The 144179-nt window shown below is 41.6% G+C and overlaps 1 protein-coding gene across 2 annotated transcripts; it reads right to left on the reverse strand.

The window, feature by feature from the left end:
• Nucleotides 1-16877: 16877 nt before the first annotated feature.
• Nucleotides 16878-99773, reverse strand: cntn3b (contactin 3b). 2 transcript variants are annotated; one of them, XM_080424393.1, is made up of 23 exons: nt 99689-99773; nt 79204-79339; nt 71350-71485; nt 55864-56039; nt 49111-49209; nt 45247-45450; nt 43191-43293; nt 42635-42819; nt 40254-40390; nt 39129-39258; nt 37292-37442; nt 35551-35678; nt 34445-34620; nt 31657-31774; nt 29007-29165; nt 28176-28325; nt 27522-27592; nt 26337-26571; nt 24154-24263; nt 22383-22569; nt 21316-21428; nt 21039-21204; nt 16878-20316 (listed from the first exon to the last, which is right to left on the reverse strand). In XM_080424393.1, exons 2-23 carry the CDS (start codon nt 79256-79258, stop codon nt 20222-20224), a joined length of 3084 nt encoding a protein of 1027 aa, XP_080280519.1. In that variant the 5' UTR covers nt 79259-79339; nt 99689-99773; the 3' UTR covers nt 16878-20221. The 2 variants fall into 2 exon arrangements, with proteins under 2 accessions (XP_080280519.1, XP_080280520.1); XM_080424394.1 differs by lacking the exon at nt 28176-28325.
• Between the last annotated feature and the right edge of the window lie 44406 nt (nt 99774-144179).

Raw genomic sequence — 144179 nt, forward strand, 5'->3', positions numbered from 1 at the left:
ACTGAAGTATATCTTCCAGCCATAGTCATACATAAAAATTTGCCAGAACTCAACTTGTTTAATTAGTACACATAAATAGTTAAAATAAGAAGTCTGCCAGATGTTCCTTAAATGGGCACGACAGGTAAAGGGTGGGGGGACCTGGCCATTTGCACTGGAAAGTCAGCCCCAGAGACCTGGCCATAAGACAAACACCTCTCCTTGGATAAAAAAGAAACATGTGTTTATACCTCTAGAATAGAAGCTTTTGTCTTATTATGCTCATCTTGTTTGAAGCTCGGCACCATGTGGATCTATTTAACATACCGGTCGGAGCCATTGACTAACAGTGGTACAGACTTATTTAAATCACTGGGTTAGAACACAAGGTTACTTTTTAAGATGGTATTATCTTTTGGTGAAAACATATACTGAAGTTAAAATGAACAAAAGTATTTAACTATGGCCTGTGTAGTTTTAATATAGGTAAAAGCCAGGAGAAGTAAAACGTATTCACTTTGAATTGATTCTGTACGTCACTAAAAGCCTCATTGAAGTTAACTATTGTTTACAGATGAATGGGGACGTCATTCTTAGGATCATTCTAAAGTGTATATTGTGCAAAGTATTAATCTAATAACAAAACTTCATTGTGAAATATGGTTCTGTACTGAAAGCAGATATCGTTGAATTGAGTTCCATGTACTGTGTGATCCTAGTATAATATGCGCTGTAGCGGTCCGCTCGGGCCACGACGGATCAGCTCCTGATTGGTTGAAAATGAGGACTAGGAGGAGCTTTGAAACTAAAGAGCGTCTTTTGAATCTTTTGTATAAATACCTGTTGCTTTGTGAGAATCGCTGTGCTGCTATTTCTGGACCCTCTTGCAGTAACCATTTGATGCTCCTTGTCGACAAATAGAGAAAGGAGAAAACCTTATCATCTTCGGATTTGCTGTCTCCTTTTGTTCTAACACTCTCACTAAAGGCTTGCGTTCTTCCACGTTTATTTCCACGGTGTGTCCACACATCAGATACATCATTACCATTTGAAATAAATTATCATAATAGCTTAAAGAAAACGTAAGCGCAAACAAAAGAAAATGAACTAACACAAAACTTCAAATATTACATTTCAGAACAGATGAAACAAAAAGAAAGAAAGGAATAAAAATAAAAATAAAACATTTTGATTTACATTATCTTTTCAGACGTAATCAATTTGTACCTTTTACAAATTGAATTATAACAATATCTTCTATCACTAGTATCGTTGTTTCTATCTATATTTAGAATTATCATTACTATTTATATTTACTTAATAATTTACTTTTCTATTTTCTTTTAAATTACTAGGTTACATTTGTATCAATATATATCTCAGTATATCTTCTTACACATAATATATGCATTCAAATACACGTCCACAAACATATGTATATGTGCATATGAAAGTATGCACAAACACATATATGGATACACACCGTCATGTTTTTACTTGTTCATTACATTGATGCCATATATCTATCAATTAAATTTGCTTTATATAGTTTCTTAAATGTTTTAATTGAGTTGGACATTTTAATATCATTTTCCAATGAGTTCCACAGATTTACCCCTATGACTGATATGCATCTCCCTTTGGAGTTGGTCCTTGCTTTTGCTTTCTCGAAGATAGCTGTTCCCCTGAGCTCATATCTGCATTCTCTGGGCTTGAACAGCTCCTGCATGCAGCTTGGAAGTAACCTATTGTGTGCCTTGTACATTATTGCAGTGGAGCTAAGTTTGACAAGATCTTCTAATTTCAGTGTGCGGTTTTCGATGAATAGTGGGTTGGTTGGTGCATAATAATCAGACATATTAACTATTCTTATTGCTTTTTTTTGTAGCATAAATATGGGATGGATGATTGTTTTATAAGTATTTCCCCACACTTCCGCACAGTAAGTTAAATAAGGCAATAGTAAGGAGCAGTACAGTGTCTGGAGTGATTTTTTGTTAATGATACATTTCATTTTATGAAAAATTGCTATTGTTTTGGATAATTTTCTTTTTAAGATGTCTATATGCGGCTTCCAGGTAAGTTTATTATCGATAATGATTCCTAAGAATTTGGTTTGATTAACTTGCTCTAATTCAATATCATTTATGGTTAAACGAATTGGAGATTTTATTTTTTTTATTGCCAAAGATGATGAAGTTAGTTTTGCTGATGTTTAATGACAATTTATTTATGTCAAACCACTTTTTTAAGATTTTTAAGTCATTTTCCACTGTATGCAGGAGCTGCCCAAGGTCCGCACCCGTAGAGTACAAACTGGTGTCGTCTGCAAACAGAACACAGCGCATATCCTGCAAGGCTTCGCATATGTCATTTATGTAAAGAATAAATAGTTTTGGACCCAGAACCGAGCCCTGAGGAACTCCAAATGTAGCTTGCAAGATATCTGAGTCAACTCCATTTAAATTAACAAATTGTTTTCTGTCTTTAGGGCGCGCCCCCACCAAGAGTTGGCTGGCCGCTGATAAACGCAGGTTGTGCGCGGCCACAGTTTTTTGCAGCCAGCGGATTCTAAAAAACGGGAGTGTCGCGCCTGTCACTCACTTTCAGGACCCTCCCAGTAGCCCGCACTGCCCATAGCCTGCTGCCTTGAGCACCATGTTGCTTCCTGAGTCTTGAGACGGTCCGCCTTCGACTCACCCGATTGGACAGAGGGAGAAAATCAGCGCCTGCCTCCAGCAGTTTTATGCTTAGTCGCGGAGAGCAGATAAACGCAAGGTCTGCGCGACTAGTGGAAAAATCTGCTCTTGCGTGGCTGGCCGCTGATTGCAGAATCTGCCAATGCATTGTCAATGCAAATGCGTGGATTCTTGGAAAAAATCCGCAAGACCAGGAATCCACGCATTTGCATTGACAATGCATTGGCAGATTCTGCAATCAGCGGCCAGCCAACTCTTGGTGGGGGCGCGCCCTTAGGGCGCGCTCCCACCAAGAGTTGGCTGGCCGCTGTTTGCAGAATCTGCCAATGCATTGTCAATGCAAATGCGTTGATTCACGCAAGAGCAGATTTTTCCGCCTCTCGCGCAGACCTTGCGTTTATCTGCTCTCCGCGACTAAGCATAAAACTGCTGGAGGCAGGCGCTGATTTTCTCCCTCCCACCAATCGGGTGAGTCGAAGGCGGACCGTCTCAAGACTCAGGAAGCAACATGGTGCTCAAGGCAGCAGGCAGTGGGCAGTGCGGGCTGCGGGGAGGGTCCTGAAAGTGAGTGACAGGCGCGACACTCCCGTTTTTTAGAATCCGCTGGCTGCAAAAAACTGTGGCCGCGCACAACCTGCGTTTAACAGCGGCCAGCCAACTCTTGGTGGGAGCGCGCCCTTAAGGTAACTTTCAAGCCAAGAGAGGGCAATACCCCTGATTCCAAATCTCTGCATTTTTTTAAATAATATCCCATGGTCAATAGTGTCAAAAGCCTTTTTTAAATCTATGAAGACCCCTACCGTGTATTCTGAATTGTCTATTGCTTTTGAGATGTTTTCCACCAGTTCTATTACTGCCATCGAAGTAGACCTTTTGGCTCTGAATCCATATTGGTGAGTGCTTAGTAGGTGGTGTTTTTCTATGAAGTCATCAAGCCTTTCTACAAAAAGTTTTTCTAGGATTTTGGAAAATTGGGATAGGAGAGAAATCGGTCTGTAGTTTGTTAGTTGCCGTTTGTCTCCGGTTTTGAATATTACTTTAGCCGTTTTCATTTTATTTGGGAAAATACCAGTTTGGAATGATAGGTTGCAGATATGGGTAAACGGAGTTACAATGGTTTCAATTATGTTTTTAACTATCATCATGTCAATATTTGTATGTTCAGTCGACTTTTTATTTTTGAATTTGTTGACAATTTGTAATATTTCGTATTCATTTACACTACTGATGAAGATGGAATGTGAATTTAACTTAATAAGACTTTCATCCAAACCGTTCTTATCTCTCGGCTCCTCAATCTCCTTTGCCAGATTAGGACCTACATTTACAAAAAAAATATTGAAGTCATTTGCAATTTCCCTTGGATTTTCCATTATTGTATTGTCATTTTTAAAAAACTTAGGGTATCTCAGCTTTTCCACTACCTTTCTTAATTAAGCTGTTTAGTATTTTCCAGGTTCCTTGAATGTTATTTTTCTGTTGTTCCAGTAACTTATGAAAATAATCTTTTTTACTTGTTCTTATTATATTAGTTAGTTTATTTTTATATTTCTTGTATCTGTTTTCTGTATCCTTGTTTCTATTCTTTAAAAAATTCTTATAAAGTAAGTTTTTCTTTTTACATGCATTATTTATACCTCTGGTTAACCATGGCTTTTCCTGTTTTTGCTTGTATTTGTGGATGTTTTTTTTCATGGGACAATGTTTGTCATATAGATCCATTAACAGACAAAAAGGCTTCATAGGACTTATTGGGCTCTATTGCAGCATAGACCTCACTCCAAGTCTGATTTTGGAGGTCAGCCTTGAGGGCATTTATAGCTTCAGGTGTTCTTCAGGTGTCATTGTAAATGTGTGATTTGTATATTTGTTATCCTTCCTGAGGAGTTGTGGAAAAATAGCAAAGACAGGGAGATGGTCACTTATATCATTTATTAATAGTCCTGCTGTTATTTGGCTTTCTAGTGTGTTTGTATATATGTTGTCAATCAGTGTAGCGGTGTCTATTGTTATTCTGCTGGGTTTTGTTATAACAGGGAATAGATTATTTGTAAACATGGTGTCAATGAAATTGTTAGTTTTATTGTTTCCATGGGGATTAAGAAGGTCAATATTGTAGTCACCACTCAAAAGATTTATCTTGTTGTTTTTTTTGTTGCCAAACATACTGTCAAGCTTGGAGTTAAAAATGTCAAGGCAGGATCCAGGCGTTCTATATACACAAGTGATTACTATGTTTTTCGAGTTTTCAACAAATATTTCGACTGTGATGGATTCAAGAATATTATCAATGTTAGTTTTCATTACTAAACTAGATCTTAATGCTTTGTCTACATATATAGCAACACCTCCTCCTATTTTATTTGTCCTGTGAGATGTGAATAATTCGTATCCTTCCATTTCGACACTGTGAGTTTTTTCATCGTCAAGCCAGGTTTCAGATATGGTGACCACGCTGAATTTTTTTAACTGACACAGATGATCCCTTATTTTTTTGAAATTTTTGTTTAGACTTCTGCTGTTAAAGTGTATAATCGAAAAATTGTCCTCCATTTTTAGATCTTTGAACTGGTCATCAGTGTAGTACTGGCAATTATTATTTAAGTTATTATAAAAATTGTTTTCGGGATCTATGTCATTATCAATCTCATAAGATTTGTGTTCAATGTGGTCAAAGCTGTTGAAGTTGAGGTGTTCATACTTACTATAGAGATTTTCTACCTGACATTCCCTATTACTTTCATTAATTATTTCCTCAAAAATCTTCCTCCTCAACCTCTCTAAATGGAAAAAGAGTTTCTTCACGATCTGTCATTTTGTTTTGATCTATAACAATTTTTCATGTGGACACACTTCATCGCAAGACAGTTGTAAATAGCCACGCATGTAGACGTACACACACACACGCACACACAAACTCACACAAACCCACGTACGCACACACACTTCCCTCACCGTGTCTATGACCATATAAGGAGACCATATAACTGTGATCATGCTTACACCGTTTTAAATCATGTGCCATTGATATAGATTTTATGCTCCAGATGACTCCTACACAGGGACCATAGAAGCTTTAAGTAATAGCGTATAATACTTAATATTGATTGAATACTTTATTAACAGTTTGCTAAAAGTACAGAGGTACAGTTATACAATAATGCTAAAAGGATAACACAAAAAGCCTTATTGTGCATCGTCCCTGTCAGATAAACTGTTATAGTCGTCAGATGGTCTGCAATGAGATTGTTTAATCAATTATTGTACTACAATCCAATTGATGTTTGATGACATTTTTTAAAACGTTTTCACAGTAGCCTTCAAATACAATAAAGATAAGTCACTCCTTGTGTATGCACAAAGCAATATTGACATTATAGCGATATTAAAGTGACATAAATCACTATCACTGAACAAATCAATTACAGCATTTTCAGTAATCAAGTTATATTGGAGTGCATCTTTTACACAAAATAAATTGCACAATGTCAGTCCAGTGGAACACACAGGACCGTTGCCTCAGTCACTCACTGAAGTACGTTCGGGGGTCTGATGGAACCTTGGGGAGAGAAGGATTAATAGGAGTGGGGGTCTGCTGATGCACACTCTTACTCCTTCAGGTCTTCATAATTCACATTGTCAGCTGAAGAGCCGGTGCCGCGTGCAAACCCAGCGCTGTCTCTCATCATCACACACAGTCAAGAGCCTGTCAGAACAGATGAAGCCACCGGCTCAGCACTGTCGAGGAACATCGAGTCGTAATTCACATCCTCCTGCCACGACAAGCCCTCGCTAAACTCAGGTTCCTGCCATTGTGCACCGACGTCTGATCAAGGAAAGGCCTGTAGCTGGATCCCACGACACCCAAATGTGCGAACAAGATTAGCGACGATCAACTTGCCAAGCCTCACCATGCCAAAGCACTGGCACTGATAATTGATACGTTCCCTCCACAGCCACTACAGTGAGTTCCATTATATACTCCGGAATCTTTGGGTTCAATGGTAAAAGCGCTCCGGAAATTAAGATATCGCTTCAGCACATGGCTTAGTTACTAGGATAATGATATACATTGAGAGATGCCCGTTAAGGATAACTGTTGAGAGACTGTACTTATTCTAACTCATAGACTGTTGACAGATTGTACTAATATTCATCCAGATACTCACTGTTGACAGACTGTGTAATCATTCTCATATTCGCTGTTGACTGTACAGGCATTCTTATATTCACTGTTGATACATTTAGTAATATACTCATTGGTGATAAGACTGTTAATAATGCAGTTAATATACTCTGAGAGGAGTAAAGTGAATTAATGAAATGATATGAGCATAGCAGTGCAGCATGCTGCTTTGCCATGGCATAAGGAAGCGTTGCAAGTTCATGTGACACATCGTAGCTTCATCAATTATCTTCAGCAGCAGCAGCCGGATATGTGCTGATATACACATCTTGGTAGACGCAAGTAAAAGCGATGAAGCCCCAAGCCCCTCATAGAGGAGAAAAACCCCTGTGAGTATATCTAACTCTGAATATCAACACGATCAGCAGCATACAGCATTCACATCTGTGTTGAGTGGCTTAATTAAGCCATAATGAAGGAGCCGGGATGCTACATCCTGCTCAGGGAATTTATGATGCCCAGAGTCAGACCTCATTTACACCTCCAGGCTGCATGATTGACACCCCCGTCTTCAGAGAACCTCAAGAGCAAGAAACCTCACCCACTAGAGTGAGTGAGGAAATGACGTTTTAGTCAGCCAACTCTATGCTTAACAGCTCCCAACATTGTGATATGGAAATATTTAGTGCACCTGAGATTAACAACAAAGTCAGGACTCTCCCTCGACATGCTTGATCGTCAATTAGGATCAGATATAGTCCAAGCTTTAGATCAAAAAGATAGTATTCAAATGTCACATTTCATATGGATGGCTAATGTTGACTCCATAAGGGTAGGGATATTAATCACATCACAATGCACAGGTGTACTTTGCCTCTGAAATTCATGTATAATTCAAAAGACATGTTCCTGTATCTTGAGGGTTATGTGCCAAAGAATACTGTAAAGTAGAGTGTAGACAATCATTTAAATGCCAATTGAAAGATGCTATCAGGTTCACACTAAAAGCTTTGATTGAAACCATTGAATTCACACTGATGTGCTATTGTTTCCATACTATCTGGTTCTGTTCCCTACACAGAATTATAATAATTGAAAAATCTTGAAAATGTAGAAATATTACCCAAATCTTCTCTTCGGAGGGTCCCTGACACAAAATCTTTTCAGATGGGTGTCCGCGGCCAAATACATATCTATTTGGGGGTCCTTGACATGAATCACATTCACATTATTTGTTTTAGTGCCATGGGTATAAGGCTGCAGAGAACCTTTGCCACTTCAGTCAGTCTTTTGTCATGGTGTCGGCTTAAGTCCATGAAAGACTCCTATCTTCAATAGACTCCCCTCCTGAGCTTTCTAAATGCATCCCTGACTTTGCTGAGTCAGCCCTTAAAATCCTTCCAAGTCGGCCAGGACAACCATGACCCATTCAAATTGCATTATAAAACAAAATGTGAGACGCCAGGGGGTTAAGTCCTCACTGGCAAAGAGACATACAGGGTAGGTGAAATGTTCAACTTGCCTTAGTACTGTCCATGGTATTTGATAAAATAATTATCTTAAAAAAATGACATGTGATACAGTACCTGGTGTCTATCAATGCTCAGATGTGCAACTTCAAAAGTGAACTGATTCCTGTCCATATACAGTATCTATTACATAAAACATAAATACAATACAATATGCTGAGTCACTAATAGTCATTTTTAAATAATGACATATAGTCTTTGTTGCTACAAACGTAATTTCAACATTATAATACATGCAGAGATGCACGGATTGACAAATGTATTTCAAGTTTTTAAATTGAATTTCAATCACTGAAACCACTTGAAACCACTAAAAACATTAACATACTGTTTATATCTCTTGCTTTGATATAACGGAATAATAATATGTCAGACTAGCTGAAATGCCAATAACAAGATAAAGCAGATCAAGGTTCCTATATAGAGAATCATTCATTCAATATTATCTATTCAACTGACATATTCAATTATTCATGGTCAAATTAATGACCAGATATGATGCTGCCTCCACTATTTTCAACATAGAATGTACACAGCACGCAGTCTTGACATAATGACATTTGACTAATCACGTGCGTAGATAGACATATACTAAAAGACATGCTATATATGGCTCCTTGGCTGCGGGATTCAAGCTCTACACCAGGGGTGGGCAACTTTGATGATGGAGAGGGCCACTATATGTCCACACTCACTCCAGAGGGCCACATTGCATACTGTTGTGTTGGGCAGAAACCTCTTATCTCAGTATTTTAACTTTTTTCGTAAATTTATGGCGTACTTTGTCATTCTATGTCACACAAAAGTAGCAAAACGTGTCGCGCTGCGACACGTTTTGAGCTTGTAGATCGGCTATTTCTTATTATTTTTTATTTCAAATGCATTTAGTTATACTTATGTTAACTTCATGAACTTAAATACAAATACATCGGACACATTTTTTTTTTTATACTAGTCATTAAGCTACTAATACAGACTGATGTAATTAAAGCTGGTCATGTTTGCATGTTTGGAATTGTAAACAGCTTTTGTAAACTGAAATCAATAATATGTCAGTATTCCGATATTAACCTAAGGGCCGCATTAAGTGAAGGTGGGGGCCTTGTGTGGCCCCCGGGCCGCCAGTTGCCCATGTATGCTCTATATATGCCGCAGTATGCCGTCTAAGATTTAATTTAAGAACATTAGTGTCGAGATCCAGGGGAAGATGAAAGGTTTATTATTTAAGCTTTGACATAATCCTGTTAAGTTGTTTTAGCAGAAAAATGGTATAAGGGAAATTATTATGCTTGAAAAGGATCATCTATCAATGTCTTGAACACCAAGGTACCTGTGAAAACGCCCTGACATCTGTGCTATGCAGGACTTTGAAATGAATTAAGTATTAATCAAACGGATTTGCTTAAATGCCATCTGAAAATAGAACTTCTACATGTTTACAAAAAACTGGAAGTGATGTGTTAGTTTGTTTTTATTTTTACCTTTGTTCACAGCAAACAGGAACAGCTGGTGGTACTTAAGCATGCTGAGAATGTCTCCTTTGGGACAGAAACACAAAACCCTGGTATTAAAACAGGGCCAAAGGTACAGGCTCACAATAAGATATCCAATATACAAAGATACACCTGTTTGGTGCATATTGAAATTCAAGATATTCGATTAAATTATTTGAACCGTTGTTTGTAAATGACTACAACAGCTGCTGTTCCACCACAAAGTGATAATGTATCAATATCTCAAACTTCTCTTATACTAGACCGGTGCCCGTTGGGCACTGGCCTACTCTGGAACGATGCAAGTCGGGAATGAGGCAAATAGGGAACGCATACCCCACCGGCTATGCCATACCCATTGTCGGAGTACCCGTTGTAACCGTCTGTGTCCCTTGTGCACGAGACCTTTGTATCGTCTGTCTGCCTGTGGCCCTTTTATGCCCATATATGGAGATCTCTATATCTGCCTGTCCTTGTCCCTTTTATGCCCAAACTATATGGAGATCCCTGATGTCCCATTGACATCCATATGTCATTCTTGATCAAATTTAAGATTTTTGTTTATCTACAGTGTGGTTCACTGAGAGTGCACTTTTTCCCAGCTTCACATTTGCACTCAGTTTATACATATTCCAGAGGTAGATGTGCCACCATCTATCTGGTTCTGTTCAGTCAGCAGAATTATTCCAATCTGTCTCAGTATTCATAAGACAAAAGTGGGCGTGGCATAAACCAAAGTAGACATATTTCACTCTAGCTTATTCACACTTGGGAACTGTTCAGAGCAACCACAGTTTATTCTCACATGGAGACAGAGCACAACAACAATGCACACTGATTTTGGTTTGCTTTCATTTATCCAGATTTTCCCCAGTGTCCAGGAAGGAATTTGTGAGGCATTTTTTCCAGTAGGCATTGTACTGTACCAATCACTAAGCATTTAATTATGGATTTGGAACTGGCGCTTAAGATAAATAACATGCTGCCACATTTTCACCTGTATCTCTCAGTTAACTGCTCAATATTAATTGTCAAATGGTACTGCTTTGTTAAAAGTGTGTTTTACACCTAGCTGAATTCAGCTTTCAGAATTCATAAACAGCTTGCAACAGCTATCCATCTCACACACCAATGTGAGAAGCTGCTGAGGAAAAGTTGTAAAAATGAATTACCACTTAGTGGAGGTTTATGATAAATGTGCCTACCTACTGATACAGGACATGTGGTGAGAACCCAAACGCAGGACAGCGAGGCAAGGTAGTGTTCAAACCTATTATTGGGTGTTTTAGTGCAGGAGACATGTGAACAAGAACATCTCAGATAAACTAAACATGTAACACAAGACAAATTGCTCAACAAGAACCCCCTGGGGAACAAGAGTGATATACAAGAGGAGTGATTACAAATGAGATACAGCTGGGGCAGACAGAAACAGAGCCAAGAAAACTAGACCAGGGAACAAAAAAACATAGATATACAAGACCTAGACACTGCAGTCAATGAGACAAAAGTCTGAGACTGTGACTGTGACAAATATACAGAAGACCTCAGAGCCTACTGCAATAATACTTTAGCCAAAATCCTGAAATGTTTAGAACAGTCAAACAAATCTAATGGCACTAGAATGCCTAATTTGTTTTCTAATGACAGTAATAGCTTCAGCACTATTTGAGCACTAAATCATGATAATTCTGCATAAGAGAAGAGTGGTGATTTGACTTAAAAATCATAATCATTATAATAATCATGAGTATCATGATCATGATTATTATTATAATTTTTATTATTATTATCATGTTTTCCTTCTTCTCCATCTTCTCTTCAGCCTTCCCCTTGCTCTTATTGGTAAGGGGGAGAATGATTTGAAAAGCAATTTTTAAGTGTTTTAACCACTCCACTAGGGGTTCAAGTTGCTACACACGGCCCTCACACCTACGTTGCACCGCCGATCCGATTGATATGCCCTAGAAAAAGTCCTCCTCGGAGCACAGGTCTCCGCCAGGTCAGGTAGTTTTTTAGACCAGCAATGTTTGGAATTCAGTCATGGCTGAGATAATGTGTACCGATTTGCGTGATGTTTGGACGAAATCTGTTTAGCAAAAATCGGTCTGCTGGTGGCACTATAATAGGCCAATGTGAAAAGGGTGGCATTTTTTCCTCTGCCTAGTGGGAATGTCCGTGCAAAGAGGTTATGCTCTGGCATCCAGGGAGTGTGTGTGCACAGTTTCACATCGATTGGGCCAACGGTAGCTGTCCACAGACTGATGGACACACACACACACACACACACACACACACACACACACACACACACACACACACGGACGGACAGGTGGAAAAACATAGTCCTCTGTATTTTCCTCAATGTCAGAGTAGTAGATGATTTTTGGCAGCTCAAGGCTGGCTGTTGTCATGTGTGTTGAAATGCTAGATGGCAGCTGGATTTTGCAAACAGAGCCTCATCACAAGCACTCTTTTTTTGATATGAAGTCATCTAGTTATGGAAAACTGACCTCTTATGTGATAGCTCGTTCAAAGTTTTGTTCAGTCCATGATATTGTGTGTCACTCTTTCCTGATGTCAAATAGGGATCAAGTATTATTATTTTTTAGAAGGTGGACAATACAGAATACTGACACAGTAGTCACTAGTCAGTAGTATATAAACCTCTAAGAATGACAGAGGTGTTACTCAAGTTCACCTTTTCAGACGTGCTTGGCCCGTGCTTGGCAACAAGGGTTGCTAAGTGATGACTCCCTGAGAAATAATACAGTTCTACAAAACGCTGCATGGAAAAGGCCAAATGAAATATGCATTTCACCTGGTCTCTGGAGTGGTTGTCTTTGAATAACTAATGCACATTAATGTTTGTTTCTGAAATCATGCTCCATCGATGAGTTGTTTCCAGGGTGATGGATGGAGCCAGCCACTGTTCGCTGCATAGTCCACATACCCCGTCATTAATAAACCTCTGTGATTAATTTACAAAACCTCCCTCCAGTCTCCCTTCTCTTGTCAAGTGTGGAAAAGGTGCCCTCATAATTAGTGAACACTGATGGAATTGTACCCATCCATAATACCCAGGGACAAAACCTAGGAGCACTGCTACTTCTCCGAACAGAAATCCATCTATCCTCACTTGAACGCAATCTTCATTCAGTCAGGTATTCATTGTATTCTCGTGACATTTCTTTCCCTATGGTACTATGCCAGAGCTCTTTGGCCCTGCTTGTCATTTGAATGATAAGGGAAATAAAGTCAGCACATTGCAAAATAGCTCTCAACATAGTTGACTTTATTACATTTCAGTATTCATGCCTTCTTCATAAAGCATGAATTAGGCTATATATTTCAGAGTTATCTTTTGTCCTGCGTCTGCCTTACATTTTTGGATGTTCGTGCAATTCCCTGATACCCATAATAAAGTATTGCTGCAAAACGTGATAAACATAAAAAGCACTTGATATGCTGGTGCACATCAAAGTTTAAAGACCGTAGGGACAAAAGTGTCCAACTTCAAATTCCAAATAGTATCCATGGCTCATGCTGCCTGCTGCATGATGAGGTTGCCATTTCTTTTTAATTAACAAAATGCTCATTATTGCTCACCCAGTAATTACGCACCATTTACAGACAAGCATCTTCTGATAATAATGACCCGATCCAAAGACACCTGCTAAAAGGCTTTTCTTGTTCAAAAGGATTTTTCTAAGCTTGTAAGATGTCAAGTAATTTACAGAACCTGGTTTTAATTCATATATTGCATTTGAGTGAAGCCTCTCTTAATTTGTCAATAGATTGCAAGTGGCCAGAATATACAGTATGTATAATGAACTATGACTAATGCTATTATACTAGCCTACTACTACTACTACTACTACTACTACTACTACTACTACTACTACTACTACAACTACTACTACTACTACTACTACTACTACTACTACTACTACTACTACTACTACTACTACTACTAATATTACTAATACTACTAGTACTACTAGTACTGCTGCTGCTACTCCTTCTTTACTCTTCATTTGAATGGGGCAGCACATATTAATTGACAATACGTAATCTCTCCAGACAGAAACAGCAGAATCTACTGCCTTAAACATGTATTGTTGTTGTTAGTTGGAATAAACACCGAAGCACCTGCATGGAGGAAGTAAGAAAGGGGAGGAGCTGAACCAAGTTCCTATTTTACACAAAAAAGGAGGTGATGCCCCCAGACGCAAAAACAACAACAAACCCCTCCCCCCTTTTTTCTTTAACGGAATGGGTTCGGTGATTGGATACATAGCCTACATTATGTAGACGAACCAAATACTACAACTGTCAAATTACATTTATGAAACTGATAAATTCACACAATTTAACAATTGTAAATATTTATGTTGTTTAATTACTGCAACTTTTAGTTAAAAAGCTATATTTAGCTGCAGTTAAAATGTGGCGGAAAAAGGCTCAGCAGTGCCTGTACTGGATCCAGCATCTGTCGGCACTTTTCCGCCCTCGAACGGAAAGCACTACAAAGGGTGCTGTGTACAGCCGAGCGCATTGTGGGAGGTGTGCTTCCCTCCCTACAAGAATTATACGAGAAGCAGTGTGTAGTCAAAACCCAGAGTACACTCACCACCTCAGCCACAATCTGTTCACGCCGCTCCTACGACCACGGCCAGGAAAACTCTACCGTTAAATCAAAAGCCGTATACCATCAGATTTCTGAACAGTTTCCACCCAGCTACTGTTAGCTTGTTGAACAACGCCTGAACTGTGAAACAAGACCTGAACTAGAAAAATGTCACAGGTGTCCGCCAGGTCAGGTAGTAGAAGTCAATCTTGTCCACACACACAAGTGTATATAGACAGAGAATCTTATCTCTTCTGTAATAATGAATATATGAATGGTCTTCCATGCTCTTCTGTAATAATTAATATTTGAGGAAGATTTTTTCTGTATCTCAGAATGTATTACATTGAAATCATTAATATTTTATGTATGCCATGGGCTATCACCCCTGACCCCTGTTGAATGAATGTAACATGCCCTTACATTTACTGTAAGAGGGCTTAATGCATGGGCAACTGGGAATGGCCCTGGGCAGGGGATGGAGATGTTGGACACACACACACACACACACACACACACACACACACACACACACACTTACACACACACACACACACACACACACACACACACACACACACACACACACACACACACACACACACACACACACACACACACACACACACACACACACACACACACACACACACACACACACACACACACACACACCTCTCTCTCTTGTTAAATCCCTGTCCATTCAAGGCTGCTCAACAGTGGTTGCATCTTTGTGATTAGTATTTTTACTCATTTTAAGTACTTTTACGTATTTTTACTCAATGTCTTTACTTTCATTACTTTTGACCCACTGTAGTTACCTTTTTAGGCACTTTAGTTACTTTTCAGTACGCGTGTGCTGAGCCAGCCAGTGTGTGTGTGTGTGTGCATGTCTTTAAGTGGTGCATGTGTTGCACTGTGTCCTGTTTGTGTTTAATTAGTGTAACTGGTTGCATCTTTGTGTTGCAATCAGCTGCAGCTGTTGAGGCCATGCTCATGCATACATACGGACATACAGACAAACACACTCGGTCAAATGTTGGAGTGGTTGGCGCCACTCAAAAATGTACCTTCAAAAGAAGAGCTGCACACTCCAACACACAAATGTAGGACGAAGCAAGTCATCCTGTACGTGTGTGTCATATATATATATATATATACAGTCATCCTGTACGTGTGTGTCATATATATATATATATATATATATATATGACACACACGTACAGGATGACTTGCCAATACGGCCAACACAGCGTTTCGCGGCTTCATCAGGTGCTATATGCACCTGATGAAGCCAACATGGCGAAACGCGTCGTGCTAATAAAAGCAAACTAAGCATTAACTAAGTCCTGTCCATCGTCATTGGAGTGTGCGGTCCCTTCCTAAGAGAAGCAGTGGGAAGGTTTTTCTTTCTTATATGCATTATCTTGCCAAACCAGCACCTCTACCCTGGATGTGCACGAGAGCTACAGTACCTGACTATATATATACATGATACACACACACACACACACACACACACACACACACACACACACACACACACACACACACACACACACACACACACACACACACACACACACACACACATCTATGAGTCATGTAAACCAGTGTTAATCACATGGATCATGTAGGTTACTTAGAAACAACCCACAGTAATCCTAATAGCTCAGAAATCAATGAACAGACTTTTTTTTAATGTATTGTACCCATGCAAGTCTAATGATTCGCAACACAGAAAACTTTCAAATTCTGCTATTTGAATTGGGTGATTATTATTCTTAAACACTACTTTGTGCTACAAACAGTTACAACAAAAAATAATCCTCTTTGGATCCGGCTAACTAAAACAAGTTGTGCTTGTCATTGATGTGTGAATCTTCACAAAGTACATGTTTGTGAATATTTATCTAACACTGCAAGCTGTGCTTCACCCTAAATTGTGTGTGTGTGTGTGTGTGTGTGTGTGTGTGTGTGTGTGTGTGTGTGTGTGTGTGTGTGTGTGTGTGTGTGTGAGTGTGTGTGTGCATCTAACACTGCAAGCTTTGCTTTACCATAAAGTGCGTGCGCGCATGCACGTTAAAAACTGTATGTACAACCTCTAACACTGCAAGCTGTGCTTTACCTTAAAGTTACAACCTTCACCTCGATTAAACATAAATGCTTGGCTTTTATCATTCAGTGCCATTATTACATATTAAACAACGATCCCTAATACAAGATTGTCAATTTGACTAGTCATCAGTGTTGCTGTGGGATGAATGCTGAAACATTCAGTGGCATGAATAAACATCAACAGGGGATAGACTGCTGGTGGGTAAAGTGCAAACAGTCTGGCTGGAGTAAACATTTTTATTAAGTTACAGTTATAGAAAAAAATCAACACAAATTCACAAAACAATGATTAACATGCACAGTTTTAGTATTCAAGACAAAACAGTTACTTTTCAATATGAAAATGGCATTCTGTCAGAATCTCACAGAGATAATTGATTAATACACCAGTATTAAGGTCGAGGACCACACCATTTAAAAGCAATAGGTTGTCTTTGCTGGCCATGTTTAGAAAATATATGCAAGCTATTTACATTGGACCAAGTACACTCTTTCTCTTACAACAACTTCATCCACAATATAAACCAATTTAAACAAGTTGACTGTGTGTATGTTAAGTACACGTGTGTTGTTGTGTTGACAGATACATTTAATCCATTCTCTATTAGCTAAGTGGGCTACCATCATTCTTCTTTTCCTTTAGATTGTACTTAGTGTTATTTATCAATGCACCAGGCCAGAATGTTAAAGGATTCTTTATGTGAGCATTAGCAGGGATAACAAGGAACATTTACTTGATCTAGAACTATGTAAATAACAGAAGAGCTAAGAAGAGACTGGCACACAATTAAGCACTGTTAACTAGGTACTGTATGAACTGGCAATTCATTGATGAAGTTACCTTATTTGGATTATTAAAAAAAATTAAAATCATAATAATAATGTTACACCATCGGCATCAACTGATGTTCCAGTACACTTGTTTTAAAACCACTAAAATCTCCTATACAGACCTTTTTTATTAATTTGACATCTGAATGTGAAGATTAACCTACACATTCGGAAGGAAAATAACACTCATTATTCTGCTGTGAAGAGAATGAGAGGTAATAAACCTAGAATGCTGGCTGTTTTATGTTGTGGAGTACGACCATAGTAACATGACATCCTGTAACTGCCTGTAGTAATGATTTCACTTTTGACAAAAATTAAATAGTCAGTTCCTGGGGAAATGAGCTAGGAGTCAATTGTTTGAAGTAAAAAGCGAATTCAGCAAGCTCTTCTGAGGTCATAAACAGAACGGCGCATAAAATAATTCGATTGGGACTGAGCTCCTACGTGGAGCTAAGGAAAAGTGGGAGGCATAGGACATCTCAGACATCTATGACTGTGCCCCAACAAAACATGCTCAAACAACAACAACGCGGCCATCGGTCAATCAGGTGCAGCTGAATTGTGACAGTTGCAATAATGGGGCAGGAGAATCGATATCCCATTGACTGTCCGGCGGCGCTCTAATCAACACGCGGAGAGCTTTATGAAACTGGCCAAGGTGCAGATAAGATTGTGCTGATTGTGTCTCAGCTGTTTGGACTTTAACGGAGCCTCTGGGGCCTGCACACCTGCTTCTGACGAAGTGAGGGCACACAGTAACCTTGCATTACTTCCTTGTGCTTTTGACTTAATAGGGCAAGAAGAGCAAAAATACAAACAATGACAATAACTAAATAACCACACACAGCCCAGTGTTTGGCAAAGGCACAGTTATGTGTAGCAGTACAGTTGACTGGTTCTTTCCAGAACCCCCCGGAACATCATCGGGAGCCACTGTCACACCTCAGTTCTCAGCTGGCTGGCTTTTGACAGAAAAGCCCCCCCCCCGCATGATAACAGAGAGTTGAAGTAGCTCCCTCAGCAGTGGTTTTCAACCCTTTTCTTATCAAGGACCATTATTTATTCGGCATTTGAGCTACGGACCTCCATTTGATGAGATTTAGCCTCAAGACTTAGAATATTTTGTTATCGTTCGGATAAGATTTTGTCCACAATTCCATGCTGTATTGATGTTGGTACCAATAGGATATAACAGGCAAACGTTGATCAAAATAACAATTCTTCTACATTCTCTAATTGTGTAGACTTCTTGTAATTTTCTTCTTGTAACTTCTTGTCCAATGGAGACAAGAGATAAAAATGTCAGTCAACCCTCCGCTCCATTTACAGTCAGGGCTCTTTCCCATTTATTCAGAAGACAAAATTGCTCCTAAATTATGCTACAGATTGAATCCTATTATGCCGCAGTCTGTAGATTATAAATATTAGGTACAAAACTTCCACAATATACGGTACTATGTCATAGTATATCGAGCTTCCTCTTTCATCTTAGGTGTGCCAGCATGTTTGCTCCTATGAAAAGTCAATTATCATAGCCTTTCCTTCAATGGGCTCCACTCTGGTTGAGATTTCTCTATGCAGAAAGAATTAAACAAAAATAAACAAAAATAAAAAGTGTGTTCTAGTGAAGGCACCAAGTAGCCCGTAGTCCTGTTGTGTACTGGGCCGACTGGTTGACTGAACTGCGGATGATAGTGCATGTTGCCGTAATATGATATACGTATCTAGAACACAGGTCGTCTAAATGCAGAGAAGGTCCAGCACACATGGGACCTGCTTGATATAGTAACACCACACGCTAGGCTGTTCTCTGAAACGGTAACGTCTCTCTTGACTCTAAATGGAGACTGCGATAGGCATGTATTATTTAGAGGAGAATGAGATAGAGAGAACGGCGTATTGCAGAGACCATCTGAACTTCAAGCGCTTGCTGCTCGGCTATAGGCCTAATCCTATTTAAGTGGGTCTGTGAGGCACAGGTGATAATTCTGCTTTGCAGCCCTGGTCCCTTTGACGAAGCCAGCTGAAAACAAAAAAGCATGCAACGGGGGGATTCTTCCTCTTCTTTTTTTTTTTTGCAGTGGTTGGAAAGTCACAAAAATATTCTATGATTCATGTGTGTCTGGAAAAAAGTTGGAGTTCGCTAATGGACGTACTAAATTAATATAATCACTTTTAGTTCAACCAATGAAATACATTTTTACCACAAGGTACACTCTGCCATATGATATAATGATAACGGATGTATACTTCTTAGGTTAATCCTTGCGGTTGAGAATTTGACCTCGAATAGATCATAAAGTAGATCATAATGATAAAAAAAAAGAAAATCTATAAACATCCCGAAAATTAAATGTTACATTACATAAATCAATGTCTCTGTCACCTACTTTGGTATGCATGTGTGTAAAATGGATTTAAGGCATTAGTTTCTTCAAGGATCCCCTTCAAACGCAGCTCACACAGACATCACAACTTCCAAATGGAAGTATACTCATTGGGGAAGAACAAAACACTTAAAATTTCCTTAAGAGCATGGTGGCACTTATGATGTGGGAGGGAAAAATACAAAAACAAACAAAAAAGGCCATGCACACAAATCATCCTCCTGGCTCGCATCTGACCGTTCATTTAAATCGGCATCACTGTCGCCTTAATAGTCCACTCCTGTCCAGCTGAGTCTGTTCCACTCCATTTTAGTCCTTCCATCGAAGGCTGAGTTTGCTGCCAATCCATTGGAGGGCTAGAGAGAGAGGAGCTGGCTGACTAAAGTAGGAGAGGGGGAGGGCCACTCAGAAGGCTCTGATTGGACATCACAACAAGGGGCTGAGCAGCGCAGCGACGATGAGGACCGCGGAGAGGTATGGCAGTCTAAGTCGAGTAGCTCCAGAACCCCGTGCTCCCATGCCTGAAACCGAAACAAGCAAGGCAGCTCTTGAAGAACAATGGCACACACACACACACACACACACACACACACACACACACACACACACACACACACACACACACACACACACACACACACACACACACACACACACACACACACACACACACACACACACACACACACACACACACACACACACACACACACACACACACACACACACAAAAACATCCCGAGAGGAAAACCACATTTTATTGAACTAGGCCCTGAAGTCATCGTAAATCAAAAGTCAGCTGTGAGTTACACAGCAGCACCCACCTCCTCATATCTACATTAATAATGGCTTTCAAAAAGGAGAGACCACTTAAAGTATGTGGAGAAGATGAGGTTTGTACCACATCAAAAGGCAAATCGCTTTAAGGCAACAAAAAAAAAGCTGAGGCACCATACAATTTTGCACAGCAGGAGGGTGGGAGCGGAACTGTTTGATATGCTGCAGTGCTAGTGCAGTGCAGCCAGTCAACAAGGAATAATAACCCGATGGCAGAGATGGATGACACCGGGCACACATTACTTGAAAGGGGTTGCCTTCCTTGCACCTGTAATAAGTCTATTACATGTGGAAAGGGATGCAATGAAGCCAAATTAAATACACGTCTCGGACTATTGCATCTCCACTTACAGCTTTTTAGCAATGGTCACAGGGTTAGTGTATGGAGAAAAAGAGGCAAACTCACTTAATTTATGGATGTGGATGGGTTCGCTGCCCACGCCTTCGCCCCCCTCACTCAAGGTCTTGATCTGGATGAGATAGTTGTCATGGGGAGAGAGGCTGAGCTCCACACTGGTTTTGTTTGTTAGCATGCTGCTGATGTCATTATACCGGTGTCTCTTCAGCAGTACCTGTCACAAATGGGCCAGAGCAAAACCCAAGGTTGAACAACAACAAAAAAAGTGATTTTGGCTTATGATGAAAGATTTTTTTTTAGATGACACAGTGACACAGGGACATACCAAATATCCAATGACTTCCGACTCTGTCTCCATGGCTACCACGGGGTCCCAGTGTAAGGTGAGCACAGAGCCAATCATGGTCCATTCTACATTGAGCGGAGGCTGACCAGGAGCTAGTAGAGTGACAGTCAAAACAGGTAGATAAAGGCGTCATACACTATATTACACATGTTTACTTGTTATACTGATTTGATGAACATTTGCATATAGATGACCACTTCTTGGTTTAGGATAACTTTTTTCATCTGTACCTTTTTTTTTATATCACAGTACATTATGTAAATGAGCACTGTGTGTAGTATTACAGGACTCTAGGTGCAGATAGGGTTGGGTTGGGCGATATGGACAAAATCAAATATCACGATATTGTTCACCAAGTGCCTTCTTCTTTATTTTCTTTTGTTTACTTAAAAAAAAAGAAGTTAAAATATCACATCTAAGTCACAATGCCTCACAATGATCTGCTATTCCATCTATTTTGGATTTATTTTTGACAATTCTTGAAAGTATAAATTAAGTGATTAAAACCAGCAAAAGATGGCCTGGGCCGTAGCGTGACGGTCCAGGCACCCTAAGCTGCAACACCAGTCTGACAGCGTGTCGCGGGTTCGACTCCCGTTCCCGACGACCTTTGCTGCATGTCACCTCCCCCCATCTCTCTCCCCATTTCCTATCAGCCTACTTTCCCTATCTCTAATATAAAGGCATAAAAAGCACAACAAAAAATCTTTAAAAAAACAACAACAGAAAAAGACAACCCTTATGCCATATCCAAAACCCCAGATGATGTCTAGTCTCATATCCCAATATCCATATAATATCGATACATTGCCCAGCCCAAGGTGCAGAAGAAACGAGACAAAATGGTCTCTAACTAAACTCTCTCTTTTGGTTTTCTTTTTCCAGTAGGGCCCAGAGTGTGCTCTCTTTAAATCACAATTCGATTAGATTCATGGATATGAAAACGAGTTGAGATCGACTGAGTGATATCATCTGTGGGGAGCAAACATGCTTTATGAACACAGTTTATTCTATTTAAAGCCACCGTCATGGCGCACGAGACTCACGAGGTTTCTTAGTGGTGGCGTTGATGGGTGCTGACTGGGGTCCAGTTCCCGCTGTATTAAAAGCAGCCACGGCGAGGTAGTACGGTGTGTTTGCTCTCAGCCCTGTGACATTAACCAGTGTGTAGTTTCCAGATATTCTCACTCTGCCAACTGTGTCAGGCTTGGTATCGTCTTCCCAGTAGGCCACCTGTTGACCCCCAGAAGTGTGGACAATAGACACAAACTGTCAGATTCCTACTGTATGAGGGAGAAGCACAGATGAGTGATTTGTTTCATTGTGTTATTGTGAAAAGCGTACATAAGCCAATCTAAAATGCTATCTGGATTGCAGTAGGGGAAAAGGTGAAGTACTGATGAATAATGGATTTTTTTCAATACTGGGTACACGCTATTGCTGATGCACATCCTCTCAACCCCATTCTTTTCATAGAAACATGGTAGACCATTAGTAAACCATACAATACCTGACCACAGAGTGGAAATGTGAGATATTGCCTGCTCTGTGGTGTAAAAAAAAAAAAAGGCATAACATTGTCTTCGTCTCTAACGCCTGTGTTTGTCTCACAACACAGTGTTGAAACAAGCCGTCCATAAATTGCAGATAATTCAAGGATAAACACAAATCTATCCATTAACAAATACACTGGTACATAATGCAGCTCTTAATTACTTTCCTTCAGGGTATTAACTTCCAATTAAGGGTGCAGGTGAAGAGACATTTGATGAAGAAAATGAAGTAATCAAATGCTGGCTTTGGGTGAATATTCACGTGTCTGGTATTGACTGACATAAGAGTTAAGTCAATAAATAATTAAACAGAAATGTGAAGTCTGCCCTCGGGATATCGCTATATATCACTATTCCACGGATTCACGATGCAGCTACTATCAATTATTTTGCATTTGATTATCAGTTACAAAACCCTGTACACTGAGGACTGGGTATTGTGAAATCAAATTAACTTTTCAAAAAGGGTCGGCAAAAAAAGCCTCGGCTTCAGCCTACACCTTTTCGGTGCTACTAGCATTAATGGACTTAATTGTATGTATGTATATCTGCTCTGTTAAATGGGCCGAAATAAAATGTACTACTACTACTAAACTATTTATAGTAACGTAATAATCCTAATAATAATAATAATACTACAAGCGATTATGTAGATTTGGCATTTTCGTAACTGTACTGGCCACACTGTAAGAGCATAGCACCTTGTTTTTTCCCACAAGCACAGAATAATGTAGTCTACGGCTCCCAGTGCATACTGATGGCTTCCCATTGAGATTCAGCATGTTAAATCCACTTTAGGATTGGGTTTGGAGAAATGAGCCCTATTCTACCAGGACAATATGGCTAGTTCCATGGCAACCAGGGTGCTTTGTGGCGAAGGCCAGAGGTGACAGATATCGAAAGAGAACGGGAAGAAAATGTAGAAGCCCTCCTTGCATTCTTAAAAGGATGAGGGATTTTTTTTTTGGGGCACTTATTGGAGGTTGATGCTGTTCCCAAAAGCGGCAAGGTCATTTTACGATACAAATCTTAACGTCAAACCTCTGCGGAGATATGCGTAGACAAATATAGGGATAAACAATAACAGGGATAAAAGATAAAATGTAATTTTAAAGGCGACATGATGGAATATGGTCACAAAAGGAGATATATAAATAAATAAATAAAGCAATAGCACCATGACCATGTGATTTGACAAAACAATTTGTTTCCTTCTCCAATTTCTCTCTTGAATTATATGAACCGTAAACATAACTATACGTACCTCGTATCCAAGCACTCTTTCTGGCGTGGAAGGGAGAGCTTCCCAGATCACTTCAATTTGAGCTGCAGACACACTTCTACCCCTAACCCTCTTAGGAGCCACACTGGGGACTGCAGAAATAGAGCGCTGGTGAGAATCCCACAGACTCACCCCAGCACCAGCACCATCACACACACATACACACACTAATAGCAATGAGAAGAAGGCACAGAATAGACCTGTAGTTTCACTAAAAAGCTATTTCCCCCCACTCTCCTTTTAATGGGATCTGTGACTGACATAAGGGAAGACTATCTGCCCGGCAAATTCAATTAACAGGATACCTCCCTGACAGCGCGGTGTGGTAAATGTCTGCTAGGATTTCCTGTAATCTACCACCGCAATAACTAATATCAAGTTGACATTCCCAGCTTGAGTGTGGGGGGGGGGGGGGTGGGGGAAGGGGGCATGGGGGGGTGTCGTTGGCAACCACAGTGCCGGAGCAAACTTATAGTGTGACGTCTTTTTTCAAATTGGAGCCGGATATTCAATGTTATGCAATGAAGTCAAAGAGAGCTGGGTGGACAAGCTTATGAATACAAAACAAATGTGTTTGTTTTGCAACCATTGTCAGATAAACAGTTCAGGACAATAAAAGAGGACATATCACATGCTGTTTATCAATGTGCACATTAATATCATTTTACCGAGTTATGTAAAGAGCACATAAGTGAGTTTCTGACTGGGAAGTATTCACTCTAGCAGATTTGTCAGTTTTTCCAGACTAGACAGCCCAGTCAGGAACATACTCTGTGCTCTTTAGGGTCATTGGTTCTCAAAGTGGGGTCCGGGGACCCCCAGGGGTACTTGAGGGGGTTCCAGGGGGTCCCCAGCAAAATGTGTTAATATAGTATCAGAATAATTATGACCTTCTATACTTTGGCTATTCAAAAATAGCAGATATACAAGCTCATAGCGCGGCACCGAGTGCCGCGCTATGAGCTTGTAGATCTGCTATTTTTGAAAAATCTTGAAAATGTGTGCAAACCTTTGAATATATATATATTTTTAAGCGAACATTTGTTGCTCAAATCTTTGCTTCTGGGGGGTCCCTGGAACAAAATATTTGAGATGGGGGTCCGCGGCCAGACACATATCATTTTGGGGGTCCTTGACATGAAAAGGTTTGAGAACCACTGCTTTAGGTACCTCAGTAAATGTATATACCGTAGCATCCACAAAATAAAACACATCCGAAAATGTGTCTTCTTTTATTTTCCTGAATCAAGAGCATTTATTGGCTATGCTGGATAAGCCTGGAAGTTCCATCGAACTTCCAGGAATCTGAATCTGCCAGTTGGAATTGCCGTACCAAGAAAGCGACGTACGTATCTGTCCTTTCCTTATTTACATGAGGAAGTGAATGGCTTGTTTGTTTGTTTGTTTTTCGCTGCTGTGTGTTTAGTGGATGTTCTCTGTGGACACTAATTACCCAAATTCTCGAGGATCAAACGTAGGCTATACATATTCATAGGATACAGAATACTAAATGAGGGCAATGATAGAGGCACTATAAAGCTCCTTTAGGGACAATACTTAACATGTGTATTGGTATTAAAACCACACCATGTAGACAGGGACTTTAAGCAACTAGAGTTGCGGGGCTACATCAGGTTTGTTTAAGGTTATGTCTGAGACATAGTGACATGCCTATATATGGGCGTATCAGGTTTGTTTATAGTTATGGCTGAGTCATAGTGACATGCCTATATATGGGCCTATCAGGTTTGTTTATAGTTATGGCTGAGTCATAGTGACATGCCTATATATGGGCGTATCAGCTTTGTTTATAGTTATGGCTGAGTCATAGTGACATGCCTATATATGGGCGTATCAGGTTTGTTTATAGTTATGGCTGAGTCATAGTGACATGCCTACAGTATATATGGGCGTATCGGGTTTGTTTATAGCTATGGCTGAGTCATAGTGACATGCCTATATATGGGCGTATCGGGCTTGTTTATGGTTAGGTCGGAGTCAGAGTGACGTGGCCGTGGTCCTGCCTATGTATAGCCGTATGTGGTTTGTTTATGCTGATGTCTGAGCCAGAGTGACGTCAGAGGTCCGCCTGCCGGCCAGTCCTCCCTTAAGCCAATTTTAATATAAAGGATAGGATATTGTCTGGCTGCCGGTGTTCACTGTACCTTCCTCCGCTGAGTCGACGCTGGTGATGGGGCTGAAGGGCCCCTCCCCTCTGTTGTTGTATGCGCCCACCTTCACGTCAAACGGCGAGAAGGGGGGGATCGTGTCGTTGCGAAAGACGTAGCGCGCTAGCCCCGGCGTGGAGATGACCGCTCGCGTCCAGGTGGCGGTGCCCGCTGGCCTGAAGGCGATGATGTATCCGAAACCCTCGCCATTCTGCATCTCCTCGGGCACAGGCTGGGAGCAAAACACAACACTATAGTGATATTAAAATGCATACAGGCAAAGACACCGACGGGCCCGTCTCTGCGCTAAAAGACAGCAGCCGATCAGAGAGCCGGCCACTTTGGTCAAAATGAGCACATTTTGACCTATTAGCTCCTCCTGCATTCCCTCATAACTGTGCATTACAGAAGTCGTCAGAGGAAATGCTTTTGCTCTTGAATCCCATTTGGAGTAGGAAATGGCGGCTTGACCCAGAGCAGGAGGTGTCTCTCCACTCGAGTGCAGGTCATAAAATAACTCCGCTCAATTCTGCACAATTAACCCATTAAGGCCGGGAAGGGAACGCATGTGTCATTTTAAGATTTCTTTGGCTATTCAAAAATAGCAGATATACAAGCTCATGGCGCGGCACCGAGTGCCGCGCTATGAGCTTGTAGATCTGCTATTTTTTTTAAAATCGTGAACATTTTTTATATACATTTTTAACTCAAATCTTTGCTTCTGGGGGTCCCTGGAACAAAATATTTTTAGATGGGAGGGGGTCCGCGGACAAATACATATTATTTTGGGGGTCCTTGACATGAAAAAAGTTTGAAAACCATTGAGTAATTTTTGAAAAAAAACAGACATTTGTAAAATCCCCAGAAGCAAAGATTTGAGTTAAAAACTTTCGCTTTAAAAAAGTATATATATATATTCAAACTAAAGATTTGCACACATTTTCACGATAAAAATAAATAAATGCAAGCTATAAATAAATAAATATTATTTATTTTATAGCTATAAATAAATAAATAAATACAAGCTCGTAGCACGGCACTGAGTGCCGCGCTATGAGCTTGTAGATCTGCTCTTTTTTAATAGCCAAAGAAATCTTAAAAATACGTTCCCGGTCTTAATGGGTTAAGCAAAACCATTACTCTGTGATGGTGGAGAACGGTAAAATGTGACAGATGACTTACCTCCCATGTGATCACTAATTCAGACTTTGTGCCGCCTCCACCTCCGACATCAGTGGGGGCCGTATCAGGCACTGAAAGGTAAAAGCCCAGAGGGGAGCAATTAGACCCGTTTACAGAGCCCAGCTACAAGCCTATATACTGTACTGCTACCCTTATGATGAGGCTGTGCTGTAAGCTGCAGATATTGTTTTCTATATTTTACACTCCACAAACCCTGTGGAAAGTCTGTGGAAATAAGCAATAACATTTTGGAGTATAGCAACTTGCTTGGAATTACCCAAATGTCACCATGCATAAAGAAGAACAAGCCACGATTTGGCTGTTCAACGCAATATTTCGCAAAATGCCATACGATTTGACAGCTGTTTGTTTGATAGGCAGAAGGGGCACTCAAGCAAGTCCTTGTGTGTGTATATGTGCATACTAGAGAAAATGGTGCGTCACATTTATTTTGCCATATCAGCAAATGGCTCAAGTACACTAATGCCATACGGTCCTCGTGTGGCAGTGTCTTCGAATGTGTGTGACTGTGTGTGTGCGTGTGTGCGTTCGTGTGTGCGCACGCATGCCGGCGTGCAGTGTGCGAGTGTGTTTGTCTGTGCCAAAACTTGGTCTTTTCTGTTAAACACGTCGAGGGAGAGTAGAGTCACGTACTGGCATCTTCCGTCCTTGTCTTGGCTGAGGCAGGGCTGGGCTCCCCCAGGCCCACGCTGTTGCGGGCGACCACCCGAAATTCGTACTCCACCCAAGCATTCAGACCCACCACCGTGGCCGTCAGCAAGTTGCCATTTACAACCTCGGGCACTACAAATAGGAAATTACACCTTAGTCATTCCCAGGCTGTCACACAAAAGTAAACAAATAGTACATAACAAAACTCCCACATGCTGCCAATTGAGAAAGGCTCACTCATTCCACCCATCCTCCTTGTACATTTCATTCAACCTTTTATTTATTTTCTCGGAAATACATTGAGGGCAGAGCCCTCGTTTTCAATGATGCCGACATTACAGAAGGCATAATACATCAGAGTAATAATATTGAAATAAAGAACAACAGGATAAAACAAGTTGTGTACTAGCAAAGAACAGAGTATGAAAACAATAATAAATTAAGACACCTTATCAGATCATGGGAGTCAATATTTAAAGTGCATTGTAACTAGGGGTGTGCCGAATTTCATGATACGATACAATAATGGGCTCACGACATCGATACGATATCGATAAGATATATGGCACTTTTTTATGGGGGGGAAAAAAAGCTTATGAAAATATATGGGGGAAAAAAAAAGCAAAAAAAAAAATAAAACTTCTGTTTTTGCATTATTATAGCAAAAAAATTAAAACAATATTTCAAAACAATATATATTTTTTTCAAGACGATACATATGGTCACGAAAACGTATCGCGATATATCGCCGGACGATATATCGGCACACCCCTAATTGTAACTCATTCCAAGTAAAGGGAGCGCTAAAAATACCTGTGTCGGCTGCCTGCCAGCCCACAGTGAAGGGAGTCCGCGCCTGGATGAAATAGCCGGTGATGGGGCTTCCGTTGTCCCTGCCGGGGCTCCAAGAGATTTGGGCCGTATTGTCCGTGATCTCCTCCACCGCCACCTTATCTGGAGGGCCGGGAGGACCTAATCCGATACAGCAGAGTGAAGATTCCTGATCACAATTCAACCAGTCTGCCTCTATTCCCATCCCCCCCTCATGCAGCCACCTCATCAACCCCATCCATTAGAAGCATTCCTTTATCAGCTTCATAATACCGCCTCCTTGCTCCTGGAACTAAATATTTTACAAATGTTCGCTTAAAAAAATATATAATCTAAGATTTTGCCACGAATGTTCACGATTTTTTTTTTTTTTGCAGATCTACAAGCTCATAGCGTGGCACTCGGTGCCGCGCTATGAGCTTGTAGATCTGCTATTTTTAAATAGCCCAAAGAAATCTAAAAATGACACACAGATGCGTTCCCGGTCTTAATGGGTTAAAGGGATATTTCACTCACTCTGCCCTCCTAATGCGTGAGGGGGCCGTGTTTTTCCGATTACTTTTTTTATTTATTTTATTTTAATGTTTTATTGTATTTTATTTTTTTCATTTTCCGATTAAAAAAAAAAAAAAAAAATGAAAAAGATAATTGAAAAAACACGGCCCCCTCACTTATTAGGAGGGCAGGGTGAGTCACCAGAACCAAGGACGGGTGTTTTTGATGAATCTAACATGGTTAAAATGAAGTTTGAAGTTACAATGGGTTTGTATAGGAAGGGGGCGTGTCTGATAAAATGAATATCAAATATCTAAATAATGAATCAAGCAACTTAGAAACTGTCTGAGGGGTTCACAAAGGCCTGAGTAGTTGATAAAATGACCAAAAGTTTTTTTGAAAGTGAAATATCCCTTTAAGGCTTATGTCCTTGGTCTGTGCTCACAGGGACCTTTCATACTCTGCGTGTGAAGTGGGGGTCTACCGAATGATTACTGAACACGGGGTCACCAAAATAGGAAGGAGGGGAATAGGATGGAATTGGGGGGGTGCGGGGGGGGCAAAGTAACAGAGTGAAGGAGAGGGAAGGAGGGGGGTTGGACTGAGAGAGAAGACAGAGAGAGAGAGATAGATAGATGTGGTTATGAATGTTACATGTACTGTAGCATTTTACCATGTTGTTGTTGTTTGCTTTACTGTTACATTATTCAGATGCCTTCCATGGTATTTTGCAGACGCATAAATGAGCCAATTATAGACATTTCTCAATGATAAACATTGCCTCTCCAATGCACCTGGGGACAGCTATTGCAGTTTGTTAAGGGCCTTGAATACCAATGTAATTCACCAGAGATAAGGTACCGTGATGAGTCAGACACGTTGAACACACAACAACTAAGCTGAATTTGCTGAAGCATGTGCTCCATGTGCCAGCTCCTCCAACGTGTGCCATTTTGAAATCCCAGCTGTGGGATTAATATGACGAATACAGAGACGCAAGGAACCATCAGTGATGCAGGACCCTGTATCCCCACAACACAGAACACAGAACACTTTGCAGCTTGTCTCAGAGATGTAAAGTACGTATGTAGATCTGTCCAGCAACTAGAAATGAAGCTCCACCAGCCACAAGCAGACATATTTCATGGGCTATAGCAAATAATAGCTTGGCTGCTTTCACGTGAAACAGAGTATTGTGTGACAATGATGTATGCAGTCTTTCAATTTCAAATCAATATCGTCCTGCTAATTATTTGTAATGTGAGCATTGCACTGTTCTTTGAGAATGTCAAGCAAATGTTTCTCATTCTCCAACACAATGTTTAAAGAAGATTAAATGCTATATAGTAGTGAGCACTCATAGGAATGTATTACTTTTTTTTTTACAGGGGGGATGATCCCTGTCACCACACCACTAGCCAACACATGTGTAAAATCACTTGTTCCAAGATGTCTTAACCATAACTGACATGGATACTTCTACAAGTCCATTTGGTCTAGTTATCTTTCCGTATATGTCTTTTAATTACTGTGTATTAAAGTACACGTTTACATTTTATTTGTTTTTTTTTCTCATGGTTCTCACAATACACTACTGTAAAAGCAGGGACATTTTAAGTTATATGACCTCTTAGTGTCATCCTTGAAGGACACACAATGAACATTGTGCAAAATTTAAATGAGTACGTAAGCCTAATATAGCTAGTTGAGTTAATGTCGGAAGAAACTCATCTCAAGATCAAGAAAACAAACCACTTGCACATTAATGAATATAAACATGGAATTTGCACCCCTGAAATAACCAGCAAAGGGAGTGCAATCTCTGAATGAAAAAAGAGAAACTGTGTTCTCTGTGAAAACGATTATGTATATAGTACAAGTACTCCAATCTTCACTATCACTACTATCATTTAGCTGCTCATAACAGACTCCATATTGGCTTATAATTGTGCTTGTGTTTGTTTCACATACTCTCTTGCCTAGAGGTTGCTAACCAAGACATGCTTTTTCGTGCTTTTATCTGAATAGTATTATCATTTTACTAACAAGGGGGATGGCATCCCCCCTCATGCCCCCTGAAATTCCATACTAACGTCAACACAGCTGTGTGAAAACCACAGTGAGTTTGTACTCTTACCTTTGACAACCAAGATGGCAGAGGTAGACAGGCTCTCCACGTCTGTGTCGATAACGCAGACATACTTCCCGCCGTGGTTCAGCTGGATGTTCCGAATCATCAGATCCCCCGATATGCTCTAGCAGGCCGAGACATCATTGATAAAACAAGGTCAGTGCAGCTAATGGAAGTGCACTATTAGCCATGCAATATTGTTTGATTATGATCCTTCTCAGTGAGCTGTAGTTTCCGCTTGTGACTGTAGATTTCATTTCGTGGTGAGGCCCCTGCTTTATCAGGCTGTCCCCAGGCCGCCCATTTATGTGTCACACGAAAAGCAAACAGGAATGGCTGGTGTACTCTGAATAAACAGTGCTATTGGCCGTCCTTCAGGCAGAACTACCAACACACACACACACACACACACACACACACACACACACACACACACCACACACACACACACACACACACACACACACACACACACACACACACACACACACACACACACACACACACACACACACACACACACACACGCACAGTGAGCTAGCAGGTACACATAAGACGCACAAAACAAACAAACTCATGTTAATTGGCAAGGCGATCCTAATTATTCTGTAATTACACGAGCCCGGCGGAGATGTGGATATTACTCCCAGTGTAAAAAGCAAATATTATACTTTTATGAAAAAAATAGAAGAAAAAAAAACATGTACTAGGATAACATGGGGGGGGGATCGTTTTAATTTTGAAGTGAGCCACTTTGCATGATGTGCAACTTCATGGCGGACCGACCGGAACTCCAGAATGACATTGGGTATGGGGTTGTAGAGGCTAATATAAGACATTAATAATGCACATGCTCTGCAGTTGCTACCATCCTCCTGCAGAGCCTTTACTGTATCATTTTCACCCGTTATGGGTATCTAATTCCCAAAAGTCACCTCTTAAAAGTGGCCTGTCGCCAAGTCTGTCAGCGTCTGAGATGAACTGTGTTAGATCAGAGATGATTCACCTGGGGGCTCGCCCCGGTGAGACACACTGCAGCCATTGCAGATTTCATCACCTCGTCGGACACTGACTGACCACAGATCGACTCTGTGGCAGTTGGGCATGAACACCCAGGGATCGTCACCTCTCTGAGGAACTGACAAAGCAGAGCAGTGCCGAACAGCACTTAAATTTTGGCTGAGGGGTAAAAGTTGACTCTCTCTCTCTTTCTTTCTCGTCCCCTTTCCTCTTCCCGTAATCGGGTCTCTTTTAGTTTGACAACCCATGTGCTCGGGTCATCCCGTCTGTCTCGCTCCCCTGTATCAGCCACCAGCTGGCCGAGTGGAGAGCTAACGGATAAGGCGCCCCAGCCTTGGCAGGCAGGAAGTCATGAGGCAGATTTGCTTTAATTATGTTAATTCATTCATCAGAAGCTGTTGAGCAAAGGGCTGGTAATCCCTCTGGGCAGGGGAAACAGGATCTGGGAAAACTATATCTCATTATATCCACGTTCAATGTCATTTGGCAATAGGAATTTGCACATCCACGCGGCTACATATGAACTTAGCATGACCACGGCATGTTCAGTGATAATGATGACTATAACATAAATGGATTTATACTGTATGGCTGGTGGACTTATATATGACTTATCACATTGGCAACACCCTGAATGATCATTGGTACTACTGTACAAGATCTCTGTACAAGATGTTCAAAACAACCCAACCAATTTTCCAATGCACGGAAGTGTGTTTTAAAAGGTGAAAGTATTCAACAAAAACTAATTTGTCATAATTACAAGGCATAAACATTGACAGTGTGCACTGCCCAGGCAGGTTGGTCAATGCACACACACTTTGCTAGTTTGGCTCAGGGTAGAAGACAGGGTTAAGCAAATCAAAATGGGATTGGTATTTAAGATGACACCATCCATTAAAAGATGTGTATCACTGGTTTCTTTCAAAATTGGCCAGAAAAAAAATCTATCAGGAGACCACAAGGGGAGGTACATGCAAATTCCCATAGAAAGGACGTGCCATTCAATTACAGCAGAGGTACAGCACATGATAGGAAAAGATGCTCCCTGGGCGTTGGAAGAATGAAATGTGTATTGACTTTATTGATGACACACGATGAAATGGTATTTCACCGAGAAATTGTCCGAAGTATAACGTGCGGTGGGCTCACATACTGTAATGATATTCTGATTCTCTAGTACTATGGAGAGGGGTGAAAGGAAAAGGGTACGGTATAAACAATTATAATCGAGGAATGGAAATGCAAAGCGTGTGGAATTTTTAGCTGCGTCCAAGCAGCTAGTGTAAGTAATTCTATTCGTTCCAAAAATCTTCAAGCGCCACATTCTGCCACAATATAAAACCATTGATGGATATCCCAGTGTTTCTGATTGGCTGGGATGGCATGCACTACAAACATTTTAACACGGATCAAAATGTATGAAAAGATGTGGCTGAAAGATGTAACTATTAAAGATCGTATTTAACATGAACAATTTTTTACTGTAATGTTCTGTACGGTCTGTATACGTACATCCTCACTCACACATGCAACCTACAATATAGGCAAAGCGAGAGCTGGTAGCAGCTTATCACAAATGACGTGTGTGCTTATTGATATCCCATTAATCTATCTGATATTTCTCCTTCCTCCACTGCATTGGAGTGCAATTGGTGCCTATTGAGCCCTCAACAGGGCAGTGGAGCATACGCTCGCACGTCACAAAGTAGTGCGTCCCAATTAATAGCAGAATAGCTGGAGTGTTGAGTTTATAGTGCTGTAGATGACTCACCCCGCCCACTCTCTCAAAATGATCCCCGTCCTTCTGGAAGTCGATGAGCTGGCCGTTGAACGCCCAGGAGAAAGAGACATCCAGGGCTGGATCGCAGGCGATCTGGCAGGGCAGCACTGTGCTCTCGCCAACAATAATCTCCATGTTAGTGGGCCTCAGGGTGATTCGGGTGGGCTCTGGCAACAGACAACAGATGACAGTGTGCGCATGATAATGTCGCCGCATGGGAACCCTTAACACTACACTACAATGACCACCAAACAATATGCTGCCATCGCCACTGCACCGCACTCCCATTCAGGGCTAAATCAACCCAGCGTTATTACAGCGGCTATCCGGTGTTTGCTCTGCTTATCCTAATTTTTTTTATTACGCCCTTAGATTTCTAGCCCATTCGTTAGCTACATTTAACGACATCTTTGGGCGCAGTCATATATTTGCATGGTCAATTGGGGGAAGATGTTTCAAACGGGATTATGGAGGCGGAAACGCAGTCCCACTGGTGAATGCAGCAGTGAATTGGAAGCAGTGGAGTATGTTAGCCTCATCCGAGAAAGGTCACCATAATTAAATTCTATCACATTAAAGGGTTCGACTGTCGGGAGAAAAAGAAAAAAAAAAGCTAATGAGAAAAATAAGAGAGGTGGCTATATGGACATAATAGATTCCAGTAGAGGAATACTTTAGCTCTCTGCCGTCTTAAATGATGACCTTTGACTAATTTAAGCATAATGTGCTACTGGTTACTTAACTGATCATTAAATATATATATTTTTTGCTTTGATTTGACCATCTCAGCTTCTAATCACATTACACAGATAACAGAGACAGGCCTCTTAAAAACAAACTAGAGAAATTGACTATGATTTATAAAACCCAGAGACAGTTACAACAAATTGTTGACCTTCACCCTCAAAGGTGAGAGACACAATAATAGCTCATTCATTTTTGGGGAGTATTTTGGGTTATTATTTTGTTAATTCATGCATTTGTTACTCCAGAGAGTGCACAGATGTAACCAAATGGACAGGTAAGAGTTCATTTCGGTTAAATGTGCACACTCTCGGAGCGAGGACATTACTTTGTGGTATATTGTAAAGGCTCACCAGTGATAAGCAGCCTTCCACTTGTGCTTGCTGTCCCGAACTGATTCTTAGCGATGCATGTATAGCTGGCTGCATCCCGTCTGGTGACATTGGCAATCTTCAGCGTGCCATTGGGAAGCAGCGTGATCCTGAGGGATGGAGAGCAGCTATTCACAGCTTTGACTAAGGCAGACTAAGGTTTACTTTTTGAATGTTGCCAGAGTTCACTCAGTTGGGCAATGCTCTATTTACGGAATCTGAACGCATGCAAGCGTTAGGTGAAGGTGACACCGTGATGTGAGAATATTTTTCTATTGACAGACACAGACAGACAGAAAGAGAGCCAGGTAGTGAAACAGAAACAGGATCCATAAATTAGATACAGTAAATATGAAACATAACTGTAACAACAGTAACAATAAAACAACCAGATTGAGTGGAACAAATACCTTGCGAGGTAGGCTACATGAATGACAGTCAACTATGTGTACCATCCTCCTATAATTTGACAAACCTCTGTAGTGGTGCGTGGTGTGGTGGTGAGGCCAAAATTGGTTCTGCCCGTTTCTCCTCAGTGGCTGGAGCAATTGATCTGAATTTGCACACAGCCATTGACCATTACCATGTGCACCTAACAGCGAAGCCCGTTTTTCTCAAATCTCAGCTATTTATTTGCGTTTTTATGTAGAAAACGCGCAGGGGTGCATATCCCCCCACGGGTATGGACTAGTGTTTATAATTTAGTTAGTTCATGCCTGAACTTAACAAAGGCATTATGCCAACAGGCAGCAGTAGGTGTTATTCTTAAATCTCCTCAGCAGATAGAGATGCTTCCATTTTAATTGCTAAAATTGTTGTTGCCATTTGGTGACTGTGCTGAGATAATTATTTTTGCCGTCTAAAATCCAGAGTGTTCATTTAACTCTGAGTGTGAAAAATTTACCCAGCAGTTAACAGATTTTACAGTGTACTTGCGAGATTGCTCTTGTGTCCATCCCATTGGGATGATGCAGTATCTAGTCATAAACTGTGTGTGATTTTACACACATCCCCCTTTCTTTGATGCCGGGCCAAACTGTGAAATACAGGAGCTCAATTCATAAAGAAGGGCTCGTAACTCTTGTTTATATAAATTCTTTTAGGAGCTTTAAACAAGCGTCGTGAGCCCTCATGTAATAATAGTCATAGACTGACGACATTTCTTTTTAAGTTTGAGGTCTTTTCAATGACTTTTCAAAAGCTGGAATTCAGTCTGGGAACATTTTAATTTATGCAGACCTTCAAGTAATTTCAATGTTGAAATGCACAGAAACACATGTGCCCCACATGAGTACAAAACATAATGGCATTTACATTAAGTTCACAATTGTGTACAATTTGTTGTCGTCTGCATTTCTCTCTTTTTTCAAATATGCTGTGCATAAAATGTAAAACTATTACCCCTGTCACTGACTATTGCATGTGGCATTTGAATTGCCTGTACTATTCTAATTTAATTTCACACATAAATATTAGCCAACAGCTACTCTTTATGTTAGCATTTCACCCTCTACAATGTTCCATGCATATATCATTGATACTGCCTTTTGCACATGAGGATGCGAGTTTCCCTTGTGGCTGCCTCCATCAAATTTTCATCATTAGCCTTTTCCTCCATGTAGCCGCACAAATACCAAATATTCCATTCAGACAAGTCCACTCACAGGGAACGGAACGTGAACGAAAGCCATCAGGAATATTCAGCCACTCCTTTCATCCCTACCTCTCAGTTCTCTGCAGGATCTCATTGCCTCTCTTCCACAGGCTAATTGCTGGGGGTGAGGCCTGGGGCTTGCACTCAAGAGTGACTTCACTGCCTGAGCGAGCTTTCAGCAGTGCCCTTAACGGACTCTTGGAGAAACTGGGAGGTGAAGCTGCATGTGTGTGTGTGTGTGTGTGTGTGTGTGTGTGTGTGTGTGTGTGTGTGTGTGTGTGTGTGTGTGTGTGTGTGTGTGTGTGTGTGTGTGTGTGTGTGTGTGTGTGTGTGTGTGTGGGGGGAAAAAACAGAGAAACACGAGGATGAGAAAACACAGGCAACTTGTACCTCTGCAGATCAACTGTCCTGCACTGAGATTGCCCGAGTTACACTAATACCGTGTTTTTACATGGTATGCTGGCAGTATAGAAGACATTTTTAAATCCATAGCAAATACATGGCAGTTTTGGTGTTCAGAAACTTTCGGCATGTATTGGCGGAATTAAAATGTCCCTGTAGTGAAAACGTTGCATATCACTGCTCCGGATAACGTGATGACGTTGGCAAAGAGAAAGAGAGAGCGTGAGTGAGATAGCATTCTTACTGGTCGGTTGTCATGGCAAGAGAGAGACCGTCACTTCGGAATGGATACTGGATGAGCCTCCGTTTAGGAAGACGGTGGGCGAGAGAGAGAAAAGAGAGAGAGAGCGGCACACAGAAGTGCAGCAGCGCACAGCTGTCTTTAATATGATTTAATAAGTGACCGTTTAAAAAAAAAAGAACGATCAATTAAGTTGACATTTCAAGATATGTCAAGATATGACTTTTTCCATCAATTACACACCCTATGAAGCCTTGAATTCATGGAGATTTTTTTGTTTTTGTCACATTCCTAAGCCAATAATTTGATGACCGGTGGAGTCGACTCAGTAGGAGACTCAAAGAGTCTCCTTCTGAGTCTCCTGTTGACTTTTTAAGGCTTCATGGGGTGTGTAATTGATAGAAAATAAGTAATTTTTTGGATGAACTACTTCTTTAAATTAAAACAGTCGCATACCAGCACTTTTACTGCCAAGGAGGGCATGTGAAAATGGTCTCTCCCTGTGCCATTCCAGGAAGTTATGCAAATTTTTGGGCCGGTAATATACTGGCACTGTAGTGAAAACACGGCTTTAGTTGTACGCAGGTATCGTTCCCCCCGAAATAGCAGATCTACAAGCTTGCGATACATCGTAGTGCGACATGTTGCAAGCTTGTAGATCTGCTATTTTTTGTCTCTCCCCTGGTGCTCAGCGAGTGCACCTTGGGAGCCTCAGCCAAAATGTTTGGTGGGATGGAGGCACTGAAGCACGTCTCTCTCGGTGAAGACACACCATGCGCGTGTGTCTCAAACGAGCACGCCCATCCCCCCACCACAGCCACCCCAGACCAGGCCCAGACTCTGAGCGGTGTCTACATCAGGCTTTGTCTGCCATCATCACATTTTTGTCAGCCATCATCTGAGCACTCCCGGTGTCATCAAATGTCAGGTACGAATTGAATTTCTCATCGAGCCATGCAGCCACATAGAACTCATCAAAGCTCTGCAAATAAATCGATACGCCATTTACATGAGAATGCCCTTGCAATGCCACAAAGCAATGCATTTGGAGCATCCAAAATCAATACGACGAAACGATTGGTAGTAAAATGAGACACTCCATCAGATTCATATTTTCTCCGCCGGAGACCGTAGTGACATCGAATGAGTGTGCCAACTGATTGCTGTGGAGAGCAATAACCAGTTGGTGGTTTTATCTAAGGAAATGATCAAACACGGAAGACAGATAGCAGGGATAAGAGCAGAGAAGGAAGGCAATCTTACCTAACACCATTAGTTCAGCGCTGGAATAAATAATGCCGTGTTTGTTTTCAGCCACACACTGATACATCCCGGCATCTGACAGGTTTAGCGCCGCTATCGAGAGGGCCCCATTTTCGATTTGTGTCCGGCCCTGCGGGGGATAGAGAAGAAGAGGCACATCTGCATTCCACGGTGCAATGCCAGGCTGGTCTATTATGTCGGAAAATACATGAAGTCTATTACTTTTTACACCGTGAAGGGGATGATGAGAGTGGGGAAAGGAGAAATTGAAAGAAGGACTTTGCAGTCTCTTGTTGTATTCACGTGCGGGAGAGGAGAGGAGAGGGGGGAGGATAGGAGGTGATGCGGGGGGGGGGGGGGGACTGCTGACCTGCAGCTTATGCAAAAAGGAGGGGGAGCGATGTTGACAATAGCAGTAGTAGCACATTAATAAGTCATTTATTTCCCATGGCTATCCAGTTGGAAAGGCCACGAGGACAGGTTCTGCTGATGTCTTAGTCAGAGTAAAATTTTTAACCCCATCAGCTTTTCAGGGTTCCTAGATCGCAGCAGCACACCCCTCGCATGGGGGGAGGGATGCTCATTGGATCTGACAGTGGGAGTGGTTTCTCAGATCACATTCATCACAATGGGCAGACGTGGAGAGCCGCTGCTACATGTGGACCGCCACTTAATGGACTTACATGCTTATCCCCCACCCTCATAATCTTGTCTGTGTCAGCTTATACATATTTTGCTCTTCTGTCTGTCAAAGGACAGTAAGATGTTAAGAATGAATGCTAATTCGTGCCTACAGGCACCGGTAGCACACGCTAAAGCCAGTTAGCTGTAACCCGCATGCCCCCCGGACAGTGTTGCCAGATTCTGTGAGAGAAACAAGCAACCAGGTCTAGGAAAACCGGCCCAACACAAGCGACTATGGGCCACATGCGCACTTTAACATATACATCAGCTATTTGAAAATAGCAGATCTACAAGCTCACAACGTGTCGCGAAGCGACGCGTTGTGAGCTTGTAGATCTGCTATTTTCAAATAAAATCTTGCGGGGAAATTATAATAAGCAGATCTACATCTACATCTTTCATCTACATTTAGCTATAACCAAGTGGTCCAGGTCTCCGTACCTCTGCCATTAGATTCTCTCCGTTCTTCAGCCAGTTATAGGACGGTTTAGGCTTTCCGTTGGCTTTACACTCCCAGAAAAGGTTGTCTTCAATTGACAAAGCTGTGTCAGCTATTGTTTGGAGCCAGTGAGGTTTTGCTGTGAATAAACAAAAAAATTGCATTTACAGAGACAGTTACATCTTAAGTCTGGGGAATAACGATTATCATACACAGCCTAAGCTAACAAGGCACCAGGCTTCCGATAAATCACAAAACTTCCAGCTGAGCAATTGTTTTATCAGCATAACAAGAAACAGGACTTGGTAAACAGTAATCGCAATGGTGTTCTCACCAGGGAATTTAGGAGAAGAGTTGCTAACACATAGATTGAATGCACCGCATAGTAATATAAGGCAGTAAAAAAAAGGAACACTGACTCAAAATGATGAGTCTCTACAGTAGTATCCACCTTTTTACACTCATAGCTTAGGCGAGTACCCTGTCATTTCGTATTACCATCTTTGCCAGTATTCTGAGTCCACATAAACAAGCAGTGTCAGAAAAAAACACAGTGGGCCCGATTCACTAAGCAGTTTACGCCAATATTTTGAATGTACCGGCATTCCTACGTTACGTGTCTGATTCATCAATCCATTTCTGTCGGAGGCTCAAGTCTGCCCGGAGGCATGAATTATGGGCTTGCGTATATGTCATTAGAATGCCTTATTATTCATACAAAATCAATTGCAATCGTGCCAAACCTCAAATAAAATATTTATGAGCCCAATTTTGTCAACACATATAAAAAAGAAAGAAAAAATATGTCAAACGATCTTTGTATGCATATTATTAGACATGATGCAAAATTGCAAATTCGACCGTTTTTTTTTTCTTTTCAGAATTATTAGGCGTGTTTGCCGTTTTTGTAAGTGTGGCCACAGTTTCGCCTATTGGACTTTCATGCCAACTCCATATGTCACGCTATTAATTCATAATATTGACCACATCACATGAACGCAGTCATACCTTAACACATTGACCGCCAGAGGTTAATCTCATAATGTACTCACCAGTGCCAACGTTTTATTGTTGTTTTTTTCACGTTGCCATAGACCTCGTTAAAATCCTTAAGATTGAGCTCTGCACTGTTTGTAAACATCGCGGAGATCTCCCTGCGTGTACCAGTCCAAACCACGTGTCAAACGGGGCATCCATGTTGTAGTTAGAACGGTTTAGGTTAAACAGTGATCAGCGAGGAGAAAAACTACAATAGAAGAAAATGGCGTTGCAGTGTGCGCTTTAGAATGGAGTCCTATGGGATCGGCAAAACGTGATCCCGAATAATTCAATTTCCGGTGGTGTTACAATGAAATGTGCCGTACTAGAAAATTTAAAAAAGGTTTTTTTTTTAAAAAAAAGGAAAAAGCACCACAGCCCGTAGGCTACGGGATCGGCGCTTTACAGTTGGATTTATCGGCCCGTAGGCTACGGGCCTGGCGGTGAGAGTGTTAAGAGCATACAGTATAGATGACATCTAGCTACCTGTGTCCATTACTCCATTTCCAATTCCGATTCCGAGTCGGACAGTGGAGGGTTCGTCCAAAGGACAGATTCCCCTCAGTAGGCTAATCAATAAAGCTCTGATAAAAAAATATCTTATACAGGCGGATTCCAGAATCATCTTTTTACCTCCGCAAAGGTGAGTGAGTTGTTTAGTATAGAAAGGGCTTATATAACATCCATTCCAAGGTTTATTAGCCTTTGGTAGGGAGGTTGAACTTTATAAATTAACTTCTTATTCTCATTACACGCTATTACTTATAACGCGCAGTGGATACATCGTATGAGGGACTCGCTTGCCAGAATAAGCTGATCTAGGTTGTCAAGGCGGTGCGTACAGACGCGTTGTAAAGGTCATTCATTACACACCGGCGATTATGCGAATATACGCAAAATTCGGACTCGTTCTGAATAATTAAAAGACGCTTTTTCGCTTCGCTTTTTCGCTCCGTGGAAGCTTGCATTGACTTCATAAGGTTTTTAAAAAAAACGTATTATTCGCATGAAAAAAAATGTGTGTGTAAGGAGCTTTAGCTTGTAGATCTGTCCATTTTGAAGCGTGATGACGTTTATTGTCTCACGTTAGAGTTCCCGGTTGCCTTTTATGGTGTTAAATTGGGCGTGGATGATCTACACGGGCGCTCGTGACTGTCAGGCAAACATTTGCTACAGCCGCGATACATCGCGCTTGGTGAATCGCGCGTTAGATTGTGCTTATCGAAAATACACCCTCCTTTAGTCACTTTATTTACACATTATTTACGACTAGCTTAGTGAATCGGGCCCATTGACTCTTGAGCTTCTGGATTGTTTCTTGAGCTATTTCAAATTGTCCACTTACCATGGAAGGAAATGCGACCCCGCGCAGCATTTTTGCCTCGACTGTTCTCTGCCACACATTCATAGGTCCCTGCATCTTCTTGCTGACAATTGGGGATTTCAAGTACGGCATTTGAGTTCTTCATTTTGACTTTGCTGGGGAAAGGGACTCCACTGGTTCGTCTCCAGCTTATTTCTGGAACAGGGCTGAAATACAGAAACGAAAACCTAAATGACGACCGAAACGCAATCAAACACGCTCTATGAAGTAAAGGGCTATTTATATTATTATTGTACCCAATATATGTGGTTATCTTCCATTTTACTACTGTATGGTAGTTCACATTTCAGTTGCTTTTACAGTAAAGAAACTTGAATTTCCACAACCACGAGTTGTTATGCTGCAGTCCCAGCTCTTCATCAACAGAGTGATGATGATACTTTAATTAGCAATGCTTGTGTTCACACATTGCATAAGTAACACCTTCCCCATCTCAACGTTCCTTGCTGGGTGTTAACACAGGCACAAATGTGTGCATGACACCTAGAGCTGTGTACACACAGTCATGCTGACTTACTTTCCCAACGCAAAGCACTCCAGTTTCACCACGGATCCCTTAGCAGCTGGAACAGAGTCAGGGAAATGAACCTCTATTTTGGGTTCATATTCTCCCATTACTCCTACAAAAGAGAGATAATTGACGGTGAGCTTTTCTTTTTCTTTTTTGCATGGATGATTAATGGCACACATTCTTCAGCCTGGATTAAAGACAAAAGGACAGGACAAGGGACTAGCAAACACAAAGGTCTTTGTGTTTGGAACAAAGGTGACACTGAAACGATGGTAAAAGGGGAGAATATTGGAGGTGGTTTACGAAAGAATCTGAAAGCACACCTGGGGGAAAGCATGGTTGGTAGACATTTATCACCTGTGACACTGTCACACTTTGTTTTACCATGAATTGCAGCTTGAAGACACCATAACAGGACAAATATTTTTTTTTGAGACACAGCAGTAGAGTATACACATACCATTACCAATTGCAAGAACGTAAATGAATAACACATTATCTAGAAATACTTTTCAAATTGTTTCTTTAGGATATGCCTTTAACAAGTATGCCACCAAATTGAAGAATTTTACTACATTTTAAATTGTGTTGTTGTGAACATGTGTGAGGGCTTTAACCTGGACACTACTGTAAATGATTAAATCAAATGAGTGATGCAACTAAAGTTCCATGGTTAAAGCAAATTCATATTTACTCAACACAAATGATATATTCTCAACTGAAAAAACAACAACATGGTTTATCAGTCGAAAATTGTCATTTTTGTCAGCTGACAATTGTCCAAGGGGTTGACAAATTAAAGTACCACACCAGTGGTCTAGCACAGTGGTTTTCAACCTTTTTCGTGTCAAGGACCCCCAAATTGACACATATTAGCCCACGGACCCCCATTTGAAAAGATATGCCAGGGACTCAACCATTTTGATTTCTTGGGGGTCTACATTGTATCATCGTTAGTGTTCATGTAACTCTGAGAGTGTGCAAATGGAACCAAATGGACCCCTGGTTGAGGACCACTGGTCTAGCATGTTTATAGACCTTGACTCGCTGTATACTTGAAATAGTTGCAGAACATTTTCCAACACATATTTAGGAATAATTACCAGATTTAGCCATTGTTTTTCATTCAAACCTTCAGGTAATTAAAGAATAAAAAATAACTCAACAAACTGTCTTCACTTGCTCAATAAAGAAAGAACAATTGAGCCAATTAAGCGAAGACCGTGTGTGGGTGTTTTTTAAATTCTTTGATCTGCATGCATGTACAGCATACTCCAACGCACCTGTCACAGAGATTCTATTTGCAAAATACTTTTTGCAAAAGAATTAACTTTCAGGTCATAAAACGTCCTAATATTATCAGCTCCTCCGACTGATAATTATGTCACTGTTAAGAATTTCATTTGTAAATCAATGTATTCTCTAGTGACTATTTTATTTTCTTCTTTAATTTTTTCTTTATATATTTAGAGTAGCCAATACTTTTTTTTTACCGCTTTTTCCAATTTAGTCATTAATGTCAGTTAATCCTCCCAACACATTTCAGTGTTTCTATTGCTATTGTACCCTACTGGCTCAGCTCCCAGTGAGGAGCCCCAACCGGGAGGAGCTAGCACCTCCATCCTACTCCTCCCGTTCAACGACGGGTGCCGCCCCCAGCCGGTAGGAGTTGCTAGCGCAGCGAAAAAGATCACCCTCCCTGCCCGGCTTCCCTCGCCTGAACACAGCCAATTGTGTTTACATTGATGTTCGGCCAAGCTGGATGGACCCCAGTGTATTTTAACCACTAGACTACATGGTGGTGGACAAGAACTTTACCGCTGTGTGCCACCCGAGCGTCTCTAGATACTATTTTCAGCTAGACTCGAATCAAATGCATAATATATCAGCCAAACCAATATCATTATTGTTAGACGGATATATATCGTCACTGACATGGAAGGCTTTGGCAGTAATTTTGGCTGACAAATACTCGTATGTTAATGGGTTAAACATGCCTGCCAAATGTAAACAAGGTTCCATTTGGATAGGGAATTTGTTTATTTTAAGTAGCCTACTTTACCATCACTTCGGAGGACCAGTGGTGTGGGAGAGCTGAGGACCTTCTCTCTGGTAACAGTGTTGTTGACCACACAGGTGTAGTTTCCCACGTCTGAGGTTTCCACTTTGGCGATGTACAGGCTCCCCGTCTCCTGGGAGACAAACCGGCGACTATCTTGTTGGACAAAGTAGGGGTATTCATTGAAGAGCCAGGCAAAAGTCAGCTCTAGAATGGAGAACACAACACAAATGCATTTAAAGCAGTGATGGACCACACTCAATTCTGGACAGCCAACGCACACGCACGCACGCACGCACGCACGCACGCACGCACGCACGCACGCACGCACGCACGCACGCACGCACGCACGCACGCACGCACGCACGCACGCACGCACGCACGCACGCACGCACGCACGCACGCACGCACGCACGCACGCACGCACGCACACAGACACACACACACACACACACACACACACACACACACACACAGCTCTGAAATGTTGCAACGGCACATTTCTCCGCCCTGTATCTCAGTTTTTAGTTGAAAAAGCGTTATTCCTAGCAAACACAGTAGCTACTGTATTACTGTAAGAGAAAGTTCAAAGTAAAAAATAAAAGAAAAGGTAAAAAGTGGATTGCAGCACCTGCTGTTCATTCCCCAGGTCCCTCAACTGCTTACTACATGGAGCAGGGTGTGGGCTAGATGGATGGAAAGGTAGATGAATGAATTGATGTCATAGTTATATGATATAATATAATTATATTAAATAATTATATTATTTATTATATTAAATAATAATAATGTTATGTTATATATATATATATATATATATATATATATATATATATATATATATATATATATATATATATATATATATATATATATATATATATACTTTCTTGACAATGTTAAAAGGTGTCTTTACAAAGAAATAGAATAATGTAAACGATTAAAAGAAACAGTAAAACATAATAAAGAAATAAAACACAATAAAGCAAAAATTACTATATTATTTAGAGGGTAAACAGAAGAGCAGCAAGCTCCATGATGATGATGATGATGTTAAGACATTAAAATGCCTTTTTTTGGTAAAGAAAAAAAAAAGAAAAAGAAAAAGGTCAGGTCTATTATAAGGCATTGTAATAAATAATAATATGAAATGTTTATAATCATGTATGTCAACTTATAACAATGTTTTTAACATATAAGTGCTGGTCATAATGCATTATAAGCTCAGTGGAACAGCACATTATAACTAACCTTAACCTTAACTAGTTATGAAGTGTCTTTGTTACGCATAATTATAAACATTTATAACGAGTGTTATGAAGCATTATTATAGGTAAATGGTATAGACCCGACCTTTAATCTAAGTGTTACCTAGTAGTTATAATGTGTTGTTCCAAGTTATTATGCAGAATTATAAACATTTATAAAAAAGTGTTATAATGCCTTAAAAGTGTATTATAATGCATTATAAATGTGGTTTTAACGCGTTATAGACTAGACCTTATTATGAAGTCTTACCAAAAAGCTTTTTAAAAGAGTTGGATGGATGGATGGAATGGATGGATAGATAGATATGGGAGGGAGGGATATGGGCATGTAGATGTGTGGGAGTGGCATCCCTCAGTCCTGACTCATTCATGCCATGCTGCATTGCATCTCTGCCAGCAAGTTGAGTTGAACAGAGAGCCCTGTCACATTGCATGAGGGCGGCACTTTGAGAAGAGCGCGCAGCCACAGATATGCAGAAGCGAGGAAGCGCCCTCTGAAGAGGCAGCATTTTGGAGGTGAGGGCTTGGTAGTCACAAGGTGTACGCAATGACTGTCAATCATATCCGGACCCTAAGGGAGCGAGCCCCGACGGAAGGGACCGACCGGGTCTCTGTGTGCTGGGCATGGCAATGCAGACACTAACTTGTTCTGATTAAGTACGAATGTGCAGGGGCACCGTGACTGGGGAATGATAGCGTTTGTCGAGTAAATACAAGTAAAAGGGAAAGACAACAACTTCTCCCACTGTTGAACGCTTAACGCTTTCATGCAACAGAACAAAGTTACTCGTGCCTCGGCTATGACTAAAAAAAAGCTTTGTAATTGAGCTCTTGAGAGTAAATTCATGTTTATGATGGATCACAAAAGTAACGCAATCCCTTTAGCTTGTGACAGACAGTATTATTTCATTGTGACCATGTCTACTTGGTCTAAATGTAATATATAATAATGCCACTGGTGAAAAAGTATAAGTCTATTGCAGGCTTCAGAGCCTGTCAGGCAGAACGCAAACCTGAAGGGATGCCTTGTATGGTTAGTTGATTACAAAGGGTTAGTGAAGTTCAAGGTTATGTACAACATTCATGCTTAAAAAATGCATCAGAGAGCGAGAGCAAGCAAGACGGACGGGTGGGCGAGGGTGAAGGTTAGAAAGAGCAAAGAGAGAAAGGGACAGAGTGTTCAGCAGCAGTAATTTAACTTTCCTTCACTTCTGACAGCATAAGCTTGTGTCAAAGAGGAAAGCTGAGATGCTCTGGCCCATTAGTGTATCATTGGCCAGCTGTACAACGCACAGCAATACGAGCTGTAGTCTCCTTAACAACTAAAGCCCTATATACTTAGTTGTTTGGGGGGGGGGGGGGGGGGGCATTTTTGAAGTTTTATGGACATTTGGGGGATTTGGGGTAATTTCTTGGCCTATCATGACATTCCCAAAATATACTGTAGACTCCACGCTGAAAGTGGTCAAGAGAATTAGCTATTCCAGTCTATAAGCTATTGTATGTAGACAACGAGTAGCTCAGCAGTAGACCATATTCATGTTTCCACTTCCTTAGTTACTAGTGAAGCAGAGAAAATACACCCTCAGATAACACAGTCTTCCTCTACCTGTAGGCATCCCTTACAGTACGTGTATTTTCACAGTAGATCTGTAGCGAGCCAAATCTGTCGCTGCAACCACACATTGACCACACCCGGGGCCACTCTGTCTGTCGGTCTGTCAGTCAATTTGGTCTCTCTGTCTGTCCAAAATGTTCAAGCACAAACTAAGAGCTGATCTTATTAAGGATCACGTGCTTGTTATTTCTTTGGTCCATCATTATGTTTGATCATGTCAGCTTTATTATAAGACCACAATGGAAACAAGTCCCCAGGACTTTTGTGTTATCCTTTTAGCCTAAATGTCTGACTGTACCTCGTGCTGTTTGCATTTCTGACTAATAAAGTATTCAATCCATATTCTTAGTGTATTGTGCGTCAGCATTTTGATAATACAGATATACGGTACATTCATCAAATCCTTATAGCATAATTAAAGGAGATGTACAACCCTCAGTAAACTAAGTCTCACCCAACAGCCACACAACAGCTAAGGGTTTTTCTTTTCCTTTGTATTGTTATTTATCTTGGGATGGCATGCAAATGGTCTCTAAATTCCAATTATTTTGGATAAGTTGAAATTGATTATCTAATCCAGGATTTGAGGACACATTGGAATCATGTAGCATAATCAGTGGGTTAAGACTCTAATCTCAAGAGCTAATGAACGTATTTTCATTTGATCGAATAAGTGAAAGTCTTCAAACTGAAAACCACACAGCTGCTTTTTTTGGGTAACTTTGTGTATAATGAAGCTAGAAAACAATTGCCCTGAACAATTGAGTGTTCATGTGTTCAAGTGTTCAAGTGTTCAAGGGTTCAAGTGTTCAAGTGCTCAAGTGCATAGTCTGGTACCAGGGCTTACTCTACTGTAGGTCATGTGATTCATAACATGAGTAATAATTAGGCTAATTATCACTCCTTAAAACGACCCTGTTTGGTACAGTATTGGTATGTACCACCATAGTAGCAGCAATTTGACTGCTGTAATAAACGTACCTCCAGAATGCATAGGTGGTCCGCATAGCAAAACCACTCCTTGGCCTTCACGCACATTGACGGCACTCCTCACTGTTTGGGATTTGAAGTTGTCGATATCTGAACAGAGAAGAGTAGGAGTAGAGTTTAGGTACAGAGTAGAGGAAGAATAGAGACATAGAGTGGAGGAGTAAATTAGAGGAGTATTTTAGGGGACAAACAGAACCGTATGCTCAGCTGCCGACTTAGATTTTTCCAATTCAGTCAGTCAAAGGTGGTAACACTTTCCATGAAGCCATATAACCTGCTTATAACACTATTATAGTTATAAGCACTCATAATGATTTATAACAATAATTTTAAAACATGATCAAGCAATTAATAGTGACTTAAAAGGTCAAGTACAGTATCAATGCATAATGTTTGTAACACTGTACAACACACAAAAGGTTTCTGACTACACCTACAGGAATGGCATTCATTAAAGCACCCATTGAACACTTATAGTGACTTATAGTCACACTATAATAATATAATATAACAGTCAATATACTGCATTATACAATTATTATAATGTATTACAACTATGGGAATTATAATACACTATGATCCTGGCCAAAAGAAAAAAGTATGCAGTGCAGGAATTATGAAGTACTATTATATTATTATTAGTATTATATACTTGATATAAGTCATGATAAAATTCCTTATGTGCTTAGAATGTGTTATAATAATTATTTATGAGTGCTTATAAATATAATTATACAGTGTTATACGCACATTATAATGCATTATAGATATGTTTATAACACATTATAGACATGGGCTTCATAGAAAATGGTACAAAATGTTTTTTTATATGGTTGCATTATATTACACTTATTTTTTGGCTTAATCGGTGGATTCTGACCTTCTCTTCACACATTTGCAAGAGGTCCCCCATTGCTAGTCTGTTTACTGTAACTGTTACGGGCTGGTGACACCAGAAGGTGATGTGAATTTGTCAAATAACCTTCCTTTATGATAACAGTCATTCATGAGCAATTTACGATCAAATCTGTTCGGCTCATGTTTGAGAAATAAGGCCCAAACAACCAATGACACTTTGTGTGCGCCAGGAGCGATGAGAAACATCATTATTAAATGTGGTCTAATCTCACACTTAAAAGCATTACCCTCTCTGTCAATACTCTCGACACAATTTATCCCCTGCAAATGAATGGGCTGGCAGACAAAAACCCAAACCTGGAAGGGTAAATCATCCCCCACAGCCCCCTAGCTTCATGAGTGATGGAGGTTGAGACACCGCAGCCAACAATGCGTTCTGTCTACACCCGGCAGTTAACCCATTAAGACCGGGAACGTATCTGTGTCATTTTAGATTTCTTTGGCTATTAAAAAAATAGCAGATATACAAGCTCATAGCGTGGCAACCGAGTGCGCTTGTAGATCTGCTATTTTTGAAAAATTGTGAAAATGTGTGCAAATATTTGAATATATATATATTTAGAAGAACTTCTGGAGGGTCCCTGATACAACATATTTTGAGATGGGGGTCCGCGGCCAAATACATACATTTTGGGTGGTCCTTGACATGAAACAGGTTTGAGAACCACTGATATGTACAGCAACATAAGTTTAAAAAAAAAACTGTTAGGATTTAGAAGACATTTGTAGAATCCCCCAGGAGAAATAAGATTTGAGTTACAAATGTTCGCTTTAAAAAATATTAATATTCAAATATTTGCACAAATTTTCACGATTAAAAAATACATAAATAGCAGATCTACAAGCTCATAGCGCGACACTCGGTGCCACGCTATGAGCTTGTATATCTGCTATTTTTTAATAGCCAAAGGAATCTAAAAATGACACACAGATGCGTTCCCGGTCTTAATGGGTTAACCGCCTGGAGTCACCCTCCAAAAAACAAACAAGAGAAAGTCATTGTGACCGATAAGAGAAATTAGGAGACAGTGAGAGCGAGAGAGAGAGAGAGAGAAAGAGTGCGAGAGAGCGAGAGCGAGACAGAGACAGAGAAGGACAGAGAGAGAGGGAGAAGATTATGGAGAGAAGTGGGACAGTGTGTGGGGCAAGATTAATGAGTGGCTCTCTGACCGTGGCGGAAATCAAACACAGCCAAGTCACGACAGAACAGAGAGTAGGCCACAGGAGGAGTAGACACCCGCCTTGCACAATGCGGGGCGGATGAAAGCCCGATTTATACTGTGTAGTAGTAAGGCTGTGTCGTGGACCACAAATAGCTGATATTAACTTACACAATGTGTCTGTGTGAGCTTACAGATCTACTATTTTTGTGACGTGGTCGTACGGCGGAGCATAAGTTAGGCAGAACAACTGATTTTCAGTGGTGGAAAAAGTACTCAAGTGTTTTACTTAAGTGAAAGTATCAATACCGCAATGTAGAAGTACTCTGTTACAAGTAAAAGTCTGGAATTCAAAATTTACTTCAGTAAAAGTACAAAAGTATTGGTATCAAAATGTACTTAAAGTGCCAAAAGTAAAAGTACTAAATATGTTTGAAAATAGCCGATCTACGAGCTCACAACGCGTCGCAGCTTGTAGATCTGCTATTTTCAAATAGCCTAGGTATAAAATAGGGCTAAAGAGGTTAATGTATGTTTTATAATGTACTCATTTATTTCTGCAAAGTAACTAGTAAATAAAGTTTTCAAATAATTGTAGTGGAGTAAAAGTACAATATTTGCCTCTGAGATGTCGTTGAGTAGAAGTAAAAGTATTGGATATTGGAAATACTCAAGTAAAGTACAAATACCTCAAAATTGTACTTAGTTACTTTCCACCACTGCTGATTTTCACGTGATTCAACACAGCACAAAGTGGCGTTAGCTTGAAAATAAGTAATCAGTGGCGAGTGACACCGTCGTGCGACAAAGTATACATTAGGGTTGAGGCTGCAGCCCCGGTGAGACTCACATATCCGACTGATTGAAGAAGGCATATCCACACAGCAGTTGATCACTGTAATGACGTTCATCATTGGAAACAGTGGGTGGCTAATAACAGAGCTGGTAATAATCACTCTGGAAATAATAAGCAGCGGATGATTTATTTACCCAAGAACTCCAAAAAACAAAGTGAAACAATGGAGAGCATTGAAGCGGGTCTCGGTGCTGTGCAGCACAAACTCCCTTTTTCTCTGGTCTGAAAACACGCTCAAAACTGCCCGAGGGCAACCTAAGCTGCAGCAATACATTTCTTAGCTAAATCCATCTAGCACAGAAAACGGCTGAGCCTAGGGGGATCCAGTACGTCGGCCACTCAATGTGGCTGAAAGGTGATTGGCTGCATGGGCCCATGGTTCTGACATAAACACTTTTCCTGTCAGATGCAATACCAACCATTACTCAAGTGTCTTTCAAGCTATAGGCTGAGGATCTTTCAGCCAGTCCCAGATTTGTGCCCTGTTGAATGCTCTTGAAGGCTATGGCTAAGGGGGGCATGAGAGATGGTGAATACCGGGGAAGTCATTTTCACATTTAATGTGCAGGTTAATAAGTTCATATTTCAATTCGTATTAACTATTTAAACCATTTCACTGACCAGGGTCTCCCAGGGGTCCACTCCTTTTTCCCCTCAACGCCAAATCTCTTTGCCGAGAATTGCCGACGTACAAGCTCAGAGCTTGCAGATCTGCTATTTTCACAGAATGTTCGCCTATTTTGGCCAAATGATCGCCTTTTATGACATGCCCAGAATAGGGAAGCTAGGGTCATGTGGTTAACCCATTAAGACCTGAAGCCGATTCTACAAATGTCTCCTAAATCCCAACAGTATTCTGAAAGTGGTGCTCAATCTTTTTCATGTCAAGGACCCCCAAAATTATATGTATTTGGCCGTGGACCCCCATCTCAAAATATTTTGTTCCAGGGACCCCCCAGATGGTTGGGGTGGGAGGGGTGGGGTGTGTGAGGTCCTTGCTGGCAGACACCACAGGGGGTAAATGCAAATGAATGTCTCAGAAATGGTACATTTACCTGGATATGTGGGAGGTATGTGGGAGGCAGAGTCCTGCAACGGGCCGGGTACCCGCGGATACCCGACGGGTACCCGCGTTTGACGGGTGAAAACGGGTGAAAATTTTACTTTTATAAGATCACGGGTACGGGGACGGGCGGTACTGAACTAATCGCGGGCGGGTATCATTTTATTGTGAAAATCAGAGAGCACTGTTTCCGCCCAAACAACGTAACTTGTATAACTTAACAGCACAACTGCATGGAGCATGCTGGACAGTTATCTTAACTCACAAAAACACATTGAACATCCTGTTAAACCTTCAAATTAAAAGTATATGATGACATAAACAACGACACATGTTTGCTGCGTAGATGCGCGTTCGCGCGTGGCTTAGCTCGCTCCTCCGTCTTCACTTGCTTTCTGTACAAACCTGACCACTGAATGTAGCGCTGTTGTTGAAGGCTGCTATCTTTTTCAACACACTTTTCAATAGGATTTACATTTTACACGGGTAAACGGGCGGACAACGGGTCGTTTATTTGACGGGCGGGGCGGGTCTGGTTCGTATTTTGAAATTATCACGGGTGACGGGTCGGTCTACGGATCTGAGTATTGACGGGCGGGGCGGGCGCGGGTTCTCAAAATTGGACCCGTGCAGGACTCTGGTGGGAGGTGGTACATTAATGAATGAGGGCAACATACACACACATACTCCCGTAAGTATCAGGGGTATGCCTGAGGAATACCCTCCCAAAATCATTGCTTTTCAACCAGTGCCAGAAGCAAAGATTTGAGTTAAAATGTTCACTTTAAAAATATATATATTCAAAGATTTGCAAACATTTTCACGATAAAAAAAATTGCAGATCTACAAGGTCATAGCGTGGCACTCTGTGCCGCACTATGAGCTTGTAGATCTGCTATTTTTCAATAGCCAAAGTGTAAAATAATGCTTTTTAGCTCAAATAAAAAAATGACGTTGCGTTCAAGGTCTTAATGGGTTAAACACGTATTATTAGATATAATTATGTTTTTTACCGAAAATAGAAAATTGCCACGAACTACAACTTCGCTGCAAGTAAATTCTGGAGGCAGGAAAAGACAGGTGAGGCATTCCTGTAACATGGCAGTAGCCTCATTACAAGGAAGCAAAAAAAGAAAAAGACCTGTGACTGTTGCAGCCATGCTGATCTTCTCAAGAACTCGCTCTCTGTACATGCAGCTAGACAATAAATGTCAAGCGGCTCTGCCTCTTCACCCAGTCCACACACAAGTGATATTCATTACCGGGCCACCGGGATAATGACAGAGCGTCTCCTGAGAGGAAGTGAAAGGCTCTCTGTCCCTGGGACATGATCGATAGCCACCAGCAGGCTTCATCTGGAGAGGAGAGGAGGGAGGTTGCCTCATCGCTGTCTCTGCTGTCAAAGGTAGAGTCCTGCCTCATGCAGCATCGCATTCCAATCCCTTCCTTTTGGACAAAAGGCCTGGCATTCACAGGGAGACAGCCAACTGCCACTGTCTCATCGGTGCACACAAAATTGTCCGTCTCTATTACAAAGTTACGGACACTTCTTTAACCCATTGAGACCTGAAGCCGATTCTACATGTCTCCTAAATCCCAACAGTTTTCTGAAAAACGTATGTTTCTATATCAGTGGTGCTCAATCTTTTTCATGTCAAGGACCCCCAAAATGATATGTATTTGGCCGCGGACCCCCATCAAAATATTTTGTTCCAGGAACCCCCCAGAAGCAAAGATTTTAGTAAAAAATGTTCACTTTAAAAATATATATATTCAAAGATTTGCACACATTTTCACGATTTTTCAAAAATAGCAGATCTACAAGCTCATAGCGCGGCACTCGGTGCCGCGCTATGAGCTTGTAGATCTGCTATTTTTGAATAGCCCAAAGTGTAAAATAATGCTTTTTAGCTCAAATCTAAAAATGACACAGTTCCAGGTCTTAATGGGTTAAGTTGATCTTCCTTCCAAGTCCGGATGGCGAGGGCCATAGCGTATCGCTTGGCAGCACGAGTCAATGTGGTCTCGGCATAGAGATGCTGTCAAAGCTGGAACTGCTAATGAGAATCAATGGAGTTCAGAGGCAGTCAGAGGCTGCCTCGCCCTCTGTGTTTGTTGCATCTGACATTTCATTCGATTACCATTTCCCTGTCAGAAATCTATTCCCGGGCGTGCCAAATGAGCAATCGGAATGCTAAATGAGGACCGGAGCCAGACCGAAAGCACGTTACATGCATGAGAGAGTGGCCACGGTGAGATTGCACACTCACCAAAACATGTTCACACTCTATGATATGCAAAAGAAAAAGGTTAACCCATTAAGACCTGGAACTGTGTCATTTTTAGATTTGAGCTAAAAAGCATTATTTTACACTTTGGGCTATTCAAAAATAGCAGATCTACAAGCTCATAGCGCGGCACCGAGTGCCGCGCTACGAGCTTGTAGATCTGCTATTTTTGAAAAATCGTGAAAATGTGTGCAAATCTTTGAATATATATATATTTAAAGCGGACATTTTTAACTCAAATCTTTGCTTCTGGGGGGTCCCTGGAACAAGATATTTTGATGGGGGTCCGCAGCCAAATACATATAATTTTGGGGGTTCTTGACATGAAAAAGTTTGAGCACCAAATATAGAAACATAGGTTTTTCAGAATACTGTTGAGATTTAGGAGACATGTAGAATCGGCTTCAGGTCTCAATGGGTTAATGATATAAATATGTTATGAGTTGCACGGACACTTACATGCAAATTGGAGGCTGGCTCTTCGGCTATGGACGGAGCCCCACACGTTGATGGCAGTGCACTGGTATATCCCTGTGTCTTGGTCCCTGTCCAGACTGCTAATGATCAGGTTGCCCCCAGACATGTGACGCCGGTAGTCATTCCCCAGATCAATGAGTGTTCCGTTTAGCGACCATCTGGGAAAGACGCAAACACAATCAGTACCCAGGCCCCTGGAGAGGCACACTCACAAACATTATCAAAGGGATCGATTTGATTGGTCCATCCATGTCATCCAGGACAGAACAGAGCGGGCAGTAATAACTGCGGGGATCTATCTTATTCAGCTACTGTCCAAGAGAGAAATCAAAGCAAAATGTATTGAATACATGTATACAGTTGAGTTATTAATAGAGAATTATTGAACCTTCTACAGAGTAAATATTGGCATGTTCATTTTGAATTGACCACTTCAACCCTATATACTTCTCAGTTTTGCCCTCTACACCAAATGCAACCTTTGCCGAAAAAAGCAGATCTAAAAGTTCACAACAAATGACCTTGTGACACATTGTGAGCTTGTAGATCTACTATTTTTGACGAATGTTCAATTATTAGGACATGCCCAGAATAAGGACCCTAGGATTCAAGTCGTTAAATGAACAGTGAAGATTTTACTGTGTATTTTTCTTGTTTCTAGACCTAAGTGAAAGATCATGCCACCAGGGTGATTCAACTGGGGGTGGTCTTCCGCCAAATTCTGGTACTTCCGCTTAGACACTCAAACGGCTACTGTAGGTCTTGCCCAGCGTTGGTATAGAGTTGAATTTACCCTCAGATGAAGATTTCACACAGGTTGAAAACGTAGTATGACAAGATGGCATCATTCCAGATGTGAAACTTCAAGAATGACCAGGAGGCCTTAACCCATTAAGACCGGGAACGCATCTGTGTGTCATTTTTAGATTTCTTTGGCTATTCAAAAATAGCAGATAAGCTCATAGTGCAGATCTGCTATTTTTTTTTAATCGTGAAAATTCGTGGCAAAATCTTGGATTACATATTTTTTAAAGGGAACATTTGTAAAATATTTAGCACCAGGAACCCCCAGAAGCAAAGCATTTGAGTTACAATTCTCTCCAGACCCCAAAAAATCTAATATTTGCACAACTTTTCATGATTTTTCAAAAATAGCAGATCTACAAGCTCATAGCGCGGCACTCGGTGCCGCGCTATGAGCTTGTAGATCTGCTATTTTTGAATAGCCAAAGAAATCTAAAAATGACAACAGATGCGTTCCCGGTCTTAAAGAGTTAAAGGAGCATAATGGGTGGTACTGTATGTAATGTTTAGCTGATTGACTACGATGAATCCTGTTATTCTTGACATTACTGCTGACTATTTTCCAAAGCACCATATACTGTAGTTTGTTTCAGTTTCGAGGAAGCCACTGGATTCAGTTCATTTCAGTACTGTATGAAAACTTGCAGACACTTGCAGACAACTTGTTTGAGACAGAGAATCCCATACACTCGATATCCCTGCGTGGGATGATTTATGTTTGATTTATTTATTTTTTGACAAATTTACATTAATATTTCATTTTAAAGCACATACACAACCCATTCATTTGAAAAGGCTGCCTGAAAATAGTCTCTGGAGAAAAGAAAAAATTTCATGATTATGCAATGAGGTTTGCCAACGCTCAATTATTCAGGTAAGTTTCGTAACGCTTTAATGACTTCAGATTTCACATAGAGTTATCATTTTAAATCAATACAAATAAATAAATTCAGTTATACTCTTCATGAAGCATGATTTTCATTTCTCTGTACCAGTATCATGGAACTTATAAAAGCTGTATGTTATGTTTAATGGGGCACAATTCTAAAAATGAGAAATAAATTAGGCTTGGCAGCCTGATAAGCAGATTATTTCCTATTTGAAATTCACAAATTATAATTAGGTCCCTTTAATGAAGTTCATATCACATTATGGCTTTAATATGAGCACACACAAAACTAGAAAGTAATGGCTATCCATTACAGCTGTCAAAACTAAAGAATCAAACACTACTTATTAATGAATTCACGGCCAAAGTTCAGACTGATAAAATGTGAATAGCACAGTCAGTGGATCACAAGTAACTTTATAGATTAGGCCAGGTATAACCTACCAGGCCAGGTAGGTTATTAGGGCCAGAAATGTTCGGAAATCAGTCAATATAGAGGTGAGTGGAATCACTGCGTTCACAATTTGAGGCATTCTGTTCTAAACGAGCCACTCCTTCTAACTTAAATGCCAATCTTAGCCAATCAGGATGAAATCAGATTGCTATGACTGTCTGCAGTTTGTTTGATGGGGTTCCACAATAAATGGCATCCTAATGACAGGTGATGGGACTTTACCCGTAAAAACACAGTAAACAGTAAACAGTATGCAAGGAACGCCATTCTAGCCAATTGTGCTTTGCTTTGTAAAAATGCAAGATATGATGCATGGTTGCGATGCTACTTTTGGTAACTGCCTCGGCAATGCTACTACAATTACGTGAAATAAAAAATTGCAGTTAAGTACAAAAGATGGCATGGCTATACTTGTTCTCCTGCCTGCCTACAGGTATGCCCTTTCACTTAATCCTGAAGGTTTTTGTCAATTCCGCAAACAGAATTATTTCTATAATATATGAATGTGGCATAGCTTGTGTTTTAAATAAACAGACATTTCACTTTTACAATCTTCGATTATACTGTGTGGAAAAGGCTGCTCTTCCTTCTAGCTGGGCTTGCAGTTCTCCATTTCAGTGTAACATAATCCGCTAGTGTTTCTGCGGGAAGGAAGATTTCTGCGGGAAGGAAGATCTTGTATGTACAGTACTGTACAAGCGGAAAGGAGGAATGAATGGGGAAGGATCCCATGAGAAGGATGGGGAAGCTAGCTATATTTGCAGCCACACAGCATGACTAAGTTAATGCGAGAGGATGGCAGGAAGCTTGAACAGATCACACATATCTAGAGCACATGGCTGCCATGGGCGCAGGTGGGGGATATCTGCTCGATACAATCACTAAGACTCCCACTCTGGCAGCAGAAAGACCTTATGACTAAGTTATACTCCATGATGGCATCGCTCGCCAAAAATGACAGATACAAAAATAAAATAGATTAATGAGCAACACTGTCGTTCGATAAAGTATAAATTAGGCTTTAGATAGGCTAGCCTTTGCGCCATTGCAGTTGCATTGAGAAACATGTCATCAACCTTCACATACTGTCACAAAAGCCCTCTAATAACCTCCCTTTTCACATCAAGATAAGTCCCACCATTTGGATTTTTAAATCCAAACTGAAGACCCACTTTTTTTACTCTTGCTTTTAACATAGATTGAGGTCATTGTCTGTTGTTGGAATTGTAGGAATAATATTAAAATAAAATGTGTTCAAAAATTGGCCTCCTGGTGGCGCTATATGTGAAAAGTTTGGGGCAGAGGTTCTGCTCTGGCCTCCAGGAAGTGTGTGTGCACAATTTCACATCGATAGGGCCAACGGTGCCGGAGATTAGCTGTTCACAGACAGACGGACAGACGGACTGACAGACAGGGTGCAAAACATAGTCTCGGCCACGCCTTCGGCCTGGCGGACACAACAAAGCTAAGCAAGAAAATGTCTGCCATTAGCTGTAGTGAAAGGACACCGCCTGATTGATTTTTGCCCTCCCCCACCCCTTATCTCTTTCCATTCCTGTTTCTATCCTGTCTATCCAAGCAATCTCCACATATAACGTTAAAGTTGGGTGTGGGTGTGAATGTCCGGATTATGCCCAAATATGGATATAACTGACATCATAGAACTGACGTCATAGATGACAGAAAGATAGACAAAGAGATGGAGAGAGGGGGGGGGGGCTATTTCATCCACTACACCTGGGCAAATGCTGCATGGGTATCACTATACTGTATATAATAATGTGGAAAGGTTTTCGCTCTTGACTCAAGCCTTATCAAAAATTGAGCGAGGTGCGAGAGGCCAGCATAATAGTCGAGTGTAAACATAAAAAGCCTGCACGCTGGCCAAAAAAAAAGAAATTGAGTCTCTTTGGATAAAAAAATTGATTTATTTACCAACTGGAAAAAAGTAACAGTGAAAACTAGAAAAGTGCTCCTCGGAGCACAGGTCTCGGCCAGGTCATATTATTGTGGGCCAGCAATGTTGGGAATGTTCCAATCAGGACGGAATATGAAAAATCGGACTGGGCCGTCTTGATCACTTGACTATACAGATAATATGTACCGATTTGCGTGATGTTTGGACAAAATTTGCAGGAGTAATATAAAAAAAAATATGTTGCAAAAATCGTCCTCCTGGTGGCGCTATGATAGGGCAATGTTAAAAGGGTGGCAATTGTTCCTAAACGTAGTGTGAATGTGCTTGTACAGTTTCACCACAATCGAACACTGCGTTCATGATTTGCGGCATTTTGTTCAAAACGAGCCACTCCTGCAAACTTTAGATGTCAATCTTAGCCAATCAGGATGGAATATGAAAAATTAAACCCGTCTTGATCACATGACTATAGAGATCATGTGTACCGATTTGTGTGAAATTGTGATAAAATCTGAAGGAGTAATATCCAAAAATGTGTTTTACATCCTGGTGACGCTATAAAAGGCAGATGTGAAAAATGCAGGGCAAAGGCTTTTCCTTGGCCTCTAGGGACTGCGCATACAAAGTTTTACACAGATACACAGTTATGGGTAAAAACACAAATCGGCATGTTATAGCGCAACCATGAGGCGCCATCTTCCTCGGCCTAGTGAGAATGTGTGTGCAAAATGTGTTCATGATTGGAGGAATTTTGTTCAGAACTAAGCACTCCTGCAAACTTTGGAAGCCATTCTTAGCCAATCAGGATGGAATATGAAAAATCTGAAAGACCAGTTTCGTTTTATGACTAAAGAGATACTGTGTACCAATTTGCGTGATGTTTGGACAAAATCTGTAGGAGTACTTTTAAAAAAATGTTTTGCAAAAAGCAGCCTCCTGGTGGCGCTATAACAGGCCCATGTGCATAGTTTCGCTGCGATCAAGCCAACAGTGCCGGAGATTAGCTGTTCACAGACGGACGGACACACGGACACGCGGACGGACGGACAGGGTTCAAAACATACTCTCTCGGTCTGACGGAGACAAAAAGAGTGGGCGTTTCGATTCTCAGACCATCATCAGGATCTTTTTACAATCATTAGATGGTATGATAATAATAATAATAATAATACTGTGTCGACTTTCTCAGCTATTTTGAATCTGTGCAATCTGAACTATTGAAAATCAGAAGGTAATGGCCTGTTAGGGACGGGGCTTGCCCTTAAAAAGACAGAGAAGCTAACACAGCTTGTTTCAGACAGAGGCTGAAATGAGGGTCTTTAAGAGTCAGCATAATATAAGAACTGTGAATCACACAACGCTATCCTAGTGGAGTCCCAGAAAAGAATACAACAGCTGGAAATGAGAACAGGTCACCTTTAACAAAATAATATGAAACCCAACTAACTTGAACTTGCAAAGGACAAAAAGGAGGAGAGGTACTATTTTTACTTGCATGGAAGTATTCTACATAATGTAGAATACCTCCATCCAAGAACTAATTGAAGACATTTGGATACAGACAAAGGGACCACTCTAGCCTGGTTCCAGACAAATCTGCCATTGCAAAAAAAAAAATTGCCCTTGGCAGATTAGGTCTGGCCCCCCTCAATAGAGATTGGATTTCTCTCCCTCCGAAGTTGTGAGGGACCAATCAGGGCCCAGTATGCAAATGTGGGGCGGGTTTATCACCAGAGGCATATTTTTTTATTTGCCCCTCGGAAATGCAGGTTCCACACAGAGATTCCAGACTAATATCTACACAGTGATATTAGTCTGGCCATGCCAAGCTAGGACCACTCAGCCCTTAGAGTGGCCAAACAGGCACTGGATACATACTATACTCCCACCTCGCTGTGGGATTTTTATAAGAACACTTTAATCTAATAGATTTTGTGGAGGAATCATGACCACGTGGAACCTTCCTTTAGATCATTTTATTATGTCAAGTTACTTTTTAGAAGTCAAAATGTTATCAGCCTGCCTTTTCCAACAACTGTATAATGGACACCCTAAGGGGCTACATTTTCAATGACTTGATATCTGGATCTTTTTTTCCTACCATATACAATAAGACAACCCATGTGTTAATAAAGGTGCAGTTTATTATAAATAAACCCTAACTCCATCATGGTCATCTTATTTTCTATATTTATTTTAATTATGACCGTAGCAGATGTGCAATCTCAAGCTCAATATGCGACTTGATGCTTTGTGAGCTTGTAGATTGGCTATTTTCGGCACCAGACCAGACAGTCTTAAAGTATAAAACCAGGTTTTAGTACACAGAGTCCAACTAAGACTCCTGCTGATCACTTCTATTGTGATGGTCTGAATGAACTCTGACTGACATTGAGGTTCACATACATTTTGCATGAAGCCTTTCCATCAAATACACACACAAACACACGCACCCACGCGCATTAGAGTAACCGCAGTTTGGGTGGATTTGGGTCAATCAAATATAATTATTAATTAATATTGGATAAACCGCGGGTGAAATGCGGGAATTAAATTAATGATATCTATCTCTAGGCCTATTATAGCTTTTAAAAAGCACAACATTTCACTGTGTGTGCGTGTGTAGTATTTTAATATCATTTTACACCAGGCACAAATTAGCTAGCCTGGTATCCAGCCTGCTTCGCTACGTTCGGCGGACTTTTTTTTCTCTCTTCGCTTCTCAGTTTGGAAAGCCTCCCATTGGGAGGTGTTGCAGAACTACACTGGAACTACATATGTTACGTTGGGCAACGTCGTTGCTGATTGGATGTTGTTCAAACGAATGACGAATCACAACGATCACACTGTTTTTTTGGTCCCGCCCCGCACCACAGACCAATCAGAAGCCCCAGGTTCGAAGCTTTTGGCATGTCCCGCCTCCCTTGGAGATAGGAGGCTTTCCAGACTGAGAAGCGAAGAGAGAAAATAAAGTCCGCCGAACGTAGCGAAGCAGGCTGGATCCCAGGCTACAAATTAGCCGCTCACTACACGGTGCTTTGCAGGCAGCCAGTGTTGCCAGGTTGCGAGAGAAATAAGCAGCCAGGTCTATGAAAACAAGCCCACAACAAGTGCCAAACAAGCCCAAAACTCGCTTATAAAAAGCCGACATGGCAACAAAGTGGTTGAAAGCGGAAGCAACTGAATATAGACGTGCGCTTGTTGTTACCATGGTTGTGGATTGTATGCAGTCACTGCATCACGACAGTGGTGAGTAACATTGTTTATAAGAGAACTAACGTCAGGAAAATAACAATTATTTGGTGCGGATCTATAAATAGGATGATATAATTACCGCGGGTGGATGGCGGATGGATAATGAACTTGTCAACGCGGATTCGGGTGACAAAAAACCCCATCCGCACATCTCTAACGCGCATGCGCGCATGCATGCATGCATGCGCGTGCCCCACACACACACACACACACACACACACACACACACACACACACACACACACACACACACACACACACACACACACACACAAAGATTGTAATGGACTGTTAAGACTGGTAAGTGCTTGAGGTGTCTCAAAGCCCGGGGCTCAAGGCTCAGAAAGTTGTTTCCTTGTAGCTGTCAGAATCCTGAATAACAAAACACTCACAAAAGAACACTAAAGCTAAAAAATATATGCAACTTGTAGTTGCACAATGTTACTTACACCTACATGATGTATGGCTTCTGCACATTTCATAAATCGTGATTCTAAATTATCATTATTAGCATATGCAATATAAACATACGGTGTAGGTCCTTGCACACTGGTGCGTTTTTTCGGTGCGTTTTATTAATCCGGAATCCGCAAAAAAAAACGTCACGCACAACATCCTTGCACACTGAGTCCGATGGGTTTTATTTATATTCGTTGCAATATCAGTCATCAAGCAGTGAAGATGATTTTGTGGTCCTGTCAATTGAAAAAAAGAAAAAGGAAAATTGGGTTCATCCTATCCTGACATTTCGTAAACAGGAAGGAGTTTCACATGTTGTACAAGAAGCTGCGGCATTATCCCGACCGTTTGAGAGTTGCTTTTAGGATGTCAGTGGCCCGATTTGATGCTTTGCTAGCAACACTGGAGCCACATATTAAAAAGACCACCACAAACTTCCGCGAGCCAATTGATGCTGAAGAGCGGCTGGCAGTATGGTAGACACGCACGCGCGCGCGCACACGCACACGCACACGCACACGCACACGCACACGCACACGCACACACACACACACAGGGTAAAGTGCGCGTTAGGGCTTCTGCCACAATCTGTCTTTATACTCTGTGTCTTTATAATCTGAACGTACTTTGTGCGGTTTGACGAGATGAATCAACTTCTCAGCCGACATGGTGGAATCAAAACAAGTATGGTGGCTCAGGAAGCACACAACACTGCTCAAAAGGCAAAAGACAGCTGCGGAAAACGCACATAATTGACCCTGGTCCGAAAAAAATAAATACGGGCGAAATATTCGGCGGCAGTTTGCAAACGTGATTGACATAACGTGAGGTCGATTGTTTTTTATACGTGCTCCGAAATTTGCCCCGTTATTCAGCCGAAAAAACGCACCAGTGTGCAAGGACCTTAATATTGATTTTATTCACTTTTATGGAGAAAAAAACCCTCAAAATCACACATTTAGCATATTAATTAAAACAAAGGATTCTGCCAATGCATAAAACAAGCACGTAATCCATGACAAGCAGCAACCAGCACGTTTGACAATCTTGGAAACGGACCAGCCAACCAACTGACCAATCAAGAGTGGCATACTAGCCGCAGTCACTGCAGCTGTAATTTCTATTAAGTGAAACGGCTGTATCCATGTTATTACCCTTGAGGGAAGTTAGCACAACAAAAATGTATAATGTATGCTCTATAGTATACATTATACATTATTGTACACCAATATTGGTGTAAAGCGAGCAATGGCTGTGTACAATTTGAGAGTGCTGAGAGGGTGAATATGTGATTAGGCAACTGACCATATGCTGCACTTTAAACTGACAGTGTGGTGCCAGAATACAATCTGGTGCCTGCTAAGGTAGTTTACGAATGCACAGGTCATTATCCTTAAAAGTGTATCATTGGTTACACATATTGCGATATGAATATTAATATGTACAGATAGACGAGTGACGGCGGCAAATTACGCAGGGTAACAATATAGACACGTATGCAATAGGTAGTGCACGCACATCCGTGGCCCAGGTGCAAGACAAACAAAGTATCATAAAAAAAGAGAATAGAGTCTACACAGTGGGGAAGTTTGCAAAAAGCTCTGCTTGGTATTTTATTGCTCATCAGACCTGTTCAGACCTTCATCAGGACATATATCATACATGTCCTGATGAAGGTCTGTACAGGCCGAAACGTTGACGAGCAATAAAATACCAAGCGGAGCTTTTTGCAAACTTCACCAGTGTGCAGACTCTATCTCGGGAGGGAAATGGGGAGAGGTAAGGAGAGGGAGGGCGTATTACACCCACCGAGTACTGAAACCTGAACACGCTGATTGGCACGTCGTGAAGCGGCACATTGTCAGCTAAGTAACACCAGCAATACTGGGGCAAGTTTCGCACCACATTTTATATATATATATATATATTTGCTATAATATAAAGCTGACATTACGTATTATGCCCATAATGGACATGCCTGACATCACAGTACTGACATCATAGATTCCTGCCATCATAGACTGGCCTCAAACTACAGCGCAATAACCTGGGCAATGCTAGGTACTGATTATAGACAGACACACACAACTACAACGCAAAAACCTAGGCACCGCTGGGTAGAGATTATAGACAGCTTCTCACACAATATTGATGTCATCATCGACTGGCCTCCATGTACTTTTTGTGCATAATTCACCCATGGGCAATGGGTACCACTACCAAGACACACACAGTGCTGATGTCATAGCGCTGACATCATCATCATAGACAGCCTCCAAGTACTCTGACAACGGGGACTGACGATGAGGCAAGCTGATCTACAGTCTTCAGTCTTCAGCATTTTATGTGCTACACAAGTGTGAGAACGTTTTTGTCATACATAACAATGAGAGTGAAACTGTTACTTCCTCGATCTATGAGCACAGGAGCAACGGATGATGGACAATATTTTGACTTATGTCATGCCCAGGTATGCTACAAGGTTCAACATCATTTTTTACCAATTCAGAGCTTCTCAAACTCCTTGTGCTTCTATCCATAGTTAATTCAATTTGGTCTTCTCTGCCAACTGCCGTTCACAATGCTGCGGGGGGTTACATTAACCCATTCAATCCGGAAACGCATCGGTGTCATTTTAAGATTTCTTTGGCTATTCAAAAATAGCCGATATACAAGCTCGTAGCGCGGCACTCTGCATTTTTTTTTTTTATCGTGATTTTTTAAATATATATATTTAACAACATTTTTAACTCAAATCTTTGCCTCTGGGGATTCAACAAATGTCTTCAAAATCCTAATAGTTATGTATGTTGCTATGTATCAGTGGTTCTCAAACTTTTTCACGTCAAGGACCACCCAAAATGATATGTATTTGTCTACGGACCCCCCATCTCAAGATACATTTTGTTCCAGGGACCCCCAGAAGCAAAGATTTTAGTTTAAAATGTATGTATATTCAAAGATTTGCACACATTTTCATGATTCCCCCCCCCCCCCCCCCAAATTGCAGATCTACATCTCATACAGTATGAGCTTGTATATCTGCTATTTTTGAATGGCCAAAGAAATGACTAAAATGACACAGATGCGTTCCCGGGCTTAATGGGTTAAGATGTGGGAGGGGTCAAGAGGACCCTGAATCATCAGTTATGAATCATGAATCAGGCCATTCTTAGGTCTGACATGCTTCAATGTAACAGTGGTTCTCAACCTGTAGGCCGGGGCCCACAGGTTGGCCGTGAGGATATCATTAAAATAAACATGCTCTAAAAATGCACGCGGCCCACCCATCTTCTGAATACTTAACACGGTGCAAACACTATAAGCAGATTAAAATACATTATAAGTACAGGTATGTTTATAATGCATTATAGACATGGAATGCATAGCATGCATTTTTCAAAAATTACCAAAATAGCAGATCTACAAGGTCACAGCGTGTCCCATTGCTACACTTAAAGATCTACAATGTAGTTCTTTAATTCATAATTGTGGTCCCGGGAAGACAACAAATGTTTCTTTTGGGTGTCAAGCTGAAAAGGTTTGGCTTCCTAGCCGGGAGTAGGCCTAATATTAAAGATAAACACTGACCAGGCAGTATAATTTAACAGGATGTTTCTGGTGCATAACAAAATGTCAAATCATTTTGGTATGGTCAAATACTAGGCTACTGTTAAATTGGAAATTATTACACGTTGGAAGCTTGAAATGTTTTACACTTTTCAAAGGCAAAATTAAAAAGGCTAATTATAAAACTAACTATAAAACTCACATTTATTTACGTGGTGTCATTCAGCAGTATGGATATAGTTTACAGATGCTGGTGCCATGGAAATAACAACTCCAAAGGATATTTCCATAGGACATTCAGGGCAATGTTTCAGGACATTTGAGGTCCTAATTTCAGTGTTAGCAAAATAAATTGCCCAGCATTTATGTCTTCCATTTAATCATACGGAATGAAAAAAAAAGTCCTCTCCTTGCCGGAAGGGAAACAAGCCAAGTACAATCATTGTAAAGGAAAACAACCTCTGACATAACCAACTAAAGCCACAAAGTGATCCCTTGCACAACCCTGGACAAAAACTAGTGCCTTTAAAAGAATGACAACACATTTCAATCTCATGTTCAGAGAGGTTGCTTGCAAAAGTAGCAATTCTTCTTTTTACAGATGGTTTAAATTAAATGATCTACATTTATTAACCACTTAAACCCCGGCATCCGTATTATGGGGAAAGCTTTCGCTGGAAAGATCGACAACATCGGCTATTTTCAGCTAAAGCTTTCCCCATAATAACAGAAAACAGAAAATTGTATTTTCTAGAGCGCTGAGGGACTCCGGTCAACCATATAGGGTTTAAGTGGTTACGCTAATCCTGAGTTTAAAGTATTAGGTCATCTGCTGCTTACATTACAATGAGAGCACCTATTGACATGGGCCAATAGCCAAATGGTATTATGTAATTGTCTCCTCCAGTCCGAAAGGCATGGCGAGAGAGTATGTTTTACCCCCTGTCTGTCCGTCCGTCCGTCTGTCCGTGTGTGTCCTTGTGTCCTGTCCGTGTGTTACTAGCTAATCTCCGGCACCGTTGGTCCGCTCGCTGCGAAACTGTGCACACACACTCCCTGGATGCCAATTCAGAACCTTTTTCACATGGGCCTGTTATAGCGCCACCAGGAGGGCAAAACCCATTTTTTGACATTACTCCTACAGATTTAATCCAAACGTCATGCAAATCGGTACACAGTATCTAGTCATGTGATCAACACGGATCTGTCCGATTTCCCATATTCCATCCTGATCGGCTAAGGTTGGCTTCCAAAGTTTGCAGGATTGGTCTGTTTTGAACAAAATGCCTCAAATCATGAATGCAGCTTGCAATTTCCGTGAAATTTCACACGCACATTCCCATTAGGCCGAGGAAGAAATGCCACCCATTTCACATTGGCCTGTCATAGCGCCACCAGCAGGTCTTATTTAGCAAAACACATTTTTGGAACAAAATGCCTCAAATCATGAATGCAGTGTCCGATTGCCGTGAAAGGCCTAAGAAGAAATGGCACCCTTTTCACATTGGCTTATTATAGCGCCACCAGGAGGCCACAATAACGTACCTGACCTGGCGGAGACCTGTGCTCCGAGGAGCACTTTTTCTAGTTTTTCACTGTTTTTGTCAAAACACACATTCGTAAGCTAAGCTGAACGAAGCAGTATCTTTCAGTACTGAAACACGGTAAAATGTACAGACATTACGCTCTCACAGCAGGGATCAGCTGGAAATGTTCTTAAAATCCATTCTACATGTATCCTATGATTGTTCCTAGCTAGGAAAAAAAAAGACATTATACTGACAGCAACACATTTCCCTGCCATGCTATTAGGCCCAAAAGCAATCCAAATGTGCTTTTGAACAACAAAAAGTGGGTGTCAAAATGGTTTAACTTACTGGCGGGAACCCTTCCACTCCATTTGTTTCTGTAATATGCAAGCTACAGCCGAGACTTCATCCAGGATAGCTCAGCTGGCACAACAAGTATAACGATACCCCCTGCCGCTGCGCTTAAACCGTGTTTCCAGCACAGACGCATTAGAGGAAATGTAAGCATTTAACCGAATGTCACTCACAAGGTTATTGCATCTCTCCACTGCTTGCTGTGCATTTACATGATGCTGACCAAGCTGCGAAACACAATCTACCACAAAAGCAGTACTACTGTATCTGCTGTATTCAGGCATACTCCGCAGCAACGGGAATATCGAAGGATCTGTGGTGCAAATTAGTCATTTTAAATCCTTTTTTACTCGTCTAATGATTTCTTAATCCTTATATTATATTATAACATATCAGCTTCAATCATAGAGCAGCGTAAATCTTATGACTAATTAAGTTAACCTTGTTCACATCTATGGTGTCGGCATATTCATTACCTAATGCGTTGGCTTTCTGACTCTAGCTCAAAATCCTATATCAAACTAAATTAACACCCCGAAAAAGTACGGTCGGCAAGGGGTTTCCGACCAGACAAGGGGTTTACCGTCCAGACAGTCCAGTCCTGTATTAGTTAAACATGATAAAACAGATTGATAGAGTGAGCGAGCCTGCTCGACGATGGGGCTGTTTATTATTAGAGAGGAATAGGGCTTGCAGACAGAGAGAGAGAGCTGTGTGTGTGTGTGTGTGTGTGTGTGTGTGTGTGTGTGTGTGTGTGTGTGTGTGTGTGTGTGTGTGTGTGTGTGTGTGTGTGTGTGTGTGTGTGTGTGTGACGCACGTATGTATCTCTGAACATTATTGCCAGGTTTTGCGCGAGAAATAAGCAGCCAGGTCTATGAAAACGCCCAACAAAAGCGACTATAGGCTGCATGAGCACTTGAAGGTTCTATGACATTCATTTTCACTTTTTTTTTTTTTTAATGTTTTTTGGGGGGTTTTATGACCTCAATTACACCCAGAAAATCTGAACTTTGAACATTCAGTGGATTTTCTGTGGTCTGGGGTTTTCTGAATAATTACGCTGAAAAGTAATCTGAGCTTGGCCCTTCGGCAGTGAAGTCACAGGCCATTAATCCCGCCCACTCTCCTCCTCGCCCCTCCCCTCCCCTATCCTTTCCTTTGGGGGGGGGGCGGAGCAGAGGCGATGATTGACAGGCAAAATCCCTCAACAGCGACACCCGCAGGCAAAGATTTCTTTTTTCATTGCAGTTGAAAAAGCTTTAGAAATGTGAGAGAAAAACACCTGCCATGGATCACTGGAGTGGAATGTTTTGTTAAAACTTTTTATACACGTTTGAAGGACCATGACAAAGACTTTTAATGTGTGGTAAAACTGAATGTCATGAAACCTTTAAACCTATATACAAATAAAACAGCCGATCGACAAGCTCACAACGCGTCGCAGCTATTTTCAAAGAAAAAAAACAACGAAACGACCACCAATATTTTTTACAAGCAACTCGCTTATAATAAGCGGACACAGCAACACTGCTTCTGATCTGAATTGCACCCTGGTTGACTTTTCAAACGTTTGTTTCAGAGAGGGAGAGAGAGAGATAAATACAGACAAATTGAGAATTATTTAATGTCAATCATTAGCGTCCTGTCTCGGTCTCGCGCATATATCACGGGAGCCTTTCACGTTTTCGTGAGACGTTTGGAATAAAAACAAATGTATGTATTGGGTCGGGATCACATCGTGGTGAAATATCCAGGATTTTTGCCCGCGTTTTTCTGGAGGGTCTAAATATCTTGCAATCAGTGAACCCCTGTCGCCGACCAATCAATCGTGCGAGAATCACAACGATATATTTAGCCCGAATTCAAGAGAGAAACTCGTGCAATGTGAAATGCTTAACGATCTGTTCACTCGCCGACCATTTCAAATATCGGGCAGTGTGTAGGGGCCCTTAGGAACAGACACTCAATTAAGGAGTTTCAAGCTTAACTTATTTGTTGGACGGTACAGTATCTCCCCGAGCAATTATGTCCAGAAAATGTTGTTCCTCACCAAATCAATAACAATCTATGCTATCGGTGTCCTGCTTAATGCAGCAGTGAAGATCTGCAAGCATCAACCAATTAGGCAGCATCGAATGGAGGTTTTCTATGATGTGATGGTAATGCAGAGTAAACAGCGGGCAGATGGAGATTTTCCATGACATGGCAGTAATGTAAGTTAGACACTGCACTTTACCTGTACTGTGGAGAAGGGCTCCCTTCTGCCTCACATCTAATGGTAGCTTGCTGGTCTGGAGAATTGATAGGTAAAATAAGGTCACTGGGCTCTGTCCTCCATCTTGGCCCTTGAAATATTACATCCTCTGCACAGGCTAGAGAAAGGGAGAGAGAAAGGTCATGATACTTAGTTCAGACAGGAAAAAAAAGTCCCTTTAACCTCCAGAGAAAATAGTACAAAGATCGAACTCAATAAAGGATTTACAGTACAGAGTATCTGAACAAACAAGTTGTGGGATGGCGGACGTTGATAAACACACTGTGATCGGTTTTCTTTCTTCTTTGAAGGTTATTTGTTAGCCATTCAAAGAACTGACTGAGGTACTGAGCAAAAACATCATCAACCAGTCAAAAACTGCTTTCATGTATTATGCTCCACACAAATGGAACAAACTTCAGGACTCTCTGAAAAAACTAGTGCGATTGGTCTCAATAGTGACTGCACCTGTGTTTCATGTAACACTATGTTTATTTGCATCTGTGACATTGTAATGTGATTCAAATGTTTGTTATTGTTTCTCATTACGTATGTATTTCATATGTTGTTATCAGGGCGTCCTTGAAAAAGAGAGCTTGCTCTCAATGGGCTTCCCTGAATAAATAAAGGAAAAAGATGAAAGAAAGATTAACCCTTTAAGTAAGACCTGGAACGCATCTGTGTCACTTTACATTTCTTTGGCTATTCAAAAATAGCAGATATACAAGCTCATAGCGCGGCACCGAGTGCCGCGCTATGAGCTCGTAGATCTGCTATTTTTGAAAAATCTTGAAAAAATATTTTTTTGATTCTTTTTCAAAAACTGTTAGGATTTAGATTTTTTTTTTAAGCCTCAGGTCTTAATGGGTTAAGACTCTGATTAAGTTTTTAAGTTTTAAGTTTATGATAGCCAGGCAAACCCTCCCGGTCGCGTGAATTCACACTATCATGTGTCTTTTGCAGACCGGTCTGGCCCCAAGCGCTGGGGATGCTTTACCAGGCTATGTTTATGATTATATGTGAGCACTTCACATTTTTCCAAACAATTTTACTATATCTGTAAAAATGCAAGAAAAACTTAAATGTAGGATGTGACTTTGTGTATTATTTTATGCTCCTTTAATGCTGCAACAAGCTTACATTATATTTCAAAATATAGTGTAGGCGCCTACTGTCAAGCAAAATAACAAATATCGTCATTATGAGATTAGTCCCATATGATCAGAGATCTCCACTCACCGATACATCTTAACCCATTAAAACCGGGAAAGCATCTGTGTCATTTTACATTTTAACCACTTTAACCATATTTTATACTTTGGCTATTCAAAAATAGCAGATCTACAAGCTCATAGCGCACCACTTTGTGCCGCGCTATGAGCTTGTAGATCTGCTATTTTGGAAAAATCGTGAGAACAGCCGCTAACAAACCTACCCTTACTTCTTTGTAAAGTAATCATATCGCCACCCCATTAAACTGGTCTTCCCTACAGACTTGGTTTTGTAATAGAGTTTTTTTTTTGTTACTCTCTAATTGTTTCCACCCAGTTTTAGCAACAAAAAGCTGGGACATTCTCTATTGAGCAAAGCGTTTAGAGACTTGTGAGTCCATAATGAAAGGAATAATCTAAAATCTTGTTGACACACATTGTGATAAGATATGCATATACTGCATCCACCAAACCCTCTGGTAACTGCATATAAATAAAGTACTGTTTTTATCTGATTATAATATTACAGTGTAGCTAAGAGGTCGGGACGGTACAAACAAAAGAAGATATGGTAAAAGATATGGATCTTCAGTGGTTCTTTGGGGTGGTTGAGGTGCTATAGCACCACTGGCTTACAAAGAACCTGTTAAGCCTTTATATGGTTCTTTAGAGGTTCTCTACTGGTTCTTCAGCTTGGTTTCGTTTTGTTGGGTAAAGATTAAAAACGACATTAAAATGCAGAGTATGTCCTGGGAATAACACATTAAAGCAATGGTTCTCAATCTTTTTGCAACAATCTTTAAGGAACTATTCCAGGGTCACCAAAGGAGAAAAGAGTCATTATGTACACACTACAAACTTCTAAAGGCGTTGTATATCAGGAAGAAGTTCCCCTGTGATTATACGCCAAAGAACCACTTTTTGTGCAATTGCCAATTTAGCACCATCTTTGAATAGTTTGTATGCAACTTCACGGTTGCTCCACATTATTATATGATCGAATATTTTGCAAGATAAGTAATTTTGCCTGCATTTTGGTGTGCTTATTAATGCTATGATTAAACTGGGACAGTCAACATCAGTTGCCCAGCAATTCCAAATAGTTCATGACTCAACTGGGAAATCTCCACATCAGGGATCAGCATTTTAAAAATAATTTCTTAATTTATTCAAGATTATAACAAGATTTCCTGAATAATTGACTTAATTACTATGATGTAGTCCATTTTCAAAAACCTTATTCATACACTTGCACTAATACACGCAAGCTGCTGAGGATAAAAGGATGTAAAAAAACAGACAACATGAAGCAAAAATCAACAGAAGGCATGTTAATACCAGACTCCTTTGAAAACCCTGAGGAAGACTTCATTGTCGAAACGTTGGTTTATTTTTAAATAAACTTTTGCATCGTGGCTAAGAGCTGTGCGGCCTCATCCTTTGTCAATAGCAGACTCCTGCCAGATTGTGGGGATATTAATTCCACAAAATTAGACCTAACAGGTGAATTAACTCTTGACACATTCTCATTATGAGGTTGCCTTGTAGATATGAATCAACAAAACAAAAATAAAGGACAAGTGAATCATGTATTAGCTGTGAATTCAATTCATTGCGAGAAAATGAGAGAAAATATTCAATTAAATTAAATACAAATAAAAATTTAAAGGGGGGAGACATTTTTAGGATTTCATGTTGTTTAATTTATTGTATAAAATGATTGTGTACCTATTAAAAATGATCACTTGCTGAGATTAACACTTGAACTAAATGTCCATTTCAATCACTTGAAAGATGGGTCACCCTAATTACTTCAAGGAGGAAAATGACAAGTTAGAATGCGGCACAAACATTATGCAAAGCTCTGGCAATCAGTTAGGCCGATTTGTCCGGTTAGCCAATCAGGGATTAATACTGGCTGAGCGGCACAAACGTGATTATCTAATTATCATTGGCATTAATAGTGTAACTTAGATTTAGACTGACGAGTGTCAGTTGTTGATCGTATGAATATTGTATGTTGTTTTATGTTGTGATGTTTTATGTGGACCCCAGGAAGACTAGTGACCGCGGCAGCGGAAGCTAATGGGGATCCGAATAAAGAATAAAGAATATGAATGTGACACTCCGCCAATCCATGAAGCCGACGGTTTCGGTTGGCCAAACAGGGAAACCGATGCATGCAATCTCCAGAACACACAGAGAATTTCTGCCTCTTTCTCAGCTGACAGGTACAGATATCCGTGGGTTTTAGGCTCTCAGAAACCGTTGGTCCGTCCGAATTGGTGCCATTCAGCACCACACAACTCGGGGTCATGATTATTATGAGACACACACGCCATGTTTGAGACCGAACGGTCGGGCGCTTTTTCGAGTTACGCCTGGGACACACAGACAGAGATTCCGTTAATTATAGTATATATAGAGATAGATATCTGAATAACAGTGATCAAAGCTACTGAAGCAACAAATTAAATAATGGTTTGATCTTTATTTACACAATCATGCTGTTTGTTGTGTTGTAAATTGGCTATTGTTTTCTGGAAGCTTGCTGCAATGTGTAGCCTTGGCAGTACAATGGTCTACTCTGAAAAAACCCTAAGGGCCCTGCATTATTTTGTGGCAGTAGCATGAGGCATGTGGCAGATGGGCGAATTGACAATTTCCTGAGTCGCAGTGGCGTGTTTTTTCCCACCTGTGTGTTTGGTATTTGGGGTTCCTTATTGCTGTATGCTGATGTGGCAGGTGAGGTGCAGAAGGGGTTGGGTTGTTGGCCAATCAGTGCTGCATTGGTTTCAACAAGGATCACAACCGCAGCCAGCCAGCTTATATAGCGAGGCGTGCAGCACTCGTCCATTGCCAGATACATGCAGACATCTTTGCAGACATCATTGCTGTCTGGCAGAAATCTTTATTATATTTCAATAGTTATTTTTTGGCTCGGTTCGCGCAGTGGTTCAGTAACTGCCCACCACCGTGGAGTCTGGGGGTTTGAATCCACCCAGGTGCAGCCGTCTTTGTCGAGTGTCTAAATGAACACATTTCACATGTTCGGGGGGAGGTAAGCCGGGCGGGGAAGGTGATATTTGTCACTACACAAAGTTTTGGACACACAGTTTACACACGACAGCGACAATGTGATTGTCTGTTTCATTTAAATGAATCCCTCAAGCTGGAAAAAAATGTGTTTGTATGCGTTCTAACTTTCCCTATCCCTATACTATAGAAATCGCTGATTTACAAGTTCAAAGCGCTTTGCACCGTGAAACATTGTGAGCTTGAAGATCGGCTATTTGCACTATATTTGTGGGGGTAAATGTGGGGGTACGTGGAGTGGGGGGTGAGTTGGGGGTATGAGGGTATGGAGGACAGAGGTGGGGTGGGGTTTTTGGCCATGGGGTGTGTGGGCTGGCGGTTGGGGGGTATGGGGAGTTGGGGGGTACAGGGTATGGGGGGCCCCCACGTCGGATGGGTTTAAATTATTTGTCATAATCTGCCCTGTGCAACGTTTGTTTACAAAGCCTAAAAGGCAAACAAAAATGCAATCTTTGTGTGACAATTAATCGCCAAGTCATGATCGTGACAGCCCTACACAGACACAAAGAAATGACTGCTGCACAGACCCCATGCAGGCGTCCATCTGCATGATTTGTTTGGTAACTATGAACTGGGCTTATGGACTGGGCTTATGGACTGGGCTTATGGACTGGGCTTATGGACTGGGCTTTACACTGACAAACACACTCAAATGTTTACTGCTCAGGGAGCATGATCATGATCACAGAGTTTCATCGCAATCTGCCCATAATAGTTTTTTTGTTGTTGTGTGAAAGTGGAAGTTTTGGCCTAATGGTGGCCGACTGGAAACGCCATTGGGTCAACAAATCAGTAGGGTTATACCTATTAGATTTTTTTTATATCTTGTGTACAATGTTGACATGTTGGCCTGTAGAGGAGATTCAAATCTCATAATTTTTACCCTGCCCGCATGCATGCATGGCAGAATATTGTAATTGGTTATGTGCGTGCGTGTGCGCGCGCGAGTGCGTGTGTGCGTCTGTCTGTCTGTCTGTCTGTCTGTCTGTCTGTCTGCCTGTGAACAAAATAACTTGAGGGCGCTCAGGGCGGATGGCCAAATGTTCATGAAACTTGGAATGATCAGTAAGCTACTTTGAAGAGATTATTACATTTTGGGTTGTCAAGGTCAAGGTCAAAATGACATGCAGCCATAACTCAGAGACAGAGAGACATACTGTAGAACAAGACATGTGGGTGGTGGAAGAGTTTGCATCGCCAGGTGCATTTTTAATTGTTGGTGTTTTGTGTTCAGATTCAGATTCTGTGTGAGTGGGAAGTATGAGCAGTGACAAATAAACCTACTTTATGGATCCTATGGAAGTGGTACCGAACTAAAAGTCAAAGTAAAACTACTATCTAAATAGTGAAAAGCCAATAATGGTCTGTATTAACTGCTACAAAAGGCAGAACAAAGAGCAGAATAACCTGAATGTTAATACCACTAGTACTGTCCTTTAAGGTTAGTTTGCTTGGCGCTTACTCCCCTGAGGCGTGGGTGTGAATTACCCATGAGCCAATTTGAATAACATTCATTGGGATTTACAATGTCATTTGTGCAAAGGTTGACATTCTTGTAGAGTATCTGTATTTCTCCTCCTCAAATCCCGTGTGGCCACAAGGGCAGAACAAGGTACACTAGCAAGTAGATTGTGCTAGAATGCAGAGCCAGTTCCATTCCAGGGATTCAGATAATAATCTTGGACATGTCATAAACAGGAATAGGAATGGAATCCCAGATGCCCCTGACGAGTGTATTGTAAATGAACAGCCGGGAGGTTGCTGTGGGAATTGGTGAAGGACGCCGTGACAAAGATAACTTAATCAATATAACCTTATTGGTAGAGTAGGATAAGCATTCTAAAGTTATGATCCCAATGTTGATGGAGAGTATACTATATTGTTTTTTTTTGTTTTCTCAATCGGCATTGGGGATGCACCATGGAGACCATAAAGGTCTCTATGGACCACTACCAAGCAGTAGTTCATCGTTTACTTACCCCGTGATGTCTTGAATACAATGAGAATTGTTGTTTCTTTGTATAACATTCCTGAATGAATGAGTGAATGAAGAATCCAAAAACAAAGAAAATACTTGATGAACTTAAGTAAATAAGGCCAAGATTAACACCAGGAGAACTATATAAAACTAGAAAAAGTGCTCCTCGGAGCACAGGTCTCCGCCAGGTCAGGTACGTTATTCTGACCTCCTGGTGGCGCTATAATAGGCCAATGTGAAAAGGGTGCCAACCGTGGCATTTATTCTTGCATTGACACTGCATTCATGATTTGAGGCATTTTGTTCCAAAAATGTGTTTTGCTAAATTAGACCTGCTGGTGGCGCTATAACAGGCCAATGTGAGAAGGGTGGCATTTCTTCCTCGGCCTAGTGGGAATGTGCGTGTGAAATTTCACAGAAATCGCAAGCTGTTTGTATACTTTGAGGCTTTTTGTTCAAAACGGACCAATCCTGCAAACTTTGGAAGCCAACCTTAGGCAATGAGGATGGAATATGGGAAATCGGACAGATCCGTGTTGATCACATGACTATAGTGATACTGTGTACTGATTTGCATGACGTTTGGATAAAATTTGTAGGAGTAATATAAAAAAAAGGGTTTTGCACAAATCGGCCTCCTGGTGGTCCAAACAGGCCCATGTGAAAGATTTGGGGCAGAAGTTCTGAATTGGCCTCCAGGGAGTGTGTGTGCACAGTTTCGGAGCGACCGGGCCAACGGTGCCGGAGATTAGCTGGTGACAAACAGACACACACACGGACACACGGACGGACGGACAAGGGGTAAAACATACTCTCTCGCCATGCCTTCGGCCTGGCGGAGACAATAATTATGTTATAAACTCCAAAACAACGCTCACAGTGTAATCCCAAATGTCATCCAGTATTATATTGCTACTTTCAAAACATTGCATTACGTTGAAACTTTTTAATTCACTTTATATTCAAACCATGACATACTGTACACGAGTGAAGAACTCGCCTGGGTGGTTGAACGGGAACTCATTCACACACACACACACACACACACGCGCGCGCGCGAGTGCCCAGGCGCGTGCGTCATTGGTGCCTGAGACCATTTATCACAGAAGTAGTTTACTTCCATAGAAGTAGTACTTCTATAATTAAGGTAATATTTTGAAACGGTAAACACCGCGAGCCGACACAAGAGGCTTTGGATTACACTGTGAGTGCTGTTTTGGAGTTTATAACCGGATTTTTTAATATAGTTTTGCTGCTGTTAATCTTGGCCTGCGTTTCACTTCAATTCATCACGTATTTTCTCATTTTTTGGATTCTTCATTAACTCTAAAGGAATGTTATGCAAATGAAATGTCTCCATGTATTCAAGACATCACAGGGTGAGTAAACGATGGAAATAAAGTCATTTCTTGGGTGAACTATTCCTTTAAGAAAATGGACATTAGAAATGGCCTCAAGCTTTTAAATTTAAAAGAAAAGGTGTTAAGACATGGATGGCCATAATATCAGATGCCGTTCATCTCCATTAAAATGTGTAGTAAAATGTCTTACCTGCAAGGCATCCAGTGATTGCTAGAAGTACAATTTGTTTCCATAGCAACATCATCTTCAATTGCCAAGGGCAAATATGACTCTCATCCAATTGCTTGTGAATGACAAGCTCTCCTTTGAATACAGAAATCTCAATCTGAGGGGAAAACAATTAAGGAAAAAGTTTAAATAAATAAGAAGAAGCATTAATCAAAACAAAGATGATTAGCATTGCCTACATACTGTTAGAACAATTGTGTTTAACTAGTTTACTGTGAATTACTGTCTGTAAGAGGAATGAAAGGGAATCCAATTCCTAGAAGTACAGTTACTATACTGTATACAACTTGAGAATACAACCCCAGAGCTAATTTTCATGCCAAAAAGGAAACAAAACACTTGCAAAATGGCTATGTTTACAATGCATTTTGTTTCATCCTGCATAACAAGCTCAATTCTACTTCTTCAGAGGGAAGTGAGGGTGGGAATGATTGACCTCAAATGACACTCTTCTCTGCCTACTGTATCTGACTATTAATAGGAGCCGGCAGACAGTGTGCTAGTGTAGTACTCTGCAGTAAAATGCCACTTAATGCTACTTCAAGGGTTTGGTGGCTAAGTGAGTGTTAGCTAATTTAACTTTTAACTCAATATGCATGCGTTGCCTTTTATGTGTGTTCATTTAAGTGTGAGTGTGTTCATTTAAGATAAGATAAGATTAAATAACATATTTTATTTGTGTCATGCAGCTCAAAGTGTTGAAGAAAAAGTGCTTTGCATTAAACACTTTTGTAAGGCACATAATCAATCAATGAAAAAGTAAATGGAAAATTAAATCCTACATTAAAATTGGCTAATGGGAGGGTGGACCGGCCGGCGAGCAGACCACGGCCACATCACTCTGACTCAGACATAACCATAAACAAACTCGATACGCCCATGTACAGGACCACGGCCACGTCACTCTGACTCAGACATAACCATAAACAAACCCGATACGCCCATGTACAGGCAGGACCACGGCCACGTCACTCTGACTCAGACATAACCATAAACAAACCCGATACGCCCATGTACAGGCAGGACCACGGCCACGTCACTCTGACTCAGACATAACCATAAACAAACCCGATACGCCCATGTACAGGCAGGACCACGGCTACGTCACTCTGACTCAGACATAACCATAAACAAACCCGATACGCCCTTGTACAGGCAGGACCACGGCCACGTCACTCTGACTCAGACATAACCATAAACAAACCCGATACACCCATGTACAGGCAGGACCACGGCCACGTCACTCTGACTCAGACATAACCATAAACAAACCAGATACGCCCATATATAGGCATGTCACTATGACTCAGACATGGCCATAAACAAACCCGGTAAGGCCATATAAGGCATGTCACTGTGACTCAGACATAACCATAAACAAACCCGATACGCCCATATGTAGGCATATATGGAGATCCGGTTGTCTTGAGCCACAGATCCGACCGCTATGCCCATTACTAATATATGGTCACGTGCATATATGGGACCGACCAGGTGCTCCATCGTTTGGGAGCATAATTGAAGAACGCTGCATCTCCAGTTTTCATAATGCATAATTATGCAAGGCTGCATTAGAGGAACTAAGGCCCTTAGAAGATAGAAAAAACAACAGGGTGTCTGTGATGTAGGCTGGCCCTATGAGAGCTTTATAAACAAGTAGGCTAGAAGGATTTTAAAATTGACATTGGAGACACAGGGAGTCAGTGTCAAGCTAAGACTGGAGTGATGTGTTCACTCTTTTTTGTTTTTGTTAGCAGTCTAGCAGCAGAGTTCTGAAGAAACCGCAACATTTCAAAGGACTTTTTAGGCCGACCTATAAAAAGTGCATTGCAGTAGTTAACCTACTTGAGATAAAAGCATAAATTAGTTTTTAAGCATCTTGCTGCTGAGTTAGCAATGGTCGTACTTTAGCAATATTTCTGAGATGAAAAAAATGCTGTTTTGGTCATTTCGTTTGGGAATTAAACCTCAAATCAGAGTCTAAAATAACACCTAGGCTTGCTACTTCTGGTTTGGGGGGAGTCAGGTTTCCAGGTCTTTTAAAAAGCTCGTCCCCTTTTGCTTTGGAGCTACAGTAAATGATTTATGTCTTATCCTCTTTTCATTTCAGAAATGTATTACTCATTAATGTTATGTAATGATTACAAACAGGGAGCTTCTGCAATGTTTGGTTCAGTTCTGTACAGTATGTACAATTGTGTATCATCAGCAGAGCTATGGAAGGTAACATAATGTTCTCTAATGACATCACCTAAGTGAAAGAATATATAGTGAGAACAGCAGAGGCCTAAGGCAGCTTCCATTGTGCAACACAAGTTATGTCATATTTCCCTGACAAATGTCCTTCCTGCAATAATTGTGTTCAGAACCAGTTTAGAACACACTCTGAGAGGCCAACTCACACTCTGACTTCCTTGCATGTTGCCTTTCTGCCGTCCCCATGTGAATGCAGGCTATACAGTATACTGCTTAGAAGACGTAATGTCTAATGCAGTGGTTCTCAACCTGTGGTACACGTACGTACCATTGGCTGTACGTGAGCCCCACTCTGGTGGTACACAGAGGAGTCTCCCAAAAAAGAAGAAACCAGAAAAAGTGCTCCTCGGAGCACAGGTCTCCGCCAGGTCAGGTAGGTTCTATAATAGGCCAATGTGAAAAGGGTGCCATTTCTTCTTAGGCCTTGCACGGCAATCGGACACTGCATTCATGATTTCAGGCATTTTGTTCCAAAAATGTGTTTTGCTAAATTAGACCTGCTGGTGGCGCTATAACAGGCCAATGTTAAAAGGGTGGCATTTGTTCCTCAACATAGTGTGAATGTGCGTGCAAAGTTTGACCGCCATCGGACGCTGCGTTCATGATTTGCGGCATTTTGTTCAAAACAAGCCACTACTGCAAACTTTAGATGTGATTCTTAGCCAATCAGGATGTAATATGAAAAATCAAACAGATCAGTCTTGATCACATGACTATAGAGATCATGTGTACCGATTTGCGTGACATTTCGATAGAATGGGAAGGACTAATATTATTTTTTTTTTTACATAAGTCGGCCTCCTGGTGGCACTATAAAAGGCAGATGGGGAAAATGCAGGGCAAAGGTTTTTCCTTGACCTGTAGGGACTGTGCATACAAAGTTTAACACAGATCTGTGCAGTTCTAGGTAAAAACACGAAACGGCCTGTTATAGCGCCACCATGAGACTGATTTGAAAAATGTCAAGTGGCATTTCTTCCTCGGCATAGTGGGAATGTGCGCGCACAATTTCACGGAAATTGCATGCTGTGCTCATGATTTGAGGCATAAAAACGGAGCACTCCTGCAAACTTTGTTTGCCAATCAGGATGGAATAAGAAAAATCTGAAAGACCCGTTTCGTTTAATGACTATAGAGATACTGTGTAACTATTTGCGTGATGTTTGGACAAAATCTGTAGGAGTACTGTAAAAATTTTTTTTTGCAAAAAGCGGCCTCCTGGTGGTGGTGGCGCTATAACTAGCCCATGTGAAAAGTTTGGGTCAGAGGTTCGGCTTTGGCATCCTGGGAGTGTGTGCACAATTTCGCAGCGGCCGGGCCAACAGTGGCGGAGATTAGCTGTTCACAGACAGACACACGGACGGACGGACAGGGTGCAAAACATACTCTCGCCATGCCTTTCGGCCTGGCGGAGACAAAAAGACAAAAGTGGAGTGAAATATTTGTATTATACTACAGGTAGTTCTTCTGACCAAGCAATTGGTTGAAATAGGCTCTGCAGGCGTGCTGAAATGAGCATGACAGCAGCCGTTAATAGAAGATTTGAGGATGGATTAATCACAATTAGAAATATCATCAGTTGTGCTGATTACTTAGACAGAGTTTCGGCAGAGCAGCAGCCAGCACCGCTGTTGCTACTGCAGTGGGCTAAGCGGCTAGGCTAGCCGTTTGCCCGGGAAGTTCACAGCTAAATCTTGTTTGTCTGCGTGGTATTTATTCAGTTTGGGAAAGTTGTCTGACTCTGTCACACAGCCATCTGAATGGGTCTGGACCATAGACTGTATAAAAGAGATGGACAAAGCCACACCTCTGCTTTCTACAGACCGAAAATGAAGCCTATTGTTTGGCTGTGTGCAATCCGCCATCTTTAATATATACAATCGAGCACGTCGGCTATCAAACGCTATTGCTTGAGACCAGACATCTGACCAAAGCGGGGGCGGGTCACCAGACGTGTGACCAGGGTCAGGAACCGGAAAACAATCCTCAAAGAATGCTATTGGTTGGGTAGCTTGTCAATCAAGAGCGGGGGCGGGGAATGAATGCTATTGGTTGTGTAGGTTGTCAATCAAATCATCCCACCCCTCCTGGAGCATAGCCTACTTTATCGTCAATTTTAGAATAAATGGGACCATAATTTAGCAAAACGAATATCATGATGATTGAAAGGAGACTTTAAACTAGCGACAAGAAGCATATATGACAATTTTTATTAAGGTAAGAAAATCTAGTCTAAAATTCGTCAAAAACCCATCCGCTTACAATGAGAGAATATTCTTTCTGACACCTGCAGGCCACCTACAGGCCATTCATATAAACTGTCTCTCTTCCATATCGGCCTCATTGTAAATATGTCAGGCTGGCCCCTTGGTCTGGACTGGCTGAGTAAACGGGAACTAGTTATCTCTGTATTTCTGGATACAACACTCGCAAAAAGCCACCTCTTAATAAGAGCCTACAGACTACAGACACTGACAGTGTGGTAAAGAGTGCATGATGAAACCCTTGCATCTCACTCTCAAACGGCATCTAAGAATGAAACACAGTGCTGCCTTGATTTCTTAACAAGACAAACTTAATCAGGCCAAGTCCATGATTAAAACCACCTGTATCACCTGTGGCTAATTAAAACACGCGGGATGCCTCTGTGTGTGTGTGTGTGTGTGTGTGTGTGTGTGTGTGTGTGTGTGTGTGTGTGTGTGTGTGTGTGTGTGTGTGTGTGTGTGTGTGTGTGTGTGCGCGTGTGCGTGTGTGTGTGTGGCTCTGTTTGTCTGTGGCTCTGTCTGTCTGTCTGTGCCTCTGTCTTGTCTGTCTCATTGTTTTGTCTGTGGCTCTGTCTGTCTGTCTCATTGTCTGTGGTTCTGTCTGTCTGTCTCATTGTCTGTGGTTCTGTCTGTCTGTCTCATTGTCTGTGGTTCTGTCTGTCTGTCTCATTGTCTGTGGCTCTGTCTGTCTGTCTGTCTGTCTGTCTGTGGTATTGTGTGACAACTGGGAGTAGTTCATCAAAAAATGACTTATTTTCTGGAGCCTTGAATTTATGGAGATCATGGAGTTTTTGTCACATTCCTGAGACAATAATTTGATCAAATTATTGGCTTAGGAACAAAAACAAAAAGATCTCCATGAATTCAAGGAATGAATTTGCCTCCTGTGTTAACTGCGCATAACTGAATAGGATGGGGTAGATTTACGCACCTGTATTTTAATATCAGTTATTATGGTGGTCCTTGGAGAGCCAGATATTTTCTGAGGCGGTACTTGGTGTAAAAAGGTTGAGAACCACTGGTCTAATGTGTAACAGCGTTCCACCGTTGTGGTGTGTGTGAATGGGCGAATGTTAGGTAGGCTGCATTGCAAAGCACATTTGAGTGGTTGGAAAGACCAGAACGGATGCTATATAAATGCAGTTCAATTACCATCTTACTATAAATGCAGGGAATCTCTGTAGGTACGTATGTATGTCAATCCACATCTCGAATACTGTTGGACCGACCGACTTCCAATTCGCCACACACGTCGCAGACGACCCGAGGGAGTGCAGTGCCCGGCGTCGAGTGTCTCGGATGGGCTGTTGTCCAGAACTGCCAGTAAAAGCTCTGGACATGGCCCAAAGGAGCCAATTGATTGCCATAGACCATATTCACACGGTGGCCATGTTGCTATTAAGTCAATGAAGTGCCACCCCGTTTCCACGGCAACGGGGTGGCACTTTCAATGTTAAATTCCAATATGGCCGCCGTGTGAATATGGTCTATTTGGCAAATTCCCAACACCTGTCGAATTACGCACACCTGCCACTTGATTACTTAGTCAGTCCACTTTCCACAGTCAGTTTGCACTCTTCAGACATTCTCCACAGACCAGCCCACAGACTTTCTAGAACTGCAGACACACCCCCATATGCCCATATATGGGCGTGCCCATACACTGATAACATCAGGGATCTCCATACATGGGCATAAAAGAGACAAGGACAGACAGATACAGAGATCTCCATATATGGGCACAAAAGGGATACAGACAGAACGGCATAACAGGGTGGGGCATGCATTCCCTATTTTCCTTGCATCGTTCCCCACAGGTCTAGTTCCATTGGACAGCAAATGCATGTCCATTATTCTTTGAGACACATACTGTACAGGTATTTTGGGGCCAGACCGACTCACAACACAGTAGTATTAGCATTGAGTTGGTGAGACGGATCGTATACATTTTTCTGTCCTAGCGCAAAATTGTGGTTAAGTACCACAGTGTAGGGACTTGCATCGACCATCATCTTAGTATTACCAAATACCAAATACCAAATAATATTAGTTTCTCAAGATTCTGATCCACAAAAAGGAGCCAAATGAAATCCACAAAAGCACCTTTGTTTGCACCTCACACACATCAATTCCCTTCCCTTCCCCTATTCGCACATACAAGCAGGGCCGTGTTAATGTCAGAATGCGCCCTAGGCAACGGACAGTTCCCCCCCCGCCCCCCCACATGCACGACCCGTGCGCGCGCAGGCGTTTTTTTGTTTTTTGTTTTGTACGCGCGTGTGTTTTTGTTACTTTATTTCGGTTTTAGGGTTAGGTTTACAATGCCTCGTGCTTAAACACGGCCCTGCATACTAGGGTGTGACGTCACAGTAGGTAAAATAATGAATATCCCTCCCTACTAAATCTTAGTCTATCTTAGTGAGAGCAGTCTCTGTGCTGACAGTCTGAAACCTGACTGAAATGTCTGTAGAACAAGTTTCTCATTTAGAAAGTTGTTTATTTGGGCGTTCGGGTGTGTTCGAGTGTCTACACAAACACAATTGGCCTGTGTTCAGGGGAGGGAAGCCGGGCGGGGGGTTGGGGGGGTGATAACAGTCACTGCACGTAATCCTATAGGCTGGGGCGCTATCTGTCAGCACAGAGCGCTGGGCGGGAGGAGTAGGACGAAGGCTCTACGTCCTCCCGGTGGGGGCTCCTCACTGGTAGGTGAGTCAGTAGGATACTAGTCTCGCGTGGCCAGGCTGTTGCCTCCCACAATTTTCGAATGTTTCCGGTCATACAGTCTGGGACTCGGCAATCTGGGAACCCATCGCCAACTGAAAAGGAAAAACAGCGACCTCTGCTGTTTGTTACTATGTCAGTTGGCTCTGGGAGGAAGAAAACGGAGCACCCGTGCGCAAGGAAACCGGGGTTTTGGTCTGCCTTCAGCGCATCACTTCCGGTGGTGCGACTATGTTTTCATTCCCGCTAACAATATTTCTACACGGAACACTAACACCACTTCTCCCAGAGAACATGGATCGTTTTGGTTATAAGCCCACTTGTTTCTATGATGAAAGAGTACGTTAAAATTAGAGATGCACCGATTGCAAGATCCTTGGCCGATACCGATTACCGTTTTTTTTTAAGTCTGACCTGCCGATACCGGTTTTACAGATACAGATTTTCTATTTACTAACTAGATTTTTTTCAGGCTAAGTACAAGTACTTAATTTTGTGTATTTGCCAATACAGAGTACCAATAAGATTAAACCAGGAAAAGAGCACTTATGCCATATCATAATAGTACAATATCCAAAATCACAGACGATATCCAGTCTAATATCATGATATGGCTATAATATTGATGCCCTAACTACAGTATGCAACGTCATTACAAAAACAAGAAGAAATTTAAAAAGAATACTACTGTAGCCTATATCATTTATTTTTTATTTTTTTATTTGTACCATTGCTGTTATAGAGCTGCATGATTTAGGCAAAACTTATTATGGGTCCATATTGAGATCAGTTATTGAAATTATTATTTATTAAAAATGGTAATCTTTTTTAACTAACAAAATCTTATCTTAATGCAAAATTATTTTCTTATTTGAACTAAAAGCTAAAATAAATAAATAAGGTTTTCCAATTCAGACACATAGCAGGACATGTCTGCATTTAATAATTTTTAAGGTGAGAAATTTACCTTATGTCACTCTAGTCCAGGGGTCTTCAACAGGGGGTCCGGGACCCCTAGGGGGTCCTCAGAGTTACTACAGGGGGGGCCTCCAAATCTTTGTGTGATATGATATTTTTTACATTAACCACTAGCATCCCATTTCTGAGGAGGACTAAAGCCAAAAATAGCAGATCTACAAGCTTGTAGATCTGCATTTTTTGGCAAAGAGGTATATAGGTGTAGAGGGGAAAAAAGAGCAGACCAAGTAAAAAAAAAAAGTTCAATTTCATACAATATAGAAGGGGGTCCCTGCTTCATCTCTCTCAGCTCCCATATGTCACTGTTTTGGCTTGTTTTAAACTCTGACTAAAAATGTTACACTACTCTGTTGCTCAGTGGACTTTGTTAAACTTTCGGACGAGTCTTAACGAGCTTTAATAGGCTACAGCTGGATATGAGAAGACGTCTGTATAGGCACATGAATTAAACTAGCGGTGTGGATGGCTGATATCATGATCACAACGTCTTTTAGAGTTGTTGTTGGAAGCTGTTTACAGCATTAAGGACTTTTCAGATGGGGCCTAATAATTTATTTGGAATAAGAGGCAACCCTAGCCTGACACTCAGCCTGAATTTTCATTTCGTTTCACTCCATTATTCAGTCTGAAAGCCCTCTCAATGCAGCGGAGTTCTGAGATGGGGGCGTGGCCAAAGTGGGACTCCACTATGAACCAACGCGATTGGTTCATACTGGATTGTCCCGATCCCGATTCGTCGTACAGATTTTCAACCGAGAAACACCCGCCTTCGAAAGCGTCACCAGACCCTGAATGCTAGGCAAAGGATTCAGGGGGTGGAGCCAGGCTAAGGCAACCCTAAAGGTAGGAGGAATGAGCAGCTACTGTCTGTATGAGAGAAGTGCGCGCACACGCATCGCATACACACACACACACACACACACACACACACACACACACACACACACACACACACACACACACACACACACACACACACACACACACACACACACACACACACACACACACACCACCCGTCCATGCCAAAGTTGTCTTTTCAACAGCATATGCAAAGACAGTCAAGGGGTGATTTTTCTTTGCAACTGGCTACAATAAAAGGGATGTTTATAGGCTATTTGTTTCTGTAGTCTACAACATCTTTTGCATGGACCGTATGAGAAGCCTGGTGACGCACTTACTGCCTTTAAATTCCCCGTGATTGGCGAACCGACAGTCACTACATTGACTAGGCTATAACTGCGCGCAACATTATGGAATATAATCTATTCTATATTATATAGATATTCAATATGTATCCTTATATTTCAATGGTAATCAGCACCATCTGTGGGCTTCTCTTGCTAATGTTTACTGAGTCGACTCACACGACTTTGATCATCATGCTGTTGCTGCGCAGTGCCAACTGCCAACGCAGTTTCAATTTGACCGGCATAAAATCGGAATTTATGACAGTGTCCGGCCGAGCACCGATCCAGCCGGTTTGACCTAAAACCGGCTTTTTTAATCGGCGGCCGATTAATCGGTGCATCTCTAGTTAAAATGTGAATATCTTTCCGTGGTTTTGTCTGCTCCGCGGACGCTATTGTTAAATTAGTTTCGGTTTGTTTCGAGGGGGGAAGGATCTACGGACACGTGAATCCCGCCCTCTACATTTGATTGGGTAAAGCGCGACCTGCTTCCTGATCTGAAGGCACGCCCACTTGTAGGCAGTGCGTACACGTTATGACGAACCTCCCCGACAGATTCCAACGCAGAGCAGAATCTGTTCTTGAGAGATTAGGGACTCGGAAGCTCTGATCATGCTTAGAATATAAACCGGATATGAAGCCTCCTCCCTACTTCCGTTTGGTCTTTACAGTCGCGCAAAATGATCCTAATATAAATACAAATCATCTAAGTATATTTAGCTTGCTGCTTTGCAGAAATGGAAATAAAATAATGAAATGTAAAGATATTTTAAAATATATTTTCGTGAACGGAAGTGCCATCTTCCTCTCTCGGATTTCGGGAGTTGTAGTTCCAGACTCTATATAGCATTCAGAGATTGTGGAATAGTTGTCTGGCTACGCGAGACTATAGGATACAACAGTGTGTGGGGAGGAATCAATTGGCATAACGAATAAATTGGGGAGAAAAAAGGTTTATCAAAAAGAAGAAAAAAAATTAAGTTGTTTATTAGATTGGAAAACAACTTATTTTTTTAAGTATCTTGGTTAGAGAGGGGAGGTTTCATGTCTGTAATTGCTCAGAACTTCACAATCTAAATTAGGCTTCTTCAGTAGAGGTTTTACATCTCCCATTTCAAGCGATCTATTAATCATTAATCAATGACTTAAATGTGACTATATGAATATACAGTATAATACATCTAACACTATACATCTAATCGCAAGTGAATGTGCAGTCTATCAACAACGAACAATCTATCAACACCAACAATGAAAATGTAATATGTAGTCTAATATATATATATATATATATATATATATATATATATATATATATATATATATATATTAGACTACATATTAGTCTAATATATGAGAGAGAGAGAGAGAGAGAGAGAGAGAGAGAGAGAGAGAGAGAGAGAGAGAGAGATTTGCTGTGTAGAAGTTGTACTACATAATGCTTTGCAATTCACAACTTCAGCAATATGACAATCAGCATGTAACAACAGGCTTTTCTTGTCTGGATGAATAACTGTGTTCGTGCCGCTCTACGTGATGAATGGAGATTAACAAAGAGCTATTTAACGAATGATCAATGACTTAAATGGCCATAAAAACATTGCTGAAGTACAGGAGAGATAAGCGCTCCATCACCACTGCAGTTTAACAGAGATATATATGTTTGTGGTCAGCACATTGTGATATCGTGCTGACCAGCTTAGCGTCCTTCACCCTTGTAACCAAATCTTAAAAAACACAATCCTAAGCAACTTAATGATTTTAGATCAGTGCACCCTAACCTAGCATTTATTCTGAAATAATTTGAGAAGGTTGTTGAAACACCTTGTTCTGTCAACTGTGGATGACTGTGGAAAACTTGATCCACTTAAATTTTCTTCCCAGAGAGGGAGAAGTGTAGAGCAGGGGTCTTCACGTTTTTCAGGCCAAGGACCCCTTAGCTGAGACAGAGATGAAGCAGGGACTCCCCACTATACATATTGGATTCATGTTAAATGTTTTCAGACATTTAACCACTTAAACCCTCAATACTTTGTAAACTTGACCTTTGTCTCGGTACTTGGTCTGCTCTCTTTTCCCTCTACACCAAACCTCTAATGTTACCCCCAGAATAGAGATGCGAGGGTCCAAGTGGTTCATGTAAAAAAAAAAAAAAAAAAAAAAAAGTCCCTAGCACTCAAAGATTTGGCGGACCCCCTGCCTACAGTATCTCTGAGGACCCCCCTAGGCGTCCCGGAACCCCTGTTGAAGACCCCTGGTGTAGAGAATGCAAAGCGTTTAATACTTCCTGTAATAACCTATATAAAACAAATGCCAGGCGTGTGTTTTCTGTTTACAGACTTTTCATATGCATTCAACACGATATTTTAATTGAAATAGAAGCCGCATATTTTAATAGAAAGGTTGCTATGTGACTTTATTTTGCCTCACAAGCTTGTGCTGTGGATCTTGGACTTCTTGACTGACGGAGAGCAGAGGGTCTCTGTAAAAGGCCATCTCTCAGACTCTGTATCTATGTCAACAGGCTCGCCACAGCGGTGCATCCTTTCACCCTTACTCTTTATTATGTACACTGACAGATGCGGGAGCTCTCAGGAGGGCAGCTATTCGGTCACATTTCCTGATGACACAGCGTTGCTGTCCCTTCTCCCTTCTGCTCTCATTGATTTAATTTATTGGTGTGATGGACTTGAATGTGTCTAAAACCAAACTAATCATTGATTTCGGATGTAAAAGAGACGCGAGAAAGAGTCCATCATACACAATGAAAGTGTGGAAATTGTCACATCAGACAAATATTTGGGTACAATGTATGACCTTCTTGATGTATATTTGATGTAAACTAAACACTGACACTATTGTGAAGCGGGGCAACAGAGAATTCACCTTCTACGTGAACTACATTCTATTTCTGTCAGGCCCGTCATCCTCTGTTGTTTTAATCAAGATTTATTTGTCATGCTCATACAGGTATGTGTGTGAAAATGTTGGTGTGACATGCTCCACCAAACATGCCCCATCAATCTTGTACTGAGAGTTTTCTGAGCTTTTATCTGCTGGTTACACAGCATCACAGAAACAGCCTGAACAGTACTGTTGAAATCTGTTCTAAGATTACTGGAGTGAAACAAAGAGACCTGGGTTCTTTCTGCAACTGACAAGTTTGTTTTCTTCTGGACATGTTCTTGCAAGTGAATTTTCTCTATTGCCACCAGGGTGTCATTTTACCTGCATGCTTGTAAAACAATCTGCCATTCAAAATTGTTCACCCACTCTGAATTTGGACTTTTAAATGCTCTGTAGGTTTTCTTTTTTATCTTTATAGTTTATCAAGGTTATTTTCAAGATTATGTTTATATTTTATTCCACAGTTTAGCGCTTTTGTGAAATTTGTTACTTTAGTCACACACAGCGGGGGTGGGGTTGGGTGACGGGGGGGGGGGGGGGGGGGCGGGGGCTGTGTTGTGTATTAATAATGTAATAATCCAGCAAGTCCTGGCTTAGCACGATGGCATTCATTGATCCTCATCTTCCTGTAATTGCAAGCACAGCTAGATTTGGAGTGGGATTTCCTGGTGTCTTTCATTGCGGTTATTTTGCCACTCACATTGGATTACACGGTTTGAGATCATACTGGCAAAAAGAAATAGGGGGAAAAAGTCACTATTTTTGTCTCCGCCAGGCCGAAAGGCATGGCGAGAGAGTATGTTTTACCCCCTGTCCGTCCTTCCGTCCGTGTGTCCGTGTGTGTGTGTGTCCTGTCCGTGTGTTACCAGCTAATCTCCGGCACCGTTGGCCCGGTTGCTGCGAAACTGTGCAAACACACTCCCTGGATGCCAATTCAGAACCTCTGCCTCAAATTTTTCACATGGTCCTGTTATAGCGCCACCTGGAGGCCGATTTGTGCAAAACCCATTTTTTAATATTACTCCTACAGATTTTATCCAAACGTCATGCAAATCGGTACACAGTATCTCTATAGTCATGTGATCAACATGGATCTGTCCGATTTCCCATATTCCATCCTCATTAGCTAAGGTTGCCTTCCAAAATTTGCAGGATTGGTCCGTTTTGAACAAAATGCCTCAAATCATGAACGCAGCTTGTGATTTCCGTGACATATCACAAACACATTCCCACTAGGCCGAGGAAGAAATGCCACCTGACATTTTTCACATCAGCCTCATGGTGGCGCTATAAAGGCTGATTTGTGTTTTTAACTATAACTGCACCGATCTGCGTGAAACTTTGCACGCACACTCCCTAGAGGCCAAGGAAAAACATCCGCCCTGAATTTTTCACATTTGCCTTTTATAGCGCCACCAAGAGGCCGACTTATGTAAAACACATTTTTGGATATCAAGCCTTCACATTTTATCCAAATTTCACACAAATCGGTACACATGATCTCTATAGTCATGTGATCAAGATGGAACTGTTTGATTTTTCATATTTCATCCTGATTGGCCAACAATGACATCTAAAGTTTGCAGAAGTGGCCCGTTTTGAACAAAATGCCACAAATCATGAACGCAGCGTCCGATTGAGGTGACACTTTGCAAGCACATTCGCACTAAGTTGAAGAACAAATGCCACCCTTTAACATTGCCCTATTATAGCGCCACCAGGAGGCCGATTTTTTCAAAACTTTTCTTTGTTGTATTACTCCTACAAATGTTGTCCAATCATCATGCAAATCGGTACCCATTATCTCTATAGTCAAGTGATCAAGATGGTTCTGTCCGATTTTTCATATTCCATCCTGATTGGAAAATTCCGAACATTGTTGGCCCACAATAACCTACCTGACCTGGCGGAGACCTGTGCTCCAAGGAGCACTTTTTCTAGTTTCCATTCAGTTTAAGAGCACTACTGTATTAGTATTAGCTGACAATGACATCTGTCTGATGGATCCATCCTCATCATCGATGGAGTTGCCACTTTTGCATTTTATATCTAACCACATGTAGCAGGCCCACATACCTGCTGCTGCTTTGATGCTATGTATGTAGATATCTTTGCTTTTTCTTTTGACATGTTTTCTTTACTGTTTTTTGTTTCTCTTTTCTTATCTGGGGCATCCGGTTGGCATAGATGTAAAAACACTTGACCACAACTGCAGAGGCCAGAGTACATTCTCGGCAATGGTGCCTATCTGGCTTGGCCGGGCGCTCTAACGCATTGGTTCTCAAAGTGGGGTCCGGGGACCCCCAGGGGTCCTTGTGGGGGTTTCAGAGAGTTTCAGGGGGTCCCCAGCAAAATGTGTTAATATAGCATCACAATCATTTTAACCACTTTAACCCTTTTATACTTTGGCTATTCAAAAATAGCAGATATACAAGCTCTTGTAGATCTGCTATTTTTCAAAAATCATGAAAATGTGTGCAAATCCTTTGAATATATATATATTTTTAAAGCGAACATTTGTAACTCAAATCTGTGCTTCTGGGGGTCCCTGGAACTAAACATTTTGAGATGGGAGTCCGCGGCCAAATACATAGCATTTTGGGGGTCCTTGACAAGTTTGAGAACCACTGCTCTAACGAGCGGAATTGTTCATGTCTGCGCGTGAGAAGCAAGCCGAGGACATGCAGTGACACATATCGGTTGGTCAGCTCGCCCGTTCAGCGGGGAGGGTACAGTATCTGAGGGAGTCTGCGTGCATTAAGCTCTCCTGGTCAAACTCGTCGCTGTCAGGCGACAAGAAGTGGCTGGTAGGGCCTGTCACAATAATTACATAATTGTCTACTCGCAATTATTTGAGATAATTGCAACTATTTTTGCATAATCGTTTCCATGTTGAAAAAAATCAAATACTTAAAAAAAAAAAAAGCAGAAATAGCAGATCTACATGCTTACAACACCTCACTTTGTGAGGTGTTGTAGAGCTTGTAGATCAGCTATTACCGCAATTTCTAAAAAAATTATAATATAAAAATTATATCTTTGTATATTTAAAGGTAGGGTAAGTGATATTTTGGGTTTTTTATAAAAAATAATTTAAAAAAAGGTTAAAGTACTATATTGCTACAGGGCGTTTGTTCGGTCACAGGGGTCTCTCCAGTTCTTTAGTAAACAGAATATAGTACATTTTCAGGTGGGTGACAATATTTAAGCCAATCAGGAGAGAGCACTGAAAATGCATTTTCTGTTTAATAAAGAGATGGAGAGACCTGGGAGACTCCTTTAACTGAACAAACACTCTATAACAATGAGTACTATCAGAATATAGAGCTACTAAAAACTTATTTAAACAAAAGTAAATCACTTACCCTACCTTTAAGCTATTTGACATATCTGCCCTGTGCAATATTTGATTACGAAGCCTAAAGGGCAAACAGAAATAAAATTTGTTCCAATGTTCAATGCCAAAAACACATAATTAAATGACAATGAATTGTCAACTTAAATGTGTAACCGTGGCAGCCCTCGTGGGTGGTGACTCTATCTGTAGCAGGAGAGGCAAGAGGTTGTTGTATACACCCACCCAAGGCCAACAGTGGGGGTTGGCAGTGGCAGTGTGCAGTACAAAAGGGAGGAATTGGCAACAACAAAAAATGATAATAATCAGGAATGGATCACGAGAAACTAAGACCTCAAGGCAACGTTTCTCCTACACCGCCTACATCAGTATTTCTCAGACAAAATGTTCATGTCAACGACCCTCAAATTTAAATACAGTATTTGGCCACAGACTCCCATTTGAGAACATGTTGTGAATGGGACTTCCATAAGAGAAGATTTGTCAAGGTTTTTCAAAAACAGCAGATCACATTTTTACCAGCTCAAAATGTGTCGCATTGCAACTCGTTGTAAGCTTGTAGACAGGCTATTTTTGAATAGCCGAAAAATAAAATAAACAAAATAGGGCTTTAACTGTTCCTCATTTTTCTGTGGACCATCTGGAACCTCAAGTACTCCTCGGGGTCCCTGGACTCTGATTTGAGAGCCAATGTCCTACAGTAAGTACTTGGACATGTTGTGGTGATGAGAATAGAATGGTAAATAAATGGTGTATTTGAATAGCCCATGCACAATGCACTTTACAACGCGCATTACATTCACATATTCACATGCAACCATGCAAGGCATCATGCAGGGGGGGGGGCTCAGTGTCTTTCTTATTAACCCATTCAAATCCGGGAACACCTCTGTGTCATTTTACATTTCTTTGGCTATGGTGCCGCGCTATGAGCTTGTATATCTGCTATTTTTGAAAAATCTTGGAACGTTTTTGCAAATCTTTGAATAAATATATTTTTAAAGCGAGGTCCCTGGAACAAAATATTTTGAGATGATACATACGGGAAATACGAGAAATACATATCTAAAAAATGTTTTCTAAATCCTAACAGTATCCGACCCGCATATTATTTTGTTCCAGGGACCTCAAAAGCAAATATTTCAGTTACAAAATAATGTTCGCTTTAAAAAATATATATATTCAAAAATGAGTAAAACACACAAGCTGATCTACAAGCTCATAGCGCGGCACTTGGCGCTATGAGCTTGTATATCTGCTATTTTTTAATAGCCAAAGTACCTGGATACAATCTAAAATGACACAGCATGCGTTCCCGGTCTTAATGGATGAAGGACACAAAGCCAGGAAGTCGGGGGATCGACCAGGGGAAACTTTCAAGACATTCACTCTGCCACCTGAGCCAGAGCCACCCCATATATAATGATAGGGTATCATTATGTTGGCCATCTGAACCGAAGTGATGAAAACAAGATTGGTCTGCCAAACATAATGAGGCATTATGGTCTCACCTCCACAGTAGCTAAGCCTAATGGAAGTCATTGGCTAAAAGTATTCCAGAGAAAATTAGATGCCTTCTTGGTTAGAGGGGCTGTTGTTTGGCACATAATTGATAGGAGAGGTGGTTAAAGGCATCCATTTCCCCCCGAGGGGCACCGTAATTGCAAAGAATCTAATAACGGGAAGGAGCAAAAGGAGAAGGGTTCCATCATAACATGTGAGAGAGTGTGTACGCGTGGTCTGTATTCAGATCACATCCAGGGTACAAGCTACGCCGAGCGGCTGGACAAACCAATTACAACAAGCGATGAAGGAAATTCTGTAGCACTCCCAAAGCATGCCATCAAGTATGCTGCTAAAATGGTATTCATTCACTGTACAAACTGCTGCTCATAGTTGTTTTTCTTTCAACAACGATTTTGTGCCATCTCCATTATAGAGGTCAGCAGACAACCCGGGAAAGAAGGATCCATCAGCTGAGAATGACACGGCCTGAATACATAGCTGGTCTGTGATTGAACCAATGAACCAATGAATCTGCCATCAGCTGCACCGCTGCCTCCCGATGTAGTCTCTCTAAGGACTCACAGTCCATTTTACATAGAATGAAAAATCATTTACCACAGAGAATGAAAAATCATTTACTGTAAGTGATTAACAAATCAAAAAATAAGGCTTAACATTTCAATACCACAGCTTAGGTGTATTAGGCTAGGAGATACAGTACATGTCAAAAGGAAGGAATCGATTCGATGATGTAGTTAGTACATTTTTTACATTGATTACACTATGACCATCACCAAGGTAATAAAAGGATGCCTGTGCTAACAGAAAGCATTACGATTTCAAATAGCAACGCATTCAATGTGAACGCCCACATCCGCCCAGCAGCTTTTACTTAAGAGCTATTCCTAATTTTGGCAATTCAATTAAATGTGTCAAACATTTCAAGACGCAACTTGGGAGGGCAGACATGTCATGTAAAAGTAACCACTTAAAATGTGTGACTGGTATGTCAATTGTGCAAAAATGAATAACTTGATGATTAGGCGACCAACTGTGATAAGGCCACATACTGCATGGGTCCATTTTCCTCAAAGCCCCGCCGTGGGCATACGATGCCAAATTCAGGACACTCATGGATGAACTGCAACGCCGCCTGCACAAATCTACGTTTTAGGTACACACATAGGCGTTGTTAGGCATGAGAGAAGCGAGTGGCTGAATAGCCACACCACCGCGCCGTGGGCTTCAATTATAATATATTCATGCTTGTTACCCTCTCAGAGTTAAATGAACACTCCAGACTGTACAGTGCAGAATCTGCAGATAGTTGTTGTAGAGGACAACATAATGGTGACTAACTGAGTGGCATAGACACAAATAAATGTGTGGCTTCTTAAATCTGTCACTCGAATAATAATAATAATAATAATAATAATAATAATAATAAAACAAGATTTACATCACGGTGTCATGGTCTATATTGTATTTTTCACATAAAAACATTACAGTGCTTTAAAAAAGTCTTAGCCTCAACTTTAGTCATAGCTACAGTAACTATCAACCTTTTGTATTCATATAAATGTGTTTAACGCGACAAAATACACATCTGGGCAGGACACTTTTACACACAGTTTACAGATGTGAGAAATCACTAAATTCCTGGATTACAGCCCACAGTGATTCCCTGTGATGTTAAAGCAAGGCTGCTGCCTAACACAGGCCATCAGAGTGTAAGTGCACTTAAAGAAAGAGGAAGAAGTACAGTGGACCCCATCATCAATGAAGGGCATATCCCCAGATCCACTAGAGATAGGCTACCGCTGCAAACACATGACTGTGGAAGGTCAAGGATGAACAGAGGAATATTTTGGAGACACAAACTGGACTGTGTGTGTGACTGTGTGCGTGTGTGTGTGTGTGTGTGTGTGTGTGTGTGTGTGTGTGTGTGTGTGTGTGTGTGTGTGTGTGTGTGTGTGTGTAGTGCTGTGGGCCTACAGTATGTGTCCTACAATCTGCAACCCCCCCCACACACACATTTCTAGCCAATTTATACTTAGTCGTACAACAAGGAATACATTAGTCATTACAGTACAGTGTTTCTGACCACACATTTCCCACACAATGCCTGCTCTATGCAACTGTTACCCTGTGATTCCATCGCTAAAGGGCTTCCAAAGCCATTAAGAGGATCGAAAGATGAAGTGAAACTAGTCCTTTGTACTGACACGCCTGATATGGCTGCATTATTATTAGAGAATAATTCAGCATATGTATTCTAAGATGCTCTCACCTCTCATTTGGCTGTGCTTGTTAGTCTCCAAATAATGTGTAAAGAACCTATAAATAAACATGAATAGAACAGAGGAGAATCACAATCCCCACTGAATACTAACATACTTTGAAGATACAGCAGGCTGTGTGTTTGGTTGTTTTTTTGTGTGCTCCTGTTGGTTATCTGTTTTTAGAGGCCAAGCAAACAACATAAAGTAGAAGAAAAAGAAAAAGAAAATGGGCTACTTGTGGAGAACAGTCTATTACTGCTTTCCAGAAAACACAGGGAGGGTCAGGGTGAATTGGTAAAATAATTTCCTCAGTTTTATCAAAGGCAAGCACTTTATTAAAAAATCCCTCAAATAATTGTATGATTTGTTAGAATAATGACTTGAAAGAGACCTTTGGGGTTGTAATCATCAAGTACAAGCAGCCTATACACTGAAACAGAATGGCAAAGAAATGAACCAAGGCAGCAGTTAGCAAGTCTATCTAGAGACAGACAATTCTGATGCTGCTCATCTGTGTGACTGATCTGAATGGAGCAGCAGCACCATATGGACCTGGGTCCTATTTGGAGAAAATGAGCCCCAACAGTAGAAATCCCAGTTGTCTCATACAACAATTCCAGCAGGCACACACTATCTATCTGCTAAATAATTAATGATGGCTTTTCACAGATTATTAGGGGAGCAATGTATTTCTCAATTAAAGCAAACCCTATAACTGGGCAAATAAAGACTAGCCTACATTTGCATTTTGCATAATTATTTCGTTTTCCATTCAATATAGACGTTATGAAATACTTTAAACAAGTTCTAACACATTTCACTACAAATCTGAGGACGATCGAGGGGTGGCAAAAAAAAGCAGCCGACAGTCCTAAATCAAAGATCCTGGAGAAGAGGACTGCGTATAGCACTAGCAGCACCGTGGTTAATTATTACTGCAAGTCCTGTTTGCAATCGAATAAGCTTGGAGAGGAGCAACACACTTACTTGTTCTGTGGTGCAGTTTTATTCCTCTTCATCAAATAGGATGAAAATTAATTCCAATATCCATAAGGACTGTAGCCTGTACGTGACTGTCCGAGATGTAAGAATGTACTAGTGGCTGGAGAGCATTTCCTATCAAGTCTTGATCCCTCAGAAGCCAATTAGGCGGTTGCTCACCAGCTCACTGCTCCAGTATGTGCTGTACTGTGTGTGTGTGTGTGTGTGTGTGTGTGTGTGTGTGTGTGTGTGTGTGTGTGTGTGTGTGTGTGTGTGCGTGCGTGCGTGTGCGTGCGTGTGCATGTGTGTGTGCGCGCGCTCAGCCTCTACACCACCGTACGAGTCCGTCTCTCGGCAAGGATGGTGCGTTTTGCAATCATTCCCCGAATCATCCGATCAATGAGATGGCTAGGTCGGGATGCTGGGCTCCACTGAATCGCTGTATATATATATAGGCTACACTATGCCTTTACTAAGCCGGATTGTTCCTCGACTTCTTCTAGCCGCTGTATGTTGTTACGCTCCACACAGGAGGGAAGCCGGGGTGCATCTGAGCTGAGATGGTGCGCATCCCTCATGTGCTCCAGTCCAGTCCATCCAGTCGTTGTGCAGACAGAGGCAGAATGAAGCGCCTACTGGTGGCACGTGAAAACACCCGCGCGCATTAGTAATGCGCCACCAACCCACCCAGGGGCCGGTGGTGGAAAAATGACTCACAGTATAGATACTTTTAAGTAAAAGTATCAATAGCCTACTGTAGAAACACTCTGTTTACAAGTAAAAGTCCGGAATTCTACATTTACTTGAGTAAAAGTACCAAAGTATTGGCGTCGAAATGTACTTAAAGTACCAAAAGTATTAAGTAGGCTACTCATTATGCAGAATGTCCCGTTTCACAACATGTCTAAAATTTCCAAAATAAATATTAAGACAATAGCTCACATTTTATAGTGAGCTTAGTGGATCTGCTATTTTCAAATAGTCAAAGTTCAAATAGGGCTGAAGGTTAATTAAGCAATATTACACGAGAGAGGGTGTGCTTCGCCTCGTTCCAGCAAGCATCAAAAGCACACCCTCGAGCGATATTGCGATTATACAACAGTTACCAACAAAACAAAACACATCCATATGTATTCATATTGTGGGGCAATTCTTATCTCTGTTTCCCTGTAAATAGAAGAGTTCATTTGACTGAGACATTAAATAGTCCCTGTTGATTCAAAGTAGCAGCAGCCTGGCCCTGTCACCAAGGCACCGTCTCACCAATCAACACAGCTGAGCTGTCAATGCCGGTGCAATGGGAGGAATTCCAATTATGCTCAGTAGCCTACGTCGTACGACGTGGCCAAAATAACTGTCGGGATGGCGATGCATTCATCAAAAGTAAGTCCACCAATTAAATCAAAATAAACAACATTTTTGTTCTCTGATGGGTCTTGCTTGCATGCAGGCTGCTGTTGTGTTTTGGTTCCCCCCCCCCCCAATGTAACAGCACAGCTGTGCCATATATGGTCTAATGATTAATCAGGTGCAGAGTGATATATTAATGTAATAGGTATTAATATCATAATATATTATTATTCCCAAATTTGGCGGCCGCGGATACAGGTCGCTCCAATGAACTGCAGCGGCCAGGCCCAGGGCTAGGTGTGCTATCATGCTTGTTTGAAGCATAGATATGAAAGCCTAGATACCTTATTGGCTGCTGCAGTTCATTGGAGCGACCTGTATCCGCGGCCGCCAAATTTGGGAATAATAATCAAAATGGACAAACTAAAGTTTTCAAATAATTGTAGTGGAGTAAAAGTACAATATTTGCCTTTGAGATGTAGAGTAGAAGTAAAAGTATAGAAAATTGGAAATTCTCCAGTAAAGTGAAAATACCTCAAAATTGTTCAAGTATAGGCTACAGGCTACTTAAGTAAATGTACTTAGTTACTTTCCACCACTGCGCATTAGTAATGCGCCACCAACCCAGGGCTTTGCTGATAAAATCTATTAAAGTAAACGGAGGAGATCTGCGTTTTGTTTAATAACAAAAGCTGACCCTGTGCACTTCTCGAGCAATGCTACAGTATGTGTATGGGCCAATGAGCTCCTAACTCTCTGGACCAGAGCTAATGAGCTCCTATAGACTTGTTACCCAAATAGCAAGAAACGCACGAACAAACCTTTACATCATCTTAAGGCTTTGAATTGAATGCCTGCAAGGCAAGCTGGCCCTAGTCTAAAACACTCTAAAGGAACGACGCCTTCGTATAGTGCAGGCTGCTGTCAACGCTCACAATACTGGGAAGCATAACGCCATGAGCTAATTGGCATCAGGTCTTTAAAGACAGTTTTCCGGATGCAACTGAAGTATGGACAAGTGTTTTGATTAATTTACCTTTTTGTAGCTCTTAGTAGGCAAATATTTACTGATTATTTACAAATATTTACTGATTGAGCCCATCAGACTGACTCGATTAGGCTATTTAGGCACAGTTGCAACGCCTTAATGCTGCTTATCCAAAGTATAGCCTATACTGGACAAATACAACAATACAGAAGATGTAAAATGCATGCATTTCCTTTCAGATATCTTGGATAATTTTGGTATTAAACAAATATGTAAAGTCACTGAGGGCAAGCATTTTCTTTTCTTTTTGTGTGTGTCTTTTTGTTCACCTGGTGGAGGATATTGGGAAACCAATTAGGGTCTTGTGAAACTGTCAGTCAGGCCCCTTAAAGTGACAGACAGACAGACAGACAGACAGACAGACAGACAGACAGACTCCTGTGTATACAAATATTGAAAGCATTGAATCTAGAATTTATAATAATAAGATAATAATAATAATAATAATAATAATAATAATAATAATAATAATAATAATAATTAGATGCAGTGTCTATAAGTCACTGGATGTTACTGCTATCCCTTCAAATTAATTAATCAAATAAAAATAGCACAGATATGTTTTGGCATGAAATCTTGCTTTTCTTTACAACCTCACAATCTATCGCTCCAGTTGACCCATGTTGAGATGGTATGGAGGAGAATGTCTTTCATAATATAAAATCATAATATTCTGCATATCCGTTATATCCTGATTACATAGGCCTATGTTGCAAAGGACTTCACAATGTGCTGACATCAAATGTTTTAATATACAGCATATCAATGTAGCATTTCAGATTGAAATGTAGCCGATGTTCTATGAAATATTTGCCAATTTTCAGTTTCAAAATGTTTACGGCTAGTGTTCTGATTTCCCTTCAACGTTTTTTTTGTGAATGTCAGTGCTTTTGCTCTCAACTTCAAGATTGTATTGGACAGCTCTTTCAAAAATAAAAGTATGTGACGAGAATGGTGATTAGAACAGGGACTTTCATCTGAAGCTGCCTTGTCTCTGTAGGTTGATCGACAGTTTTGAGGAGGAGATTTGCGAATTCATGAGTACTACTTGGCAGCATTAAGTGGTGTGCCAGACATAAGGCAGCAGGCACGTGATGCAATGCCATCCATTGATGAATAGTTGTTTTATTTGTCATCATTGCATATTGTATTATTCTAAAACTAATTGAGAACACGTGAGACTTTAAGACTTTGAAATTCTTAACCGATTCATTCCTTCTCATATAATGTAGTAATTGAATTGTGCAGTATTTAATGACTAGAGTCTCCCAGGGATAAAGTTGCATCATATCAAACGCTATTTTCTATTTAAACCTGTTTAAAGCTTATACTGAACTTTTGACACCAATTATCCTCCAACATCTGGTCTGGTCTGGTCTGGCACTCCACTACTTACTAAACACTGTATATTTTTGGATTCTGCTTCTATTTACCTTGCCAACAAAGGAATTCCAAGCTTCTTGTTTCATGGCGTGGATTTAGACAAACATTTATATTCTGTGAACACGCATTTATGATTGATTGGTATTTATCAACATGCGCACAGGGATACAAATGTTGTGTGTTTGATGAATTTGTTTGTTCGTAAACGTTTACGTAAACAAGACTACAAATTGTCTTTATGTAGAGTATGTACGTATGTCTGTCTGTCTGTGTCCCCAAAAGTAGACCAATCAGGTCGCTCGAGTGGTGCAGGGGTCAAGTACCTGTTCCCCACCGTGGAGTCTAGTTCGAATCCACATCCGGTGGTGCATCCGGCTTGGCCGAGTAACTACTGAAAATGAATTGGCCATGTTCTGTCTTCTGTAGTCTGATTGCTGAAAGATCACCAGTGCTTTCTGCATATTCATTTGCAATAGTTATAATAGCTGTAGCAGTTGTACATTTGCATACTGTACGCAACAACTGTAGTCAAGTTATCGCTGTGCTTGAGGTACAGCAATGCTTTTTCTGGCTGAGCCCCAGCATCCCTATTCTGAGGGAAACTTTCGCCGAAAATAACTGATCTGTAAGCTTGCAATACGTCACAATGCGACACGTTGTGAGCTTGTAGATCAGCTATTCTCGGCAAAGAGATAGTACAGTTGCAACTCAGGTCCATTTTACAAAGTATAGAAGGTTTAAGTGGTTAAGAATTGTACCGATAGTCCTGAGCTATAGGCTATCCCAGCTGAAACATTACCATTCTAACAGAAGTGAAGCATATTGATTTACTCTCTAAGTGTAACTGAATATTATATATATATATATATATATATATATATATATATATATATATATATATATATATATATATTGTACCCTATGATGTCCTTGGAAGGACTGATACGGCATAGCGACACAGTTTGTTCTCATCCACCTGAATGTATAAATGGAAAGATTGAAAAGGGTCTCAGCAATGTGCTACTCATAGCTTCAGCACACGATCACTACAGAACATGTGTTTTATCGTGCCATATAGTGGCACATAGCATCAAACAGAATGTGAGCCCTCATCTGGTGGATTGCTGGGATTTGTCACTTCAAAGGAAAGCAGGTATGCAAGATGCATATGGCTTGTAGCCTGTGTCAGGAGAGACACACAATGCCAGGACCATGTTTAATTTTGCCACTACAAAAACATACAATTGCGTCACACAATCTATGTTTGAAGAGCGTATATGATTCGAGAATTGATAGCCCCTTATTGCTTTCAGCCCCTGAAATTAGACTTGTGTAGAAGTGATGCTATACCGTATCCCAGCCTTGATCTTATCTTATGATTGCCATTTTAGTTTCTAAATACCACAGGAAGCAATACAAATATTTGTTGAACTCATGGAAAAAGTAAACAGGGAAGGCACAAAAGAGGAAAGCAATGGGCAAATGTTCCTACAACAACAGAAAATGTCTAATAATGTAATCACCACCAGGTCCGAAGGCTGGGGCGGAGGTATTGAGTGCATGCATGTGTGTGTGCGTGCATGCGTGCGTGTGTGCTGCGTGCGTGTGTGTGTGTGTGTGTGTGTGTGTGTGTGTGTGTGTGTGTGTGTGTGTGTGTGTGTGTGTGTGTGTGTGTGTGTGTGTGTATGTGTGTGTGTGTGTGTGTAATCTCTCAATCTTCTCCTGATCAGCATCGAATTTCGTGTTCATACTGCCAAGGAACTCATATATTACGACAAGTATGTTATTTTTGTGAATTTATAGGAAATATAACATCATCCCTCCAGGCTATGGGATACATGTATCCCACAACAGTATATGGATGGGGACTAAGCAAATGGGCTGCGAGCTCAAGCTGTCCATCCGGCATATGGGATCTACACTATGCCAATTCTTCAGTTGAAGCCTTGCAAGTAGACCAAATCAGAATGTTTGTAAAGGAAAGGGTATAGGGTGGATTCCAGGGTGGATATGATGCATCCTGCCCGCCTACAGTGTCTGCAAAACGTGTTTAGGGTTGCAAAGCCACATGGGAATTAGACATACTAATTGGGTAGGGAATAGCTACCCAATGTGGATGTCATGAACAGAGGTGACCCCATCTCTCCAGCTCTTTGACAACAGAAAATAGATTAGATTTGCATACTGATTGTATCAAGTCAAGAGAGAGAGAACCCCACAAATGATATGTATAGCGTTCCAGTTTGATGTTTTCTTTTTGTTTGTTTCAGCACTTCCAATTTAACTTGTTTATCCTAACCTAGAGTTTTTCCTCATTTAACAAGGATAAAAGCCTGGTAAAGAACTACGGTATAAAGAGTCTTCTGTTAGATTTCTCTCTCCAGATTGGATAAAAATGTGGCATCCCCCGACCTGAACATGTATTTCTGTTCACTAAAGAGCTGGAGAGACGGCGAGACCCCCGTTATAGAACAAACACTCTATAGCGATGATTGCTATCGGAATGTCGAGCTATTCAGCACTAACAACCAATCACTGTAAGACAACCTCATTGCAAAACCCCACTTTTGAGCAAAAGATGTAAGGCTGGGTTATTGCTGCAAACCCACTACAGTAATTCTATGCATGTTCTGTAAAGATTCCAATTAGTGGCATAACCTCATTATTCCCATGGAACCAGGGTATTACAGTATGTGCATGCAAACACACGCAGTGACTCTCTGCAATGTGCATTTTCCATAAAAAAGGAGAGCACCGCTTGCAGCATATGGCAACATTTGGAAGGAAGTTAAGATTCTGAGAGCATAGATTGATGTGACTCAGTACAGTGCTGAGCGTGGCAACCAGCTGTGTTTTCACACCCAAATAATTGCAGAGTACCATTCTCAGCCTTGGAAGCTGTTAGTGCACACAGCTGTTTTTCTTAACTTCACAACTCTAAAGGTTGTTCCTGGATGAAGATGTTCCTGTTTTTTCCATCACATGTCCCTGCCAAATGAGGGCCTTTGTTCCTTGGCAGCATGCCACCCCTGCAACCCACTGCCAGAGGAACTGTGTCATGCCCCAGTCAAGTTTGGTTCCGAGACGGAGAAGACAAGAGATCATCCATTCCTTTTGATAGCTCCCTGGCAGAATTGCTGTCACAGCAACGTGAGAGCAGATTTGCTGTCAAAACGGAAACAGTTTATATATTACTCCACATCTATTAAGTGCCCAGTCATACCCTTGGGCCCTCTTGCTTTGTGTGTACAAGCTAAACATAACTGTTTTCCCCCATCCATTCAGCATGTGCAGCCTCTATCAGTCAAGAGTTAAGACCTTTCTAATAATTCACAACATCAGTGACAGTTAATGCTATTTAGATATTTATCACCCCAATACTATTATACTGATGTATTATGGACCAGGCCAATGGGGCGCTACATTCCTTTTTTGAGGTTACGTTAGGGTGAGCACCTACTGCATATGGATGTCCGGTATCAGAGATCCCCCTCATCTTCTCTCAGCACTGAACAGACCTGCTCACCTACGTTACTGTACACTGCAGTGCATGCAATCAGCACCACAGCCAAATCTTGAGTTTGTAATATGGGTACATTTTTACACTCAAGTCACATACTGTACATCAACCCTGTGAGGACGGCTCCAGCTATCTCAGGGTTTTTAAAAAAAAAAATTAAAAACGAATTCTGCTAAAAAATGTGAAAAAAAGAATGTGAAAACATGCAATGATATGATATCAATATACAATACTCGTAGTCGGAAGATGTATACAGTGCATTCTTGGGAAAGATCAATAAACGTGGCTGATGTGTGTGTATTTACCACTGCTGTAACAATATGGTTGACTGAGCATCCATCTTCTGTGAGTTCTCAGTCAGAGTCCTTTGGAAGCCCGCTGGAATTAATTAAAAAGAAAAAAGAGCTTCCCAACACAATGTCAGCCAGTTCCAGTCCTCTTCCTCAGTTTGCTGCCATACAAGGTGTCTCCTTAGAAGTGTGAAGTAAGGGGCAGAGGCAAGCAGCAATGTCAAACTTCAGCTCTTTTTTCAAATCAGCCTTTTGTTTTACCTTTATTTACCCAGGGTAGGTATGCTGAGATTGAGTGCTCCTTTTCAGCAACGCCATGGTTCACACTCACACAGACACACACATAAAGGCCTCATGGTGGCACTACAGTAGGCCGGTTCACATTCGGCCTATAACTCTTGAACCATCATGACGCATGATTTTTCACCATTTTGTGCTTTCTTCAAAACACACTTTTTGCTACAACTCCTACAGATTCTGTCCAAAACTCACGCAAATTGGGATACATTATCTCTGGAGTCATATGATCAAGATGTATTAGTCAGAACTTTCATATTTCATTCAAATTGGCTATGATTGGCTTCCAAAATGTGCGGGAGGGGCCTGTATTGAAAAATAAATGCGTCTGATCTGGCCCAAATTTGCTCAACACATCAAGGTTTAAAATATGCTACAAATGTCACTGTTTCAGAAATGTGATTTTATTTGGTTGCAGTATGCACAGAGCCTATTGGAAACAGGTGAGAGTGGCCAGAATGAAAGTAGTGTGAACAGGTGTGTAGATGGCAGGTCTGGGGGAGATCTGTGGAAAGACAGAGGAGAGAGGGCGACAGACAGATGGAGCGTTGAGAGAGGAGAGAGCGACAGACAAATGGAGAGGAGAGAGAGAGAGTGAGAAAGTGACAGTTGCCGAATAGGGACAGAGAAAGACTGAAACATTAATTGGGCCCATATCACAGAGTGCAATATCTTAAAAGGACATTATTTTGCATGGCTAGACTCTGACAAGGCTAGTTTATTTGTATAGGCATACAATGGCAATTCAAAGTGCTTGCTCAGACCCCAGGGGAGGGCAACTACTGTACATGTTTTAATAAAAACACTTTCATGTATTTGTGCATGTACTGTAATGTATGTGTGTAGACAGGCCTGTCTCTTATTGTAATAGTGTTTTTTAATAGCGTGGGGAGGGAGTACCGGTGGGGAGGGATAACTGTAAACCCATAGACAGGATACTCTTGGTTATGATTGATTTGCATCTTTATAGACACAACGCATATGCATAAACATATGTACATAATCTGTCAAAAGGATAAAACACATTATGGTTACCCTTAAACTGGTGCGTGTGTGGGTTGCGGTCCCTGTGTGTAGTGTTGATTGGACTGATACATTTCAGTGTCTCTTGTGTTGCAAGTGTGGTGTAAGCATAGCCATGTGTAAATGTGTTGTGCTAGATTATAGACCTGTAGCGGTTGTTTGCCTTGACGTGAGATCTGTGGTGGTTGGTTGCCTGTGCCCGTTGTAGCCCTCCTCACCTCTTTTAACTTGTATACTGGGAGTGCATGAGCTAACAAGAAAAGTGCGCTACTTGGAGTGGCGAAAACATAACATCTGCCTCCTGTCCGTCCCGGCCTGGCGGAGATAATAATTACTGCTTTAGACCTTAGTGTCTGTGATTATCAAGGGCTTTGCTGCAGTGTTTTCCTACTAAACCCCACATTTATTACAGACTTACGCATTATAATTTCATCTGAAAGACCCTTGTCTGAATTGGAGACTGAAATCTCCACTACTTCATCAAGAAAATATTTTCCTTTCCTGCAGAATCTCACACTTGATGGTCTTGTCTGGTGAATACAAATTATTAGAGCTGGGTAAAAGACAGCATATCGATATTGTGATATACTGTATAGGAGACTATATATTGTGTTGTTGCTTTCCTGCATAGCGCTGGACGGGATACGGTGAGACACTGTCACCTTGTGTTTGTTTTCCTGCATAGTGCAGGACAGTTTATAGGTTATAGGTACTATATACTAAATAAGAAAAAGAGGTTGCGCATCAACAATGGGTTTTCTCAGTGGAGTGCTAGACCCAAAGTCCAGTATACACATCAAAATAAGGAATACAAAAAGTACTCACAAATGTGGATTTTGGGGGATTTCTTAAGGTACTATATACTATTGTGTGTATGTTCTGTATTGACAGTGCTTCTTGTTATCCTTTTCTTGCCTTGAATTGCTGTATACAACTGTACTTTCTTTCCAAATGTCTTCACAATTGAATATTGTGATATTTGAGTTTGTACACATCCCCCAGCCCTAAAAAATAAATACGCTCTCATAACAAGCATGGCATTGTTTCAAGGGTGTAACATATTTCTGGCAATGACATACAGAATTTTAATTTAACTTGTTTTACCTTATTATTTACTGAGGTGTCTACCAAATCATATTCAGAAACATGCTGGCTTAAGTGAGTAAGAGCCAATTATTTTAAACCTCAGTGGAACATATTGTGAGTTATAGCCTGCTCCATGCTGCGCTGTGCTCATCAATATAGTCATTTTGTCATGAAGTAATAACGTGTTGATGTAAATGACCCTACATGCTGGCTATCTGTATGCTAATTATGTTTGCTTCATTTCTGATGACTTTGTCTCAGTAGGTTGGCTCCCCTTGTTGTAGAGAACCTATAAAGACTAATGATTCTGCGGGAAAAGAGTAGTGTGCGCATCAATGCGTTTTTCAGTTGTTAATAATACATGATTTTTTGTCTCGACCTTAATTCCACCTTTATTTCCACCTAATTGTGGTGGAAATAAAACATAAAAAGCAACTACAAGCGTCAAAGCAACCGGCAGTCATTCATTTTCAGTGGCTACTGGCTATATTGAGTGATGAGATGTCACCAAAAAAAAGAAGCGTGTACAATCAGGAGCTATTTTTGGTTGTACTACTGTAAATAGGTGAAATATAGATAAGATCTGCCATTGTACTCCAGAACCAACCACCAGAGATGGAAACACACCTTTCCATACGCACCTTTGAGCTCTCCTCTTCCAGGGACACCTGGGAGCTCACAGTATACCACAACTTGACTATTAAAGCCGATTATTAATATGACATATAGCCTGTATGTCATATAATATAGTCACTAATACCACAAAATGTTTTATCTGCTCGTATAAGTTCATTTTGTTATTCATACATTAGTGAATTCGTAACGGAGCATATTGTACACACTGTATAGCCTAATACATGTATGCATGTAAAACCTTTATTTAAAGACCTCGTTGATATATGGAATCTCTTTTGCGAGAGGGACCTGGTCAAGAGGGCAGCACAATAAAACAAATATACATACAAATTATAATTACATACTCCCATGTGATATGATGCGAGGGTGCAGGCTACCTGACACCCACTCCTGGATCTCCGCCCTCCACTCCTTCCTATTGATTGATTGATTGAATATTTTATTAGGCAGAAATGTAAAAAACAGTAGTACAGTTAAAACACTTTTTGTCTAAAAGGTCTGTCCAAAAAAGTCCTTGCGGTCTTGTTTCCATTGGTATTCAATTCATAAACATATAAAGTAGCACCAAACAGTTCAATATCATCACAAAATACATCACAATATCCAGCTTCAGGGTCCGGAGCTCTATCCTGGTAAACCATCCCAGTCACGTGAATTCACATTATCACGTGTCTTCTGCAGACCGTTCTGGCCCCAAGCCCAAGCGCTGGGTGGGCGTTTAGCAGAGACCAAAAAGTGGAGCCAATCAGCGTCTGCACTCATGGCCTCATGTGATTGGCTCTTCAACTTTTTGGGTTCTGCAAAAACGCCACCCAGCGTCTTGGGGCCAGACCGGTCTGCAGAAGACAACATGATAATGTGAATTCACGGGACCGGGATGGTTTACCAGACTACCGGAGCTCTGCAGTGTTGCTAGCTCCGCTGTCACACCGCAGTGTGTCTACATACTGTAGGTGGTGCGTCTACAGTGTCAGTTCACTCATCATCTAGCCTCGATCTCCAGGCTAAAAAATAAAAGCCTGGACCAACCAGTTGATGTTCCAGGCATAGGAAGTGTTTCATTTCCCCAACCAACCAGAGTGCAGTGGGCGTCGCTCCAAATGTCAATGCTACACATTGGGGAGGAGGAGGGGCGGGGGCGGACGAACAGATGGGCGAACCAATAGGATCCGGTGGAATTTTTCTCCGGAGATTTTGAACCCGCCCGTCTAGACATGATATCAGACACGCTAGGCCTAGGACTCATCATCAGTTCCGGGTGCCTAACACAGTGCCCAGCCATTATCATCCGCTTCTCCCTGACCTTGTCCGTGACTGTTCCCGTTACCCACGGGAGGCCCCCGTTAGAGGTCCATGTTTCTGATGTGGTCCTCCCATGTGGTATCAAGTGCCATTCGTGGCATTCTTGTGTAGACATAATCCAGGGCTAGTTGCTGCTGCACTGTGAGCATGTCTTGGCCCCAAACAGCACAGTACTGAATCTACTGTAGCCACGATCAGCTGCCCATACCGCATGCTCCTTTACTCCGATACTACAATTCTGCATGCTCAATGTGAAATGAATCAATATTGAGCAACTGCACTGCCTATTTCTTGCCTAAATGTTATCAGAAACTATTTTTGCATGTACTGAATAAGTTGAATATATATCATTTCCACACAATCTCCTCAGCAGTACACCACCTGCAAAAAATAAAGCCGGATGCAGCAACAAGGAATCCATGGCCCTGTTAACGCTTTTGGTGTGAGTGCCAGCAGGCTTTGGTGACTTTGTCGACACACAAGTGAATGTGGGGTAATGCTCCGCTAGCACCGTCAGCAGTACATGTCATAAGTTATTGCAAGCATAGCTCGCCTCTTTTCATTGGCTTTATTCTGTATTCCCAACCAGCTCAGTGGCCTTGTGGTTAGAGTGTCCGCCCTCAGATTGGGAGGTCGGGGATTCAATCTCCCGCCAAGTCATACAAAGACTCTGAAAAATTGTGCCCAATGCCTCCCTGCTTGACACTCAAAATCAAGGGTTGGATTGGGGGTGCGACATACTGTACTAGCCTGCATGTCCAAGGGGAGTACTTTTATATGACATCAAGCTGCCATACATTATGTAAACAGGAGATAGACTCCTGACCTATGGGCCACATGGCTATTCTGTATTCCTCTTCCTGTGGTTGTTGTAAAAGACAGTTTACACCTCAGCCCGTACTGTTAATAATACAGCCTCAGCTGGCATGCTGACAGTTTTGGGATAGTGTTTTTACTTTCACTTTCACATGGAAGCCGGCGGACAGCAAGGAACATTTTCCTGAAACCGAAACAGTGTCACCTTCACTGTGACAGCACGTCCGCACATTCAAACAGGTAGAAAATGGCTTCTTCTACTCACTGAGCAGCACCAAAGCAGTCGTGTCTTTCAAAGGCAAACTGGTGGAGATTTTTTTATGTACATTGTCATTAGATGAGAAATTTGGAGCCATACGTGGCTGAAGAAGACCAAATACTCAATGCAACGTATTGTGAGCTTGTAGATATGCTATATTGTATTACAGGTATAAATCATAGTATAAATTAGGCTTAAAGGGATACTTCACTTTCGGGCCAGGGAAACATTTAAAAAATATATTAAAAATAAATGAAAAAGTAATGGAAAATTCATGGCCCCCTCACGCATTAGAGTGTCCTACTAATGTGTGAGGGGGCCTTTATTTTGCCATAACTTCTTTCGTTTTTTTTAAATATTTTTTTTTAATGTTTATTTTATGTGAAAGTGACGTATCCCTTTAAGCCTTTCCCTTCCTGACGATATAGTGCACTGACAGCACTGACCCATTTACTGTATGTTTACTCCAGGAACAGTAAAAATCAAATCCCATATACTGAATAGGCGCACAGTATGTCATCTTGGAATGGTGATTCTATATAGTGAAAGGCTCATCCCCAAGTGACACAAACGTAGGAATATTAGCCAACACATGTAGGATATGATATACTATGCTCATATGCTGTTATTATCATGACCATAATTTTTTGTAACTTTGAATACCCCTCACTTGCAATTCCTCCTGCTCCTCCTCGCTGTACTGAATTCTACGGACACATTTGGCCCTCTGAGATTGGTAATTAACAATATTCCACTTATTCCACTCTGAGAATACAGTGTTATTTCAAATTACACAATCTCTTACGTGACTTACGTGCCGGCATATGCATTCAGGGATAAGACAGTTTCAGGTCAAGAGAAGCAAGTAGAAGCTAGATGTAAGACATTTCAAATATGTTATTCAGGATGGAATACGGAATCTGATTAATAGGATAGGATTTGCTGTGTCAGTCGGCCTGTCCATTTGTCCATCCACCAAACACTTTGGTCCCAAACAACATACCGTATATCGGAAACTGCTGGCTCGCCTGGCTGGATTGCCGAGGAATTTGACGTGCACCTTCATGCTCCCCAAAGGATAACCACTACTGGTTTTGGTGACCACCATGGCCTTTCCCCTAGTGCCACCATTGGGCCAAAAATGTCTACTAGCACACAAAATATCTCAAAACCTGAGATTTGGCAATTGCCATGAAACTCGTGCAATGCAATCATACTCTCAGAGGAAGAACCCTAGTGCTTTTGGTCACCCCAATGCACTGAATCTCAAAATATTGGGTGCATTGATTCTCCCTGCAATGAACCTTTAGTGATGGGTGACCCCTTGTCCTTTCATCTTGCGCCACCTTTAGGCCAAAAGACACTTTTGTAGCTGTACTCTATTTCATTTCACTTTAAAGCATTTGATAAAATATACATTGAGCCTTCAGTGGATATACACCCCCCCCCCCAGTTGACTGTAGCTAGCAGAAGCTTTTAGATGTTCAAGTCTTTTTTATTTTTTTTAACCTTTTATCTTGTTTCCCCTGCAACACTGTGTCTCAGCACTTCGGGCCACAAAAAGCGGAGGATGGCGTCTGTGTGTCTCAGCCCCCTTCAGTAGCCGCAGTGCTCTGGTTAAGCTGGGGCTGAATCCACTCTCTGGGAATGAGTAGATAGGGAGGTGGGTCTCATATCTATGTACACCCTGACAGGCTCAGTGCAACCCAATCCCCCCCTGCCCCCGCACCCCCCGCGGTCCCATGGGACACCACACCAATCATCCCTGATAACATACCGTTCGCTGCTCCCCTCACTCTCCCAGTCATCTCTTCTCTCGTCGGCACACTCTGCCTTTTTATTTAAATGCGATAAATATTTAATTTGTGAACGTGTTGCCGAAGATCACACGAGCACTCACAAAGGACTCTCAGTTGAATATGCAGTGGTCTGATTAATATTTCACGATCCCATTTCCCCAACCCCCTGTTGACTCACCAGGAACCCAGGGCTGATCCTGTCCAGAATTAAACATGTATCGCTTGCAATATTTGCTTTCTAAAAACAGACACTGCCTTCGTTGAATTGTTGATGTCAAGACGTGACTATACTGTACTGTACTGTATGAGCGTGCTTGAACTTGTGTCCATGTAAAGACCATCGTTGTGGATGCTTTGAAATAAGGTGTACTAGTTCTGCCATCACTGTTTATTTCATCCTCTTGCAGCCTCTCTCACTTTCTCTCTCTCTCTCTCTCTCTCTCTCTCTCTCTGTGACACACATAGATGCAGGTTAGTAGCACATAAGTAGAAGAATATACATGCACAGTAACATAGTTTAGTAGAATATAGCCTACATGCACATTGGTAGCACAAAACATAGGTTAGTAGAATATAAATGCACATACACACATGTGAAGCAGTAGCATAGAACATAGGTTAGTAAAATATACATGCATATGATATCTCCCTTGCATGCCTTTGGCACCTATAAATAGCCTCAGACACCGCACCGATTCTTGCACACAAATGTGCACGTACCTGTATGCAACGTATTTAATTCACAGACAATATCCTTGAAACATGAGGCGTTTGCACACATGCATGCATGCTCTTACACATGTATTTCTGGTGATAACTGTACATTATACATTATACAGTTATATTTATATTTATTTATAACACACACACACACACGCACACACACACACACACACACACACACACACACACACACACACACACACACACACACACACACACACACACACTACTGTACAGCTAAGAAATGTCTTTTCCTTCCTACCGGGCAATAAAAAGGTTTACTTTTATGTTAATTTCAAAACATGTGATTTTGTGTGAGTTCCACGTCCATTGTTGCAAGTGTTGAGGAGGAAAGGTAAGAAAAACAGCTGAATAATTCGCACCCACATTGCAATTTGTTGCCAAGCGGTAAACTTGTTTTGGCACTTTCCTACTATCACCACTTAACCACTTTCAATCTGGCGTCCCTATTTTGGGCATGTCGCTATAGGCAAACATTTTCCAAGTGTTTTTAAACAATTTTAAAATAGTCAACATTTCCCCCCCACAAGAAAGGAAAATGGCAGATCTACAAGGTCACAACGCGTTGTGAGCTTGTAGATCGCCTATCTTCACTATTCATTATACAATACAGGGCTTAAGTTAATTCAAAGATACATTTCATCTCTGTGAGAGAGAAAAAAAAGAACAACTGCAGCCCTGGCCTCATCTTACGCTGTACTAATCAGACACAGACTGCATCAAAAGGAACACAAATACTAATTACCTGGTGCAATAAACAATGAACAGATTCACTGGGGTTGGAGAGTCCCATTCCAGGCTGCGGTGCTCTTCCTCGTATGAGGGAAATCATCAATAACGCAATTGTTTAAGTTCCCAGTGGGGTTTCCCAGCACCGGCTATAAAATGTATGAGCAGCAGTACCTACAGACAGTGGATGGATGGAAAGGGGTCCCGGAGCCAGCCGGAAGAGAGTCCTTAGCAATAACAACACAATCAATCACGTCACATTCAACCCCAAGTTCCCCAGCGGTGCATTCAGAGTGCAGTCACACATTCACATGTTCGTTCGTTCTCAGGTTTGCAAGCGCGGGTCGGGTTGTTGTGGACGGTGCAGCCATCCCAATCTTAGCTCTCTCTCTCTCTCTTTATCCGCGTCCTTCTCTAACCTCTGCGCTGTCTGCCTCTCTGTTCACTGGAAGATCCTGAGAAGACCTGGAACGCATCTGTGTCACTTTTTGATTTGAGCTAAAGAAAATGCATTATTTTACACTTTGGCTATTCAAAAATAGCAGATCTACAAGCTCATAGCGCGGCACCGAGTGCCGCGCTATGAGCTTGTAGATCTGCTATTTTTAAGAAATCGAGAAAATGTGTGTAAATCATTGAATATATATATTTTTAAAGCAAACATTTTTTTAACTCAAATCTTTGCTTCTGGGGGTCCCTGGAACAAAATATTTTGAGACGGGGGTCCGCGGCCAAATACATATACATTTTGGGGTCCTTGACATGAAAAAGTTTGAGAACCACTGCCATAGTAACATACGTTTTTCCAAAAAAAGGATTTAGGAGACATTTTGTAGAATCGGCCTTAGGTCTTAATGGGTTAACTGTGAGAGTGTAAGCCTATAAATTTGACTTTGTATCATACTGTGCATCCATCTATCTATCTATCTATCTATCTATCTATCTATCTATCTATCTATCTATCTATCTATCTATCTATCTATCTATCTATCTATCTATCTACAGTATCTATCTATCTATCTATCTATCTATCTATCTATCTATCTATCTATCTATCTATCTATCTATCTATCTATCTATCTAACTATCTAACTATCTAACTATCTAACTATCTAACTATCTAACTAACTAACTAACTAACTAACTAACGAACTAACGAACTAACTATCTGTCTCTCTGTCTGTCTCTCTGTCTGTCTGTCTGTCTGTCAAATAGCATGATATTTTACAACAAAGGTTAAGTGCTGATTAAAAGCAAACCAAAGCTGTACTCATTTGAAGATTGTATCATTTTTTAGCTAAATGCATGGTTTTCTTATTGTATGATTTACATTTTCATTTATTAGTATTTAAACTGTATATATGTTATATCTATATTGTAGTGTATTGTGCTAAAACGAAAGCTATACGTTTTAATTACATTGTATAACGTATGTAAAGCACAGCTTGTTTAATCTGAGTTGGATCTGTGGTAAATAGCGTCTACCCCATCAAATAGAATTCAGATTTTTTTTTAAAGTTATTTGTATACAAAATTGTAAATCACACCACACGCACAACTTTTCATCTGTGTAGTTCTGTCCACAGCTCAACACTTCTGTGCCCATCACTTGTACCTCATTTATTTTACCATCAATCATCAGTCTGTTTTCAACATCAGCAAAGCACTATTCTGTCTTTTGTAAACACACAAATCAAAACCAATATGACTGTTCATATGTATCATCATTCTTTTAATTTGCATTTGATTTACCACAATATATGGTAGACTCCATGCTCTAGCGGTTTTCTGATGATCTATCTATCTAACTATCTATCTATCCGTCTATCTGTCTATGTCCCTATCAACCGTATGTATGTAACCGTATATAATTAGATCCTTCCATCCTTCTATCTACTGTATCTATCTGTCATGATCTCTCCCTGTGTCCTGTCTCAGTCCCCCTCCTTTGGCCACTCACACCAGCTTTGTTTGATTTCCATCTTTGTGATTATAGGAGTGATTACAGTTTTAATTATGGAACAGTTTTGTGTTTGGGACTTTTGTGTATTTTGTGTTTGTCAGGTGGCCTGTGTGCACTGTTTCCCTGTGTTCTTGTATCCCTCCCCCATGCCTGCATTTCCCTACCTGTCTTGTGTTAGCCTTGTCAACCTTGCCCCGTGTATCGCCTGTCACATCCCCCTAGTCAGCTTGTTATCCAATCCTCTTGTTTCCCGGCTAATTCTGGTTTCTGCCCACTCCAGCTGTGCCTTGTCCTGTGATTAGTCCCCAGTGTACTATATCTGTGTGTGTCCCTTCAGTGTTTGTCAGATCGTCGTTGAATATTCCAATGTGTCAGCTAGCAATGTTTCAGTGTTTCTGTATCTATGTGGCTAGTTTCATGCCAGCCTGTTACCCGTACCTGTTCCCTGTTGCATGCTGAACTCCAAGTATAGGACTTAAATATGCAACTCTGCCTCAGTCTCTGTGCTTGGTACCACCTGCCTTGCTAACTGTGACTGTCTGTCTGTCTGTCTGTCTGTCTGTCTGTGTCTTTATCCATCTATCAATCTTTATCCATCTGTCTGTCTTTCTCCATCATCCATCTATCGATCTGTCCATGGGTGATGGATAATCCATCTGTCTGTCTTTATCCATCCATCGATTTTCAGCGTTTCACAACAGCGCCCTCTCACACTCCACACCCCAGCCTCCAGGTTAGCCTCTTCCACATTCCTGATGGAACATGCTGTAACTGACAAGCAGTGAAATGAAGTTCGGGTTTCATCTGTTCACCTCTAGAGAATCTTGGCTCTGAGACGCGATTGCGAGGAGTCAGTCTCGGTGAGCCTCATGAGGACATATTCAAACATGACTCAGACTATGTTTAATCCAGCTCCTGTTCGCCCTGCTCCCTTTTGTGTATTTGGCGTTGTGTCCTGGGGTCTCCCTGGCCAACATTTTCATGCTTGGAGAGACAAGTGGAGGGTAGATTCACCCCTGTGTGTGCTCACAGTGGGAGGTCTGCTCATTATTACTGGACAGCTTCAAGCGCCTCGGGGCGCGTACAACACCGAGGAATCTGACTTGGAGAGTGCAAGACTGTGGCAAAGAGGGCAAGGCAATGCCTGTACCACATCAACCAGCTGAGGAAATTCAAGGTCTCAGAGAGGGTCCTGAATTCTTTCCACTCTGCTACAACCTAGAGCATCCTGACAGAGGGGTCCATGCACATGAGTTTATGGACAATGCAGAAATGGAGAAACAGCTCTGCAGTTCCAATGGGATCAGAGCAAAGCAAGCACTGGACACAACGAGTGTATTATTTATGTGCCTATTTTAAGGCTACACTGCTTTGATCTTCCCTAGAGGATATTGATCAAAATGTTAGAGGGGATACATGGGAAGGTTGCATAACACAGGTAAAGTAGACAGTAACAGTCTAGCCCCTTGAGCCTCATTCCAGATAATATCCACAGCAGACAAGAGTGCAACTAGGAGCATGGTGAAAGCCGAGGCATTGAAAGCAACTCTAAAATATCACATTGTAGAACAACATTTGGTCAATCAGCTTAAAGGGCTGTAAACTTTGGTGGAACACATTTCCAACAGATATCTGATGAATTCCAGCTATAAACATGTTTCAACAAAGGTTGACTCAGACTAAAAGCAAAACAAAGCTGTACCAATTTTAAGATTGTACCTAACTGTAACTAGGGACAAGAGTTGACAATTATCAATAGCCGTTAACTCTCTGGAGCACATCAAATAAAATTCAAACAAACAGACACACTTGCAAACCACACCACAAGCACTTTTTGTCATCTGTGTAGTTCTGTTCACAGCATTCTGTACCCGTCACTTGAACCAAATACATTTTTACCACCAGTCTGTTTTTGAACGGCATCATTCTGCCTTTTGCAAAACACAGAAATCATAACCAATATGCCTGCTGACACGTATTACCAGTCTTGTTCAATATGCATTTGATTTATCAGATACATACTTCATGCTCTGTCTGTTTTCTGATTAATTAAACACCTGTGATTCCTCTTCTTGGACACAAATCTCCATGAATGACAATGGACAAGACAGCAAACCACTGCTGTATGTTATAAAGAAAGATTTATTCCAGCATTTGAATTTCACTTTGAGCTTGCCTGGGGGCATCATTCACTAGAACATTGCAAATTTTTTTTTCCACAGTTGGATTTTTAAAACATTCACACCCACGCACAACCTTTAGGACCGATGTCCAGAGCTTGCACATCCATGGTCGACTGTCCCTATCTCACAATGCAAATACGTTGTTATCACTGTGATATATGAATCATTGTGCACTGAACTGAAAACTGGTTCTTTGATGTACAGCAGAACTTACTGTATGAAGAGTTCCTATACACCAAGAAAAAGGTACACAGTTAAATGCTCAGGGTTTATTTTTTCATTTTTCCATTTGTAGCGCTCAAAGTTTGACATACCTCTTTATTGATAATAAACATAAGTAAAATACATATTGTCACACAATTATCAAAAGGATAAAAATAGCAAGAAAGCCAACGGCTTCCATTGCGGTCCTTATTTAAATTAACACTTAGGATTTCACAGTGTAACAGATGTAGGCTACATGATTATGTCACTCTGTAAGTTAAATCTAAAAGAAAGAAAGAAATCTTGGTCACAACTTACGATAGGGAGCAAATTCTTTGTGTTGGCACCCGGCGAAATGCGAGGATATTGCTTAGTTGAGGTGTTATATCAGTGAAGAAACAAGAAACCAGAGCATTGTTAATGTTTGAGTGGCAAACACCTCCCGTGGAGAATTTAAGTTGGATATGTAACCTGAACTGACCAGTTGGCTGAACAGCTATTGATTGAGCCATGCAGCCATGTGAAAATACACTTATTAAATGCACACAATTGCCAGGATACCTACTAACATCGAAATATTGACATTAAATGGCGTTGGAACAACAGACGTTCAGGAGGCGGAGAAACACAACTTTACTCCGCCCACACACCAATCTACCTGGCGCTATTTATACCCTGTCAGAACTACCCAGAAACCCCTTATTCGCTTTCGTACATCCGTACTCAAGCTCATAACGTTTTCAGCATACGACCTCCTCCCCAAAGACTCCAGCGTCGGCGACCCTCCCCGGAACCCTCTTCCCCTCCCTCCATTACATTCTATTCATTCAATAAAACTTTAAACTTTCCATAAAGGTGTGTTTCTTCGCATGGTGAACTAAATCCAAAATAACACTTTTGTGTGTTTTGAAATAATAACATCACATATTTGTTATATGTCACAGCATTTCACTTTTCCAAATGATGTCCTTGGTTTTAAATGTGAATGACTTAAAATCAACTTTGCAGTCTATTTTCCCAGCACTCTATTCAACTGTAGACAAATGTTATCAGAGATTGTCTATTGACAGTATGAAGAGGGCTTAAGGTCTCAAAACACAGTCACCTTGAGAGGCAGCCACAATACTTCAAAACATGATTATTTAGCACGCATGCACCTTTCGGGTTTAGAAAGCCAACACTTCTATGCCAACGGCAGTGGCTGCCATGATTGCTTCAGTTTGTGATGAAAGCATTGGCTAGCAGGAGTAGGCAAAATAAAAACAATAAAAATTACATTTGGATAAAAAAAAATCAATATAAGATGTTAGCTATTTTAGTACTGAAGTGATCCAGAGATACTGGATGAACTATGGCAAAAAGCAAAAAGCAGAAAGTTGTTGCAAGGCAACAACTTTCCTAATACTTTATGAGAGCTGGTAGCAAAACTATACAAATAAAATAAAAACAATCTTTATTACTTTGCTAATTCATTGTTGAACATTAAAAAGTTACATTTATCGACCAACATTGGGCTTCCTTGGGGCAACATATTGCAAACTAGCCAAGTATTTTCTTTTTTAAATGTTTACTACCAGAGCTGCCTTAGTATTTCTCCTTTTTTATACAGCAATTCTGCAACTCCCTACTAAAGAGCACAAATGTTACTATTCATAACGTTCTTGCTTGAGCGCACTGTTTGCCTTTTTTCAAACCTTCATCTCACTGTTATATGACCTCCGAGTCGTCAGCACATTTTTGTCTTTTCTTTTTTTTTCTGAATAAAATGTTAAATTAGGAAAACAAAAGCAATTTGCAAAAAAATGCATTTTGCTCCTCTGTGCTTTTACAGGCATTAACTAGGACTGTAACCCAATGCTCTCATCAAAAATTGATTGCCCATGGGAACTAACAGCACTTTAAACTGCAAAAAAGCAAAAATGTAGTCCATATTTTCAGTGTAGTTATAAATAGGCAATTCACTACAGTAAATGCATGATGGATACAAATGCCTGCTTGAACGCACAAGTGTTCAACTAGAATTCTGACAACACAGTAGAAATGTAAACTTGGGCCTTACAAAGAGTATTAAAAAACAAAAACTAATCTCCCATGAACAATTTATTCAATTCTTCACGCACAGTAATGATTTAAACAAAAATTAATAATGAGAAATGGGAATTGAAGCCCTCTATAGCAATTAGACATGTCATTTTCCAGATGTAATTTGGCTCAGTTGAAAAGCTGTCTGTTCAAACTGACTGTCTGCAAATGTCGGATCTGTTCTTCTCTCCCCGTCCAGGCATCCACAATAATCTCTGTTCATAACAAATAACACGCACGCACATACGCACGCAAACACATTCCTACAGTATGGCCGAATAAATAAATACATTTTGTTTCATTAAGTCAGTATATCTCATACTAAAGAACACCATCCTTTGAGGTTTTGAGGTTTCATGCTGCTTGAGGTGTCTCAAAATATATCACCATTAAAAGCTGTGTTACATTCATATCCTGACAGAAGCCCACACACAGCAGCATCATCTTGTGAAGGCAAACCAGAAGGGAAATGCAAGCCACATAGCAGCGTAGACTACTGTCATAATAACAGTGATGTCAAGGCAGCACTGAATGTGGCATGGCAAATGGACATGATGCAACAAGCCCTTTCGATTACACTTTATTTGGAGGTGAATGCATAAGACTGACATGACACCATTATATCCATGACACCTGTTGTGACACCTGTTATGACTGCCCTCATTAAGTGTAATTAGATCAATTAATGGCACTTGCAATGCAAAGTTGACAATGTTTTGCCAGGATGGACTGGGACAACAATTCAGGCCAGGAGTCTCGCACCCACCAGGCTATGAACACCTCGCTATAAACCTGCAAATTTGAGACCAATAACAGAATACAATGGGGAAAACAACATGATTTGCTTAAAAAAAAACTTCAAAAACTACTTTTTAACTGAGGGCATAAGATTTTTGTCTGTAAATTTGTATCCATGTTAAATAAATAAATATATAAATAAATGACGCTATGGCCACATTTCCCCACAAGCAAGCGCTGAACAAAAACGTACCCAACCACCCCTACATTACCTGGCAACTACTGATTACATGAGGCTGACGAGCCCTCTAGAAACAAGAGTATACATTTCCCTGAATTGGTTGCAGGCCCAATCATGCTAGGTCATGGAATAATCATAAACATGATATGCCGTAGACAGTAGGCGACGGCGTACGTGACAGTGCTGTTTAATTGACATGTCCTTTTATTCAGCTCTCCATCCTCCAGTGTAATAATTCACCATAATCTTGGTGACTTAGCTATCACAGTGATCTTTTTAACACTCAGGTAAATGAGGTCCAGTCCTGTTTTAACAGCTAAGAAACATCTTAAAGTTAAATGGAAACCTAAATTCCATTGATGTGAGGAGATCATAGTGTTTGGGAAAAAAATATCCTTGGTCTTCTGTGTATTTCTCTACGAAATGCGGAAGTGTCCACCTGATGACGTCAAATGTATCATTTTGCACCAGTCATCCACCCCGTCTCCAATTAGTTCAGAATGCAGCAGCACCTTGGTTACCTAATCGTTTTCAAATTTATTTCATCATTGTATTGATTACTTTGCTCGGTCAAGCCCCTTCCTATCACAAAACATTTAACCCCATATTAGCAGGAGCGCCACCTGTGATCCTGGGGAAGGGCCTTTCTGTTCGCTCCAAAGTCTACTCTAGACTGAGGACAAAAGGTAATCAGAGAGAGAGAGAGAGAGAGAGAGAGAGAGAGAGAGAGAGAGAGAGAGAGAGAGAGAGAGAGAGAGAGAGAGAGAGAGAGAGAGAGAGAGAGAGAGAGAGAGGCACAGATTTGCAAGTTCATTGTTCTTGTTGCAAGATGGAAATATGCAATGCCTGACAGCTGCAAGTAGGAGTGTGATCTTGTTTTCACACACAGTTCTGGGCAGAACATTGCATTTACCAGTGTCTTATTTTGCCAATTCCAATAGTACTTTCAAAACTGGATCATTTTGTGGTCACTGGAAATCAATCGTATGGTATTCCACCCTACCAAAAGTGGCATTTCATAACCTAGTACAAATAGTAATTACTAGGCTCACTGATTTGTGACACAATTTAACAAAGGTTGGAGTACAGAGGGATGGATCCAGCATTCTAAGCCAGAGAGACATCATGGGCCCATGCACAACAAGTGAATCTGGTCACTCCCTGAGTATCACTGCTGCTGTCTTTGCCATCAATGTGACCACAACTACACAAATAAATCAATAAAGCAATTTGCGATATTTTACTCGTACAAATAGGATTTATAGACTTAAAAGGGTGAGACGTATTTGCACCCAGTTGGACAAGCGCCTCGTTCCTGACCACATCACTGTTGTGATGTGGTCAACACACTTACATCAATGTATACAGAATATTTAGAGTGTCAAAAGATAAGCATATACGTACATACATAAATAGACCTATTTATCAACTAAAGTTTTCTCCCCGATATGAGCATTATTTTTCTTTCTTTTTTTTAAAGACCAACAGCATTTTAAAGGTACAGGGCAGGCAGTACAACGATTTAAAAACATGCCACATGGATGGCACAAAACGGCACAAGGGGGTTGTCACTCACAGGGAGTGAGCTGTTTACAACCCTGCGGGAGGCCAGCCAGGGAACAAATTTAGCTACGTCCAATTCAAATGGCCATATTTTAGGTCAGCCTTAAACCTTAATAGGGGAGTTAAAACTTACAGGAGCCAGAAAGGAAATAGCTCCACAAGTGCTTGGGAACTGCTCCTTTGAGTGTCTTGAAAACCAGACCCATTGAGAGCTGGGAAACGCTTTCTTCTACCTTGAGTCATCCTAGTCTATAATGAAGTGGTCTGGGGTTAGGTAAGACCAGGCATGCAAGTTGAGAGGCAATCTCACAAACGTATTTTGGGAGGTCTGCAGTTTAGTCTTCAGGCCAGGGTCTTGGCGATGCTTGTGTACCATGAGGTGCAAGCATAGTCACACAAGCATAGTCACATTCATCACAATTGTTTGTGTGACGATTAATTGTCAACTAAAATGTCATCATTGCGACAGCCATAGTCTCATTCTAAACACACATTTAGAGCCCTGATGATGATACTGATGATAGTTATTAATTCGTGCCTGTAGGATTAACAAATGATAGCAAAAGCTTTAAAAGTGACATAAACAGTACCATAATTAAAAAGCAATAATGCCTCAACAATCCAGACTCTATAGCTTTCGAGACATCCTGCTTGGGACCAAAGTGTGAGATGGACGGACGGACAGATGAACAGACCGCCTGGCTGGCAGAGACAATAAAATGCATGTTGAAATCTGACCCAATGTTTCAGTCCTCGGGGGAGGGGACATAATTATTCTGACTGTGTACAATATGTGCTCTGTGGTAGAGTATATAATAAGCAGGCATTTACAAATAAAGCTAGACATGATTTTTTTCATTAAATTCATTCTACACTGCCCACACAATGTTATATCAGTATTAATCATGGCCATCATCAGCTGTAAAGCACTCTGTCTCCTGGTAGTGTTAATTGTTTAGCAGTAATGAAGCTCCAGTGGTCTTATGAGGATAGCAGTATGAGCTGTGATTGATTAACAGTTGAAGGATCATTGATTTACCGGTCTCTGAATGCTGAGTAAGCGCCATCAATGCTGTCAGACAGCAACATAATGTCTCTGCTCAGTCTCCAAGCCCCTTAGCACAACTGCACTGAATTATTTGAGGTGAGATTTCTCCATTGGCCGGGGCAAGGGCTGCATTAGGTGGGACTGGGACAAAATGTGAAATGTGAAAGGCTCCAGGCTATGCCCGGGTAACCCATATAGAATATGGTGTCACTAATTCATAAAATTATGCTGTCATCATATGGTGTCATAAAGTTCTAAAAAACCTCTAAAAAAGTTCTAGTTGTTCATTTTTTGTTGTGTGGAGATTTGAGTCTTTCACCCATACTGTTCAGAGCCTGGTAATAGATGTTTAGCTATCTATTCTATTTCAGAGTAGAGGTGCTACACCTAGTTGGGAACAGGCTGTTTGAGGTAAAAAGTCACTGTAACTATATCCTCTCACAACAAGTCAATTAATGCAGTGCCCTATATCACAGAAGATTCAGTATGTTGATTTTCCACCGGGATGGGTATTGGTCAATGATATTGAACTACAATTTGAAGTAGGCCTATTACACAACGAGAGATTCTCTCAAATCATGTGTAAACATGTTCAGGTTCTAAAGCCTTGCATGTTATTTGTCGTTAAATGGTATCTAGACAACCATGCAACCCTTTGTCTTCAGGTGAAATCATATTCTGGATGTATTATTGACTCTTCAAGTCTTCATGAAGAGTCGATATGCGTTGGTCTGCTTGATTGCCTATGCTCAAATAATACATTCTCAATATTATTTCACCTGAAGACGGAGTAGTATCTAGTTGTCCCCCCCCCCATAATTTGAAAATATTGTTTTCAAATAAATGAATGTAGTGACAATGCAGAGATACAATCATTAATACATGCAGCTATAGTAACACATTTTCCTTGCCATGTTCCCATAATGCAGTGCACCAATCTCGTGTTATGTAAATGTCAGTCACTGTCTGAAAGACACTGAGTACTGAGTTCTTCATTTTGAATATATTGTGTATATGTAGTTTCCTGTGCTCCTTTAGTCGTTTCAATCCAGCCATTCCCTCCTTTCTTCAGCAACAGAAGGTTTTAAATAGAGTGAACAGATGGTCAAGTTTGGAAGAATTGTAGATGGATCCAGAAAAGCTTTGGATGGCTCACAGCTACTGAAAAAGAAAAACAAACAGGTGATATGGCACTGCTATGTGTTTGAACTTAAATGGGCATGGAAGTTGAAGATCAGTATTTATTTTGAATGAACCATTCCCAAATGACAATAATTTCAAACCTTACTAAATATGTGTTCTTTCAGAAAATGAAAATCTGCTTCTGAGGTGAAAACAAACAAACGAACAAACAAAAACAAATTCCAAGGCAGTTCATTTGAGTATGATGAGCCTTTAAGCATACACAAACCCTAAGAGTGGCATGACATCCTCTTCCTGAGCCATTCTGCAACTATCTTGTAGTAGAGCTTTAACAAAGTGTAAGTAGGATATGCTTTTATTGATAACGCCAAAGCCAACTAAATCAATTGTTGGGTTGGGTATTAATTCTACTGTTTAGTAGGCCTACTCAAGTATTAGCTACTGAGTGCACCTACAGTATCAATACAATCACTGTAGCAATGATTACTATCAGTATAGAGCTTTATTTTTTTTTACAATAAACCTTTTGTTTTAACCTACACAAAAAAAATCAATAAATAATTAGAAGGTCTTTGACGTGCCATAATTTCATTAAAACATTACCAGGTCTTCAAATGGTCAATATCTTACTCTTGATGAATTATTGCCTATATCTGCTTCCCTTTTCTCATGCCGCCTGCACACGTTGTCAAAGCTCTTGTGATCTGATGTTGAAAGGCTTCATTTATCACAATCCATGGGGAACAGGCGGTCATCAATCAGGCTGAAAAAGGCTAAACTATTCACCCCAGCACACCTCTGTAGTCTGTACACCACTTATCTGCAGTCTGTCTTGTGGTGTGGTGGCCAGCTACTTTCAAGACAGATTTTTACTTTGTCGTCTGACGCTGTCGTGCGCCGACATAGATTTACAAGCTCACAATTGTGAATGGTCATAATACGAGGGACTGCGAGTGCATTTTCCGGCAGCGGCTGCTGCCAGTGGCGGCGGCGGCTGGAGCTGCCGGTGGCGTCAGCTTTGGGAGTGTGCTGCGTTTGTGTAACGCAGTCCCCACTAATATTATTTACGATTCTGTGCCTATCGGTACATAACTCGGACGCCGCTTAGTCGAATAGCAGACCATCGGCCGGTCGTCGCGGGCACTCGCGCCTGGAGGCGCTCGGGCGCGACTCCTTGGCCTCAAGGTCTGCTGATTCGGCGCGGCTCCGTCATGGTCCAAAACTATACTTTATCGGCGGAAAAAGAAGTTGACTGCCGCTCCTCCACCGGCAGTTCCGCGACTGCCGCTCCTCCACCGGCAGTTTCCGCGGCAGTTCCGCTGCTCCGCCGGCAGCTGACGCTCCACCGCCGGCAGTCACTGCCGGGAGCTGCCGCTCCTCCACCGGAAGTTCCGCGGACGTTCCGCGGCTGTTGCCGCTGCCGGAGAATGCACTCGCTCCTTCTGCATAATACATACAATAATAAATCATAAAATAAGAAGTTAGACCACAAGAAACCATCCACTATATACTGAACTTGGCCAATAGGCCATATTGCACTTGCACAAGTGGGAACAGTTTATATACAGTGTGTGTGTGTGTGTGTGTGTGTGTGTGTGTGTGTGTGTGTGTGTGTGTGTGTGTGTGTGTGTGTGTGTGTGTGTGTGTGCGCGTGCGTGTGTGCGCGAGTGATGCTCTATTCAGTTCAAGTTGTTGTGGGTAATAGAGTGAAAGTGTGTGAGAGAGCTAGTGAGAGAGGGGGAGAGAGAGGGAGAGCTTGATCAGTGAGAGAGAGAGAGAGAGAGAGAGAGAAAGGGAGAGAGGGTGATGGGGCGGGTGGAGGGAGAGAGGGTGAGAGAGAGCCCATTTCACTCATGCAACAACCAACAATCGGAACCTGAACGCGCTGAGGACAGGCTAGGCGACATGTTGCCAGTAGGGTAGAACCGGGACGAACGACGCGCAGGGACGGTTGCAACACGGACCTTTTTTCATGCTACACGCGACGTCACCCTCTTCGTCTTCGGTCGAAAACATCAGACACGATTTTTTTCCCAGTTCTGATCAAAATTGGCAGAGTTGAAGCCACTTTTGTGTATTTCCACACTGTAGTAAAAAATACCCTATTTGAGTGTTTTCCATTTGTACTGCTGTGTTTATTTGGTGCCGATTGTAAATGGATTTTGTCTGTTAGGCTAATATGTGGGCTAACTCTCAGTGAAGGTTCCATTGAAAAATATTCATTAGCTTTTGTGCTAGCTAGCAAAACATCCGGGGAGGGCAGGGAGGGACGAAAGGCGCATTAAGCCACTCGGTGCATTACGGACAGGGAGGGACGAACGGTGCATGTGTAAAACACAAAGTTGAGGAAACAGACAGAGGGGACATTAACATGATACATTTATTTGACTATCAGCATGGTCATTTGCTCGTAGGGTTCTACTGAAGCATCAATGAGAGTTAGATGCCAGAAATGTAATGTATGTGCTTGTTATAGGACATTTCATCCGACCGCGCCGTCCGACCCCCGTGTATGCACCGTTCGTCCCGACTGGCGGCCGTGTGCGGAGAGTAGCGCAACGTCACTTTACTTACCGATTGCGTTCGACTCGTTTCACTAAAATTAAAACGGACTGCGGGTAATGGGAGAGGACAAGTGTCTTGTTCACAAAAAAGTATGGTTACATGAAATTAAGTAATCTCTGTGCAGGGAGGGAAATAGAAAAGGGTGCGTCGTTCGACCCCGCCCTCCCCTACAATAACCTTGTTTGTTTCTTATAAGACGTGCTAGCAAAGAACCTTGTATAATGACTGCTGTATACAAATGACTATGCCAGATGACTAAGACATTACTATGAGTCAAACAACTTATATAGCTTTATGGATTGAAATGTCTCTCGCATTACATTAGTACTGTAGCTACTTAAGACGCTTCACTGTCATTTACTCATTGCGATGCGATGTGAGAGTGTGGACTAGTCAACACCAACAACTCGCCCTCCTCAACCTCCTGTCTAGAATCAAGGGTCTTGAGCTCTGCAGTGTTTTTAGCTCCGCTGTCATGACGCAGTGTGTCTACTGTCTACGTAGGTGGTGCACCCCGGGCCCTTTCCCCTCCTAGCTGTGCCTCCGGTTGGCTCCCACAGTGTCAGTTTGCTTGCCTTCCGGGTTCCGGGTGCCTGACGCAGTGCCCCGCCAGCCTCATCCTTCTCCCTCTGACCTTGTCCGTGACCCACGGGAGGCCCCCGTAGAGGTCCACGTTTCAGATTCTTCTTATGTAGCCGCCACATTATTTGTAGTCCTCGACTACCTCGAGCAGTGGGAATGGTTTTGTCCTCCGTGTTAAATGCCCATACCTTTGTTTTCTTGACATTGAGCTTGAGGTCGATCTTCCTGCACTCCATTTCCTCATTAAACTAACAAAATGTAAGCTAGGCCCAGACAGTTAAAGTATATGTATCCATGAGGTGTTCATAAAGACAATTATTCAGGTTTCTGGTTACATGATCAAAGATCCTAGCCTGGCGTAGACAGACTATATCACTGTGTGGATATGAGTCTGGTGCTTCTATGAGGACGTTTTTTTTCCAAGGGGGCGGGATCAAAACAATGACTCTCGACGCAATTGGTTAGACCTACAAACCAACTACCAATTACTGTCTCCCATATTCGAATACTGGGCCCTGATTGGTTACCCACGTCTTCTGGAGCAGGAAATGGATTCTCTATGGAGAGGTGCCAGACCCAAATCCCAGAGTGCAAATTTTTTTTGCACTCGCAGATTCGTCTGGTCCCAGGCTACAAAGATCCATGGTCATTTTTGCTATCTGCAATGTTACAGCATCTTAAGGCTTCACAAAAAGAATGTTCAGTCCTCTCAGCTCCTCTGGCAAATACTGCACATCATGCATAATGTACCTGTGCCATGAATAACCTTTCTCACAGGCAAGCCTACTGTATATCGAATCACAGAGCATGCACGCACACACATCCAAACAAAATAATACACAGAGTATACCTGTGTGGGCCCACATTTCATTTGCAAAATACCAAGCAATAACTTGGAGATAAAGATTAAGACTAAGAGTATACTAAGGGTTTCTGCAAAGGAGATCACTTAATAGGGACAACTTCATTGATTCTCTCTCTGATTCATGGCTTGGGATTTTCACAGCAACAAACACGTTTGCCCTTTTCCTAATATGATTTAAGCCTTTACATCAGATGACAGTCCAGCAATGTCTTTCTGAACTAGACACGTGTTTGGACAGTGGAGCACCCGTAAAATGAAGACCTCACCCCTTGGTTTTAAACAAGGATCATACATAATGCAGTGATTAGTGGATTTCTACAGCTGTTCAACATCGCCCTGCACAGCTAGATTGCCACCAAATTCAAATGAAATCCTCCTTCCATTATGAATGAGGGCCAGGTGTGTCTCATTATAATTAGGCCCACTATCAGGAGAACCAAACACTATATACACACAAACATGCACACAGGTGCTAGAACACACGCATGCTGCACATAAACAACCATGCAAACGAACGCATGTGGGCATGCACAAACACACATACACGAACTCTTGCTCTCAGATACACTCACACATACTGTACACACACACACACACACACACACACACACACACACACACACACACACACACACACACACACACACACACACACAAAGAGACAGACTGTCAGGCATGGTACTGTATGGAGTGTGTGCACTGCCCTTGAACTGTAGATGACAGGGACTTCAGGCAGGATAGGGACTCACTGGACTCATAATATAGTGCTCCTCTTCTCTCTACTGCCAGAATGAAAAGTGACACTATAAAAGATCAAAGTTATTGTACATTTTATGGGTCCAATTCTCACTTGGTCTGAAAGGTGTACAATACATGACAAATAGTGTCAGATGAATTATTATTCATATGCTGACAGCAATATAACTACAGCATATTTTATTCTAACAAAGGATGGATGGGAATCAGTCTGCCTACAGCTGAGGCTCACTCACTACTGTATCTGCAGTCTATTTCTGCTGGCTCATTTTATGGCAGGCATAAGCCTGTCAACGTGAGTGCACTGGGACATATTGTACATTGTCTGTCCTTCCATCTGGAAGACCAAGTTTTTGCTTCCACTGGTGGGACTCTAGGCGATGGAAGCCAGATGATTTCGAATGATTCAAAGCTCTGCAAGTTCACTCCACTGGAGCGACTGACTGACTGACTGACTGACTGACTGACTGACTGACTGACTGACTGACTGACTGACTGACTGACCAGACTGAGCCCTGGGCGCACAGCTCCAGATCTGTATTTCTCCATCCGCCGTCCTGATTGAACAACTTCAGAGGACTGGCTTAAGGCCTATAGGGCAGCCCAGTGCCCTGCCCAGCACACTACTCCTACCCTGGGGCTTCATGTGAAGGTGTCAGGCTGACCCTTCCTTGGCACCGTGCCAGCCACACTGCAGGGATCGAGGCTGAAAATAGCCCACCAATTCATCACACTGGCTGGCGGCAGGGTTTGTGCTGCCTAGGCATCCTCTTAATTTTGGGATCTGTTTCAGAGACCCAAGGAGACCGGATTCACAAGTCCAATAGCATTGCTATTCGATGTGTCTCTACTGTGGCTGTAGACCTCCATTAAGATGCTTTGCTGCCTCAGCAACCGAAGCTACAGTATTGGTGATACCAGGTAATAGGAAGATATCTGAAGTATCAGCGAGCATCACTTCAGAGAGGGGGCGGGGGTCTAATATTTTGTAGCGGTTGTCGTCTGTAGCTCTGTGAATAGAGACCATACTTCACATGGTCAAATGACAAAAAACATTGAACTAAGCCGGAGCTGCATGGCAGTGCCCGAGGTTGTAATACAGCAGGAACAGATCCACTCACCCCCAAGAGTGATTAGGATGAGACCCTCGGACGGAACCACAATACCCCTAGCCACTGGGACCACTAGTACCCAACCTTACAGCCAGCCCGGGCTGCTTAGAGTTCACCCCTGTCGCTGGCCTGTACCACTGCTGTCATTCATCTTGCTTCACCTCTCGCTCCGCACCAGCCAGAGGACCCGACCCGCCATACCTCCCCGGCTCCATCAGCAAATCAGCTCTGCAGCTGCCTTGACTGGAACTCAGCCCTGACCTCACTCGCTGACCTCAGTACAGTGGGAGCAGATGCTCCACATGTTAAGCGTCAGACTTCTACAGTAGAAAATAGAACTCATTAAAAGAAAAAAGAAATGTAAGCAACTTTCATGCTGGCAGAACATGTATCATACGGAATGTTTACAGCAAAGTTGACCACAGGGATAGACTATCGTGTTCTCGACTCGGCATTCCAGACCTTGGTTTGATTCAATACAGTAGATTACCAGGCTGCTATTGTACATCTATTTGCTTTGCTTATTTGAAGCTGAATTAATTATTTACTGCACTAACTTTAGATTAGTTTCCAGATCAGCACTTGTGATTCAAGTATCAATTGCAGTATAGCACAGTAAATTTGACATGGCTACTCACTATAATAATTATTATTGAGTGAATATTGTACCAGCATAAATTATGGAAGAAGATAGAGACCTTAGAGGTTTGAATAATAATTCATTATATTATGAATGATTATAAAGCAGAAAAATGCCAGGCAGAGACAGACAAACATTTCACAAAATAACAGGGATATCAGGGATCAGCAATCAATGGAAAAATACAAAACAACCACTTTATTTACACATCACACAACCAGGGTTGAGGAAAATGCTCCTGCCTTGACAGAAAATAAGACATGCAATGCAGGTGGTAGTTTAGGTTATAGTGCATGTATAGCGTATTATATTGAAACATGATATTCTAAAGACTTGGTTGGGTTCTGAGTACAGTACATTTTGCTGATGCGGAATAAAGAAAGTATTCCCATAAAAGCAAAGATACGTTTTAACCTGAATCCACTGAGGTGTCTGTAAATAACAACCTAGATGTGGTTTATAGTCATTATGATAAATTCAGGAAATGCACATTTATCTGAAGTATGACGTACTAAGCTGATGTCAAACTGGATTTCTGATGGATTTTCCAAACGATCACGCAGAGGGGATTTAATCCTTTTCAACTATTTTTGCTGCTACTGTGGTATATTGCTCAACTACTGTTTCACTGCCCTGCAACTATCCTGCTACAGCTACTGTACTGCCATTAAATATGAATGCTCACAAGCAGCTAAACAAAACTTCATCCAGTTTCAAGGTGTGCAAGGGCTGCCCACACCAAAGCACTATACTGTAACTTTTATTTATAAATATTTAAAAACTATAACTATACATAGGCCTATTTTGTTTTAAAAGTCATTCTAACTTAAGTGGATGGCAGAGTCCACACCACAACGATAACGACAGCAGTGGTGAACAATATAGGTATTGTTATAATTATAGTTACTAGACCATACCCGTAGGGGGATATGAGCACCCAAAGTGTGCAGTTTGGGTTATGCGGTGAGAACAGACAGTTTATCAGGGATCGAAAGTGAGTTTGTACTGTGTAGTGCAGTGGTTCTCAAACTTTTTCATGGCAAGGACCCCCAAATTGACACTTGTTAGCCCGCGGACCCCCATTTGAAAAGATATGCGAGGGACCCCCATAAGAGAAGATTTGTTTACGGCTGTAGCAGTGAATCTCAACCATTTTAATTTCAAGGTCCCCCAGTTTGACATGCATTAGGGCTACGGACCCCCATTTAATGGCATTTCTATCCCTTGGACCCCAGTTTATATGGTAAAATGTATGTTAATTTAACTGTGAGAGTGTACAAATGGAACCAAATGGACCCGTTAGAGTCCATTTGGTTCCATTTGTACACTGTCAGAGTTACAGACCCATAAGGGTCCATTTGGTGCCTAATCTATCATTTAGCTGGGGACCCCCTGGAACTCCCTCAAGGACCCCTGGGGGTCCCCGGACCCCACTTTGAGAACCAATGGTGTAGTGTGTACACGCACATCCCGTCGTGGAGGAACAGAACACCCACAAACACCCGCGCATATAAAGATCTAACAGGCGGAGCCGTTCCCCGTCGGCCGTTGCCAACACACACACGCGCGTGCGAGCCGTTGCGAGCGCGCACAAACAAACACACACACACACACAGGGCCGCTTCTCCCTACACGCACACTACGCAGGGCCCCTACCCACCGAAAAAAAAAAGAAAATAATTTTTTTTTTCCGCCCAGAACCGCAAAAGAAAACGCGGACCCCCGTGAAACATCGCGGACCCCATCGGCTGTTTTTTTTTTTCATGAAGAAATTTCCCTGGGGTCTCCAGGGCGTGACCTACAGACATGGCGAAGGAAAACTGTGAACACAGCCACGCATGCAAGATGTTGCACATGAACGCAGCAGCCGCACTGAGGCGCTCCAACACAAACACTCTGACATTAAGCTTCACACAACAAACATCAGCAGCAAACATTCACCACAATGACAAACAAATTACGTCCGCGCAAAAATAAGCGAGGGATCGCTTATTTTGTCTTTCCCTCCCTCCCTCTTCCTCTCTCTCCCTCTCTGTCTCTCTGTCTGTGTCTGTCCGTCTATTCTCTCTCTCCCACCCTCCCTCTCTCTCCCTGTGTGTGTGTGTGTGTGTGTGTGTGTGTGTGTGTGTGTGTGTGTGTGTGTGTGTGGTGGGGGTGGGGCGGGGGGGGACAGCCATGACGCAAGGGACTTTTGAGATCGCCATCCCCAAAATAGGTTGACTTATTGGGATACATGCGTGTGACTGGTCGCCCCTACCGGTTCTCTGATTATTTTTTTTTAAATAGGCTCTGTCATGATTAATTGACCACACATATGAAGTGAAACAACTAAATTCTATCCAAACGATATGTTATAAGTGAATTCCGTGTGTCAAAGAAAAAGTTTGAGAGCGTTTAGTAAGCGAAAATAAGAAGTCAAGGCACTCGTACCCTGACTCGCACATCAACAATGGCTGCCGTTCGTCTTTTTCAGGCTGCGAACTCGCCACCTGATTGGCCAACTTTTGCTGTCAATCACAGAACGATGAGCGACGTTGCCATGTCCAGGTTTTGTAAGCGTGAAGTGGGTGTGAATTGGTTAGAGAAAGTGCGTCCACGCATGCGCAGTGCGCGGCTTTGTGTTTTTTCATGAAGCTGGTTGCTTGTTGCTCGCGCACAATCTAGCGCTGCGTTTGGCCTTCTTTTCATAGACCTTGTTGCTTGTAGGGTTCGTTTCGTTTGGCCTTGTTTTCATAGACCTTGCTGCTTGTTTCGCGCGCGAAACCTGGCAACGACGCATGCGCAGTTTGATCTCCCAAGACACCAAGACCCCAAGACAGACCGACAGAGGTTACTCTAATTATATGTAAGATAGTCATAGTGCTTGGTAGATAGACTATATATATATAGATAGACTTGGTTCGTAGACTATTCACACACACACACACACACGTGCGCACGCACGCACGCACGCACGCACGCACGCACGCACGCACGCACGCACGCACGCACGCACGCACGCACGCACGCACGCACGCACGCACGCACGCACGCACACACACACACACACACACACACACACACACACACACACACACACACACACACAGGATAGGCTCGATAGAAGTCAAGAGTTTGTTGATTGCTAATTGCAGATGAGGGTATAAGGGAGCTTGCTGATTAGACATTTTAATGGTTCCTTGACCTTGACATTGGTAAAGACATGTCCTTACCAACACTAAACCTCTGCTACTGTAGTACATGTGAGCTGTTGCAATAATGCAGTTCTGAAGAAACACCATTGTCCATTTCTTGATTTTGTCTTTTTGCATTGTCCATTCATACATACATACTATTCAATTCTATTCTATTCTATCGTTGCTTTCTGTGTGTGTGTGTGTGTGTGTGTGTGTGTGTGTGTGTGTGTGTGTGTGTGTGTGTGTGTGTGTGTGTGTGTGTGTGTGTGTGTGTGTGTGTGTGAGAACAACATTGAGTTATTGATGTGTTTACAGAAGCGGGGCAGAGAGAACATTTGCTTGGAAAATACATTTCAAAATATAAAAGAAGAATAAACTCTCAATGCCGCGGGAACTGTGGAGAAAGTACACTAATTAGTCACTGTAACACACGCATGATATTGTTCTACAGCGAAATTCGTACCAAGCCCCTTGCGATTGGCTGAATGCAAAAACAAGAAAACAAGGACTCCGCCCCCAGAGGGGACGGTGGGGGCGTTGTCACATTCTCAGCCAGCCCAAAACCCTAATTCTATAACTGGTCTGGTGGCGTGCCTCGCTGGGCATTGAACTGCCGATCCCAACCCCCCTGCCGGCGCTCTTTTTCCGACAACCACGGACTATCTTTTTTTGGTCAATAAAGTGTAGTTTTGGACCGAAACGGAGGGGTGCAGTCTCAAGCAAATTTGAGCCACGAGAGGCACCGCCGAGTGCGCTAAAGCGAGTTAGATGCCGTGCCGAACGTTGCGAAGTTCGCTTGCGCCTACTCAGCGCCATCCGAGTTATGTACCGATAGGGATAGAATCGTAAATCATGTTTTGGGGGCGAGCGTTTGCCCCAACTGCCACTCAAAGTGACTACTGGCCAATCACAGCGCGTCTTTTCCGGGTCTTGGCTGAGGTGGGTTGCATATTACTATTACAAGAGTAACACACCCTGACAATGAGCTATCCATGGTGCTGAAGACACCTGACATGAGCTATCCATGGTGCTGAAGACACCTGACATGAGCTATCCATGGTGCTGAAGACACCTGACATGAGCTATATCCATGGTGCTGAAGACACCTGACATGAGCTATCCATGGTGCTGAAGACACCTGACCTGAGCTATCCATGGTGCTGAAGACACCTGACATGAGCTATCCATGGTGCTGAAGACACCTGACATGAGCTATCCATGGTGCTGAAGACACCTGACATGAGCTATCCATGGTGCTGAAGACACCTGACATGAGCTATCCATGGTGCTGAAGACACCTGACATGAGCTATCCATGGTGCTGAAGTCACCTGACATGAGACATGAGGCTGAAGACACCTGACATGAGCTATCCATGGTGCTGAAGACACCTGACCTTAGCTATGCTGAACACACCCTGACCTTAATGGCCGAAAAGGTGTCGCCATTTCCCCTCCTGCTGGTTGTAGAATACTTTTCATGCCATTGAACTCAGTGGGTATTTGAGCGGACTTTACACTTGATTTATGACCTTGGTAAACATTATCATAAATACTTTATGCTGTCAGTTGCTAGTTTTGTGAATTCATAATCTCAGATCCACCATGCCTCCATATTTGAGAAAGACTAACATCATTGATATGACGTCAACATGACATCACAGATCCACAGGGTAGCATGTTTTTGCCAGACCCAGGGGGTCAGGCCTACATGTGGCTTTGTCGGTCCCCTTTTGCTATCGTTTTCATTTTCTTACATGTCCCTCTTTTTGATTGGCCAAGCTTAGCGTGACGTAGTTTAGAAACCATTCAGATTTCCGGCCATTCAGATTTCAACCACTAGGGGTCTGGCAGTACCAGGTCCCCTGGTTCCCTTGTTTCCAATAGCAAGATGTACTTTCCCATGTGTATCGTATTGAGATCTGGGATACGTGTAGGTATCATGAATTACCTGCCAATACCCATTCCTAGTTATAAAATCACACCCAGTGGGAAGTGAGCGGTGCTATTTATGAGTTATTAATTTCATCATGCATCTCGGTAGCCAATCACAGCACGTCCTGCGAAGTGACGTGCTTAAATTTTTTACATTATCATTAATTTCATCATGCGTCTCGCTAACCAATCACAGCACGTCTGCGAAGTTTGAAGTTAATTTCATCTCGCTAGCCAATCACAGCACGTCCTGCAGAGCTTAGCCTATGGGCGTGTTTTCCACAGCATGGCGTCACAGCGAAAGACAAATTTTTACGACGGAAAGAAAAACTTTCAGCACGGATGGGTCCTAAACCCTCTTATAGGAGCGGTTGCACGCTTGCACCGCTCAAAAAAGAGAGAAAGGAGCGCATCTGTTTGGCTGGAGTAGAAATCCCCAAAAAGGTGCTCTTTGGTACAATGGGTGACAAAATGTATGCAAAAAAAGCCTGGCTAATGCATGGCAAGAATAAAAATCACACCCAGTGTGAAGTGAGCGGTGCTATTTATGAGTTATTAATTTCATCATGCATCTCGGTAGCCAATCACAGCACGTCCTGCGAAGTGACGTGCTTACATTTTTTACATTATCATTAATTTCATCATGCGTCTCGCTAACCAATCACAGCACGTCTGCGAAGTTTGAAGTTAATTTCATCTCGCTAGCCAATCACAGCACGTCCTGCAGAGCTTAGCCTATGGGCGTGTTTTCCACAGCATGGCGTCACAGCGAAAGACACATTTTCACGACGGAAAGAAAAGCTTTCACCACGGATGGGTCCTAAACCCTCTTATAGGAGCGGAAACAATGCCAGCATCAGGGTGACAAAAAAAAATCCCTAGTTATTATTGCTTTGTAGATCTCTTTAAAAAGAATCTCTTCATGACACATCGACCACCGTGTTCAGGTTTCACTACCCAGCATGAGCCAGATTACTGCTTGGCTGAAATAGGCTCTCTCTCCCTCACTCCACCTCTGTCTGTCTGTCTGTCTGTCTGTCTGTCTGTCTGTCTGTCTGTCTGTCTGTCTGTCTGTCTGTCTGTCTGTCTGTCTCACTTGTCAGCCAGAGTTACTCCACTCCTCAAGAAACGGACTCTTGACCCCTCAGACGTTAGAACAACAGACCAGAATTACACCTTTCCAAAACTCTTGAAAGAGTTGTTTGTAACCAGCTCTCTCTCCCCATCTCTCACAAAATAGCCTGCTGGATCCCAACCAGTAAGGATTCAAGCAGGCCAACTCCACTGAAACAGCACTTCTCGCAGTCACGGAGGCACTCCATGCTGCCCAGGCTGCCTTTCGCTCCTCAGTCCTCATCCTTCTTGACCTATCTACCATAACCGACCCTTGTATCACAATGAAATGTTTTTTTTTATGGCTGTGGCTAGCGATTCAGGGGCTGGAGCCTGGCTACTCAAAGCTTTCCAGCTGATGTCGGCTTGGCGTGTCAGGGCCTAAAGGAATGTTCAGTGCTCAAAGCGTAACCACATTGAGAAGCCTATGAAACATTTCTGTCTTAAGGGCCATTCCCACCAAGCACAATGACGATGATCAGATAATAATATGTCATTTAAAAAATTGTTCTTACTCAAATGGATGGCAAGCGTCTTTCAGCAGTCGGAGATCTCTCTCTCCCCCCTCTCTGTGTGGGCTCTGACACAGCTCACATAATTATCGATATCGTTTCGGTAATAGTCATCGTGCTCATTGTGAATAGCGTTTAGATAACATTGCGTTCTTTTGAAGTAGGCCTACTGTATGCTGTCACATAAGTTTACACAGTGGATGACGCTACAGTACACTCCAATCCTACATATAATTAACGGAACTAGACCATACCCGTCGGGGGATAATGAGCACCCAAAGTGCAGTTTGGATTATGCGCTGTGCACAGACAGTATCTCAGGGATGGAAAGTGACTGTTGGTAACTGCAGCAGTTCCAACACACACGTGCGTGTCGTCACGTCCCCCCCCCCCCCAAACACACACACACACACTCACACACTCACACACTCACAGCACACGCGCGTTGCCTCGCGAACCCCCCCCCCCACACACACACACACAGCGCACGCGCGACTGACATTCCGTTAATTATATGTAGAATGTCAGTCTGTCTGACTGCTTGGTTCTCCTCAGTGGCTGAAGCAATTGCTCTGCACTTGCACATGGCCATTCATCATTAGCAAATGGCCACCGTGAGGAAGTATTTTTTTTCACTTCACCCAAACTCAAGCTGTTTATTAGCGTTGTTCTGTAAAAGAATGTTGCCATGGTGACGGCACCACAAGCTATGGGTTGGCCCCCCGATCTATGGGATGAATGATCAAACTGTGCATGCGTCGAATCCACAGACCCACTCTGTTAGACTGTTGCCGTCTGGCACAAGCACACACAGACTACGAGCATAAACTTAAAGGACTTTCATTTACGGGCCGTGTACACTGAGAAAACAATATTACGTGCAGTGTGTGTGTGTGTGTGTGTGTGTGTGTGTGTGTGTGTGTGTGTTTGTTTGTATGTGTGTGTGTGTGTGTGTGTTCAAATGTACATATTTTTAGTTTTGACTGTATTTCTGTATTGTTGTATTGTGCTTTCTGCTTTGGCAATGTAAACGTATGTTTTCTCATGCCAATAAAGCCCTTTGAATTGAATTGAATTGTGGGGTTCGCGTGTGTGTGTTCACTGTGGGTCCAGGACATGGCGACGGGACGCTTGCGGGTCCGCTCGTGTGTGTGTCTGTGTGGGGGGGGGTCGAGAGAGGAGGGGGAGAGGGCATTTTGAGTAGGCGCAATTTCCAATTTTTCATGCCGTTTTCATGTATATGCAATTTATTAAGTATCAGTATAGCTGGCGCTAAAGGAACACAAAGGTGGGACTAATTAAAATAGTGTTAAAATCCCACCCCTACCAAAAAAGGAATGAACGTATAGCCTGCATTGGGATTGAGATCCCGTGGGGCCCAACGCAGGACAAACACACGACCCAGCACAAATCTCACTGGAACGGGAGTTTTTTTTATCTGCTGCGGGCGGGAGCACAGCAGGTCAAAACATTAACTGCGGGTTGGAGGTAACAAATTAAGTTTACAAGAAGATCAAAGTAAGTAATTACGATACAAAAGCAAATCAAGGAGAGGTGGACATAGCTGAATGGGTAGAGAGGCTGCCTGGGAATCAAAGGGTCCCAGGATCCCCCTGGTCCGCCCTGTGTCAAAAAGTGTCCCTGAGCAAGATACTTAACCTTAACCCCTAACTGCTCCCCGGGTGCTGTATTAATAGCACCCACTGCTTCTAATGCAGAGGACATCTTTCACGTATGTGCAAATGTACAGTTACAAAAATACCCAAAAGGAGTGGGGAATAAATCATAACTAGATGTTCGGGCCGCTACATGGCCCTCACAGGCCGCTACATGGCCCTCACAGGCCGCTACATGGCCCTCACATCTAGAGTTTGTTGCACCGCCGATCCGACCAATATGTCTGAGTCATACAGTAGTGTCGGGGGCTTTGTCAGAGTACCTGTTGTACCCGTCTGTCTGTGTCCTTTTTGTGCCCATATATGGAGACGTCTGTTTCTGTCTGTCTACCTGTGTCCAGTGTTGCCAGATTCTGTGAGAGAAACAAGCAACCAGGTCTAGGAAAACCAGCCCAAAAGAAGCGACTATGGGCCACATGTGCACTTTAACATGTACATCAGCTATTTGAAAATAGCAGATCTACAAGCTCACAACGCGTCGCGATGCGACGCGTTGTGAGCTTGTAGATCTGCTATTTTCAAATAAAATCTTGCGGGGAAATTATAATAAGCAGATCTGGCAACCCTGCCTGTGTCCCTTTAATGCCTATATTATGGAGATCTCTGTATCTGTCCATCCTTGTCCCTTTATGCCCATATACAGAGAGCCCTGATGTCATCAGTATATATGCATATTGGAATGCCCATATATGGGCATATTGGTTGGATCACCGGTTTTGGACAGCTGGATATCCAAACTATTCGACGGCGGGCACCGCGCACTCCCTCCAGTCCTCGCCGCTGCATGCGCCGAGTTTGAAGTCGGTCACGGGACCGACCGACTTCAAACTTACTTCAAACTGTATAGCAAACATATGCATATGTATATTTATATGTATATGCACTGCACATGAACATATATGGGCATAGCGGTTGGATCTGTGGCTCTGGACAACCGGATCTCTGTATCTGTCAGTCCTTGTCCCTTTTATGCCATATATGGAGATAGCTGATGTCATCAGTATATGGCATGCCCATATATGGACATGCCCCCTTTTTAGTCTTTTTTTGAGCTGACTAATTAGTTTGACATTCCTGACATTCCATGCATTCCTAATTAAAAAATTCTTCCATCCATAATTCATAAATATATAATTTAATTAATCTGTAATTGTATTAATCCGTAATTTCATAATAAACATGGTTAGGGTTAGGGTTAGGGTGGTTAGGGTTTGTATTCCATCTCTCTCTCCCCTATATGACCCAATTCATAGACATTTCTCAGAACTTTGAACTTTCATCTAAAAAAAAAACTTCATATGTCTGTTAATTTCTTTCAATGGAAACCACACGAGAAGGTCATGATATACCACTGGTAAAAATATAATAACATTTTAGATGAAAGTTTGACATTTGAACACATTTCTCAGTTGTAACTGGCAAAGCTATAGGCTTTGCCAGTTACTTTAGAACTAAGTATAAAAAAGCACAAAAGAGTGACGTTGACTCAGATGCACATTCTTTATTAATGCTGCATCAGACTAATGTGGTTTGCTGCAGTATAAATAAATAATGTGCATCTGAGTCAATGTCTTGCATTTACATTTTTTGCTGCTATATCTCCACTTCTTTTGGTATTTTTAGTTTTTTAAAGACTGTAACAAAGTGGGTTAGTTGCAACAATAATAGTTGTAATAGTTGCAACAAAGTATTGAGCACAAACCTGGCAAACCTGGGTTGAGGCGACATACGTGCTCCGTTCTCTACGGTAAAGCTCAAAGTAAGCTCTACTTCAAATAGAAAGCACTTCTTCCAACAAGACACTATTGAAAAATGTGCTGGCACTGCTGTAGAGACATTTGGCTGTATGACTTTGTCAATGCGAAAGGCTTTGTTGACATAGTTCAACAGTTTGTTGATGTCGCCACTAAATAAGTGTAATTGTATCTCTCTGGTGCTGAGATGCTCTCTTTCAATCTCTCTCTCTCTACCTCTCTCTCTCTCTCTCTCTGTCTCTCTGTTTGCATTTGGGGACCCAACGCAAAAGTCACGGGATCGCAATGTTTAAACTTTGCTGCGGGTGGAAGTGGAATACAAACTACAGAAGCTGGCGCTAAAAAGGATTTAAATATTCCCATGCA

This window comes from Gymnoscopelus braueri (assembly GCF_963280865.1).
Source record: "Gymnoscopelus braueri genome assembly, chromosome: 3".
NCBI classification, from domain to species: Eukaryota; Metazoa; Chordata; class Actinopteri; order Myctophiformes; family Myctophidae; genus Gymnoscopelus; species Gymnoscopelus braueri.

What these genes read in the sequence shown, in the direction of transcription:
- cntn3b (XM_080424393.1), bottom strand. Translation starts at nt 79,258, where the DNA reads ATGATGTTGCTATGGAAACAAATTGTACTTCTAGCAATCACTGGATGC. An exon ending in CGCTGAACTAATGGTGTTAG is followed by an intron (nt 37,443 to 39,128) that starts GTAAGATTGCCT and finishes ACACACATGCAG; the next exon opens with CTTCACCTCCCAGTTTCTCC. An exon ending in AAAGAGTGCTTGGATACGAG is followed by an intron (nt 22,570 to 24,153) that starts GTACGTATAGTT and finishes GGGGGTCAACAG; the next exon opens with GTGGCCTACTGGGAAGACGA.